We start from the raw sequence: 125592 nt of genomic DNA, 5'->3' as shown, positions 1-125592 counted from the left end.
AATCTCCGCTACAAAAGGACCCACTACCTACCCCAATAACAGTAATGATGACTGCAGGAATTTTACAACTAGCGGCACGGTCCTATCGGGCAGTTTTAAAGCCAGGACCGGAATAAGCACACTAACGTATTAAAAATTAAATTGATGACTATTTTGGTCTAAGCACAAACGAATTCTTCGTTTACAATTCGCATGAACCCTTGCCGCAAGATTTAAAGATTAACATTCCATTTGCAATAAACAGATCAAATAAATGGGAATCCGGGCCTGAAAAATTCTTACTGGCTGCCTCAACCTTCAGACCCAACAATGATCGCGTGCAAATTTTACGACAAATGCAATAAATTTTTGAAAACCACCATCCTGATAGAGACCTTTTGTGGAAGTGATTTACAATTCTACCAAAATTCATTGGAAAAAAGCTGTTCCAATATCAAAACGCAAATTAAAAATCAACGACATATTTTTTAGAAAATTTAATTAGGCACTTTGATGCACTACCTCAAAATACAACTATAGACAAAAAATCGTTGACATTAGACTATAGTTAACTAAGCGAAAGTGAAAAAACACACCATACAAGTAAACATTTTAAAAATTGGTCAAAACGTTCTTCTATACATTAAAATCATATACGATTTTTGTTTTCCATTATTTTGTTTTTAATTACGTATTAAAAACAAAATAATGGAAAACAAAAAACGTAACAAAAGCGTGTTGGCGATAGATTTTTCTCAGCTATTGTACACGCAAGATAACAAAAAAATTAACGATTTAATGGAACTTAAAATAGTAATATCACAACTTTTATGATAATATTCAATATGGAAATTAAGTTTTTTTTAACAATGTCTTTACTTGTTACCAAAAATATTAAATTAAATAGCAAAAATTAATTAAATGATGTAACAAAAGCATCTAACTCCAAAAATTTATAAAAAATAATGAGAAAACTAAATATTTATGTATTATTAATAATACAGTATTATTTCATGATTTTCTCATTAAATCAGTACATAACATTTTCAAAATAATTACTCTTTATGAAATATTATGATTTTTCCGTCTCCTAAATTAACTATTATGGAGTTAGGCGGTTTGCAGTCTAAGCCATCGAAGTGTTTCCTAGTCGAGAAAATGAAGAAACAAGTTGCAAGACTTCATGTCGAGAAGTAAAGAAAACAATAAGTTAAAAATAACAGAAAGCAAAAAAAAAGTTAAAAACTGCAAAACAATTATTATGATTATGGAAAACCAAAAAATTTAAGAATAAAACGCGTAGGTGCCTATGACTCTGATAGCAGATTTTTTTAAGGAGGAGAATACCCACCCTATATATTACATTCTTCTACGTGGGCTGTAGCTGCGAAAGTGTTTTTAGTGCTTTATTTAATTTAGAAAAAAATCCTGAAGACTGAAAATATTGGTGTTCTTTGAATATTATTTCTTATCAGTATTGTGTGTTAAATAGAAAATAAATTACTTTTGCACCTGTAGTGAACTCTTGGAAATAAAGCTGCTTTTGTTTTAACTTGAAATAGTCAATCGTTAACTGGTAAAATTTTTAAAACTGACTTGCGGTTCTTCTATTATGCGCTCGCTTAAAATCAGTGTCGTACATTAATTTTTGTGGGTTATAGTCGGGGAGCACTTACCTTAAAAACGGACTCGTTCTCTAAACACTTATCTCATGCAAAATTTTTTGCTGACTTTGAATCCAAAATTAATTTTTCAATTTGGAATTTCCTTTATCATAAAAAAGACATTTCTGTGAAATTTTTGAAAAACTCAAAATTGGTCAAATTTTGTGTTTTTTGCCTAAGACTCAGTTTAAAAAAACGTGACCTCCAAGCCGGACGAACAAATAAATTATTAATTATATTGCGCGCTAATGACTGGCCCCTCTCCTGGCCAGCTGACGTAGAACTGAAATAAGATATATATATACGTACAACCTCTGGGACAACTGTACAATTGCACATATATCTCATTTCAGTTCATAATAGAATTGCAACAGCGCATTTTATTTTTTTAGAGTGAAAAGTATATGCAAGGTGTTTCCCATAACTTTACGAGGCTTGCGCTTAATGTTTGCACTAAAATATCCATAAGTCATAAAACACTAGATTCGAAAAATACACATTTAATTATAAATTTTTTTGAAATCCAGGACAATAGTTGTCGAACTAATGACAGTTAATGACTTTTTCATTGGTGTTCATAAATTTATATTTTTCAGAAACAATTATCATGTGTTCCATCAAGAGATGGCATGAATATGATTCTAATCTGCCTATTTTAATCACTAACAACTAAAACCCTTGTAACTTTTCGAAGGGGTGAACAAACTAGAGAAGACTATCCAATTTTTCAAAATTTGTAATCGAATTCGTACTGGAATATGTACTATTTGACTCACTTTTGCGGCTCACAACATAAATTAAATGTTTCTTTATCAATATGCCCTCCTCCCCTTACCTAATGCGTAAAAGTCGGTCTTCTGTATTTGTGTTTTCTACCTTGTTTTGGTCTACTACGAGAGTTGCTGTTTTTCCAATAACGTCGCTAAGCTTTACTGACTGTTAGAATGTTGCACATCCATCCAATTCTTTTTCAATGAGAGTCACCGTCTGGCGATTTTCGTTTCAGATAAATGACGATTATCTATCTATTAATTCATGAGCATGATGTGTATTTTTTGCAACGAGTTCGTGTTTTTTAAATAATTTCTAAGTTGCTTCGGGACTTATAAAGAAAGTAATTCCTTATAAAATATACAAAATACTTTGATGGCGTTTTTTTATAAATTTTTTTCAACCCAAAGACTTTATAAATTATAATAATAAATATTAATTTTTCAACTCACCCGGGTAACGAGTAGCAACAACAAAGGTATATTTACCTGAATGTTACCGACTCGTACCCCTTCATTTCTTCAGAATGACAAGCTTGATAATTTTTTTGATTGTGACATAAACATTTGTTTCTAGTTTGGTTAATTTTCTAAAACAAAAACACATAAATTTTGCAAAAATGGGAATAATTCTTTCTACCTACTTATTTGTTCCACATTCCAGGATTTTTTGTTATTAGATCAAAACATTTTCTTGGAAAATATTCTTTATTTAATCAAATTAATTGTAAATTAATTTTAATAAGCTCTTTTTTTGGAAAAGATAACAGTATCCGTTTTTAAAGATTTTAATCTCCTGCATCCTACGTGATGCAAAAATTTTTTGATATAAGTTCCCTGCAATCTAAAGGTAAGTTATGCTGATGATGCTTTCAGATGTAGATGTAGACATAAGATTCTTGTGATAGTTATCTCAAATACGTCGGATTTAGAGTAATCAGACTTATGTGTTTTCATAGATAAGAAGCAAAGACTATAGGCTTTATGAGGATTTTTTTGGTCAAGGCCAGATAGTAGTTTTATTTTTTAGGTATTGCCTTGAAGAGCGATCTTATAACTATATAATTGATAATTCCTTTTTTTAATTAGAAATTATTTACTACAAAAATTTCTACACCAAATCATAAAAAAATGGCCACTTGCTTATTTTTTAAAACTGAAAACTCTTGAAAAAAAAACGTCTAATTTGACCTCTAAATGATATGGGTACGATTTGGCGTGGAATGTCAAAAAAGTATAATATTATAATGGACGAAATTTAAAGAAGTGACAACATCTTTCTGTTTTTGGTAAAAGTTAAGAAAACACTAGAGATAAAATCTACTTGAAACACTTGAACTATGAGCCGTCTCTAAAATAACTGTGAATCTCTTTAAACTAGAATAACATAAATGCAAAGCAAAATAAACAGCAAATCTATTTTTAAATTAAAAGAGGGAGTTACATTTAAACGTAACTTTTGGTTAAGTAATAAACAATTTCTTTGAAGGTACATCCGAAAATTCAAATTTTTTATACTGAGTAAAGAAACAAACAAATCTAAAATTTAACAATTTTAATGATGGTGATCTGATGTCCATGTATAACAGAAAAAAAATCAAATTATAATTCAGAAAGACTCACGGGAAACCTAAATTTCCAAGTGGAGCACTTGATGAGGCATTTATGACCACTTTACTTTAAAAATTGTTCTTCTCGTAAGAGACACTTTAAATGATATTTTATTATAAGGTAAGTACTTTAGTTTTGCACTTATTACTTAGTTAAAAAAAATAGATACACATATTTAAAATAATTGTTATGAAGAAGTTAAACAATATTTGTGGTGTCAACTTTTTTGCTCATAGGACTCAAACTATACTATTCAATATTATTTAAATACTTGAGTAGTAACTACACTAAAAATACTTGCTATAATCCAGGTTTAATCTAATCCACGTGTGGTGATGAAATAATAAATCTTTTATGATTTATGGCAACCGCACATTTTGAATATTAGTAATTCTAAGTTTATCAGTAAACTTACTTGTACGTATAGGTACATAATCTTAAAATATTAATTTCAAGTTGTGCTTGTCTTACCTACCTACTTCCACCAATTGACTTTATCTATTTGCTTTTATACAACTCGATTGTATATTTTAATTTATAAAAGTCAAGTAGCAAGTGTCCAAAAATCTCAATATTTTGCAGGAAGTAAGTACTTAAAAATTGTAACAAATTCTATTACGAATTAAGTAGATAACAATCCTTTCTACTGGACGATAAGATAAATGAATTTGAATCTGTGATCTCCTATAAAACAGTGACTACGTGCCTACCTTGCCCTAGTTAGAAGCTGGTTAGAAAGGGTTGATAGGACTGCAAGCAAGATGAAATTTTTGGCTGTCCTGCTTTTATGCGTTGCCTCCATTTGGGCTAAGGTACAAATTCGAATAAAACTTGCAAATAATCACCAATTTTAATTTTAGCAAACTCCTGCTTTGATGAAACCAAGCACAGGTAAAATATTATCAAACTTACCAATAGTTATTTGCAAGAGAAATTTTTATAGGAGTGGGTATTATTGGTGGAAAAACCGCAAATGCCGGTCAATTCCCCTTCATGGCGGCTATCACCGTCCAGACAGGCACTAGCACATTTTTCTGTGGAGGCGCCTTGATCAGCAATGAGTGGATTCTGACTTCGGCTCATTGTGTCTACAAGTACGGTCTTATATCTTTTTTTTTTTAATTTCTAAACAAAATAATTTCAGCGCTATCACCCTCACTATCCGTTTGGGGTCAATCAAACTGACCGGAAGTGATCCCAACCGGGTGACTTTAGCCACATCCCACGTGGTGCCACATCCTGAATTCGATGAAACCACTTCCAAAAACGATATCGGGCTTGTTAAACTTCGTTTGCCGGTCGAACTCACTGACTACATCCAACCCATCGCTCTACCAAGCGGTAAACTGTCCAATTCTGCAAACCCTACAGCCCTTGGTTGGGGACAGACCAGTGATGGTACAATTTTTATCACAATGTGAAGAAAAAAAAACATAATTTGCAATTTTAGAGGATTCTGAATTGGCCCCAGAACTTCAATTTGTAAATCTTGCTGTGATTTCAAACCAGGAATGTAAAATGATTTTCGGAAATCAAATCACCGACGAAATGGTTTGTGTTGATGGAAATTATAACGAGGGCACATGTCTTGTAAGTGAAAAGTAACGTTTTTCGTTTTGGTGGTAATATTTTTTGGTTAGGGAGATACTGGTAGTCCTTTGGTCGTTCGATTGATTGGAGGAAAGGATTTGCAACATCACGGAATTGCCAGCTTCTACAGCGGAAACGGATGTGAAAGCACGGATCCTTCTGGATTTACGAGGACTTACGCTTACATCGATTGGATCAGAAATGTAACAGAGATCAAGTAAATTATTTTGACCAATAAAAAGTAAAACAGATGTGGTTTTCATTTTTTCCTACTAATTTTGCATGTTTAACAGCTATAAGTAATTAAGTCCAAACTACTCTAAATCCCACAATTCTACACTTAATTAACATTTAAACACTCATTTTCTTTGAATATAAAAAATTCTTTAAAATTTTTTAATCCATTTTTTAAACCCAATTTTGAAATAGGACAGGTACCAATATCTATTTTTTACTATCACTAGAAGTTGCTTCCAGGGTGATTTTTTAAATCCGAGCTACATTGAATATCACAGAAAATAAATAGAAATTAAAAAAATTTGTGGCACGTCGATTTTTATTTAAAGGGTCACCATTTAGTGTTTTTTTTTTAACTTTTGCACCAAACTTCTTTATAATACAAACAACCTCTTCAAAATTTTAAATGGCATTATTCTCTTTGTTTTGAGTATTTTAAGCATAAAAATGCCAACACATCCAACTCAAGAAAGCACGAGAATATCAAACACAAATCAAGACAAACCCTACAGTTGAAGCAACATTGCCGAAAAATAATGTTAAAAAATAAGAAAAAAACCTAAAAGATTTGGCAGAGATGACAGAACTCAGAAACTATAGTACAGTCATTTTAACGAAACGGCACATAATGGATTATCGAAAATTATCAATACTTGAAAAACACACAGTTGAATTTCAGATCAAAACACCTTTCATCTGGGGTATCACAAAGGGGGTGATGGTATTTAAAATTTTGAAAGGGTTGTTAGTTTTAGAAAAGGAGTTGCTGCTACTACTTTCAAAAGTACACTAAATAAAAATTGATCTGCTTTGGGATTCTCTATTCTTTTGTTTATTTTCTGAGATATCTATGGTGGCTCATTTAAAAAATTCACTCTACAAGAAAAAGAAGCCTAAAATGTGAATGCAAAAAAAATTGAGCTGCCTGGGGATTTTTAAAATTTTTGTTTATTTTCCGAAAAATCCAAAGTGGCTCGTTTTTAAAAAAACAGCTTGTATACCAATAAAAAAATTATAAAATATTTACATAACGAACTTTGACAAATATCCACAAAGGTAATATGTGTTTACACGACATCTTCTACAAAAGAGTTTTTAAATGTACTCGTGTAATTTAAAATGGTTCTACAAGATAATTTAACATGTGAATTGCACCTACATGTAAATTTTATTATTGAATTTATTGTTTAAATTAAATTTTTCATGCTTGAGTTATTTTTTAGTCTTTTTTGACTTCAAAAAATGCAATTGCGGTCTTGGAATTGTGTGGATAAATTTGTTAGGAGCAATTTTAATCTTATGAATGGCATATTTATACTACTTATGGGCATTGGGCGCTAACTGCGTCAAAATAAATAAATAAACGGCAAAAATATCTTTGTTCTGTAAAAAATAGTAATTAGGCTTTTGAGATAATTCACATTCGCACACAAAATGAAAAAACATTACATTTTTTACTCACTTTTTGTGATTTGATTTTTAGTTTTAGTCGTAAGTTCTTAATTAGAGAGTTTTAACGAGCTGTAAGTTTACATTTACGTTTTTAAAAAGACATATTACCTACGTCTTTTAGTCTTACTTGTGGTACCCACGTTTTACCTGAAACATTATGAAAATTTTGTAAAACTTGTAAACTTCGATTCAATATTGAGGATGAATTAACTTCACTTTTAAGAGAAGTTCTTGGTTGTCATCTCTTATAAATTACAATCAGAAGCAAAATATTCGTCTAAAATAAAACTTTTCCTACGAACGAAGTGCAAACATAGAGAGCATCATTAAATTGTTAAAAAAATGATGCTGCATTTTAAATCTAAAATACGCAATAAATTTTTCATTATTCCAATAATTTGTCTCTATTTATTCTACCATAAGTATCTGATCCTAATCAAGAGTTTTTCGAGGACTTTAATTATTATTTTTACGTACTTACAATAATTGCTAAGCTTTCTTAATTTCTTCCTCATTTACGTCCCTGAAGTCCAAACGCAGTAACATTCATTTTAACGTATGTTTCACGTAAAGGTTTTTACATTTGAATGTTTTGTAGTTCTAATCCATATTAATATTAAAAATTTACAATATATTAGAAAATAAAAGGGACAATTGAAAATCTAGTGCATGTTTGGTAATTTTACAAAAATTTTTTTAAGGTTTTTATAATTTAATTTATACAATTCTCATTTGGAGAACTTGGGCTAGAACTGGGTTTTTTATTTTATTAAAATAAACTGAATGAAAAAAGATATAAATATTACTGAATTTTAAAGAAAATCTACAAAAGTATAAAAAAGTTATAGGTGTTTTCTATAAGGATTTTTGTTTTATTGTCTAAAATTGTACAGTTTCTGTAATTTCTTAGTGAAAGATATCACACTTTTAACAATTAAAAAGAGAATAATCTGAAAATGTAGGTGATAACTTGTAAATGATTTGTATTGCAAAGGAGGAAAGTGCTACAATTTTTCTAAGTACCTAACATAAAAAATTCTGAATTACCTAATACATTATTTTATAATCTTTCGTGTTTATTATTATCTTATATTTCGTGTCAAACAAGTGGTGAAATAAATTAAGTAGCCCAGGACGATAATGAACCTAAATACTTAAAGACGCCACTGATCACACTTCTGCTAAATCTAAAAAGAAAGTCGTTTCTTATTACCTTTGAACATGACTCCCTTCCATCACAACGTAAAAATTGACTGAACTCTCGATTCAATTTCCTCTTTGAAACTTGGAACAGCCCTTGGATTTAATTAACATTTAATAATGTCCTTCCTTTAATAAAGAAAAATTTTGAGCGTGGCACAAACAGAATTTTTAAACAATATTATCTCTAATTAAAACGCACTCAAATGAAATATTTATTTTTTTAGTCGTTGAGTCGCAACCACTTTATGTTAAAAAATGTTTTCAATTTTTAATAGAAACGTAATAGTCGGTTTCGAATTAATTTTTTCTTTGATGTCTTTGTGTCGTCAACGACAAGAAAATTATAAAAGCAAGGATTTTCTTCTTCGAGGTCATTTTCTAGTTAGACCAAGATGAAGTTTGACGAAAGTAAAAATAATTACTTGCAACTGTGTCTAGTTTTGTACGATTTGAGCGGTTTGCGAGTGTCAAGTAAACCGTTTTTAAAAATTCTATCGTTCTATGTACTTTATCCCGTAATGTTGATACTCTTAGCTATGATACTCTTTAATCTCTGGTTCAAGCATAACAACATGTTCGAAATTAGCGAAGTTTTCACATCGATCTGTATTTTCACATCAGTAAAACATCTCATCACTTTAAGCTTTTTCAAATCTGTGTTTTTCAGATGACGATTCGAAAAACAATTTTGATTAAAAACAGTTTCTTGTATGAGTTTTTAATAGGAAAACATTCGCAATTCTGGGATTACGGTCTCTATGGGAAATCTACTGAATTAAGGCTACGAAAAAATATGGAATTTTGTGTTTTCTTAATAAAGTGTTTTTTAACAAGTGGTATTGCAATTTAAATTCTTCTACGTAAATTATTTTTTTATTGTAAAATCAAAATTGATACAAAAATTGTTTCAAATTAAAAGATAACTTAATACAGAGTGTCTTAAAATTAGTAAATTTCGAGATCAGAGCGTTGTAGATGATAATCACTTCACTAGTCTAAATATGAAAACAAAATAAAGACTCGGGGTTTCCCCACAAAAATTAATTGATTTAAAGGTGCACTTTAAATTGCGTTTTTTCAAACGCAGGCTAAAAAAGTGTTTATTGTTATTTATGGTATAGATGATTGTCGAAAATACTAACGGAAATTAATTTCTGGAAAAATTAGCAATATTTTGATATAATAAATCTTAAATCTTTGTAATTTTTCTTTAATGAAACTGAAAATTACAAAAATTTTAGTTTTTTTTATTCTAAAATGAAGCTAATTTTTTAATAAATTGTTTTACATTATTATTCTTCACAATCATCTGCACCATAAATAACAACAAACACTGAAACTATTAGCCTAAGTTTGTTGAAAACGCCATTTAAAGTGTGAACTTTATACCGAATTTTTTTTTCTTCTATATTTGAACTACTGACGTGATTCTCTACAATGCTCTGAACTCGAAATTCGCCAATTTTGAGACACCCCGTAGAATTAGAGTATGCATATTTTCAAAAATTAAGAGTTTGAAACTGACAAAGGAACTTCTTTAACGCTGCGAATTTAAAAACACAAATAACTAAAAAAAATTGAGACTGAAATTCTGAAGAACCAAGCGACTGAAAAACTGAGAAAAAATTATAGAACTAGAAGAGATTAAAACTAATAAACTGAACCATGATTCTTAATAAAATCCAATACATTACGAGACTGAAAAGCTAAAATACTTTAAAACTGGAATACAAAAAAACTAAAAAACAATAAGATTAAAATTGTATTAAACTATGAAACTGTAAAGTAAGAATAATAATAAGATAAGATAATAAATCCAGGAAAAACTGAAAAATTGGGGAAACGAATAAAATGAAATACAGGGGCGAAATTAAGAATTTAAAAGCTGAAATACTGGAAGCGTGAGAAACAAAAAATCTTTAGTGAACTAACTATTAAATTAAAAAATCATGTGTACCTACTGTTTTTAAACTAAATACACGTACTAATAAAAAAATTAAAAAAGTATTTTATTTTAAATTAGGATGGTCAAAGACAACTGTAGAATGTTTAAAACTCATTTAAGATACAAAGCAATTTAGGAAATACGGAAAAAAAGAAAATATATTTTTAACAAACAAGTTTTCGAGTTTAAAAAAAAGCCTTTCAAAATTGCGTGTTAAGAAAGTTTTCTAAAATTTGGTTTCTTCTTATAACTTTAGTTAATTTGTTTCACACCCTGAGGGTATTTTAAGAATAAAGAAACATTTTTTATTGATAAAAATTTATTGCCCAAATATTTGGCCAAATTGTGGTCAATTCCCATCAACTCCTTCAAAATGTTTCCCTCTTCTGCGTTGTAACAGAGCTTAAAGTTTTCCTTTAGTCTACTTGGAACTTTTCGAAAAGTAGGTCAGGAAAAACTTCTTTGAATTAATCAATTATTGAAACTAGACTATTCTTGGTCTTTGATGTTTAATTACTCTAATTAAATGGTACATATGAACACGTCAGGGGTCGCCACTTAGAAATTATAAATGCGAGAAGTTTTCTCCGTTAATCTCATTGTATATTAAGCTTAACCCGAAATTGTTTGGTACTATTTTAACCACTAACCGTTTTTCAAAGCTACAATGGCATTTGATGCCAGTAAAAATAATTATTTAGAGATGTGCCTTATTTTGTATGATCTGAGTGGCCTGCGGGCGTCAAGTAAACCGTTCTTAAAGTTTATAGCTTTGTATACACTGTACCCCTTGATGTTAATTGTGTGTGCTATGATACATGTTAACATCTGGTTCAAACATGGTAACATTTTTGAAATAACCGAAGTTTTTACGTCCATCTGTATTATCGCCTCTGTAGATGATCTGGGCGTGTAATTAGGCACTTTCACATTTGATTTTTTTAGATAACTATTCGAAAGACGGTGTTAATTTATTATGGTCCCTTGTATGAAGACGTAATACAGCAGCATTCCCAGTTTTGGGATTACGGTCTTTTTGGGAAAACCACTGAACTAAGACTACGAAAAAATATGAAATTTTGCGTTTTTCTAATAAAGTGTTTTCTGACCAGTGGAATTGCATCCATAGTTGTGCGTAGCATTTCGCCACTGTTTGTGAAGGATATTTTGTTACCTCAAGAGTGTTGGATTCCTGGAAATAATCCAGTAGCTCTGAAAGTTATCTACGTTTTGGAAATTTTATTTTATTTGGAAAGTACGACTTATTTTCCACTTTTTGATGGTCTTTATTTAATAATGACGGGAAACCTTAAATCACAGTTAATACTCTTGCAAAAAGCAGTCGAATCAGTCGATCTTGTGAGGGATGATGATGAAATTTCGTGGAGAAAATTGAAAAAGTGCTGCCAACATCACAAATTGTTGTTGAGGTAAAACTGTAATTATGTTACATTTTAATTTGAGATTTTGAGGTGTTTTTTCAGTGTACTTAAGAAAATTAACAAAATTTATTCGGTTTTTTTTCTTTGTACTTACGTACTCACCATTATTGGGATCTGCTTGCCATTATTTGTCATCTTTAATAAGTAATTTGAGTTTGCATTCTAATTTTGCTTGCTGTAGCTTTAAATAATTTTTACAGGTCGTCTACTTTTACCCAGGTTGTAGAAAGTGTTCTGGTTGCAAATATAATGAACACTTTGCTTATTATGATTTGTATACCGGGTAGTGAAATAGAAATTGAGGTAAGACCAAGAAATTAGTCCATTTTTTGCTAAGAAAATAGATTTTTTAAGGCTGAACGGTTGATTACACAAATTTACAACATCAACTGGCACGAAACCAGCAATTTAAAAATTCGTAAGTTTGTCCTGTTTTGGTTGATGCAAGCACAAGTTCCACTTCGAATAACAGGAGGCGGGATGCTAATAGTAAATAGGTCCTTGATGTTTCAGGTAAAAAGATGCAAGTTTATGTAGAATTTTGTAAAATAAGTAATTTTAGATTCAGCGTATTGCATATTCCGTATCAACATTATTAACAGGGCTAACGTCGTAAATTCATTACGAACTAAGTATTTAGAATGCATTAAACAGTACCAGAAGTTTACTCAAATAACTTGAGTTACTTAGTGTTAATTAGTTTCACAGAGAATAAAAACACATAATAAACGCATTTTACATTTTTATGATAAAACTTACATTACCCAAACATTTTACAAAAATTTTTTACTTTTGTAGGAAGCAAATACGCGATCGTATTTTTGGAAATTTCAGGAGGTTTCATGCAAGACTATCTTCATTGTAATCCATATTCGAGTTGCTTGACACTGAAGCTGTGATTTGACCTGTTCCCAATCCATCAGCAAAAAGAACAAAATTATCAAAAAAATTTTTTTTATTATTTTTTTGACAATAACGTTACAAAAAATAATGTACCTATTTTGTTTGTAAAGCAATTTTCTATATTTGCACTTCATGCTGCACGAGCGTTAGGCACGGATTACGTTAAGTACATAACTATTTTTTTGAATTGTAACAAGGTTGTATTTTTTTAGTCAATAAGTAGGTCAAGAAAAACTTTTTGTTATTGATCAATCATTAAAACTGGATAATTCTTTGCTTTTACGAACTCAGAAATTATTAAAGCGAGAATTTTTTTGTCTAGACTCATTGTATCAAACAAGCTCAACTGGAGATTTAACAGAATTGTTTGGTATTATTTTAACCAGCAGATCAAGAGTTGTTCAAATGACATTTGATGTCAGTCAACATAATTATTTACACTTGTGTCTGATGAAAACCACTGAGTTGAGACTTTGCTTTTTGTTACTTAACAGTTTCACAATAAGTGGAAAACACCTCACCATTGTTTATGAAGGAGTTCTTGGATTCCTGGAAATAATTCACTTGTCGATTTTACCTTATTTTATAATGAAAACATGACACACACTTCGCTTTTTGTTGGCCTGAAACTAGTAAATTTTAAATTACAGTTAATATTTTTGCAAAAAGCAATTGAATCTATTGATCTTAATAGTCTCGGCAAAGAGGCGTCTTGCAGGATAGTTAAAGGATGTTGTCAACATCACAAATTCACGTTACGATATAAGTATTACATTGATTTTTCTAGTGTTTATTTTCACTATACTAAAGTAAATTCGTATTTTTTCGTTTGCACGTATCTTTTTACTATAATTCAAATTTGTACAATGTGTTTTTAAATGATTCTCATCTAGTCGTCTGTAAATTTCCCATGTAAAATCAGAAATGACGTTTTATAGAATTAAAGACACGCATTTAGACACCGAATATTACCATTCTCCATTTATTAAGTCTTTAATTCAGAAATAAGCTTTGGCAATTTGGAAATAAAAACTCTATTTGGAAATAGAGTGTAACAATTTAGTTGCACGTTAACGAAATTTTTAAAATTAATTGACTGACAATTTGCAAATTTCACAACTGACAGTTTTGACGTTTATTGACAGAGAATTCAATTGAGCAGAGCTGCATTTTTTTACATGTAAATCAATTTCCAAGTTAACTAGATGAGATTCATTTGAAAATATATTATATATCGTTATTTGTAATCTTTTTTGACTAGTAATTTCCGTTTCAACTGAAACTATTTTAATTTCTCAAACATTTTTATAGGTCATCTAATTTCACTCAAACTGTACAAAGTATACATACTTGTTGTCACTGAAATAAAAATTGAGGTAAGACAAAATAATTGCGTTTTTTTGTTATAAAACATAATTTGTTAAGGCTTATAAACTGATTACACAAGTTTATAACCTTATATGGTACGAAACCAAAGTTTAAAATTTACAAGTTTATCCTGTAAAAGAAGAATAAAGAATAAAAGAAAGAGTGGTCTTTGCAGTAAACAGAACAATAATCCTTCAGGTGAAGTGCAATTTTTTATTTATCTTGATTTCAATCTTTTCTTAAACGTTCTTAGATTTAGCGGATTGCAGTTTCAGTATCCACGTTATTAACAAGATTAGAGTGACAATCAGAAGAAGTTCGTATCGTTCACCTTAAATAACTATAATCTGTAACGTAGAAAATGTATCTTAAAAAAAAGTAGGAACACTTATTTCTATTATATTATAATTATACATGGTTTAACAGTTGTAATCGGTCGAATTTAAAGAGAAAACTTCCGAGTTGGTAGGAGATTACTACCTTTGAACAGTAACTTAACTGAGTATTTCTTTGCAGCGCTTCCACCAATTTGGTAAATTTTTGGAGTAAATTAGGGGTTACAAGTTGGTGTCTTGTTTACATAATTTATCTTAAACTTAATTAAGAAACATCTTTATTCTTAAAAAATTCTCGAAGCGCATGCGACACGCCTTGGTTGCACTTCTTATTCCTTAATGATTTTGAGAAGTATTTTGGTCATGCGCATTATTAGGAACAGTTTCCATTTTGTGTCCACATTTTTAAGAAACAATTAATAATTTTTATTTAGCTTTTAATTTTTTCCATGACATAATGAGTACAACGCATACGTACAGGATATGAATAGGATAACTTGTCTATTTTCTAAATTTCAATTTTTTTACCAAAAAAACCCCGGACAAATTTGTGGCGGACATGGATGTAGGCGGAGTCGTTTCAACTGATACGAATTGCGTTAATTAAGTGGGAGTTTCGTTAGCAAAACTAGCTCCGTTGAATCAAAGGTTTATAAATTAAAATATAAATGTAGCAATCTGTTATGTTAATATTACAAATTAATACACAAACAATTAGAAGACACGTGGCTTTTCCTTATTTGACCCAGTAAAACACTGACACGATCCAACAGCAATTTTCCAGTTAACTGTTTACTTCAATAATTTATTTTAGTTTGCAATAGTTTCAAGAGACAATTAGTATCTAATAATAAGCTATATGTTGAGAAAAACCTTATTCCTCCAACAAAGAGAATTTTTGAACGACGATAAGAATTATTCGTTATTATCGAAACGGCAAGAGCATTTTACGTAAATTAATAACCTTTTGAGACTACAAGTTATAGACTGAAGTACTTAATTTCTCATTTAATTGGACCTTATAAAGGGACGCTTGCAAGAACCGAGATCATTGTCAGGCTTGCAATCGCCACAAAATTATATACTTGTGTGCTTTTTTTTATTATTATCAGCAGTGTGATGATGATCGAAGATCAACCAAATTATTGGTTAAAATTTTACGAACAAAGTTCGCGGTTAAAAAAATTCATTTCGTATTTTATTCTTTACTCTTTTTTCTTCGTATTGTGTTCGATGGTTGTTTATGAGGAAGTCAGCGACATTATCGAACTTTTTATTTCATGCAAGACTTTCCAAAATGTAAGTAATTTGGATTCTTTTGCACTTTTTTAACTCGAATTTTTAGATGGTGTTAAGGAAAACTATATTTCTGATCAAAAACTACATACTTAAAAAACACTCCCTTTTGTGGAAATTCGATCTGAAACTTTGCTTACTTTTAGTGAAATTTTGTGATTTGTGTGCTGTTATTTCCGATCATCTCAGTTAATTATTAGTTATTTGAGTAAAGCCAGTTCTCGTATTTTTTATTATTTTTGCTTTTTCGTTGGTTTGGTAGGTGCTAACTCTCCAGATTTGTGTAAAATTTAGTTTAGCTTAATGTAATTTAAATCAGTTCTTGCACAATAGTTGCAAAATTGCAATCAATTAATTTATCACTAAAGAAGAGAGGAGGAAAGTGCCACAAAACAATTATCTCTGTAGTTAGAAATTCACTTTAAACCAAATTGTGGCTAAATACCGTCGTTGTAAAGTTGTAAATCGGTTTAAATAAATTATTATTAGTAATGAGCCCAATCTGTGACTCTTAAATTTTTCCTCCATACCCTGCTTATATCGAACAGAATTATTAAATAATTATGCTTTTAATTAAAATCCACTCTGTTACATGGATAATTAAGTACTTTAATCACTCCCTTGTAAAAGTTGTGAAAATTTTTAATTCAACAAAAAATGAAAATTATTATTATTTCTTCGATGTCGTTACCCACTTACAAAAAGTAACTACACGTAGGTAATATGTCAACGAGTTGAAAATTTATTCTGTGTCAAGAGTAGAAAACTAATTTTAAATGGAGTTGCCAACGTTGAAACGATTTGACAATTGTTTTTAATTCTGAATGTACTTTATTACACCACAACTTGTAGGGTTAGTCCGGGAGAGATGGTTTTACAATTTTCATCAGATACATTAAATAAATTAAAAATCAAAACATCTCTCATATTTGCGCATGTGAGTAATTTTCTAATTAAAAAGAAATTCTGTAAGGTTTAGCAAATAAAAATAAATAAATAAAAAGTGACACTGTGCTTAATTTCTTTTTTTGTCTTTTTTTTCCTTTTTCTTTTTTTCTATTTTTACTTTTTTCCTTTTCCTTGTTCTTTTCCGTTTTCTTTTTCTTGTGGAGCTATTTGAGACACAGCATACATTTCCAATCTTGAGTCTAAATCATTTATGATCATGATAGAATAACCACGAGGAATAAATTTTTCCTAGTTATCGGAAGATGATTCAGATTTATTTTTATATTTGTTGAATTTGATATTTATAATTAGTATATGTTTTGTTCTTTGGTTTTATGTTTTTTTCTCTCCTCCTTTTCCAACTTCAAACTTACGTTGATTTATGTGTTCTGTTTTTAGCTATCCATTTGAATCGCTTTTATGTCACAAACTATTGAACTAAACAAATTGTCGAACTGTTTCGAGATTAAAGACATGGACCATCTCTTTCCTATGACCATCTCCCTCAGACCAGATCTGCCTCAGACTTACACTACACTTAAGTAGTGGTCCGATGTTGTGTAATAATTCAGTTTTAGGTTCAACGTATTTCATATTCCGTATCAACATTATTAACCGGATTAAATGAATAAGTTTACCATATAACACAAATTGTGGGATAAGTCCGGGAGAGATGGCCATAGTTTTGTAAAACAATGAAATCTTTGTAATTTTTGTTAAGACAAATAAACTTAAAATAAAAACTTTTATAAATAAAAAAAATAGGTATTTTTAAAATTTCTTATTTTTTTTGTTATTTCTTTCACACTATTTCAAGTTCTACCATTTCCCACAGACATGGCACTTAGTTTTTAACTTTGTACAATTTTCGTGAAACTATTTGTGACACAGCTTATAAGGTTTTTTTTATTATGGTAGTAATTTTTTCAACATTCTGTACAGTTACTATCCGTTGAGTCAAAATTATCATTTATGTTTATGTCAGAATTACCACTACGATTTTTATCCAAAAAAAGAATTTGAATCTTTTTCGCTTTTGCGAGAGATTCTAAATTTTTTTTTGTATTTATATATGATTCTTATATATGTCCTTCTGCTTTACGTTGTTTTACCTCTTTTCCTAGCTTATTCTCTTACTTTACGTTCTGTTACATATTAATAAAGTTCTTAATGAGATGACTCCTCTAAAACTACTTTGCATAGGTACACACTTTTTTGGTACCAGCTCTCTAAAACAATAAAATTGTAAAAATTTTTCCTTTTACAATCCACCCTCATCATAAGTGCAGTCGATCGATAGTCACAGCGACGACTGATTTATTGAATCAATATTAATTATCTTCTCAAGTAAGAAGTGAATTAGACTCCGCAAAGTGTTGCTATGACGACTTTAAGTACTTGTCCTTTAAAACGATATTTTGTTAAAGCAGTTCCCAAAGTCACAATTTCAGAGAGCGTGTACCAAAAAAAGAATTTTAATCTTCTTCGCTTTTGGAAGAGGTTTAAATTCATTGTTACATTTTTTTCTTATTTCCGATTACTTCTTCTTCTTCTACTTTATATTGTTTTACCTCTCTTCCTACCTTTTTCTTTTACTTTACGTTCAGTTACGTGTTAATAAAGTATCTACCTATTTGGATTGTTTTGTGTGTCATAAACTATTCAACTAAACCACCTGGCATAAGAAGTCTCTTCCTTATGGCCATCTCCCTTGGACTTACCCTACACATTATATACTTTGTTTGAAGAAGGTTATAAAGGGGGACATGCAATTTCAGATTGTACTTAGTTCTAAATCGTTTTGGTGCCAAAATATCTTGGCGCACATACTTTTTTAACACAATAAATTTTAAAAAGCAGCTTAAAACTTAAGTACTAGTTTTTAACGCTTATATTAATTGTTGTCAATTTGCCAATGAAAAAGTAAAATAGTTTGATATTCATTATGTATGTATGTATACATATTATTTAGTATTTAGTATTTAGTTTTTATTGGTGTTTACAAAAACTGGCAGTCCAGTATTTTTCAGAGAAGTTTCTCCTGATTAGACAACATTTTTTGAGATTTCAATCTCAGAGTGACAGTATAAATTCACAGGTAACTGTTTACAATCTCACAACACCGCTTCATAGACGACGATATTTCGCACAAAAAAAAGATTTTTGGCGAGATTTTTAAATAAAGATTTGAGGGTATATGAATGACTTCTGAATGACAATGTTTGACAATACGTTAATGTAACCTGGCTTCTTCTAATAATATGAATGTTAAAGGTAAACGATAAACTCTTCAAAATGTGGACTTTCAGTGCTAACATGTGTAATTTTAATTTCGCCTAGATTAATTGAAAAATAAAAAAGTTATGAGGAGGGTGCCATTTTATACAGCAAAAGCACCAACATTTTAAAACACACCATATTTTGAAATACTTCAGCTTAAATAATGGGGTTTTTGAAACATTAATACTGCTTTGCTGTTTAAACGAGATGAAAGTAATTGAATTTTTGCAGCATCACTATCACATTGTAGCATTTGTTTTTGTAGTTCAGGTCGATAGTAAAATACTACAAACTTCAAACAAATAAAAAGTTTTCCAGCTTAAAACAGCTATTAATTATTATTATATAAGTCTTTTGTTTCTTAATTTCTCCAGGATGCAGTTTTGCGTCACCAAATTTTAACGAGATCTGGTCTACTTTTTCTTCCGACTTAAACCTCATTGAACATGCTTGGGAGAAACGCTCCTAGACCTGCCTAGAGCTCGACATTGCTGATTTCTTGGAGGAAAACAGTTTAAACCATGTTTAGAAATATAGAGCTGAGGAAAGTTATGTTAGATTAAGAGACCAAAAAATTCAACATCGTTGAGATGAGTTACATGTTATAAATTCAAAATTACAAGTTGAAGACTGTTAAAAAATTAAAATAAATATCTTGTTTAAAAACCATTTCTACACAAACGCAAACTTACCAACTCACTACTCTAGTATCTTGTTGACCTCCTTTTTTAATTTGAACTTTAACGGATACCTACTTACAATTTCAGCAAAGCTAAACTTTAGATAAGATTATATTTCGCACTTTTTTTTGTTTATTTACCCCGGACGTTAGAAGGGAGTCAGCAAAACTAATCAGTGACTTTATTTATATTCCATACTGTATTTTGTTTTACATATGTTTATAGCAAACAGAATTTTTAAACGATTCTGCCTCTAATTAGAATCCACTTTGTTGTGAATAATACGGTTGAATAAAACAGTTGTGGTGGAAATCACAGAGCAAGGATTTTTCTTTGCTGTGATTATCTAATTACAAAAAGTACACATGGAACGATGACGATATGTAAATTATAAAAGCAGGAATTCTTTCTTGATATTATCATTTTGTTACTTGCTCAACGGCAAAATGGCATTTAACGAAAGTCAAGACAATTTCAAATTGTGCTTTATTGCTTTTAACTTGAGTGGTTTAGGGCCTTCAAGTAAACCGTTTTTAAAAATTTTGTCCTACGTGCTTTATCCCTGGTTATGCCTCTTATTTGTTTTGGTGTGCGTTAACATTGTTTTCAAACATAGCAACATTTGGGACATTGGCGAAGTTACCTCTTCGATCTCCATTGCCGTAATGGTTAGTAATTGTCAAAAGTTTAGGATTGCTTCAAATGTGATTGATTCCTTAGATGGTTGTTCGAAAGACCATTTTAATTAAATATAGCTCAGTGTTTGCGGAGATTATCGAACTGCATTCTCGATTTTGGGACTATGGTCTTTTTGGAAAAGCTACTGAAACAAAGATTCGAAAAAAAGTGGACTTTTTCAAGTTTATTTTGAAATGCTACATCGTGTCCGGTATTACTGCCACATCAACTCGTTCTATTGTACCGATATTTGACAAGAACCTTACAATGCCGCAAGACTGTTGGATTCCTGGGAACAATTCTATCGTAAAACATATTATTTATGCTTTCCAAGTTATATTTTATGCAGAAAGTATTAGTTATTTTACCTTTTTTGATGGTTTTCTTTTAATTGTCACCGCAAATCTTCAAGCACAATTCATTTTGTTGCAAAAAGCAACTGGATCTATTAATTTTGAGACCGACTCTGAAGAAACCGCTTGGAAAAAACTAGTAAAATGTTGTGAACATCACAAATTTTTAATAAGGTAAGATTTCAATTTTAAAGATTAAAAAAAAATTTGAGTTTGCAGCGTTCATAAGAAGTTAAACACCTTATATTCATATTTCTATTTGGTTACTTATTTCCTGGTCATTACTATGGGTTGTGTGTCGCTGTTCGTCATTTTTGACAAGTATTTAAGAACAAACTTTTGTGCTCTGTTGTTTAAACCAATATTTTCAGGTCGTCCACTTTTGCTCAACTTCTAGAAAGCGCAATTACTATGGTTGTATTAAATGTCATGATTGCCATGATCTGCATTTGCAGTAGTGAAATAGAGATTGAGGTGAGAGTAACACTAAGGAGCGAGAAATACCGTCTTATTTTTCTAGGCTGAAAAACTGCTCACTCAAATTTACGAAGTAAATTGGTACGAAACACCGAACTTAAAAATTCGCAAGTTTATTCTGTTTTGGCTCATGCAAGCACAGGTTTCTGTTGAGACAAAAGGCGCAGGGTTGTTGGTAGTAAACAGATCTCTGATGCTTCAGGTAAATAATTAAGATACTTCAGAATGAAGCGTAACATAGTTTTTTAGGTCCAACGTTTTTCATATTCTGTATCAACATTATTAAAGGGAATGAATGAATAAGAATTATAACACTAAGACAACTTATGGCAATTTTTAAAACATAAATACTGTTGTAAATGTAGTTTTTTGCACTTCTTTTAAAAGGCACTAGGGTTCAGCTTCAACATTAATTTTTTAGAAAACAGTTTTAAGTCGACAATATTTATGCATTTATTCTAATTTTTATAACACTTGTTCTTATAATATTTATGTAGTTAGTGAAAGCACTTAATAAAGACTTTGTACACTTAAAACATTGTATTAAATTAAAAAAAAACATTTTTTAACGTGAAACCCACCAATTAATCTCAATCCAATAAAAATAACATTAATTATAATTATTGAATCTGAAACAGGAGCCTCAACATGAGCCTTAGGAAGTCACAAGTGAACAAAAAACATTGAAATTTAAAAAAACATTATATTAACCAACAAATAAATAAAAAATATTTAATATTTTAGATAAATAAAAATAATGCAAAGAATAAAACTTTCAATAACAAAAAAATATAGAAATCATCATTGGTAAAGAAGCTAACAAAGTATTAATCAACAAATAAACGCCAGATTGTAAAGGCTCCGGTTGATATCCCCAACCAACAATTAAAATTAAAGTCAGAAATTAACTTACCTCAAAAAATATAAAAAATAAACAAATTTAAAGAACTAAAAGTTAAATATACTCTAGCCAGTACCATTAAAATACAAATTCAAAAACTAAGGAACAACAAAGAAGAAGGTAAATCTTCCCAAAATTCATAAGAAATTTTTGTGAATAATTCCTTAAAAGAAAAACTATAAATAAACAAAAAAAAACAACAAATAAACACCAGATTGTAAAGGCTCCGGTTGATATCCCCAACCAAAATTAAAAACAAACAAATAAATTGATTTCATCAAAATTCCCTTAAAAAAATGAAAGAAATTATAACTAATAACCCAAATAAAAACTTTATCACAAAATCGTAAACCTTTGAAAATAGTCATTTTTATGACTTCGAACTATAGGAACTAAGATAGATAAACCTAAAACTCCCTCACAAACAGTAAAAGTTAAAAAAATATAAAAAAATATAAATTAATTTTCTAACATCTTTAAATATGAAAATAGTATTAAATAAAGTGATAAAACAACATATTCTGATCTTAGTACTATTAACGACAAATGCTTACGTTTGGAGCTAAAAACTGCTAATCTACTTAAAAACAAAAATAACAAAATAAACTTTAAAATAATCATTAGTTTTATAATTTAATCAAAATATTAGTCTAGTAAAATAAAAGTAAGCAACGCTTTAGAAACATCAAGAAAAAGTATATTTATATTTAATCTCCAAAATTAATATTTTAATTAAACTACTTTCTGAAATTATTGCTTTAATTATATTTTCATCAATTAACTCAATTGTCAGGATAGAAATTAAATAGTTCGCAACAATATTGGAAAATCAAATTGTTAAGGTATCTGAAGGGTAGCTAGAAAAGTTTTGAATTTGTCACAATATAAGTTTTAAGTAGATTTTTGGTGAATTGTTGATGAATAAGTTATAGTAAATTTTCAAGAAAAATTATTAACCTTTTTTATGAAATACCTAGTTGATAAGTATTGTTGTTCTTTTACAAAATAGTATCATGTTTTGTACGTGTTTAATAAATTCATTAATAAATTCAGCCTGTCCCAGAACTCGCGCTCTACCGGAAAGGTGTATATAGTTTAGATCATTCTGAATTTTGAAACTAAAGTTCCTTTACAAAAATTTTGTAACACTGCGTTTAGGAGATATGAGCGTTTGAAAGTAGCCAATCACGTAGGGCCTAGCTCCGGAGGACTACAGGAACAAAACAGGTTGCTACTTGCTAGGAAAACAAAAATAGGTACAACGGACGATAATAGTGTGCACTTAAATTGTTTTCATTCCGTATTAAGATATTCTACTCTAAGGAATAGGTACACCTCGGAAAGAGCTTCTAGGATTGGTCAATTTGAAACCACTATAGCTCGCAAACGAGGAATAAAAGACCCACTTTTTTGCATTTTTGCCATCTTTATTGTTGTTACCATTAGCACTTTTCCGATGAGGCGAGAGTTCTGGGACAGCTTGTACGTATAAACAATTACACTGTGCAACAGATCTTAACTTTTTGTTTGTTTGTGGATTTTTTTTAAGTTTAGTTGAATAAACAAATTTCATGCTACTGTCTTTTCGTTTTTGGAATTTACGTTATATTTTATTTTTCATTAGATCAAATTAATTCAAACAGATCTAAAAATAAAACAAATCGAGGCAAATAAAAGATTTTAATTTAACTAATGAAGAAATGTTGACAAAAAATAAACATTTATTCTATTTTTTTTCTTACAAAATAAATTACTCTTTGGTAGCAAGGTCCATACGTAATCTACCATTATTGCCGCGTTACATTTTCCTTCATAACGCTTTCCATCATCTGAATATCTTGAAGGAACTTTTACCCATGTCCTCCACTTACAGCACCCAAACTTTTCCGAAAAAAGTTCAAATAAGAATGTTAAAAAATGTATTTTAATAGCCATTTTGTATTCTATATTTTTTTAATTTTTTAGCAAATTGTTTGTGTTATTGGTAGTATACAATTTTCTTATCGCTCAGAAAACTTTTGACTACTTTCCGAAAACTTGTCGAAGAAATTTTTATGCATTATTCAATTTTGATTACAATTATTTCGAGGAAAGCATTTTTCTGATTTGTGGATATCAAAATACTCTTGATACGCAGCAGTAAATTTGGTTTGTGTAACAGTTTGGTGTTTAACTTGTGTTTGAGCAATGTATAAACTGCATACATAACAAAAATTGTCACTCAAATTGTCGTTTTGTAGTCATTTTCTCCTATAATAGAGACCCAATAATAAAAAAATTAAACTTAACAAAATGCAATTTCATAAAAGCAGCGTGAAACAAATGTCATACTATTGTTTAAATGTTAGAGTACAAAAAATGTTTATAAACAAAACCTTTGTTGCACGTTTAAAAGGACACCTTCATTACCCAGTCAACGTCGTTGTCCGCTTATAGGAATTATACTGTAAATCTCAAAAGATTACCTAAGTGTTTTTGTAAATTTTTACTGATTGTCAATCAGTTATCAGAAAAAATACATAAATGATGAAATTTGCCCTCTTGGCCTGGCAACTGAATGTATGGATGCTAACAAATTTAATACCAATATAGGCTTTTTTTTCAAAAAACAAAGAAGAAACCTTTCTCAAGGACGTTTTCAAAAGTAAACGGTTAAGTTTGCTAAGGAACTAATAGTATGAAAAGGTCTAGGGCAATTTGAGTTCATAAATAGGACAGTAAACAGCATCAAATATATTTTGCAAAGCCGTTTATTACTACCCTCTAAAGAATTAGATTCCGAAGATAGTTTCATTTTTTTTAAATAAGACGCTTTTTGTCTTAATTCTTACGTATTTGTGTTATACCTTCGAGCCCTACATTAAATATCAATGTGTACATTCTAGATACCATTAAAGCCAAAGAAGAAATTATCAAATAGTTTTTCTTTTTTTTCCAAATAATTAATTGTCAGATTTTATTCCTATTTTTTGTTTTGATTTAATTTTATGTTAGATATTAATTTTTTTAAAGTGTTTTTAAATATTCCGTAAGTTACAAAACAAACGTGTATTTTTTCAAAATATACATGTTTATTTTAATAAACGTTCACTAGCTTGACGTGCATTTTCTTTAGAAAAAATGTATTTGTCGACCAAACATTTAATTGTTAGGACTTGGTTGTATTAACACATTCTAACAAATTTTACCGCCCTTTAGACGAAATAAATCGAAATTTAAAATTCCTACGAATTTTGTTCACGATTGTTATGTTTTTATTTTAATCATTTATTTTTTAAAATAATTTGTGTTCTCACCTCAAGTCTTGTAGCAGCCAGTATCGAATTCAGAACCACTAATAAAATACTATTTTCGATCAAACATTTCCTTTTATTACGAAGAAATTTTCGTGTCAAATAGTCATAAATACTTAATTCAAATCCTCTCAACTCTACCACTTAATTAACATTTAATAAAAGCTTTGCCTAAAAACAAAATTTTCTAAAGCAAAATCAAATAGAATTTTTAAATAAAGTTCTTACTAATTAGTGGAAACCACCAAACCATAATGAAAAATTCTCTTTTAAAGTGAAAACTTGCCTAAAGTAATTTCAATTTTTAATTGACTGATCGTTTGAAAGATTTAGAGGTTCTAAATGCAAGTTTTTTTGGTAGTGTCATTCTTATAGTTCTAATAACCTCGCCTACACCTACAAAATGAGTGAAGATAATTACTTTCGGATGGTTCTGAATTGTTACAATTTAAGCGGCTTGCGAAAATCGAGCAAGTGGTTCCTGAGGGTGCTCTCAGTGTATATCCTTTATCCAATCATGTTAATTATTTTTGGAATGATAATTTATAACGTTCGCTTCAATCATAGCAACATTTTCGAAATCACCGAAGTGTTTATCTCAATCTGCATGTTTTTGCATGTAATTGTCACACCGAAAAATTTCAAATTCTCAGGTTTGGTTTTTCAGATGGTTCTCCGAAAAACAATGCTGATAAAAAACAGTTCGTTATATGAGGAAATTCTAGAACTGCAGTTTTATTTCTGGAAGTATGGCTTATTTGGGGAAACCACTGGCTCTAAACTACGAAAAAGTATGAAAACTTGCGTTTCTGTCCTGAAATTTATTGTTATCAACGGCTCCATGTCCGTAACTCTTCACTCGATTTCCCCGCTTCTTGTCAAAAGTTTGGTGCTACCTCAGTCGTGTTGGATTCCTGGAAATAATCCTGTTGCTAAAAATGTTATACACATTTTCCTAGTGATAATGTACGTGGAGTGTTTGAATTATCTGGTTGTTTTTGACGGCCTGTATTTACTAACGGCCACAAATCTCAAAGCACAATTTATCCTTTTGCAAAAAGCTGCTGATTCCATTAAACTGACCAGAGGTGAGGAAGAACTCTCCTGGATGAAACTGAAAAAGTTCAGCCAGTATCACGCATTTATTTTAAGGTAGATTTTGCCGAAAGTTTAATTTTTGTTAATAATTTGTCTCCAGCGTGCACAAAAAAGTTAACAAAATTTATTCGGAGTTTTTTCTTTGCACTTACATTCTGACAATATGGGGAACCTGCATTCCGCTATTCATCATTTTTGACCGGTATTTTCAAATTTCAATATTTATAATTTCTAAAGCGTATTTTTCAGGACGTCCAGCGTAACCGAAATTATAGAAAGTACATTTGTTGGATTTATAATAAATATTTTACTTGTAATGATGTTTGTTCCTGCTAGCTCTATTGAAATCGAAGTAAGTGTAAAAAATAGTCAACGCTTGTAAACCACTTATTTCAGGCTGAAAAATTAGCTGTTCACATTTACAACATAAATTGGTACGAAACCAAAAACGTAAAAATTCGCAAGTTTATTCTTTTTTGGCTCATGCAAGCACAAGTTCCTGTGCGGATGACAGGAGGGGGGATGCTGACAATCAACAGAACTTTAATGCTTCAAGTAAACTTAATTTTTTTGTGAGAAATGTTAAATAAGTGAATTTCAGATTCAGCGTATTGGGTTTTCATTATCAACACTATTAACAGGACTGGCACGTTAAATTTTTGCTTTTATTTAGAATTAATTATGTAGCTAGTTTTGCAATGAAATTTTCTAGAGCACTACACAAACAGAATTCTTTACTTTAGAAACTTACCTTTAATTAGAAAGCATTTATTGTAACATACACGTGCATACATGTTTAATTTTTAATTAAAATGCTTTTCTTGAAAATAAGAAATTATATTGTAAGGACTGTATCTTTGAAGTCTTTTGTAATTACTGCAATTATATGAAATATATACGTGAGGTTGAAAATATAAAAGCGGGAATTTTTTCATCCTGCGGCATAGTGGCTGAAGAACAGCGAGTTGAAATGTCGGAAAAAAATCAACAAGATTATTTTAAAATCCCTGATAAATGTTACAACTGGAGTGGTGTTCGAGTGTCGAGTAACGCACTTACTAAATTTGTTTCACTCTACATACTTTACCCTCTGATGCTGATTTTGTACTTCATGATAATTTACAACATTCGCTTCAAGAAAAACATTTCTGACATTACGGAAGTGTTTATTTCAATCAGCACTTTTACAATTGTATTTTTTCACTTTGTCGATTTTTGAGTAATTAAGTCTTTTAGATAACTTTTCGCAAAACTCTCTTAATCAGAAATGGTTCCATATACGAAGATATTTTGAAGAAACAGTCTCATTACTGGAAATATTACATGTTTGGAAAACCCACAGAGATGAAACTCCGAAAAAGTATGGAGTTTTGCGTCATGGTCATCAAATTTCTTATTGCGAGCACAACAGGATCTATAATATTTCACAGCATTATTTCACCGATAATTGAAGGAAAAATTGTTTTACCCCAGCCTTGTTGGGTGCCCAACAATGATCCAGTTGCTAACGACATTATTTTTGCTTTGGAAAACATTTTTTATATGGAAGGTACGAATTATTTGGTTGTATTTGATGGCCTGTATTTACTGATGACTGCAAATCTTAAAACCCAAATGATACTTTTACGAAAAGCAGTTGCATCTATTAATTTTAGAGAAGACGAAAAGACAACTTGGGCAAAACTGAAAGAATATTGTGAATACCACAAATTTCTCTTGAGGTAACATTTTAACCGAATGATACAAATTCGTTAAAAGTGCTTTTAGAATACATGGAAAAATTAACAAAATTTATTCTGCGTTTTTTCTAATGACTTATGTCTTCACCATTATGGGAACATGCACACCTTTGTTCGTTATTTTTTACGAGTAATGTCTGCATAAACTTACATTTGCAAAAAATTTTTAAATCATATTTTAGAGAAGCTGATATGGTATTACTGGGTAAAAGCGTATTTATTGCACTTATCCTAAACACTTTGCTTGTAATGACCTTTATTCCTGCTGGTGAATTGGAAATCGAAGTATGTAAATTTAACGGATATATGTAAATATGTTACAAATAATTGTTTTAGGCCGAAAAATTATCTTTTGAAATTTATAGCATCAACTGGTACGAAACGAAAAACTTAAAAATTCGTAAGTTTGTGCTATTTTGGATAATGCAAACGCAAATTCCCGTTCAAATGTCAGGAGGTGGCATGCTGATAGTTAATCGACCTCTGGTGCTTCAGGTAAAATATTATAAGTTTCATTATTACCTATATAATTGCAATTTTCTAATTTTAGGTTCAACGCATTGCTTATTCTTTAACTTCGTTTTTGGCAGGACTGTCATAATTTTCTGCTTGTTTTCTACTACACTGCTTAAAATTAATCAGCACCATAGCAAAATGTATTCATGTTTTACTGTAAAACGTAGATAAAGTTTTGTGCAGAATTTATGGTGTTACAAATTTGTAGAAAGCTTTTGTTCCTGATTTACTTATTTAATGGTCAGAATATGCAATTGTAACATTTTTTTATTTCTGTTAGTTCAGGTTTTTGAATAAATAGTTGTAATTTAAATTTTGTTGTTTTTTACATTACGTGAAGAAAAAAACAAAGTAAAATAAATTTTTTAATTTCATTTCAATTTTTCAAAACCTCGCTGATCGCTGCAAGCTTTTGTTACGAAAATTAAAATGTGAGAGATCAAAGATGGAGTGTAAATTTAAATTATGGTCGTTGCTTTTAGAGTTTGAATCAATAGTTCACCTCCTCATACACGACCTACTTACTACTTAAGTAAGCTATTTGTTTGAAAAAAATCTGAAACTAAACTCTAATTAAATGTTCAAAGGGGTTTGTTTACCTTTAAATTACAATCAATAAACGCGTATTCTATCACAGCCTGCAGTCCGATTTTAAATGTTTAATGAAAATTGTTTCAGGCAGGAATTCTTCCTGTGAATTAAAAGTAAAAAAAGTGTAAAAACACATATTTTTTGATTTGACAGTTTGATTTTAACAGTTCTCGGGGGCCGCCTTAAATAAAACAATTATTCTTTTATGCAAAATTTTCTGCATTTGTTTTTTGTTTAGAATTGCCTTTTGTAGAAATTTTTGAAAAACTAAAATTAGGCAAATTTTGCGTTCCTTGTTGATAAAGATGAAAATTTTTTTTTTGCAAAAGATTGCTTAATGAATGTAGTTTTAACGCAATACCACTTCAAGCGCATATCGCAGTAACTTTAAATCGCAGTTACTTGCAAAGTGTTGAAGATATCGAAATAGTTTTTGCACCAAAAATTTACTTGGCCTATTATACTGGTATCGCAAAAATTTTACTATACAAAAAAAAGTTACAAGAAAACTGCAATTTTCTTACTTTTATTTTGTCAAAACTAAAGCTTTTGTCTATTCGTTAAAATCCACATTTCTTGAGGAATCTTGTGCAAAAAAAATAAAGTTTTTAGCTTTGTCCAGAAGGAAGATATGACGATGTAAACACAAAATTTGACCAATTTAAATTTTTTCAAAATTTTTCACAAAAACAACAAAAACGTCCTTGTCATAAATATGGCAATTCCAAACAGAAAATCGAACTTCAGATTTGATGTCAGCAGAAAATTTTGCATAAGTATCAGTTTAAAAAAATGTATGTCCTCCAACCCAATTATTGCGCGCTACTGATTGGCCCTCTCTTGGCCTGTTGACGTAGAGTAAATAAAGTATGTGACGGCAAATGACTTTTTGTCGTTTACATGTGAATCAGAGGAATTCTTGCCTTTAATGAAAATATTTTGAACATGGCGACAGTTTCGGTTATACCGGAAATCGCTATTACCTTTCTTATTTTCAATGCAATGCTGTTTTTTACTATATCTTTGCATTACTCAAGTTATTTTAAGAGAGCTTTTCTAATATTTAAAGTTAACCATTTTTGAAATATTTAAGATTTTTTGAAAATTTTTTGATGCACATCTTTCATTTCAAAAATCGATACATTTTTTTAAATTTTGAAATCGTTTTTAGCTTATTCGAAAGAGAAAGTTTAAATATTTTCTTTGGTGTCTTCAAATTTCTAAAAACGTTCAGCAAACCCCAAATGTTTGCGGTTAAGTTTCCAGAACTTCACACAACTCAACATTTTTAAATAAAATACCCCAGTTTTTATTTCAGTAAAAGGTAGAGAATTTAATTCTGCATCAATCTGTATTAACATTTCCTATAATTATGTTTAATTGTTTTCAAGTTATACGAACTTTTTGTTAGCATTGAGTTTATTTGATATGGCACTTTTCGCATAGATTGCCATGGGAACGTGGAAATAAAAAATTTTCAAATCTAAATTTAAATTTTATTTTAACGTAAAATTTTGAACAGAAGTTTTTTTGTTCTTTCAATGAGAAATGTTTCATTTTTAAACAAATATCATAGAAAACCAGCATAACTTGTAAATTATCACAGATAGGGTATAAGGAATGCTAAATCGTTGCAGAATTAACTCTTTCATCTATTGAAATAAAAATTGGGACATTTCCTTTTAATATAGATGTCGAAGTTGTCCAAACTTAACCTTAAAATTTTGGAATTTGTAAACTTTTTTTCCAAATTTGTACACACTGAAGAGAAGATATAGATTTCTCTCTTTTTATTTTACAAATATGATTTCAAAATTTCTAAAAATGGCAAAATTTACGATTTTTGAAATAAAAGGTGCAAATCCAAAATTTTTTAAAAACCCTAAATATTGTGAAAACGGCTAAGTTTAGGTATCGAGAAAGCTGATAAAAATCCCTTTGAAATAACTCGAGTAATCCAAAAACGGAGTAAAAAACGTATCTTTTTACTTAAAATAAAAATGTTGAGACTGATTTCTCGTATTACCGGAAATGCCGCCATGTTGAAAATATGTTTATTCAACAGGACCTAACGCGTTAAGAGCTTGCTGAGTTTAACTTTCTTTCTTGTGATTCTTGCATTTTCCTATCCATTTTCCATTTTCAATTACATCTTATACAGTTATTCGTTGAATCTAAATTATTATCATTTATGTTTCCGTCAAAAATACTATTACAAATTTATGGCTAAAAAGAATTTATTTGAATGTTCTTCGCTTTTGGAAAAAGTTCAAATTCTTTTTAACATTTTTTTCTTATTTTTTTCTGTTACGTGTTTCAAGAAGTTTATTGAGAGAGAAATGCAATTTTTGCTTATAGTATAAATCGTATTGGTACTGAAGCACTTTGGGGCACCTACTTTTTTAAAAGCAATAAGTATTTAAAAGGCAGCTTAAATGTATAAATTTTATAATTTTAAGTACAATTTTTTTAACAATTAGTTGCCAGCTTGGACATCAAAAAAGTAAAATATTCAAACTGTAGCTAGTTCATTTAATTTGTAAATTTGGTAAACTGAATTTGTGTTAGTGCTTCCTGAGTTTTATCGCTAATAGCAAACAGAATTTTTTAACTATTTTTTTTCTAATTAGAATCAATACTTTACTGCATTTAAGTTAATTAAATATTCACTCTTTTAATCACTCTTTGTAAAGTCGAGTGTAGCAATTTGTATTTTTAATAAAGCAGTTGCAATTTGAAAATTACAAAGCTGGCATTTTTTCTTTGCTGTCATTATATAATTACGGAAAGTACACGTAACACTAGGGGCGATGTTCCTATTATCATTTTAATCAAGAGTAAAACGTTGTACAAGTTGCTTGTTTTACTCTTGCACAAAATGAGTTTTAATGAAAGTGAAGACAATTTGAAACTGTGTCTTGCTTGCTACAACTTGAGTGGTTTAGGGCCTTCAAGTAAATTATTTCTAAGACTTTTGTCCTACATACTTTACATTCTTTTGTGGGTTTTCCTGATTATGGTAATTATTAATATTGCCTTCAAACATGACAACATCTGGGACATTGCTGAAATCTTCACTTCAGTCTCCATTACTATAACAGTAGGTGTAGGTATCAAAAAGTTGAGATTTTTTGCAAAGTGACTATTCTAGATGGTCATTAGAAAGACTATTATGCTTAAACACAGTTCTTCGTTTGAGGAACTTATCGAAATGCATTCTCAATTTTGGGATTATAGTCTTTTTGGGAAAACCACTGAGTCCAAGATTCGAAAAAGTACAGGATTATACAAATTCATTTTAAAGTGTTATGTAGTGTGTGGAGTTATTTCCGTATCACTTCGTTCTTTGGCACCGATATTTGCAAAGAATCTTGTATTACCACAGGACTGTTGGATTCCTGGAAATAGTACTATAGCAAGATTTATAATTTATGCTTTCGAAACCGTACTTTATGCAGAAGGCGTTTCTTATTATACGTTTTTCGATGGTTTGCTTTTAATGATCACCGCAAATCTTAAAGCACAATTCATTTTGTTGCAAAAAGCAATTCAATCCATAAATTTTGAAACTGACTCTAGTGAAACAGCTTGGGTTAAACTAGTAAAATGTTGTGAACATCACAAATTCTTGTTAAGGTAAGCTCTTTGTTTTAAATATTATAATCAAAAATTGTGCTTTTAGTGTACTTAAGAAGTTAAACTCGTTGTACTCCATTTTTTATCTGTGTACTTACATTCTTGTAATAACTGGAGTTTGTGTATCGTTGTTTATTGTTTTTGACAAGTATCCAAGAACCAATTTTTGTTTTTCTATCAATAAAAAAAACATTTGTAGGTCCTCAACTTTTGCCCAAATTGTGGAAGGCGCAATTACTGTAGTTATATTAAACAGTATGATTTTCATGATCTGCATTTGTAGTAGTGAAACAGAGATTCAAGTAAGTTCAAATCCGTATACACAAGGTTGCTATTAAAGAGATTTGGAACTCAATATATACTACATATAAATTTTGATATTTTTTGATAATTAAGTTTTAAATATGACCAGGTCAAATTTATTTTTTGTTTTTTTTTTTTAATTAAAAGGCATAAAACCTAATAATTTATAAAACCTATTTAATTTAATTCGTTTTAGGAGCAGGGAGTCGGTTTCATACATTATAGCAACCGTGCATAGAAAATAGAAGGACTCATATAATCTTTTTTTGTAGGCTGAAAAATTGATCACACAAATTTACGACATCAATTGGTACGACTCACCAAATTTAAAAATTCGCAAGTTTATCCTATTTTGGCTCATGCAAGCACAGGTTTCCGTTCAAATAAAAGGAGCAGGAGTGTTGGTACTAAATAGACCTTTGATGCTTCAGGTATAATAACTTAATAATTGATAGGGGAAGTACGTACAAAATGACATATTTTTGTGGCTATGAGTACAAAAAAAGTTTTACTTAACACCTAAACATGTCTCCAAGTTTTCTTTTTGAGCTAACAAAAACTTAACAACATTTTTTATTAATTCACGACACTGTTTATCATACAATTTTTCGAAGTAACTGTCATTTACTATCTATTACCAGACGTAGAAACAACTGACTTTGTGAGAGTGGGATAAGGGTAAAATGACCCTTAAAGCCTTAAAACCAACTTTCTAAAGTAAAAAGTCTTATCTACAATTAATCACTTGTGTCTAAGAAACTAATCTTATTTTTATCTTTCATGGTACTAATACCATTATGTGTTAGAAAGTTGCTGCAGCAGTAAATTAAGTAATTACAGATGGAACATAACAATGTTTTAAGAGAATAAGAGACAATTCTGTTGACAAATTGTTTACATTAAAAAGTCTTTTGGGATTGAAAAGCCACTTTTAAATTGAAATTCATAATTAACATGTATATGTTTGCTGATAATTCGGAAATAAAATTACCGTTGGGGGCGCCACTGAGCTAGGTCGAAAACAGTAACCATAAATGGCGAAAAAATGTTTATTCGAATATTTTGAGCGTTGTGCGAATTTTGAGGCTTCACAATTATTGCATTGCCTATGCGGAATGATTATTGTATCTTTGATGCAAGAAACTTATGTTGACAAATGAGAAATGACGAGGAAAATACGAATAACGAATGATTGTTTGGTTCACTTTCTATATTGGAAAATTATTACAAAGACATTGGAAAGCCTACCTTTTGGCATAATTTACGTTTAAATGTATCAGGAGTTGTTAATCTTTATTGTAGTTTTGTAGATTTACCGAAACATTTCATGATTTTTTCAGTGGAAAAATTCTAACCTAAAATTCACACACTTCACTAATTTATTGGTTTTTTGAGCCCAACATGTGTTCGTTGTGATCCATTACTTATAGTCTTTAATTAGACAACTGTTTGATAACACTTTGTAATCAAAATTTAAATTTTTTTAACTTTTTATCCACTTTCAAGTTCCAACAATAAACACTTTATACCACGAAAAACCACAGAATCAAAGTCAAAGCTAGTATTTACCACTACGTACTTTTAAAGTGATTCTTTCTAATGTAAGTAATTAACACTATACACGCAAAATTGTTGAACAATTCATTAAATGTCAGTTAAATGTGGAATTACGAAAATTTCTTTACTGTTTTCGACATAGTTTAAAAGTCATCACCAGAGGGCGTCTAGTTAATTTTATTTCTGAATAGTAAACATTTTGTTTATAGAGTTGACCAGGCAAATAAACAAAAGACATATTAATTTATTTAACAACAATAAACAAAACAAATAACGAAGTGGCATCCCATAGTTTGGGAACGACTGGTAGATCCTCCCATTTTCCACTACGCTTGGCGGTTTGTATTTTGTTTCACTCATTGTCATAGTAACAACAAAGACAAAACTAGTAGCAGATGAGAAAGTATTATTTGATACATTTATATGACATTCGGCCAAAATTAAAAAAATTATACTATTTAACTTTTAATTGATAACACATACTAATCATCTTTGGTTGTTTATTTATTGAAACTAATAAACATTTATAAGTTAAAAATAACAGAAAAACAAAAATGCTTAATTTAACTGACTTCTGCGAAAACATAGTACATGTAAACACTATGCAATTATTGGCAAAGTTCAAAAATAAAACACTTGGTGCTTTTAAGAACGTCAGCTCAAAAAGTGTGAGCCCATTGAGAACCACTGGGCAGATAACCAGCCCATTTTCTTATTTCTGCTGAACTACTTGTTTAAGTTTCTATAGGCAAAATAACTATGTGTGTCGTTCTGTCCATAATACTATTATGAAAAGAGAAAATTTAAAAATACGTTACAAAGAGGATTTTTTTGAAGAAGTTATTTGAGGGCAACAACAAAGCCTTGAGAAATACAATGAGTTTTTAAATGATTCTCATCTAGTTAACTTTGAAATTACATGTTAACATGTAAAAAAATTTGTGCCGCTCTTCTCAATGGAATCCTGTCAATAAATGTCAAATCTGTCAATTGTAAAATTGTAAATTGTTACACTGCGAAGAAAACACTTTTATTAGCGAAGCTTATTTCCAAATTGAAGACATAATAAATAGAGAATGGCAATATTTGATATTTAAATGCCTATCATTAGTTCTATGAAGCGGCATTTCTTGATTTTACATGAGAAATTCACAGACGACTAGATGAGAATAATTTAAAAACACATTGTATAATTAATGCTACACGAATAGGTGCAATTGGAAAAAGCTTATACCTCCTATACACAAAAACTTTTCGTAACGAAAAAATTTGTAAACGTACAAAACTTAATCGGAATACAAGAAAGGGTCGAGTTCACGTTTTGACCGTTTAGTAACAACCCTTTAGGTCATGTGATGCTGTTTTCAGTAGGTCGCTAAAATACGCCAAATTAAAATTATGCCACCTATGTCATTTTGTACGTATATGCCATTTTGTACGTACTTCCCCTACTTCTTGTGAATGTTGCGTAATAAAGTAATTTTAGGTTCAACGTATTTCATATTCAGTATCTACATTATTAACAGGACTAAATGAATAAGTAATTAAATTTCCATGCCACAACTGTTGCTTAATGCTTATACTCGTAACCCAATGTTTGAAATAAGTTGTTTTGGTATGGAAGCGCAATATATATATTATAGAGCAGAGAGCACTTTGAAACACAAAAGATATGTAGCATTTTTTAAATTTAAACACTGCTATGTCTCATTCAGTTCATAGTAGAATTGCAATAGCGCATTTGAATTTTTCGGAGTGAAAAATTAGCACAAGTTGAGAGTTTCCGTAAAAGAAAGGAATTCTAAATCCCAGCGACACGTTTTGAGCTAAGAAAACCCACCAAAATGCACTGTTGCAAAATTCTACTATGAACTGACACGGGATATATTTTGTTTAAATAAGATAATTATAGCATTTGAATTTTTGCAGCATTTCTATCGCATTGTACTATCTGTTTTTGAACTTTATTAGGTAGTTTAAACAAATAAAAATTTTGCGAGCTTAAAACGGCTATTAATTATTCTGACATTTCTAAAAAGCATTCCATTTTCTTTCATTTTTAAATCATTTAAATACAAGATTATTGTAGTAAAATTATCAATAACGCATTACTGTAGTACCCCTACTACTGGCCAGCTAATGGGCCGCATGAATAAAATTGAGTAAATGCTTTTACTTCAAATTTTGCAAGTAAATGCTCTAAATAGTATGAGCATGAAAAATATAAGTATAAGCTTTTACTAAGAGTGGGAGCATCTTGGGTGAGTATTTGCTTCAACGTCGAGGTTTTACTCAAAACAAAATGAATAAAAAAAAGTATATGCTTTATTCATTGAGCATTTACTTTGAAATGGTTGATGATAATCAGTACGAGCATCACTTTTTAAAAGTTACACTTCAAATTCGAATCGACCTCTGGTGCTTCAGGTAAAATATTACAAGTTTTATTCGCATTTTGTTTGTAATTTTCTAATTTTAGGTTCAACGCATTGCTTATTCTTCTTCATCGTTTTTGGCAGGACTGTCATAATTTTCTGCTTGTTTTCTACTACACTGCTTAAAATTAATCAGCACCATAGCAAAATGTATTCATGTTTTACTTTAAAACGTTGATAAAATTTTGTGTACAATTTATGGTGCTACAAATTTGTACAAAGCTTTCATTCCTTATGTACTTATTGATTGGACAGAATATGCAGATGCAACATTTATTTATTTCTATTACTTTAAGGACCGGTTTTTAAAAAGGTTTGTTAAAATTTAATTCGTTGTCAAATGGTCCGATCACATTGGTTGAATTTCGTCACATGACCAGTTAATCACCCATTTAATTGCAGTTTAAGTAACTGACGTTTTTATAAACCGGTTCCAAGTTTTTGAATAAAAAAAAAACAAAAAAAACCTTAATAAGCAGTTGCTGATTCGTGCTAATTCTTTTTGCAAGCTTTTGTTACGAAATTTAAAATATGAGGGGTTAAAGATGGAGCTTAAATTTAAATTTTGATCTTTCCTTTTAGAGCTAAATTAATAATTCAGTGCTCCATACACGACCTACTGACTACCTTAGTAAGCTATTTGTTCGAAAAAAATCTGAAACTAAACTAAATGTTCAAAGGGGTTTGTCTACCTTTAATTGAGTTACAATCAATAACAGCATATTTTCCTTTCTAAGTAGGTACGAGAATTCAATCACAGCTTGCAGTTCGATTTTAAATGTTTAATGCAAATTTCAGGCTGGAATTATTCCTGTGAATCATTTTGTAATAATTACAAGCAATGTACATGCAAAGTATAGCATCAAAATTATACAAACAAGCCTCATTTTCTTTGTATTTCGAAACAATATTATTTCTTACTTTTTAGCTAAAATAATACCTTGCAAAAAATAAGATTCGTGTTGTCTTTTATCTTGCAATAATAATAATAATCCCGGTTTTTTATTTTTTGTTTTATTACCTGCTTAAGCCTAATTAATCATTGTGTTAGTCGGCTATAGATAATTTCGGTTTCCTGGATTATTTTATATATTATATTTAATTATATTACATTTTACCAAATTATTTTTTTTTAAATAAAATTGATAAAATTGTAAAATAGCTATAAATTAAAAGTATAAATTACACTAGCTATTATTGGTTTTGAAGTTCATGAATAATTAATAATAGCTAATTTTGAGAGAAAATGCGAGGTTGGCGTTTTTATAGTGTTGAAACAGCTAATAGAATTTAGATAGTTCCACTTTTTCGAATAATTTTGTAGTACTTGAGAAATCAAAAAAATAAAAAATCTGTTAATGCTCCTCTACTTTCACGCAAAAATTTTGAGGAAAAAAATTGCTAAAACTTATTCTATTTTATAAATTTTGATCTGTTCTTTACGATGGAACAAATTGTTTTGCTCTAAGTCTTATAGTTTCGCTGTAATTGTTTCGTAATTGTAATATTAGTAATTTTTAAGTTTTTCTCAAAAACTTTCTTTATTCAAATAATCTAAAATAAAATATTTCCTTCCAAGCCTTCCAAACCAAAGTAAGGTGTTTTTAGCTACCATTTACAAAGTTTCTACCTAAATTAATGCATAAACTTGTTAACAAAAAAAAAACAAAAAAAATGTATCCAAGAAATATGTCAAAAATGATATACTTATTTTTAAAATCTATTTTTTATTTATTGTGTCTTTGATCCAATCGACGTAAGGATACGTCCTTGTGTATCCAGAAGGATCCTTACTTTCACAACCATTTCCACTAAAGAAAGTCGATAACCCCACGTGTTCCAAAACTGATGACCCCAATGGTCTTATGACTAACGGACCACCGGTATCACCCTTCAAACAATATTAACAGAAAATTATAATTAAAAGAAAAACTCACATAACAAGGACCTTCATTATCTTTGCCTTTGACACAAACCATACTGTCGGTAATTTGCGAGCCAAAAATTGCTTGGCATTCAAGATTTGTTATAATTTCAACTGTGACAAATTGCAAGTCTTGAGCTAAAGTTGAATTGGCTGCAACAGAGACGCTAGTGAAAATCTAGTGAAAATAATTGTTCTAGTCAAAATTTTGAAATACCGTCACTGGTCTGTCCCCAGCCCAAAGCTGTGGCTTTCAAAAGTGTGGGTAAATTTATTGAAGCGAGCTTAATTGTTTGGACGTTTTCAGAAAGTGGGATTTCTGTTTTAATGTAGATCAGACCGATGTCATTTTGGAGACTTGTAGCATTAAAATCAGGATGAATAATTATTGTGGATTTAGAAGATTCAACAAAGCGTTGAATACGATTAGGATCGTACGCGTTGAGACTATTTGAGCCGAGATTAACAGTGACATTATTGGCCCTAAGCGAATAATTCAGTTATGTTAAAGTAAGATTTATCTCATTCTCACTGGTATAAACAAAGAGCCGATGTTAAAATCCAGTTCTTGTGGATGAGAGCTCCCGCACAAAAATATGCAGAAGTTGATGCTTTTATTTCAAGAGATGCCATGAAGGGGAATTGTGCTGCTTTTGCAACGTCTCCCCCAATAATGCGACCCTCTAAACACAAAAATATTATAGAAATGATTAAAGAAATAAAATCTATGTTTTTGAGTCAATTTTTAAAATAAAAAAAATTAGACAAACTTTTTTTTTACCTATAAAATTTCCATGGATAAGACCCCAAGCGTTCTAAAATTTTTGTTAGATCAGGCTTAGTGGCAAAATATTGGTGTCTACCTTATTCCAGAACGTAAAAAATGCAAACAACAACACAAAATTCATCCTATATTTTTACCGCAACACTTTTGACTGTAAATTTCAGTAGTATGTTATTCCAGTATTTTTGTTTTATCTTATCTTTCTTATAAGAAGCAATAATAATTTGTTAGTCCCTTAAGTGATGCAATAAACTAGTAAGCAGGTAGTTGTTTTTTATTAAAATTTATTGGAAGAGTCAATAATGGTATAAAATACATAGATACTTGACAATAAATTGCAGTAAATATCTCTTTAATTCTTGACGTCGTATCAAATAAATTGTCTTTTATGTTACATCTTTGGCAAATCTTAATCTCATGTGCTCTCCCCAATGTAAGTCTTCTGACTCTTCAATCATACAAAAGCTTTTAATTCGAACGTTCGGGACAGTTAAAATGGATATTCCATTCAAGTAATCCTTCAAATAAAAATTTGAACTTGAATTTCTGAAATAAAAGACAATCAATAAAATTTGGTCTTCTCCCCGAAAAGAGTTAAAAAAATATAATAAAGTGTTTTTTCAAGATTATTCAAAATAGGAAAAATACTTCTAAATAAAAATTGTAAACCATCCTTTTGACATTATTGATATTATAAAAATTAAAATATTATATTAAGTATCAATAACAGTAAGGACAGTTTACCCATCGAAGACAATTTAAAATAACAGACTAACCGCAGAAATATTTTTGGCACATAGTTTGTTTGTAACATTATTCCCCATGGCGCTGAGCTCTTTTCTGTGTAATAAACTCATCTTAGGAGCAAATGGCACTTAGCCCTTTTGATATTTGTACGCCTCAATTATTCATGCACCTCAACAAAATAATAGCTAATAGAATTTATACTTTCAACCATAAATAACAGTTTTACGATTTCATCAATTTTATTTAAAAAAATAATTTGAAAACAGCTAATAGATAACAATTAAAAAAAATAAAATTGGAAAAATTATGTGTTTACTTCTTCATATTTATTATTTTCCTTCTAGATAAAGCTTTATGTTTAAAGATAAGTCCTTACATAATTGAGAAGAAATAAAGCTAACAAGAGTTCAAATAAATTTTTGGTAGAAAAATCATTTCGATATCTGTAACACTCACAGGTATTGCAATTTAACATTTCTCTTAAAAGTATGCATACAGCTAAATATTTTCAGAACGGTTTAACAGAGCACGGTTAAAAGAGTTTGCATTCTCTCATCAAAATTTTTTTTTTAATTTTCTATCGTCAGTTGTTTTGAAAATACAAGACTAATATGATTTTTTTAATGACAGGAAGAGTCAAATTTAATAATTTTTTAAAAAGCATTTTTTTTTAATTCAGTGATGTAACATATACCCACCTTTTTTATTCAAATATAAAAAAAATAAAAACCCAAAAATTTATTTTTGGATTTCTGGAAAAGTGAAACTAATTTCGCTTTGGAAACACTTTTATTAGTGATCTGTACATTTAAGTAAAATTGACGTATTAAAATTCTCATCTTGTTTTTTCGTGGAGAAAGAAAACCAAAAAGCTAATGGTATTAATTTTGAACATATTTTGTAGTATAAAAAAATCAAGTAAATAATTCGTATTTAAATTTTTTATTATTAAAATGTGTTCTTTTTCAGTTAAAGGTGTTATTTTAACAATTAACAATTTTAAGTTATTTTTTAAGTTTCGATCAAATGAGGTATGATGTGTTACACCAGAAAACTCGGGAAAAACTGCTCTTCTAAATTTTACTCTTCTTATCATAAAAAACAAGTTAGCCGTGTATCCTACAAACAAATGGAGATAGAAAGTTGATAAACATCTGAAACGATAGAATTTATATATGTCATAGGCTAATTGTAAAATTAGGCGTATTATAAAACGCCTAATCAGTCTTCGTCTTATTATAAAGTACCTATGGTTGTTTTACAAAACGACTGAAACGAACCTGAATTATTTAGGCGTAGGTATTATAATGCGCAAGTCAGTACTATTAAAACTTATGCTTTGAACATTAAATTTATACTCGTATTATAAATTATCGTTTGAAAATGCTAAAAGACACAGAAAGCAATGTCTTCATTAATAAAGAGTTGCTTTGTCAAGAACTACAAAAATTTTCCGGTGGTAACTAATAAGTATAAAAAAACCTCAAAATCAAAATACTCAGGGTGAATTGATAGTTGTGACAATAGGTATTTCAGAAGGTGAAAGCCTGATAGCAGTGATAGTAGAACTCAAAATAAGTGAAAATAACAACTTGCCTTATTAGAATGTTTACAGTTTTTGAGATATGAAAGGATTTTTATCGACGAATAAATTTAAATTTGGGGTGCAATTTTACTGTTTTTTATTAAACTACCTAATTACAATAGAAGGTGTAATTTTATAAAATGTTTGATTGTTTTTTTTTCATTCTTTCACAAAACGACTGAAAATAGTCTGTCATTATCTAAGTGTACAACATTAAAAAACATTTTACATTAAGACAAAATCTTGTTAGGCGTTTTATAATACGCCTAAAATTTTCAGTCGCATTGTAAAAACCCTGCATTTATTCATTCATTTTCAACTTGTCCAGGCGTTTACAATATAACTAGACTTTTTATAATACGCTTGATTTTACTATTAGCATACGACATATGTACTCTTAAGCATATATCAAATTTCAATAAGTTTTAGTGACTAGTTTTTATAATATTTAACTGTATCCATCCTTTTTAGCGATTCTGTATACGCAGTGATATACCTAGTGACAAACTGAAGCATAATTAAATAAATAATTATTTTGATTTTGTACATTTGGAACCGATAGCAAAGTGATCGTTTGGCGATCGCATTACAGTCCGCGAAGTTCAATTTAATGATAATTTAAACAAAATAAAATAAGAATAGGTGTTCAGCCGTGTTTGTTACTCAGCAAATTTAAATTGCACATTAAAACTTATTTTGCATCAACCAAATAAAAACCTAAATTTGCAAAAAACAATTTTTGTGACCTTTTCTTAAAGCTACGAAACTTTACTTTACTGGCGTCGAACTTGCAGATTGTGTTGTTTTACATTTGTCCTAACTTACAATTTCCAACAAAAAATCCTTAAACATGTCAAAACACGATAAACGAAATGTCGAACATCACTCAAAACTAGTTTACGATCAGTGATAATTTATGACAGGACTTGGTTGCGGTCAAGGCGTCATTTTCTTTTTGTCTAGGTGTACGTCGTTTTGGATGTACAAAAAAACCACTAACTTTACTGAGAAAATGATTACAGACTCATAGATGTTGCAGATTGGTGTAAAGTTAGTTTGGCTATTGAAATTAACAAATTATTTACAAATTTTTGATCTTGCTAAACTAACCTACGTTAACAGTTCTGTAATGTTTTTTTTCTCTAATTAAAGTTTAATTTTTTTTTCTTCGTAAGTAATTGACTTTTCACCAAAGTATAAACGATAGCTTAATTGAATAAACCTATAACTACGAAATAATTTTATTTAATGCGTTTTATGATTCTCCAATTTATGCTGTGTTATGTCTGTGTCGTGTATTAAAGTCGTTGTTTAGAAAAAAATAGAAAAATCAACCAAGAATGCAGCTTTAATTGTTGTTCTTTCAATTACTATTTTTGTTTTACTTTTTCTTCTTCTTTCTTATCTTGTAAACAAGTATGAATTTATTTATTGAAAAAGAAACTCTAAATTTACTTAGTTACGCACATTTAATGATGAAATAAAGTGCCATACTAGTTTATTCTACAGCTAAAATAGTGCTATCTACAAGCTACAACATTCACTAACATTAACATTAACTTCAAATTTACGAATTGCTGAGACAAATTACGAGAGCTTAGACAGTAATGTTGACAATGAGTATCCAATACGTTGGATCTAAAATAACTATAAGAATTTTTTCAACCACTTTAAAAGTCTTACTTGGAGCATTTGAGACCTAGTTATATTTAACATTCCAGCCCCTGACATTTGTACAGGAATCTGGGCATGCATTAACCAAAACAGCACAAACTTTTGAATCCGCAAACTTTTGCTGTTGTACCAGTCTATTCCATAAATTGCAAACGCGACTTTTTCGGCCTGAAAAACACGAATTGAATTTTACATTTCACCAACTATTTGCCCTCATACTTCGATTTCTATTTCGCTGGCTGGGATAAAGATGATAATGAGCAAAGTGTTGATTATGGACCCGATAAATACACTTTCAGTGATTTGGGCAAGAGTCGACGATCTGGAAAAAAACATTACAATCACGTCGAATTACACTCGGGTCTTGTTACTTGTTGTAGATCACAAACAACGTTGTACAAGTCCCCCAAATCGTGAGCAAGTATTGGTAAAGAAAGAATTGGGAGTACATTTTGTTAATGGTTTTGTGCATGCTAAAAATTTGGGTAAAAATCTCTCAGCACATTAGTTGTGTTTAAAAAATACCTCAACAAAAATTTGTGATATTTGCAATAATCTTTCATTTTTTGCCAACACTTTTCATCGTCTTCTTTCTCAACATTGATCGATTCAATGGCTTTACGCAAAAGCATAAATTGTACTTTCAGATTGACGGTCATTAGCAAGTACAGGCCATCAAACATTTCCATAAGAATAAGGCACTCGATGTAGACAATAATTTCCATGATGTAGAGAACAATTCTGGCAATGGAACTGTTTCCAGGAATCCAGCTAGACTGTGGTAGCAACAAATCTTTTAAAAACAGCGGCAAGCTGCAGTGAACCACGATCGAGATGGTGGTGCCAATCATGATAAAGTTTATCAGCATTTGGCAAAGATCCATGCTTCGGTAACACCTAGCTGCGATGGTTTTACTAAAAGAATCGTATTTCCAAAACTGGTCATGTTTATCGATTACATTTTCGTTCAAAGAGCCACTGAAAACCACCAGACTTTTCCTGATCAAGATCTGAAAAGAACGCATCAAGTTGCGAAAAGCACACGCCACACTTTACATTTCCGAAAGTCGTTGCTGAAACTGAAACTTCAGCAAATTCAAAAATGTGGTGGTGTTTGAAGCGCAGATTGTACAAAACCATGGCATATAGGCTAAGCATGAGGGGGTAGAGAACGTAAGTCGTGAAAAATCTCCGAATACGTGAGCTGTTTGTAGTCAGACCGTACAAGTGGTAACACTTCAAACTTGTGTCGAAGTACGAACGCAAAGATTTCGACTCCATTCCTGAAATGTGGGAATTGTATTTTTGTGAAAAACGCATCAAACTTACTTCTTTTCCCGTCTAGTGCTAGTCAAATAATGACGCGAGTCCTTGATCCTTTGAAATCTACATCCGAACAGGTCAATGCAATAAAAAATTTAAAATAGTTTACCGACTTTTATCTTTTGCTTTTAAAAGCCCACAATTTACTGAATTTAAATGATTTATCGTTTTGACTTTGTAATTAGAGTTTTTTGTTGTTAGAAATTCTATTTGATTTCGAAATTTTTTGTTTTAAAGCAAACCGATTATTAAATTTTAATTAACCGCTATGGCAGTAGGGTTAAATTATGTATTCATAGACATTTGACATGAACTTTCTTGGGGAAAATTGTTAAAATTAGACATGATCGTGACTCGTAATTGAGAGCCAAGTGTTTTCGGGGTAAGTATCCAAATGCATGAATATTTTTTAACTTAAAATTTTTTAAGCTGATTTTTATATATTTTTTTGGAACATAAAGACCGATTTCTTAAACAAATTTAATTCTTCATGTAAATTTAATGTCGATTTTACTCAACTCAAAATTCTATTTCATAATCACTTTACTTTATTATTATTGTTTATTTAAGAATAACTGTCCCTTAAAGTTAAGGCCATAATTTTTACACATAATCACGTATTTAATTCTCCACTTAAAGTAGGTATGTAAAAAATTTGCAAATCAACATAAACAAACGAAATTAAAAGTAGCAGTTCGTCATCTGAGTGTGAGCATGATGATGTGTAATTGTTGCAACGAAAAAATACAGTTATGTACTTTCAAATTTACTAGTTTTTTTAGGATTTAAAATTGCAAAAAATATAGTGTTTAGAAGGTGGTAACATATAGGATGATTTAAAGAACGTAGATTTTTTTTAAGAAAACGCAAATACTAATGTTAGAAAAATTTTAATTAGAAAAGACACTTTGCTAGATTACAAAAAAATTATTTCTAATAAGATTATTTTTTATTCTTCAACACTCAAAATTTACGGTTTTTCTCCTGTGTAAGAAAGCTTTGAGAACTGTTTTTAACAGAATTAAAGCAATTTTAAGCCTTGTTGAGTCTAATTCGAAAAATAAAATGTTGTATTGACCTCGTTTTCGTGCAAATCGGTTCATTTATTTCATCTCGTGGATGATAAACTTCTTGCTATCACTCGACGCTTAAAAATCCACTCGGCAATAAAGCGTCCGATTTACACTTAAACTTGGTCAATAAATTGGTTAATAATAATACGAGTGCGAAAACACAAGCTTAAAGTTCTAGGGCTGTAGTTATGCAAAGAGCGTATGCGAGTTGTATACCTAGACACTCGAAAACTTTAAGATTCATATGAGTGATATTCAATTTTTTTGCTGGAACATTTTAATTTAAAACACGCTGCTATAGGAGGCGTGTTTTAAAATAGTGAAAACTCGTTGCTATCGGAAACGTGTTTTAAAATAGCGCTTACAATCTGGGATTCAGATATTAAAAAAGAGGTTTAAAATGTTACCAACAAAAAATAACTATTAATATTTGTTTTTTAATTTGTTTCCATTTTCAGAAGCATCATTTTTTGGTGTATTCACTTCTCAGTGTCCCGTAATATTTATCCCGCATCAAAAAATCGCCCAGCTTTAACTTATTTTTTTAGTTATTCTTGTTTTATTCTTGTACTTGTTTCTAAATTTTAAAACTTCTTTCTTTGCCTCGTAAATATTTATAATTGCTGCAGTTATTTTGCTATCTTTGTTTTTAAAATGCCGAATTTGCTTTTATTCAGAATTTTTTAAAATTAAAATTTATTTTAACATGATTTTATCGCTGTCTTACGTTTTCAGATAACTTTAACAGTCATTTTACATTTGACAAAATAGTTCATCAAGCAATTAAAGCATTAAAGTGAATTGAAGATCCATCATCAATGTGCAAGATATATTTGAAAGGATTAATGACAAATGTCACACAATCCTCATCATCAGTCAAAAAATTACAATTCGGAAATAAAATTAACTAGACGCCCTCTGGTGATGACTTTTGAACTATGTCGAAAACAGTAAAGAAATTTTCGTAATGCCACGTTTAACTGACATTTAATGAATTGTTCAATAATTTTGCGTGTATAGTGTTAATTACTTACAATAGAAAGAATTACTTTAAAAGTACGTGGTGGTAAATACTAGCGTTGACTTTGGTTCTGTAGTTTTTCGTGGTATAAAGTGTTTATTGTTGGAACTTGAAAGTGGATAAAAAGTGAAAAATATTTAAATTTTGATTACAAAGTGTTATCAAACAGTTGTCTAATTAAAGATTATAAGTAATGGATCACAGCGAACACAAAGTTTGGCTCAAGAAACCTATAAATTAGTGAAGTGTTATGAATTTTAGGTTAGAATTTTCCACTGAAAAAATCATGAAATGCTGCGGTAAATCTACAAAGCTACAATAAAGATTAACAACTGCTGATATATTTAAACGTAAATTATGCCAAAAGGTAGGCTTTTCAATGTCTTTGTAATAATTTTCCAATAAAGAAAGTGAACCAAACAGTCATTCGTTATTCGTGTTTTCCTCGTCATCTCTCATTTGTCAACATAAGTTTCTTGCATCAAAGATGCAATAATCATTCCGCATAGGCAATGTAATAATTGTGAAGCCTTAAAATTCGTACAACGCTCAAAATATCCGAATAAACATTTTCCCGCCATTTATGGTTACTGTTTTCGACCTAGCTCAGTGGCGCCCCCAACGGTAATTTTACTTCCGAATTGTACAATTGAATAACAATAATAATAATAATAATAGTAATAATAATAATAATAATAATTAATAATAATAATAATAATAATAATAATAATAATAATTAGTTATCTGTTAGTTAACGACGCTGCATTATTTTATTATTTTTTCATTGACCGTTTATTAGTTTCGGTACTAATGAATTATTTTATTAAAAAAAAATATATTAATAGACGCCATTAATACACTCTTTTTCATTAAGTTACTGCTTTTGGGATTTTAACGTTTTGATAATATTAGTTAATAACAATTACAATTAACAATGTCGACTTTTTTTCTTAAAATTCGTATATCATATTTTTTACTGATAACTATGTTTTTGTAGCAAATGTGATTTTTACCTGAAATTTAAAAATGTATGAAGTTAACGGTATTTTCTTCTAATAGTCTTTATGGAAAAGTGAATAGAAAGTGTTGAAAAATTTAAAAATGGTCTACCTCGGGAACAAACAAAGGATAAAAGTATTGTATAAGGTTTCATCTTTATGGAAGCGATGAAAAAGATTTTGATTTATAATTAATTTCTAATTTTGTCACAAAAAAGTTTACGTTCAACGAAAAAATGTTATAATAAACCCGTTTGTTAACGGGCGATTAATAAACTCAACTATTATAGGCACTCACTCGCTATCGCTCTTTTGTGCTTTAAACAGTATAATTAATCGCCTTCATCAACAAACTAGTTTATTAAATATCTATTATTTATTCTCTAAATAATTATCAGCTGAATTCTTGTACAATCTGAAAGACTGAAACTGGAATAAGTATACAGTTTTTTCGAAAATCTGACATTTTTAACAAATTCAAAGATTTTCGTAAATAACAATTTGGTAGAATTTACTTTTTTAATATCCTTTAAACCGACTGATAATCGCCGGAATCATGTGGCAAGATAAAACTATAAATATTGTTGCGTGCATTCAATGCGATATTGATTTATTACCATACCTTCTTATAAATTGTCTTGATATTAATACGCCTCAAAGGAATTATAACGTGTCTATAAATATGTATAATAAAAATGCAGCAACAAGGTCGCCTATTTCTGGACCAAAAGCAAAAATAATTGTTCAAATTTTGTAAGAATTAATTACTCGGAAAAACATGTAAACCATAAAACAAACTTGTGTAGAACACGTGAAAATAGTATTCGTAGCAGCAATTAAATAATGAAAATATTGCTTAATTTTTTAACAAATGTTATATCAAACATAAGATAAAAGATAGAAATTTGATAGATAAACTATAAGTGATTTCAAATTCGCGATTCTACATCAGTACCCATCAACAATGAATCTTTCAATTTTCGTTTCCTGTTTAATAATTGCCTTTTCAGCTCGGCCTTTAGCCGCAAAGCCTGGTAAAACTTCCATTTAATTTTCTAAATCCCAATTTTTTATAAATTCTAGGAGTTCGCATAATTGGAGGAGACGATGCACCCGCAGGACATTTCCCTTTTGCTGCAGCAATTCACATACAAACTGAAACCAGTAAATTCTTCTGTGGTGGAGCCATAATCGACCATCAATGGATAATAACTTCGGCACATTGCGTCAATGGGTAAATTGCCCAAAAATGACTGGTTCAATTAATCCTCTTCCAGTGCTATTCTCTTTACCATTCAGATAGGTTCAAACAGCCTCACAGCTCCAGACCCTGAACGGGTGACTCTCGCCTCTTCTGAATATGTTATTCACCCAAATTTCGACCCAGATCGCATTGAAAATGACATTGCTTTGATCAAACTCAGAATGCCAGTCGCATACACTTGCAAGTCCAAATTTATTACAGAATTTTTTTCCTAATTTTAATTTTAGGGACCATCCAGCCCATCTATTTACCTCCAGTTAGTCTATTGAACAATACCCAAGTCACAGTTCTTGGTTGGGGCCAAACCAGTGATTGTAAATAATTGTACACTCTATATAATTATGTTTTGATTCTTGTAGTAATTTTTTAGCCGATTCGTCACTTTCCGAGCACCTTAAATTCGTTAAAGCGACAATTTTATCAAACGCTGAGTGCCAGTTGATTTATGGAAGTCAAATTTCTGACACTATGGCCTGTGTTGAGGGCAATTTTAACGAAGGGACTTGTCGGGTGTGTATTTTTCAAACTTACACCGCCTTAATGTAATTAAAATTTAAGGGTGATAACGGTACTCCAATGGTTGAGTACGTAAGTCGATCGTTTTGGATTGTTGGAGTTGCAAGTTTTATTAGCGGAAATGGGTGCGAAAGCACTGATCCTTCAGGATACACGAGGATCTTCCCTTATTTAGATTGGATTAGAAATGTCACAGCGTCTTAACTGTAACAGTTTTATTATCATATTTGTGGCATTAACTCAATAATATAATAAATGATTAAAGATTATTACACATAAACATGATATCCTTATAAAACCCTAAACTAGCAGTAAAGATTTTAGGTGGTTAAGTAGTTCTAAAAATGGAGAAAAAATTGTGCGTATTTTTACTTCTTGGATTTTGGGTAAATTGATTAATTTAAGTTTATATTATAACAATTATTTTTTTAGAACGTACAAGCACTTAAATGTTGGTCAGTTGGTCAATAAATAGAAACTGAAAGTGATTTTTTCAGCATCTCGCATTATTGGCGGCCAGGATGCCAAAGCCGGTCAATATCCTTTTTCAGCTGCAATTTATATAAACACTCAAACCGGGAGATATTTTTGTGGCGGTGCTCTTATTAGTAATCATTGGATTTTAACAGCAGGCCAATGCGTTAACAAGTACACATAACTAAAATCTTAGTCTTATTTTAGTTTTAGTGCTGTGTTTTTTACAGTACATTTGGGGTCAAACACATTAGAACAAGACGACTCAAATCGTAAAATCTTAGCTTCGTCTCGGTATGTTTTGCATCCAGATTTTAATCCAGATACGCTGGAAAATGACGTTGGGCTTATAAAATTAAGAGAACCTGTTATGTACAATGGTATAAACTAAAATGTAAAAGTGGGCATTTTCGATTTATTTTTGTAGACTACATACAGAGGATTTTATTAGCCTATGACTATACAGATGATGACACTGATCTCACAGCAATTGGATGGGGACAGACCAGTGATTGTAAGTATTATTATTTTACTTGATTTTTAATTTTTTAAAGAGGAATTGTAGCCAATAATGCACTTTCCGAGCATTTGCAATACGTGACATTGGCTGCTATCCCAAATGATGATTGTGTGGCGGTTTACGGAGATCAAATTTCTGATCACATGATTTGTGTAGCAGGGCAGTTTAATGAAGGAACTTGTATTGTAAGTTACCTACTTAAGAATCTAAATAATCACAGTTTTAATGCTGTAGGGTGATACTGGAAGCCCACTTTTGGACAATGATCCTGTAAGTCGTAGTTTACGACATGTTGGAATTGCTAGTTTTATTAGTGGAAACGGATGTGAAAGCACCGATCCATCAGGATATACCAAAACCTATTCGTTTAGGGAGTGGATACGCAATGTGACAAGTTTGTAATTGAAATAAAATAAAATGTTAAATTAAATGCTGTTTTCTTCGGTCATTACTAAAATTTTTGTTTTTTTATATTTCCTCAGAGCACAAAAGTTCAACTCATTTGAAAGTTTTGAAACCTCTTATAATACTTTAACAATAAAATGTAACCAAAACACAAAATGGTCCTTCTTAAGTATTTGCAAACTTTTACTCGGTTTTTGAGGAAATTTCTGCTCTCAAAGAAAAACAATCAAGAGCAGGTAATGTACATCCGGTGTTCCACAAGACACAATTTTAGGATCACTCCTATTTTTAATATACAGTGCTAAAATATTAGAATCCGTAAATTATATTTATGTTCATGCAATAACAACAATTAAAGTTAATTACAAGACAAATTTTTACCCAGTGGGTGGGTTTAAAGGTCGTTTTTTATCACTTTGGTCTGTTTACTATCAAAATTGGTCATTTGGAATGTTTCCTTTTGGTTTTTCTTGGTATGGAAGAAATGGACAAAAACGCATATCTAAGCCTGACCCATCAAACCTTTATTCCGAAACACAACGGGTTTTGAACATAATGTGGTCAATGTATACAGTGTATACACCTGAGAATGACCACTTTGTGATTGAAACAGTTGTCTTTCCAAATAAATGTTTCAGTGTGTCAGGTTTAATCTATGTTTTTGTATTCCTCCCATATCCAAATCCAACAAAAAGCAGTTCAAATGACCAAATTTGATGGTAAACAGTCACAAGTAAAGTACGATGACCTTCAAACTCAACCATTGGTCAGAAATTTTTCTTGTACTTGAATTATTGCCATAATCCGAAGATGACAATTTTGGACATCATTTGCTTTTTTTAAGTCTGCTTTCTCTTCTGCTTTCTCCTGAACCTTCTGTAATCAATGACTGATAACATTGCATAATGGTACCTGGATTACTCTTCAAAGAAATTGCGATTTCTCTAAATAAAAAACACCTATTCGTTTCCCAAAAATTGTGCTTCTTTAAAGTTTGTTTAATTGTTGGTAATTTGTTTTTTGTCGTACTCTAGACATATTTTTGTTTTCACAATACTTAAAACTAAACAAATTTAAAAAATATCACCTAAAAAATAGTCAGATACGCAAAAAAATTGTAAGAACAACGTTCAAAGAACGTAAGAACGTAAGAAAAACGTTCAAATTTTAATCATTTCATACCAGCCAATAGTCTAACATTTGTGCCAAGTTTTATCAAAAAATTTCTATTCCTTCTTGGTGTTGCAATTTCTATGACACTGTGTGTACACATATTCTACGGCAACAATGATTCTGTTTTTGACATTCCTAACATAATTATGGAAGCATTTAGAGACCACTTTAGCAGGATTCATTTTCTTAACAACAACAATGATAATCATTCTCAACCCGAGCAACTCTACGATTTTCTACAAATATTATATTTTTTGCCATCCTCAAGATGCCCAGTAAAAAAAATTCTGAGAGTGACCAGATCCCCAGTTAAATTATTAAAGATTGTGTACTCGTGTTTTTGTGCAACCTCTTAGAACAATTTTTAATCTAATTTTATCTACTTCTAACTTTCAAAATCTTTGGAAAACGGACTTAATCTGCCCCATATTCATTTTTGTTTTACAGATATTTGAAATTTGGTTGTTTACGGAGGCCACTCAGGTCCTCAGATTTCATAATTTGAACTAAATGGCTGCTACATTAACAATTAATACTTTTTTCACCAATAGATGGCAAGAGAATGCAGAAATCGAAATTAAATAGAAAATTCCAATTTTTGGAAATTTTGACTCGTGTCACCAATTATCATTTTTCAGAATTAAATAAAAAACTGAGTGCAATTTGATCAGTACGTGCAGATTTTTGTGAGTTTGTGTTAAAAATTGAGAATAATACCTCTTTTTGCCCAACGTAGGATACTTGTGAACATAAGAGAATCATAAGGTTATCAGACGAGAAAAGTTATGTGAAAAAAAGGAATTCTTATAAAAACACATTTTGTGGCCCCAGTGGGCAAGAATAAGGTGGAGGCTGTGGTGGAAGTCAGTCTATGCTGCCGAGATGAAATCTGATCTCAAATTATGACGTAGTGGATGCTGTGGTGCTTTCTTTGAAGTATTTTTCCATTTGAAGAGTATTGGAATAAGAAAAAAACTTTTCAATGCGTAGTTTTTATTACAGTGTACGGTTCAGATTAAATTATCTAAGTACTTAATAAGTGTTTGTTAATATTTATCAAAAATAAAAAAGACCACCGATCCGAGATGCTCTCTAATACTTCTATTCCAAATTGGCCTAAGTGTGTGTATTACGAGAATTTGCTGTTGTTTTTAAAAATTTCACAACCGTTCATTCTTTTCATGTTCAAGAAAATAACTTAGCCTTTTTCCTCCCAGAAACTCTAAACGCAATTATACAAGTGGTGATGAATCGTCTGATGTCTTGAATAATGATGACCAAGTGAATGTTATTTTTACCGACTTTTCGAAAGCATTAGATGAACTCGATCTTTCAGTTTTTTTTAAATCGTTGCAAGTAGTATGTTATATGTGGATGCCCTAAAAAAATTTTTGATGCCAACATATTATTAGATATCTTGCAAATGTCTTTCCAAAATTTTGAACATTCTAAACTTCAACTAAATTTCAATTTCAACTCACTTAATATCCACCAGGCGGGAACTAAACGCATTAGCTTTTCTCGTTAATCTAGTAAGGAGTCAGCTAAACAGTTAAAGTTAGGTACCATCTTCCTTAATTGTCTGAATTTTCTTATTCCATCCTACTATGTTCCTACTCCATTCGTTGTCAATCTATCTTTTACTTTCCAACTCCTCGTATCAATATTTTCTAAATTCACCAAAACATTTTACGTGCTGAAAATTGTGACATTAATTTCTCTCGCGTCCTTAGTGCCTAACTGCAATATTTCGAAAAAACACTGTGATGCTTTAAAACCTTAACAAAGGTTTTATTATTTATTAATTTTATTATTCATGTTTAAATTATCGATCCAACTATCAGTTACAAAAAATACAAAGTTGATGTTCTTATGCAGCTCCTGTCATTTGTGTAAAGAAAAAACTTTCAGTGAGCAATTTTCGCAATAAAATAGGAGCACATATTTTAATTGTTAGTTTTTTATCAAATGCAAATTCTTTTTGTTTTTGTGTTTTTCTTGTTGTTTTATTTTCTGTTCCTTTCCTCCAGTTGCTTTTCTTATTTTTAATTTTAGTACTGTGCAATTTCCGAAAAAGTCATTTTATTTATTAATTATTTTTTATTTATTTACTTTCCTGTTTATTTCTTTAGTTAGTTTTGTTAAGGAGGCAATTGCAATTGCTCGACTCTCGAGCTGTCCTTTCATAATTCAAATAAAAACAATTTATTACAATCTACTATTAACATTATTATTATTAAAAGTTCCGATATTAAGGAGCAGGTTTTTGACTAGTGACCAAAAAATACTAGATAGTGATCCAGCACGTGATAAAATATCTCTGCTGGATTAAAATCTCGAGAAAGATCTACATTTGCGAAAAATTCCCCATCATTTTATTGTGGTTGGTTACAACCTATAAAAACTATAATCAGATTAAATGATCGCATCAAATAATCTTTTAATATAAATACAGGAAATGTGATATGAAAGGTCATAGTTGGCAAAATGAAGATTGTGACACAATTTTTAACAGCCTTTCTATTAACACAAGCGAAAAGCTTGTCCAAAGAGATATCAGGTAAAATAGCACTGTTTTAGCGTATTTAACTTCTTGACAATTTTAGGCCGTATAATTGGGGGCCAACCAGCCTATGCTGGAGAGTTTCCCTTTGCTGCAGCAATTTACATAACGACTGCTGAAGGTAGATATTTCTGCTCTGGATCACTTATCGGTCCACAGTGGATTTTAACGGCTGCTCAATGTGCAAAGGGGTACATTCGGCAAAGAAAATCCACAATTGTTTACTTTACGTAAATTTTAGAGCTATTTCGTTTAATATTCATTTAGGATCAAATCTCTTGGAAGGAGATGATGAAAACCGGGTGACTGTAGCAACTTCTGAATATGTGATACATCCAGATTTTGATCCACTCACGCTTGAACATGACATTGCACTTATCAAACTTCGGATGCCTGTTACTTACACAAGTTAGTACTTATCGGTGTGAATATTACGTTTTAATGAACGTTTTAGCATATGTTCAACGGGTTTTTATGGCTTATGGTAATTTGAGTGACTATACTGACCTCAAAGCAATAGGGTGGGGTCAGACCAGTGATGGTAATTTAAAAATTAACACGTTTTATGAAACGTAAACATTTTTTTTATTTTATTTAGCTAACAGTAATTTGTCAAATGAGTTAAACTTTGTGGATGTAGCTGCTGTTCCTAATTCGGAATGTAGAACTATCTATGGACCACAAATTAACGATAATATGGTTTGTGTCGCTGGTGAATACAACGAAGGAGCTTGTAATGTAAGCTATCAGTATTTTTTGGAAAAAGGTTTTAAAGACTGTTTTAAAGGGCGATAGTGGAAGTGCTCTAGTACATTACGATTTTGGCAGCAGGACTATTCGACATGTCGGCATTGCAAGTTTTCTAAGTGCAAACGGATGTGAAAGTACCGATCCTTCAGGATACACCAGGACATACAGTTACAAGAAGTGGATAACAGATGTTACAGGGATTATTTCATAAATTTCATTTCAAAACATTTTACGTGTGTATAACCAGATTCAGATTTACAATTTTAAAGCAAATTTTACCATAAATGTTGTAAATCAAACGAGTAGAAATAAAACGGACTTTTTATTATTATTTTTTATTATTTTGACTTGAATTTGAACTTGTCTCTGTTTTTTTGTATTAACCAAAGAAACTTAAAATACAACCTAGCGACAGTGTCTAGATATTACTAGTACTAAAAATGTATCTTTCATTGTTCTACTTGTGATATGTGGTTGATAAATTAAATAAATCATGTGATACAATACTGACTGCGTGAATGTGGAGATACAGAATGGAATGCTTGGAGATTAATTCCTTATCTCAGGATCAGAATTAAATTCTTTGTTGTCACAACAATATTAAAAGATATAATTGTTTAAAAAGTGGATCTTTCGTATTTTCGTTATTAAAAAAACTCCAAAATTAATACTAAGTTTTCATTATTTGAGCGCTATAATTGTCTCATTTATTGTCGGTGTTGCTATTTAAATACAAAATAAAAAACATAATTGTTATTTTTTTAGAGAAATTGAAAAGTGTTATTCTAATCGAGGCCTACTCATTAATGCAAAGTCTAAGTAGCCCTTTGCATTTTTAATTGCCCAATTAACATTATCATTTACCGTTATTTTAAAGTAAACATAAAATACGCACATAAAATTCTATAGATATGTAAACCAATTCATACCATTATGATAAATGTAATTCTGTATCGGTTGTTTGCATATATGTATTAATATTTATCAAAACAAAAAACGTAGGTGTGGAGTTAACGACCTAAAAATTTAAAAAAAACAGACATCCATTTTAGGGTTCATGTTTCTGATTGACATGCTTTATTTTTTATTTAATCTTGTGTTCAAATTTTGGCACCACCTTCACTTAAGAAAATATTGAACTACTAAAATCTCCAGTAGGTAACTTCTGAATTTAGATTTAATTTTATTTGTTTTATGTAGTTAGGAGAAAGTAGCCTAATGTTGTACCACCTTTTGTTTTTTGACAAATTATAAGGAAAGTCCTGGATAGAAATCAAGGAAAAAATGTGTTGTGGTAGTCTGATATACTTGATACCTTATTTAATTTTTTCGTTAATTTTAAGAAACGACCGTAAAACGTAAAACAAGCAGTATAATTTTAACCGGATACATTATGTCAAAATAATTTAGAATAAGATATGAAAATAACATTTATTAGTGTAAAATCAACACTTTAGGATATTAAAAGTATTAATAATAATAATAACAGTAAACAAATAAACAAAACTGAGATTACAGAACAAAACGTAAAGTTAAAAATGATTTTGTAAGAGTAAAAAGACGGTAAACTAATGTACTATTATTGTAACTGATCAATAACATACTGTGTGTACATTACTTGAAATTGTAGCGCAAAAACCTTTACAATAAATTGCAGCAAACTCACGTTGTAAATAAAAAGTAAAAATTGTAAATTGTAAATAAAACAAAGTAAAATGGGATCTTTTTTTCGCTGGTGTAACATGTTCTCTAGGCGATCGGAATTGTAATCATGAAATTAAATAAGTAAATAAATAAAAAAATAAATATCTTAAAAAATTTAGACTTTTTTTCGTAAAAATAATTAACTTAATTTTTTCAATTTTTTTTAGCAATATTACATCAGATTGCGCCTTATTGACCAACCATCCTCAGCTTTAGAAATTATTTCAATTATACAAAATTACTAAAATATAGACTATTATCGTTTTGATTACTTTGGATTTTTTTGGCAAGTATTGTGTCAAAGTTAAAACTACAAATCAAATTGAAGCGTCATTAATTTAATTCGCAATTAAATGCGTGATTAGCTGATCACGTGATCAAATTGAAGCAGTTTGATTGGTCTATTCGTGTTGCTAACTTCTAACAACGAATTTAAATTTAATATAGCTTTTAATAAACTGTACCTTAATGTTAGAGAAAATATTCTATAAAAATTATTGTCCCATTTTTTTGATCCATAACTGTAAGTCCGAAATTTGTTCTTTCGGTCATAATGTAATAGAACAATAAAACTTTTAGTTACAGCTGTCAATTTGACTGCATTGTCATTGTATTTTGTGCCATTGTTACTTACAATTTTTACAAGTTAAAATAGGAACTATTGTATTTTTTTTTAATTCGCAGAGGTACAAATTAAGTACTGGTAAAATACAGGCTGTTTCAAAATTGTATAAGCTGTTTGTTCCAAATACAGTATTTTATTTTATTGTTTTTATATAAATGGCTACCTATTAGTTGTTTCAAAACTATAAAAACGCCAACGTCGCATTTTCTCTCAAAATGAGCTGTCATAAATTATTCATGCACTTTAGAAAAATAATAGCTAATGTAATTTATACTTTCAATGAGAGATCTAATCATTAGTAACTATTTCATAATTTTATCAATCTCATTTAAAAAAATAGTTCGGTAAAATGCGACGTTGGCGTTTTTGGAGTTTTGAAACAGCTAATAAGTACTTAGAATGAAAAAGATAAATTCGTTAACTGTTTAACCCAAACACTAGGGCTGATGGAAAAGACTCCTCATTTTCATTAGTCGGAGACAGCCGAGAAAATACCTTTTTTTTTTGTTTAAATTAGTGTAATTGAAAAAAGTCAGCGACAACGTAATATATAGTGTGGGGCAAAAAAATGCCACAATATAAATTGGCTGCCATTTTGTTAAAAATAATAATAAATGGGTTCTGTTTTTTCAGAAAGATTATAAAAAAGTGTAAAATTAATGACTTACATAAAAAAAAATATTTCGAACATATGACCACCTCCTGAGTTCGAGCACATTATAACTGTATGGCTTTATGAAACAATTTCTTGCTAAATATCTGACTGCAAATTGGTGATATTATTTTTGACCCACAGAGTACATAGTTAAAAAAAATGTAAATATAGCTACGTTTTTTGAAAAACAAAAACTTCTTAAATAAAAAGGTACAGGGTGATTTTTTAATAGATATCTAACAAAATAAAAAAAATATTTAAAAATTTGGTGCACGTTTGATGACACTAGAAAGAAGTTTTTTAAGTTTATAAATTTAATTTTTAAAATAATCTTTCTTTTGTAGTGTACTAGAACTGAGTTTGCTATTTCATTCAAATAAACTGAACAAAAAATGTTAAGAATTTTACCGAATTTAGAGGAAATCAAATTAACTGTAGTAAAGCAGTGTATTGTAAAAGATTAATACTGCTGATATTTTTCGAGCAGTTCATGCAGTTCATGCAGTTCAGCAGTTTATTTGAGGTGTCACAAGAAGAGTGGTAATTTATATAACAAAGTGCTTAAAATTTCTAATGCATGACAAAAAATGAGACAGGGAAACTTTTTCAGAGTTTTTTAAAATGTTCCTAATTTTCTGAATAAATCAATAAATGTTTTTTTAAAGAAATGTTGTCATAGACAGAGGCGGAAAAATTAAGTAGCGAGGAACGGCACAGGATAACAACCTGTGAGTATAAAATTACAGGTAACAAGTGCGTTCAAAATTAGAAGAAAAAATTGCGCGCACTGATAAGAACGCGTTCAATCATCAGCATATTTAAAAGCATAAACTTTAGCGCTACTGTATATAAACAAAAAGTGCGCTCGCTTGCTGTTGAAAATGTCTTGTTGCGCCAACGAGCCCTACATCGGCCCACCCCTAGACCGGACCTGTTTCGGGGGCTCCTACATCGTCTTCATGCACCTCCTCAACACCCTCATCACCCAACAGTGCGACGTATCCGAAATCTGCCAACGAATCAACCCACAACTCCAACCTGACTCCGAATACGACTTCGTGGTGATCGGAGGTGGAGCTGGGGGTTCTGTGGTGGCGGGACGTTTATCAGAAAACCCCAACTGGAAAATTCTCCTCATCGAAGCCGGCGGCGATGAACCTCCAGGTTCACAAGTCCCCTCCATGATGAATAACTACCTGGGGGATTCACAAATGGATTGGAGATATCGGACGGAGCCCCAGGAAATGGCCTGTCTTGGGAGGCCTGGGCGGAGGTGCGATTGGCCCAGAGGGAGGGTTTTGGGGGGCAGTGGCGTCATACATGGGATGATGTACATGCGGGGGCTTCCAAGTGACTACAACGAGTGGGAAGCGAGAGGGAATGAGGGTTGGGGTTACAAGGACGTGGAGGAGTACTTCAAGAAGTCGGAAGGGAACCGGGATATTGGTGATGGGGTTGAAGGGAGGTATCATAGCTCTGATGGTCCCATGTTGGTCCAGAGGTTTCCCGATCAGCCCCAAATTGCTGAAGATGTTTTGAGGGCTGGGGCGGAGTTGGGGTATCCAGTGGTTGGGGATTTGAACGGGGAGCAGCATTGGGGGTTTACCATTGCACAAGCAAATATTAAGTAAGTGTTCTAGCAACCCTAAGATTGTTAACTTTGTGTTACCTTCTATTTAAAATAATTTTACTCGGAAAATGTGTCTGTCCCCATGATAATCACTTGACTTTCTTGGTGGTTATTGGTCGTTTTTCAACGTAGTTATAGTGTCTCCAGCGTGTTTATCTTTTCATTTATTGCACATTTTTGCATATTTCATGTTTAATTTATCGTCGAATGGGCTCGTATTTTACAAGTGATAACCAGGACTATTAGTTGCATGCCAATTCAAAGTTTCTTAAAACATAAAAATATCAGAAAATAAACCATAAATTGTCTAAACGTGTTTGTCATTATTATCAATTTGTCTCTCCCTATCTGGGCACATTTTTGGTAAATGCATGTCCAAATTTGAAATAAAATCACTAATATTTACCTGTTTAGAGAAACCGAATTTTTGGGAGGGTAAAAATGTGTTAAAAAAGGTTGTAAAAAGTCGAAAATACCTACGTATTAAAATCTGGTGCTCTAGGATAAATTTTTTATTAATTTTTTATACAAAGTGTTTTTCTCGGGACAGTTTGAACTGGATTAGAAAATAAAAGTTGTATTTGTGGACGTTTCGCTGATTTATTGTCAGCTTGCTCAGGAAGAATAAAATTACATAGTTAAACAATTACAAACACATTAAAATTCTTCTTAGACACATTTGTGTCAAAGGGTCGCCATTAACATTTTTATTTTTAATAGATTTTTTGACAGAAATGTGTTTAAAAAGAATTTTAATGTGTCTGTGATTATTTAATTGTATAATTAGATTATGTTCTGAGGAAGCTGACAATAAATCAGTGAAACGTCGACAAATACAACTTTTATTTTCTAATCCAGTCCAAACTGTTCCGAGAAAAACACTTTATATAAAACAAATTACTGAACAATACCGAAACACCCTAACAAATAATTTTTATTCCATCGTAAAAAATTAAAATGGTATTTTATCCACTGTTTACTTCAAGGCAAAATGAAATTTTATCATCTAGAAAAATATGGTCCGCTTCCATGTTATTTTTCTGTTTTTGTCGTTTTTTATTATTGTCAGTCAAAATAACTCGGTAATTCAATCTAAATATTAGAGGAACGAATAAAATTTTGTATTGTACACAACAATAAATAATTTAATAAAAAATAATAAAATGAAATTATATCTCTTATATAATAAATAAACGATTAAAATGATATACGTTTATTAATAACTTAACATTTTCTATTACACAAATAAAACTCTAAAGAAGTTAATTAATCGGTATACCTAAAGAGTGTTCTAATTTTGCTGCTGTAAAATTATTTCTTTTTTCTGTAAGAATTTCTCAAACACTACTTCTTGTTGGATTTCCTTGGCGTGGAAAATAAATAAAACAAAGTTTCAAACCGACACACCAAACTTTTATTTTAAACATAACGTGTAAATAAATAAATTATAAATAATTATGTGTGTAAACTATAAGTTTATATTCTCACCTGAGGATGACCACTTTGTGGTTGAAACGCGTTGTGTTTAAAATAAAAGTTTGGTTTGTCGGGTTTGAAACTTTGTTTTATATGTTTTACTTAGAATTTCTCAATCTAGAAAATGAAATGACTCCATGGAAATATATAGTACCTACTAAAATCAGGCACCTTTGTGTTACCAAAATTTTTTCATTCAATTAACATTTTTATTTTCAATAAATTTTGTATTTAATTTTTTTCTGCAGTTTGTCTTAATTTGTTACTAACTAATTTTTCCACAACTTCTGGAGTATTTTTTTAAAAATTGACACTGTATTTCCAAATTTAATAACTTCAACAAGTGACAGGCTAATTCTGTTTCTAATTTTGTTATCCTATTTACTAAATAAGTCATTTTTCAAAGTGGTTTAAAACTGACATTCTAAGTGACGTTCTGAGAAACTAAAAAGATGAAACACAAAAACATTATAAAAATTAAATTCAAATTTTGAGGAAAAAAGTAACTGACAAACTGAGAAACTGTAAAACAATCGGCAGAATTGGAAAAGAGAAATATTAAAAATTAAAACATTCAAATTCTAAATAAAAACCCAATTCACTAAGAGACAGAAAAGTTAAAAAACGTAAAAACTGTTAAGCTAAGAAAAATATAAAACTGTGAGACTGAACTGAAGAACTAAGTGACTAAATGAGTGAGAAAACCTATAGAACAACAAAGTAAGAAGCTTAAGAATTTGGAAAAACTAAAAAAATTTGAAAATGTATATGATCTATGAGAAAAGTAAGAAACTAAAAAACTGAAAAAGAAACTTTAAAATTGCGTAGTTGAAACACTAAGATACTATGAGATTAAGAGACTGATGAAAAATTAAAAAACTATTAAATCGAAAAAGCTAATTTATTGTTATTTAAACTAAATACTAGATACAATTAAATTAGATTAAACAATAAAATTAAAAATATCTTACTTTAAAATAGAAAGTTGAAATACAACTTTAAGATATTTAAAACACACAGGGTGACTCAGGGGTGCGTACAAGCTCCGTAACTTTTTTCCATGCAAGCTGTAGATGTGTATACAAGGCTGTTCCAAAAAAATGCTCAACTAAGTTCTGTTTTTGTTAAATAGAAACTCCAAAATAAAATTTTACAACAGTCTATGCTCGACCGTTTTTTTTAAATCATCAATATTTTTTATTATGCAAAAATCTCAGAAATTTCACAACTTTGTGTTGACAAAACGCTCATAAAAATGCCATGCAATAATGCAACAAAATATGGGGATTTAGTCGCAATTTCAAAAATATGACAAAAATTTGACTATTTTATTTTGAAACAACATATATACAAATTGAAAAAATATTAAAATGTGTTTTATGTAAAACCTATCATTAAAAAAAAAACAAATCGATAGCTTGCATGGAAAAAAGTTATGGAGTTTGCACACACTCTTGGGTCAATTAAGAATCAAGGCAAATTAAAAATTGTGTCAAATATTTACATTTTCAACAAAATAGATCTACTTCGACTTTTAAGAAAAGTCCAAAAAATTGAGAATTACAGAAGTTTCCTAAATGATTCTTCAAATGCTATTGTTGTTATTTGACTTTGAAAACATTTTGATTGGAAGAAAAAAACAAAACGTAAATAAAAATACAGTAAAATCGGTCTTTCGAATATATTTTTCCTTAATTCCAGGAATGGATCGAGATTAAGCAGTGCCAGAGCTTTCCTGCGTCCAGCTCGCAATCGTCCAAACTTACACGTGATGATCAATTCAACAGCCACCAAAATCCTGATCAATAGTAACGACACAGCAAAAACAATCTCAGCAGTAGAATTTACGTACAATAACCAGTCTTTTACCGTAAAAGTGAGACGCGAAGCTATCGTATCAGCTGGTGCAATCAACACACCTCACCTCCTTTTACTATCTGGAATAGGCCCTAGAGAAGAACTAGACAAAGTGGGGATCGAACAGGTCCATAATTTGCCAGGTGTTGGCCAAAACCTCAAAAACCACGTATCGTTTGCGGTAAATTTCCAATTGACAAAAATCGAAAATTATAACGACTTGAACTGGAACACTGTGAGGGAGTATTTGACGGAGAGAAGAGGCCCCATGTCTTCGACCGGAGTCACACAAGTCGCTGCCAGAATTAGCTCGAAATATGCCAATCCTGATGGCAAAAATCCCGACTTGCAATTCTTCTTTTCGGGCTTTTTGGCGCATTGTTCGCTGTCGGGAGGAGTCAAGGAACCAGAAGACCCCACAAATCCCACAGCTGCGAAAAGTTTTACCATAAGACCGACTTTTCTAAGGCCAAGAAGTCGCGGTTTTATCGGACTGAATTCCAGAGATCCAAAGGAGCCACCTCTCATGCAACCAAATTACTTGACTGATGAGGAAGACGTCAAACGAATGGTTGCAGGAATTCGGATTGCTCAAAATTTGGCAAACACTACAATCCTTACTACAAAGTATGGTATACAAATGGTGAACACTGATTATGGAGACTGTTCTAGAAACTACACGTAATTACTAATTAGAAAGGTCAAGAACTAAAACGTGGGTTATTTAATTTTGTGATTGTAGTTTCGACTCGGATGAATTCTGGGCATGTGCTTTGAGGTATGATACGGGTCCAGAAAATCACCAGTCTTGTTCCTGCAAAATGGGTCCGGCTTCGGACCCATCGGCGGTAGTGGATCCGAAATTGCAAGTTCATGGTATTGAAGGTCTCAGGATTATGGATGCGTCAGTGATGCCTACAGTTCTCTCGGGAAATACGCATGCAACCGTTGTGATGATTGCTGAGAAAGGTTCTGATTATATCAAGCAGAAATGGAGTGATAAATAAAATTTTAAATCAAATGTTTATTTTAATTTGTAGTTATAGTTGATTGCAAAACTAACTCCTTTTTTATTACAATAAAAAAGTTGTAAAAAAGATTTACGAAACGATACTATTCCAACGAAATTTCTGAATCAATAGTATGAACTCTTTTGAGAGTGCGCGCGGTCACCACTAATTAGACACTCCCAAATGTAGAGGAAAATGGCCGCAGAAATATCAATTACTCCAAGTTGTACTTTTTGCAATTTCAGTATGTTTATAACGAAATATTTTTGAAATATTATGTATAGGGTGCTCCAGCGAGTTAGAAATGTCCATTAATGACCTTCAAATGTTAAAATTAATTTTCTTTACCAAAGACGTAGATATTAACCCCTTGACCCTGACTAAACGAAAATTATTTGCAAATATACAACTACAATACAAATTTACGTTATTTTAATGGAACATTCAATATTTTATTGAATTTTTGGATTTAGATTTTAATACTGGTGTTTTCAATCAAAATTATTATACGTTGATTCTGCTTATAGCCTTTAAATTAATTAGATTTTTTTGACGAAAACACGCTTTTTGAAAAAAAATAATAAATAAAAAAATAAAAATTTTAAATATAACACCTTATTTTTTATTACGTATTTTAAGGATTTTTAAATTGCCTCCCTTGAAACATTAACAGTTAAGTGTCTCTTCTGATTATTCAAAACATATTTAACTTTAATCATTAAAAATGTTACTATTATGTCAGTAGTCGAAAAATGAAATTTTCAGCTAATAAGACCTTCAATGTTATCTTTAGGCTATTATTCGTCATTTATTATGATGAAACAACAAAAATTTTAATATTATGCCAGTTTTTTAAATCCTGGTATAAACTCCAAAAATGATCATTGTGGAATTACTATGGTTGTCGTAGTAGGTTCACTATAGAGACAGCAATGCTCATAAATATCTAATGTGCCTTGCTGCAGAAATTAACTTTTAAAATCAAATTTCTTTTAATTGACTTTAGCCATTTATGTGAAACTTTGTTTTGGTAGAAAATTTAATAATCTTTGAGGAAACCAAAAAAAGGATGTTTTATTTAAATTTTTTAAGTTGTTTAGGTAACTTTATTCGTAGTTTATTAACGGTAATATAAATTGATAATGACAACACGTTTGACAAAACTTGTGGAAAATATTGTATTAATTTATTCCCACTCTCGTGCGGTAATCGATAGACTAGTTCTTGACCTTTTTTTCGAGTATTTTGTTTAATTTGTCGTATTTTGTTTATTCGTTTTGTTATAAACTAGTTAGACGTGATTTTAAAAAAATCTCTTATCAAAAAAAAAACAGCAGACATTGAGCAAAAAGTACAGATATTAATAAAATGCTAGTTAAATAATAGTCTCTTTTTATTTAAAATATTGTAAATGCTAGGTAAAATTAATCACGCTTCTGTAAACCGGTCCTTTGTCTTTTGTAAAGCGACCATTAATATCATTTATATCCATCAATTATAAAAACAATAAATATAAAGTGTTACTTTTAGCGGAAATCTTCTAATACTGCGATTAGCCGATGATTAATTGCTGCCATAAATGAAATGTAATAAAATGTTATAAAATGATAATAAAAAACTTGCAACTGACTTAACTTCTGTTACGTGAATTAAAATGAATACTTTTAAAATAGTCTCATGTCTCATCCTCCTATACAATTTTAATAGTGTGGTAACGTAAGAATTTTATCACTCAGGACACAAGAATATAATAAAATCATTACAGGTCATCTCATCACAGCAGCTTTCAAATCACAAGTCTGGTAAGCACTAACAATCGTATTTCTTCTTCCAAAAATGTGTGTAAATAGCTCGAATCGTGGGTGGAGACACCGCAAAAGCAGGCCAATTTCCTTTTTCCGCTGCCATTTATGTACAAACTGCCACTAGCACTATCTTTTGTGGGGGCTCTCTCATTGACAACCAGTGGATTCTAACAGCAGCTCATTGTGTAGACGGGTAAAATAATCAAACGCAAAAATAAAAATTATTAACAAAATTAATTACTAGAGCCATTCTGTTCACAATTCGACTAGGATCGAACAGTTTGTCGAGCAATGATCCCAATCGTCAAACACTCGCAAGTTCACACTACGTGCTGCACCCAAAATACAATCCCACAACCCTCGAAAACAACATCGGTTTAATTCGTCTGCGACAACCCATCCAATACACAGGTGCATACGACTCGCTAAATTTCGAAATAACTAATTAAGTGTCTTTCAGATTATATAAAACCGATAGAATTAACAAATCGTGATGTTCAGATGTATGACCACTTGACTGCAATAGGATGGGGCCAAACAAGCGATTGTGATTAATCGCTCCATTTAAATGTTTACCAAATTAATTTTGAATTTTCCAGCCGAGACTGGGCTCTCTGACGATTTGCAATATGTCAGTTTGATCACTATCACCAACGAAGAATGTAAAAATGTTTTCGGGTACCAAATCAGCAGCGATATGGTTTGTGCCACCGGTAATTACATTGAAGGAACATGTCTTGTAAGTGTCAGGTTTTGGTGGACAATTGTAACAAGTTTTTACAGGGGGATATTGGGAGTCCTTTAATTGAACACATCTATAATCCACAATCGGTACGTCATGCTGGTGTATCGAGTTTTATTAGTGGAAATGGGTGCGATCAGCCACATCCTTCAGGATATACAAGGACTTATCTCTATCTAGACTGGATAGCAAACGTGACCAGCGAAGTTTTATAATTTTAATTTCACTTATAAAACGGGAAAAATTTAGTACCTACCTTCTGTATTTATTATTTATTGTAGAAGATTTTAATGATCCGAATTACTTTATCTACATTTAGAACAATGACGGTAAAACTAGTGTTCTTAACAACTTTCTATGATGCTATAATAATAATGTTATTCAAAACTGGAATAAGATACAAAGGCCCAAATTCTTATCTCATCATTAAGGATGTGATTAGCTAAACACGCTATTAAACTAAACATAAAACGATATAGATTTATGTAAATCTAATGCTGTAGAAAGAGATGCAAACGTTGCCATGGAAGTTAGAGACGTTATTAAATTTAATAATGGGATAAGAATAATAGATTTGTTAATAATAATAATAATAATAATAATAATAATAATAATTAATTTATTCGTTCATGTTATCTGAATACACAGAAACACAGAAATTAAACACGTCACGTATGGATAATAATTAGGATATTATAATATAATAAAAACAATAAATATAAATATAAACATATCAAGTTAAACAGATAACAAAAAGGAGAAAAATTACATACAAAAAATTACGAATAGAGACAGCTAGATCGCGAGGAAACTAGATAAAAATTCATTTATATTCTAATAACATTCATTTATAAGGTACCTTTTAATAACAGTTTTAAAAGCATTTAATTTAAGAGACTTTGTGTTTGGACTAAGCTTATTATAAAGATTGAGGTTTAATATATTTCTAACGGCACTGCTATTCTTGAAACGGGGTGGCAGAAGTAGTTGAGCTGATCGTGTGTAATGATTATGAAAGTCTGCATGTTTATTGAAATTATGGGATGATTGGTGGAGTTCAAGCAAAGAGAAATAAATATATGTTAAAGCAAGTGTCGTTATGTTAAATTTTATGAACCACGGTCTACAAGAATCATAGCGGCTAATGTTAGCTATGACCCTAATTGCTCTTTTCTGAATTTTAAAGATTTTATTACCATGAGAGGCATTACCCCAAAAAGTCACTCCAAAGGTTAAATGTGAGTGAAAAATTGGATGGTATACAGTTAATAAGCATTCTAAACTCAAAACTTTCTTTAATTGTCTGACGAGATACACTTGACCAGATAGTTTTTGGCATAGGCTTTCAATGTGCGAACTCCACTTTAGAGCTTCATCCACAACTACACCCAGAAGTTTAACATGGTGGCCAGTTATATTTTATTGTTAAAAGAAAAGTCAATACGCTGTGTCTTATCTGAATTTACCATCAAGAAGTTTGATGCGAACCACGACGTTGCTTTGTCTGTCAAAGTTTGCCTGCTTAGTTGAAGGGAAGTTTTATCATTAGCTGATATTATAAAGGTTGTGTCATCAGCATAAAGAACACTTTTAAAAAGAAGTAAATAATTACAAAAGTCATTTAAATATATTATAAATAAAATATAAATAATATAATTTATAAATATTTATAATTATATTATATTGTAATAAAAATAATTTGTTAAATACTAAATTTATTAACCAATGATGTGTTTGTGTTTGTGAATCACATTAGTTTATGCGTAACTATATAAAAATTATAATAAACAAATTATATGAACTTCAATCCTGACAAAAGCAGAACGAAGGCGTAAATTTGGTGAGTGTGGTTCTCACAGAGTATTTGTAGTCAATCTTAGTAATGTAGTAAAAACTAGAACGCGTACTATGCCATGTATCATGAACTCCGATCACGTGTTGTTTAAACCAGGATTAGGGATGGTTACGTCCAACCCCTCCCTATTGCACAATCTGGTAGAGTGAGTTATCATTAGGCCAGGATCAGATTGGTGGATTCCAATCTATTGCACGATCTGGTTGTAATGTTATGAGGTGTGTCCCGGATGGAGTCAGGGTAGTGACTGCCATCCGAAGACCAGGATTAGGGAGACTGTAAAGTTGACCTATTGCACAATCTGGTGGAGGTTATCCAATACTAATCAAGGGATGGTGGATTCCACCCTATTGCACGATTGAGTATTGAAGGAGCTGCAAGATCAGGTCGGCGTGGAGGCTAACCAGGTGGGGTTTAGCGGGCTGACCATTGCACGATTTGTACAGTTCAGTGTGAGAGATCTGGCTATACATGGTTCTTAAGAGTTATTCATAAGTTAATGTTAATTTACCTTTAATGTTAAGAGCCGGTTTACAGAACATTTTAATTGCAATTAAATTTTAATCGCGATTAACTTGACATTTGTCAATGCTTTTTAAATGGCAACTTAATTCGAATTAGTTTAATTTTGAATTAAATCTTAATTTCGCTTTCTGTAAACCGGCCCTAAGTCTTGTAGTTGTTGACATAAATACTCAACAACCCTTTTTACTTCATTACAGAATGAAGTCTGAGCTGGTTGGTCTATCCGCTGGAACGGCCTGACGAAAGAACTTCCTGACTTGTGATTATAATTATTATTGACAATGTAATTCACGCCCAAATAAAAATATCTATATTACAATATTTATAATTATATTTATAAATAATTATAACTAATAGTGTTTAATAGTGTCTCATTCATGTCTAGTTGATAAAGCAATTGATGTTTTACTAACTGAAGATCGATCTACACTTTCCTAGTTTGCAAGTTGAACTACTTCAAATGACCAGACAAAAATCTAAAACGTTATAACACTACACGTAATGCAGCATAATACAAGGAGGAGCAAAAGTAATATCATCGTTTGATTGTGCCATATTTTTTACAAATAGAGTCAAATCTCGTTGTGCTGTGGTACTTATAAAAGTTATATAAGTTAAAAAAATAACATTAAAAAGAATTTATCAGTTTTATTCATATTTAGCGAAAAACAGTTTAAAATGTCGTATGACCGATATCACTTTTTCAACTTTTCGTCATCAGTTTTACACCTTTTTGTAATCTTTCCAAGAAAACATAACCCATATGTTTTTATTTTTAACAAAAAGGCAGTCATTTGTGACTATGGGCCGTATGAATAAAATTGAGTAAAAGCTTTTACTTCAAATTTTGCAAGTAAGTGCTCTAAAATGTATGAGTAAAAATGCAAGTACATATAAGGTTTTACCTTGTTAGGCAGTATTTGCTTTAACATCGAGATTATTTTCAAAAGAAAGTAAATAAAATAAAGCAAATGCTTTTTTCGTTGAGCATGTTCTTAAAAATTGTAGTTGCTAATTACTAATAGCATCATTAATTTTGAAGTAAAAGCTCAAAGAAAAAAGCAGTTACTTTATTTTATTAACTTTGTTGTGAAAAAAAAACTCGACGTCAAAGCAGTCACTCGCTAAAAATACTTTTACTTTTAATAAAAACTTATATGTACTACTATTTTTACTCTACATTTTACAGCACTTACTTGCAAAATTTGAAGTAAACGCATTTACTCAATTTTATTCATACGGCCCATTATTTTCGCCCCACCCTATATAAACTGGCGAAATGCTAATTTGTAACGACTTTATTTTGTTAAATACCTTAAAATGGTCAGCAATATACACCGTATAATAAATTACACAAAGTTTAATGTAGTTTCGCTAGTACAGGAGACACTTTGGACTCCCGTAAATTAGAGTTACTAGATAGTAACACTTCCGTAAATTGGCGTAAATGTATGAATACATAAAGCTCGTTGACGTAACGTCTCCATTCAACTAAAACAGACCAAAACACTAAAATTACTAGTTCCCGGTATTTAGCCTCTAGTTTCTGTTTTATTCTGGGTTTAAGTCCAGGCTTGTTTCCTCTCCTTTTTCGAGCCGTAAGGGAGTTATAAATAGTGGGTAACTCCGGAGTATTTCAAACCGGCCTTTCGGAGAAGTCCGGGCATTGTCTCCGGGTTATTTTTAGTGTTCTGTTGTCGTACCGAGTTGTAGCGCGCCTCGGAATGGTTTTAAAGCCCATTTGTGCCTTTATGTGTCGTACAAATTGTCTTAAAAGCACAAACTATGTAACTTTCCTCTTCCTTTAACTAGAAAATAGTTCTTACTTGGCTACCTATTAACTTAGTATTGGCGCAATATCAATAACTTAACCTTTCGTTATTACAGCCCCATTCATAATTTACTTTATATTTACTTATCTTATTTATATTCTATAAAAGTGCTACTTTAAGAATACTACTAATTTACTAATACTATTAGCCTTTTTTGTAAAAAACAAAAACTTCATATTTGAAGTAAAATTAGGAATAAAAGTATCAGAATATGACATGGATTTTCTAGTGAATCGCAAAACTAAAATTAATGATTTTTGAAAAAAATACATTTTATAAAATACAATAAAAAATTACTTTACCAGATTGTTTACTTCTTGTAGCTACGTCTGTCCTCTGTTCTAAGCTCAAGTTTTGTTGAATTGATTGGCAAAATTACAAATTTAACTTTTTTTACTTTGTTTAGAGAAAAACTGACAATTTTTTTTAATTTCAGCATTATCTCCCATAACTTTGTAAATACTCATTTTACACAACACTTAAATATAACTTTTAGGTAAATAAATTGATAATAAAGTATGACACTTTATATCTTAACATCTTAACATATCTTATAATTTGATACTTGGTTGTAGGTAAAATAAACATTTTGTGCCCTTATCGTTGGTGTCTTTTTATTTAACGTTTTGTTGTGATATTGTAACACGTTCTGTCAATTAATACTTCGACTAACGTAGACATTTTTATGAATTCGCAATATTATTTAGACCGTATCGCTTTACAATTGCAGACAAGTAGTCGCCTATTGTCTGCGATGAATTTTGAATCAATTTTTTTCATTGAGATTTGAGTCGAAAGAGCTCTTGCAGCTTCCGGGCCCTTGTGTTTCTTCCGGAACCCGCGGATACGCCAGTGGATACGCCACTGCTTTCCCACCTGCCGTTAAACACCAATTTCGCATGCGGCTTTTAAAAACCAAGTGCGCGCTCTAGGAATATCTTTACAATAAATTAAAAAAATTTCAACTCCTTTAACATTGACCGATATTAACTACCGTTCGGAAAGTTCAAGAAGATATTAAAAATAATCCCTCTTGATTCTGGGCAGACAAATAATCTGCAAAAAATAACTACTAAACTAAAATACTAAACTAAATAACTCATTCCACAAATCATATCAAAAGCATTAGCAAAGCTAAAAGCAATTAGAAGTACATTATACATTAAAAACCGAAAATAAAAAGTTGCTGGTTTTGCCAAAATTTGTTCTTTCTTGCAATAAGACTGTCATATATATTTAAGTTGCCATTAACTATTGTTTTCAATCGGGCCTTAAAAACTGCAACATTTCCAAAGGAGTGGAAGTTTTTAATACTATTTGTCAAGTCATTAAAAAAGGACACAAAAATAAAATTTCTAATTACCGACCAATATCCATCATCAATAATATTTCTAAAGGTCTTAAATGTTTACTTCACAAGACCCTATATTTGTATTATAATAGCCTAATATTATCTTGACACCCAACTTGGTTTTCTAAAAGGCAGATTAGTTTTAACTGTCTTGCATAACGCAGTTTCTTGCAGACATAGTGAATAAAGGATCTTAAGCAGAAGTTATATACTATATTGATTTTTCTAGAGATTTTGTTAGCACTACATCACGGTATATGTATTTTTAAATTATACAACATCGGGTTATCAACATTTTTATTTAACTTTCTTAATTCTTACTTCAAAATCGTGGCCATTTTATTTATTACCGTGGTTTTACGTCAAAATTAATACAAGCAACATCAGGTGTGCCCCAAGTTTCCATTTTGAGTCCTTTGCTGTTTAATGCCAACAACAATGATATTACAATTGGATGTTAATCTTAAGGCTAGTACATTATTATGTGCAGATGACTACCAAATCTGTTGCAAAATATCGTATTTGTCTAAATCTGCAAACAGACCTATCTAAAATTGATAACTGGCGCATGGTAAATAGCTTATTATATCAATTATCGTTAGTATATCTTCCGTGTAACATATTCTAATAAATATAAACAATTTTTGCAAGTTTACTCTAGAAACAATATTTCTTTAGAAAAACTATAAAATGTTAAAAATTTGGGCGTTTTCGATACAAACTGACATTTTATATCTCATATTCACTTTATTTCATCAACCCCATTGTGATCATTAGGGTTTATTGTAAAAAATGGAAAAATGTGCATTTAAATACCATTTTAAATACTTTATACTTTGCCTAGTTCGTTCTAAATTAGACTGTGCCTGTGTCGTTTGATCTTCTGGAGATAAAACTTATAACATCGAACAAGAAAAAATACAGAAACACTTCTTTTAATACTTAACTTATAGAATTTTTGGAGTCTATGTTTCACTTTGTTATTCTTGAGAGAATTTATTTTGTCAGTCTCGATAGAAGAAGCACGTTTTGTAAAAAATTTTAAAATTTTGTAATTGGTGCCAAGGATAACTTATAGCTCTAATACCTTCTTTTATTTACCTGCCCAAGACCTATCATTCAACAAATTGCTCCTTTACACACTAGGTGCTGCAATCATTAGGGTTGAACGTTTTAGTGACGCTAGTGATAAAAAAAGTAATCCCAGAATTGGTAAATGCATTCACTGAAATACTGTAAAAGTAGTAAAATAATAATAATAATAATAATAATAATGACAAATTGTATATCAGAAAAAGAAAAGTTGCACAAACTACTAATTTTTGAGATTACATCCAAGTCAAACCCGGCAAAAATATCTCAAAGCTAATCCAGTTTTGTGAAAATAGTTTTATCATGATTTACACAGGCCATAAAATATTTACGACATTTAAAACCCGAAAAACAGAAGTTAACACAAACACCAAGATGGTCTTTCTGGGATTATTGTTATTGCCAATTTTTGGTGTTTTGAGCGCAGAGGTGAGCATAATTTACGCTAAAACACGTTTACATGTGAAAATTTTAGGTTCACTCCGGTATGTAGTAAACACAAAGTAAGTAAAAGAAAAAGATAATTTCCAGGACGCATCATAAATGGCGAAACTGCAGACGTTGGAGAATTTCCCTTTGTCGCAGCCATCACAGCCCAAACCAGTAATAGCAAACATCTATGTGGAGGTTCTCTCATTGATAAGCAATGGGTTCTAACGTCAGGAACTTGTGTAGACAAGTATGGGCACTTATTTTGCAAACAATTATCACTACTGCATTTTCCAGTGCTTTGATTTTTACAATTCGGTTGGGGACAGTCCGGTTAGACTCAGAAGACTCAAAAGCTCTTATTCTGTCAACAAGTGAATATGTTGTACATCCAGGATTCAATTCTACAACTTTGGAAAATGATATTGGGTTAATTCGTCTTCGCATGGCTATAACTTTTACGAGTAACTAATGAAAACATAATCCCAAATGCCATTTATAATTTTATTTTTTATTTTAGCATACATAAACCCTATTTATCTACCAACCGAAGCATTAGAAGATTATAGTACTGTTACGGCTGTTGGTTGGGGGCAAATTAGTGACTGTGAGACCACTTCTCTTATTTGCATCTTTCAAAATTTTTAAAATTTTAGCCGATTCGGAATATGCCAGTCGTCTTCAGTACGTCGAAATGTCAACTATGGCAAACCTTGCTTGTGCACTAGTTTATGGTAATCAAATTAAAGACACAATGGTTTGTGCCGTTGGTAATTACAATGAAGGAATTTGTCTTGTAAGCTTTTACAAGTTAAGGCAATCGTTTGATTAGCAATTTTAAGGGTGACAACGGTGGTCCTTTAATACAACATAAGGAAAACACAAAGTATTGGACAATTGGCGGAATTGCAAGTTTTTACAGCGGAAATGGGTGCGAAAGTCTCGAACCATCTGGATTCACACGAACGTACCCTTATCTTGATTGGATTAAAAATGTAACAAATATCTAATAATTGATATTTCTGGCTATAAGATCTTTTTATTACAAAACAAATTTCACAATACAAAACAGAACGTTTTGGCATAAAAATGCTAACATCAGCTCTAAATTATATTACAAAACAAACGAACGCCTTTAACATATTAAAATTTTAAGTTCGAAATTGATTCATAGCCAAAAGTATAATTTATTAACAATTACAGTGTCCGGTGGTAAATAAAAAAATATTTTTTTAACAGTTTTTTACTTTATATATAAAATAAAAAAAAAAAATAAGTATCTATTAGCTGTTTCAAAAGTATGTAAACGCCAACGTCGCATTTTATCTCAGTTTAGTTGATATGAATTATTTATGCACTTTAAAAAATTTATAGCCAATGGGAATTTTATAGTTGTGTAGGTATAAAGCATGATAGCAGAGCTTAAAAGAAGTGAAAATCACTCACCTTGCATTATTCGAATATTCATAATTTCTAAGATATAGAGTTTTGGTCGTCAAATAAATTTGGAACCAACAACAATTTTAAATCAATCTGGTCTCTGAGCTTAATTCAGCAAAATATATTACATTGATTAAAAATTAGCAAAAACTGCAACAGAAGTTGCTGAGATTTTTTTTATGGGAGACGTCAATAGAATGTAAAAATTTTGCACCGATTTATTTTGGCGAAGACACAACTGAATTTAATTTCTTAAAACGTCACCATCTATTAGTCATGAAAACTTAAAAAAAAAAAGTTTTCAAAAGACTCAAATTTAGGTGATATTGCTTTTTTTAAGAATTTTTAGACGGTGAAGTAGAGGTTGCACTCTCTATATTTCTAAGATTAGTAATAGTAATAATATACAATATATAATATATAATATATAATATATAATATATAATATATAATATATAATATATAACACACCGGGTGTTCAAAAAAGGCGCACCAACTCAATGGAGTGTGGTGGTGAATTGCCTACATATAAAGGTAATAATAGTAAAAAAATGTTTGTATTAAAGTTATTAATAAATTACGAATTAAAAAAAACATATGTGGCAACGTTGTCTAACAGTCGTGATCGCAATAGAACTTGATCAACAATAAAAATAAATTATTTTTGAAACGTTTCCTAGTAAATATTTCCCAATGTTGGCACATCTACAAATCGTAATTTTTTTAATAAATTTTAATTTTTTTAAATTAAAAAAAACTGCTAAAGTCTGTTAGTAAATTTAAAAATAATGATTCATCGTTTAGTTGGAGAACGATTACTTAGTGCAAAACATAGAAATCTTAAAAAATAATGAAAATTGAAGAAGTTAACCAAATAAATTTGCAGCTCCAGATTTTTTTAAATATGGCTCTAGAAATTTTTTCAAGATTTTTCCCGTAATCTATACATGCTTCTCAACAACGTACCACTGAGTTGGTGCGCCTGTTTTTGAGCATATAATATATAATATATAATATATAATATATAATATATAATATATAATATATAATATATAATATATAATATATAATATATAATATATAATATATAATATATAATATATAATATATAATATATAATATATAATATATAATATATAATATATAATATATAATATACCGGGTGCTCAAAAATCGGCGCACCAACTCAATGGAGTGTGGTAAAGAATTGCTTACATATAATGGTAAAAATAGTAAAAAAATTCTTTGCACTAAAGTTATTGATAAATAACGAATTTTAAAAAAATGATATGTGGCAACGTTGTCTAACAGTCGTAATCGCAATAGCATTTGATCAACAATAAAAATAAATTATTTTTCAAACGGTTTCCTAGGAAATTATTCCCAGTGTTGGCACATCTACAAACTGTAATTTTTTTGATGAATTTTATTTTTTTTTAATTAAAAAAACTTTTAAAGTCTGATGGGAAATTTAAAAATAGTTATTCATCGTTGTGTTAGAGAACGATTACTTAGTGTGAAACATTAAAACATTAAAAAATAATGAAAACTGAAGAAGTTAACAAAATAAGTCTGTAGCTTCAGATTTTTTAAAATATAACCTTAGGATTTTTTTTAAGATTTTTCCCGTGATCTACACATGCTTCTCAACAACGTACCACTGAGTTGGTGCGCCAGTTTTTGAGCATCCTGTATAATATATAATATATAATATATAATATATAATATATAATATATAATATATAATATATAATATATAATATATAATATATAATATATAATATATAATATATAATATATAATATATAATATATAATATATAATATATAATATATAATATATAATATTATTTATAAGTGATAGAAATGCTTCATTATTATGTGAGTAGGACACTTCTCATCTCACGAGCTTTATAATGGCATTTCGATGAGGTGTGATATATGAAATTTTATCTTATATTATCTTATTTTATTTTATACCTTTGTACATTATACCATTGTTTTCGGTTACAGAAATCAATTATCACTCACAAGAGAGATGAAGCTGTCAGTTCTACTCACAAGTGAGTAAAACTCTCTTGTGAGTGAAATTTGATTTCTGTCATCAAAAACAATTATATAATGTGCGTAAGAAACCACACCTACAAGATAAATTTAGTAAAAGTTTGGAAAAAAAGTTGGCTTCTTTTGAGCTCTACTATGATAAAATACTGGCGCAACTATCAAATTCACACTGCACCTAATTAAGTAATTATCTTTAAAAACACACGTTTTTATGGCTTAAAATAATCTGTTCATCAGTTAACACTTCTATTGCTGGTTTGTCATTATCAACCCCAACATATTTCTCAAAATTCGGTGAAAAGTTCATTATAAACGAAACGTTGCTCCACATTTTAAGTCAAATTTAGTTCGTTATAGCCAGAGGCGAGTATAAAGTACGCAGATACATAAGTATCTTTTTTTTTAACAAATATCTAGACAACCATATTATTGAATTTCTGTATTCACAATAAAAGAATGTTAAGCCGCCAAACCACTACTTAATATTAAATCGTTTTGACAATAGAAGATAAATAATCCAGTTAAGCATATCCTAGATTACGGTAAGGATAAATTACAATTCACAACATCAAAGATCATTTCATCATGAAATTCCTCGCATTCTTTTTGCTGTGTGTACCACACGTTTTGAGTTTGCCTAAAGGGGTAAGTACTGTTTGAAACACAATTTTCTAATAATAGTGTAAAGTCTCGAATTGTTGGAGGAAACCAGGCCAGAGGTGGTCAGTTTCCCTTTGTGGCGGCAATTTATGTAACAAGGTCTGGAGGTACTTACTTCTGTGGAGGTGTTTTGCTTAGTAATCAGTGGGTTCTCACGGCTGGACAATGCGTAGATGGGTTTGAAGGTTTAGATGGTTTAACATAATTTCACTAAATTATAATTTTAGAGCCACTTCGTTTCGAGTTCAACTTGGCTCAAATATTCTGGAAGGTACAGATCTTAATCGTGTTACTTTAGCCACCGCTACTTACACCCTTCATCCCAGGTATAATTCCGAGACTTTGGAAAATGATCTTGGTTTGATTAAATTGCGACTTCCGATTGAGTTCAATCGTGAGTAGTTTGATTCTTGTGAGTTAGAGTAAGTTTTGTGTTAATTTTTTAGAATATATCAGTGTTATCACACTACCAAGTAGTTTCACCCCTGATTATGTTTCCGTCACTGCGGTTGGATGGGGACAAGTCGATGATTGTATACATAACATTAAATTTTTTAAACAAGTAGTGAAAACACAATTTTTCAGTTAGTACCGGGCTTTCGAACAATCTTGTTTCCGTCACACTTACTACAATATCTCATGATGAGTGTCAGTTAACTTACGGTCCACAAATTACGCATGATATGCTCTGTGCTGCTGGAAACTTCAATGAGGGTATTTGTAATGTAAGTAAAAATTGTTAAATGTGTATGTATTTAAAATTCGAAATTTTCAAAGGGTGATATGGGTGGAGCTTTAATTCAAACAATTGGTGGAACAGCAGTTCATGTTGGAATTGCAAGTTTCAGAAGTCACAACGGATGTGAAACCACTGATCCTTCAGGTTTTACTAGGACAATTGCTTACGTAGACTGGATAAGAAATGTAACTCAATTGTAGTTTTTTTGTATTACAAAATAAACATTACACATTGAAGTTTTATTTCCGGAAAGGTTGTCCTTTTATGAAAAATAATAAAAAAATTAAACCCAGATACTTCCTAAATCCCAAAGCTGAGCCCTGAATCAAAATATTATTCTGTCTATTACTCGAATAACAGTTACGAAAAAATTACGAGTACCTAAACTACTTTTAATAGACTCATTTTGCAAATCAAAAATAATGTTTTTTAGATGGTTTTTGGACCAAAAAATCACTTCACAGTCTTTCGTCAGAATATAGCTTACTGTCTAGACAAGAAATACAGCGTGCCTGAAAATTGGCAAATTCCGAGTTCGAAGCGTTGTAGAGAATTACTTCACCAGTCCAAATGTAGAAACAAACTAAAGATTTGCTGCTTCCTTACAAAAATACATTGGTTTGAAGACGCACTTCAGATGCACTTTGAATTGTATTTTCTTCAAATGCAAGCGAAAAATTTTAGTGTTTATTGTTATTTATGGCGTAGATGATTGTGAAAAATTATAGTGTAAAACAATTTCAAGGAAAAGTAGCTTTATTTTGGAGTAAAAAAATTGTTTTTTTTTAAATTTTTTTTTAAATCATACAAAAATTACTTCAGAATGAAGCTATTTAAAGAAATGTTTTACATTATAATTCTTCACAATCATACACCATAAATTGCAATAAACACCGAAACTTTCTGCTTGCATTTGAAAAAGACGCAGTTCAAAAAGTGATTTTCAAACCAGTTTTCTTTGTGGGAAAGCCTGGCTCTTAATTTTTGTTATATTTGAACTACTGAAGTGATTCTCTACAATGCTCTGAACTTGAAATTCACCAATTTTGAGACACCCCGTATAAGGAATTATTCGAGACTTCAAGGTTTTTGTATTAAAAGAAAAATAGTGTAGCGAAAAGATTTATCTTCAAAAATACGTTAGATTGTCCCAACATAAAAAACTAAGTCAAAAAAAATGTAACCTTGATAAGAGATAAAATATTAATCTGAAGTTTTTGATGAATGCTAGTAAAAAAAACGCAAAAATCGTCCGATAAAAATCAATAAAATGCAATATAATACTTAACATAATCTTAAACTTACAATGGATTAAACTAATCCCATAACAAAACGTCTATAAAATTTATTGATTGCAATCTATCTGCTACTTTCTTATGCAAAACTCTGAAATAAATTATACAAACTAACTTTTTGTAAATATCGGTTTACACAATTCCAGACCTTGGTGAAAATCAATAATCGTAGCAGATTCACCAAAATTATGCACGATTTTAACCTAATGACCAAAAGCGTCTGTTCTAGCTTATCTAAGTGTCTTAAAACATTTTTTTTTTTTTTTTGAAAATTATATGATGTGCTTAAATCATAAAACGTACGATAACAAATTAGTATAAGAAGAAACGTTTGAATAAAATCATTACTTTAAAACTTCAAAATGAAGTTTGTTGCACTTTTTTCCCTATTCACACTTTTTTCATCACCAGTTTATAGTAACATAGGTGGTAAGAATTCAAAATTTTGCCCGTCACTAATTGTTGTTAATAGCTGGACGCATTATTGGTGGCAGTGATGCTAAAGCTGGAGAATTCCCATTCACTGCAGCAATTTACATTCATACCAGTTCAGGCCAGTATTTTTGTGCTGGAGCTCTGCTTAGCCGCGAGTGGATTTTGACCGGTGCTCAATGTGTTGATGGTGCCCTTCAGTTTACTATAGTTCTTGGTTCTAACAATTTGCAAGATAGTAATGACCCCAACAGAGTTAAAGTAGCTACTGAAGAGTACTATCTGTATCCAAAGTATGATGCGTTCACTCTTCAGCATGATATTGCTCTTATTAAGTTGCGTCTGCCTATAGAATATAGCGGTGAGTGAATTATTAGTATTATTACTGGTCGTAGTAAAGTTACAATTTTTTTTCAGATTACATTCAACCAATCCTTTTACCAACTGCAGAACTGGTCGATTATTCGGTAGTTGTAGCGCTTGGGTGGGGACAAACCAGTGATGGTAAAACTTAATCTCAAACTTTTTTTGTTTATAATTGTATCAAATTCTAGAGGATGCCGGCAATGTTTCTGATCTTCACAGAGTTAGCATCACGGTTTTAAGTAACCAGGAATGTCGAAACACTTACGGGACTCAAATTATCGAAGAAATGGTCTGTGCTGAAGGAAATTACAACCAAGGAACTTGCCATGTCAGAACTTTGATTTTTTGTATTTTTTTAAAGTTTAATTTTTTTCGGTTGTAGGGTGATAGTGGTGGTCCTTTGATTCAATATGTTTACGGACAATCTGCCACACATGTCGGTGTGTCTAGCTTTTTCAGTGGAAATGGGTGTGAATCAACCGATCCGTCTGGTTTTACAAGGACTTTTCCCTATGTTGAATGGATAAGAAATGTAACACAAATCTAAGAAATAAATTTTTGGAAATTACATTAAAAATCATATTTTTTTCTTTATTCAACTCTTATTCTTGTGTGACTATTTATTAAGATAATAATCCAAGTTAAACCTTGCGCAACTTAATCCACCTGTCGTATTTCTCCAAAAATTATTTAATTTTTTCTCGACACTCCTTTATAACTTTTTCCCTAAAAAATTAATTAGTCGCAAATCCAGATTTCCTCGATCGTTTAACCAAGAGCTAAAGAATTTTTTCCGGCAAAAAAAACTAGCCCATCTCAATTTTCAAAAAATCTGGTAACATAAATTATTACAATTATTTTAAATCATTAAAATTTCATTGTAAATTTTTAAATAAATAACTTTATTCTGCATATGTTGAAAATGTGAATAACCGTATGTTTGAAAATTTTAAATTCTTTTGGCATTTTGTACGGGATCGTAAAAATACTGATGGTACTCCGGCAGATGTGTTCCTTAATGGGTATTTGTAATTTGTGTGTTGACTTTTTCTCTTCTGTGTATACGGCTAATGAAATTAGTACTAGTAACTGTTCAACTTCTTTAATTACCAACAATACTATAAATAATCAAGACTTAGATGTCTCAGTAGATGAAGTTTTTGACACCATTCTCGAATTGAAAGACTCCTACAAAAGTGTACCGGATAGAATTCCAAGTATTTTACTGAAATCATGTGTGTTTACTTTGGCTATTCCATTGTACATGTTATTTCAATCATTGCTTAGTGAAAAAAGTTTCTTAGTATTTGGAAAAACAGTTTTGTTATACCTACCTTTAAAAGTGGCGATCGCTGTAAAATTGAAAATTACAGGGTGGTTTTTAACACCCAAAATTTTTTATAGTATTGTTGGCAAACAATTGCAATTTCATTTTTACACTAACAATACAGCCACTGAAAGCAAAATCTACCCTAAGATGTAGTTACAACTTTACGAAATAGTTTTTCGCAAATATCTCAAAAATGACTAATAGTCAAAGAGTGAGTTTTGCATTTAGACGGCTCATTTTCTCTCAACAGCATGGCTTCTCAAGAGCAAATCGCCAATCTCTAATCTCTTAGAGTATTGTACATATCTTAATAAATATTTTGATAAGAAAATACAAGCTGACTCAATTTACACAGATTTTTCGTGTTAATATAAATATATTAACCCATATACTCTTTCAGCTTGGTTTCAAAAAGTCTACTGTTTACTACCTACAATCTTTTTTAACTGACAGACACCAACAAGTAAAGATTGGTAATTTTATCTCTAAAAAAAGTGAAGTTACCTACCTCTGGTGTGCCTCAGAGTTTCTATGATGGTCCCATATTGTTTCTTCTTGTTATCAATGATCTATGTAAATAGTTTACGTCTTCTTACTTTTTATATTTTGCTGATGATTTAAATTTTTTTTCAATTATCCAATCAATGTCAGGCTGCTCAAGCATTGCAGGCTGATTTGGATAGCTTGTTTTGGTGGTGTAAAACATAAATACAGGAAGCTTTCTGACTAATTAAATCTTTTATTTCCATTGAACAAATTAAAGCAATTTCGAACAGAGTTAAAAGTGTGGAAATTTATAAATTAAGAAAGTAAATGTAAAGACAAAAATAAACGAAAATATGAATATGTTAAGATCACATTATGGTAGTACTAGAGGAAAGTCAAAACAATTGTACCAAAGCCAAAAGTGCGGGGCTATCAGATTGTAACAAATGTGTTATATGTTAAAAGACGAAATAACTTCGGTTCCTTCAGTTTCAGTTTGTCGGATATTTGTTACCACAGATCAAATTCGAAAGTGTCCACAATATTGTGTTCTCGGAAGACCGCCACTTTACCAACCATTTTTCATCATTTAAGTTCATGCTGTACGGGAAATCATAAACTGATAAAATTAGTGCTGTCTTCTTTAGAAAACTTTAATGTTCGACCACCCCCGACAACCATGTTTCAAAAGCTTTTGTAACTAACCCTGTGGAGAGATACCACATGCTAGAGATACCATAGACCATAGTCGCGAGATGCTGGCTATGTTAATTAAGCGATGGAACATACTCAAGATTGGGCGGTGGTACTGTTTATGTTATTCGTAGAAATTGTAAATCTCGATAAATGCTGATATGATCTAATACATAAGTACTACAAAAGACCTAGCCTCTGGGTCCTCGCGTTAGTTACGGTCAGAGGGAAAAATTTGGCATCAACGTTCAGACCGGAAATTACCGCTAAGAGATGCTTCTAAGTTATTGGTCAAGGAACTAGGTCCTACTCAAAGACAAGTTTTCCTCGTTTTAAAATTCCGAAATTTAGTTAGTTTTTGTTTGATTCCGAAATCTAATAGTCCTTGTGACCACTGCGTTCGTGTGATTAGATTCTAGAATTTTACTAATTTCTTTTTGTATCGACTTTTAACTTTAATCTTTCTTTTTCATTAATTTTGTAAATTTCAAAATAAACGGCTGGTTTTGCTCGGATGTGAAATAATCCCCAAAGGAAAGGTAAGCGACCTTTTCTTAGTTTCAACTTCCAAGATCTTCTGAACTCCATAAGGTGCCAATTCTACCAGAAATTAAACCTACGCTACCAATTTAATCAAATTTTCAATTATTTTTTTTGCTCCACTTACTTCCACGCACCAGGCTCGTTAGATTGGCACAAAAGGAAATAAACGAACTTACAAAAGAAGAAGCAGAAATACAAATAAATAAAGAAAAAAACAAAGAAAGCTACAGGAGAAAACGAAATTCCAAACAAAGCATGAATGTACGCCACAGAAAACCTACAAAAAAGGTTGTATGAAGTCCTCAATAGAGATTGGAAGAAAGAGGGATTGCCCAAAGATTAAACACTAATTATTCCAATTTACAAAAAAGACAAATATCAGCCGAAAAATTACCGGCGTATAACTTTACTCAGTACGACCGGAAAACATTTATTGGTTATTTAGGGCAGGGAGTAATTAAAATTTATATTTTTCGCGACGTTTTGATTTTTTATTAAATCTTCATTAGGCTGTCGTCTGCAATATTAATACGTGTTACTTAAAGTTGAGATGGCACAGACACTAACTTTTTTTGGTCACACAGCCAAAATATTTAAATTAAATTGAAACGTGCAAGAAATATAAATTAAAAAAAATATAAATGAATACTGTATAACCAATAAATTTTTTTCGGTCATTTTGTTTTCAGGAGCATCTAGGCTATGGTATTAGATGAAAGACTAAAAGCGAAAATCCATGAAAGAGGACAGGCAGAGTTTAAGAAAGAAATAAGTAAAGATAGAGGACGAATGTATGTTTGCTTCATGGACTTTGAAAATAGTTAAAATTTTAAGAGAGAAAGTGATGTCCAAGTGGTTGGTGAGAAGAATAGAAAAATTTAATAAGAAAACCATTAATCAAGTGAAAATAGATAAAGAAACGAGTAAATGTTTTTGGACAATCAAAAAAGTCAGACAAGGTTCCTTGGAGGACACAGATCAGGTTATAATAAGAAAGGTACAAGTTGGTGGAATAGTTATAGGCAGAAAAAAAGTGTGGTCCATGGCGTCTGCAGACGACCTACCTGATGATAATGATTGTAACAAAGAGCAAAAACGATATGAAGGAAATGATAAAAAAATGGAAAAATAAATAAAAGAATGGAAGTTAATATAGATAAAATAAAAATAATAGTATTTCCAAAAAAATTAGAACGGAAAAAGTAGATGAGTGGCAATGAGAAGAAAAAATATAGAACAGCTCGAAGAAGAACAGCTCATATAAAAGAAGCAACAAAAAGCAAATATGGTTTTAAGAAGTGTGTGGAGCTTGGGATAACGTAAATTTAGCGAATATTTCAAGAGAAGAATGATGATGTTTGATAACTTGGCGAAAAGCATTGTAATGTATGGAGCAGAAATGTGGGAATAGATATAAAAATATAAATATGGGAATAGAAGATAAGTATATAAAATGAGTAATGGGCTAAATAAACAAACGCCAAGACACATAATAAGAGAAGAAAATAAGAGAGAAAAATTAAGGAATGAGAGCTGTGGGATTTGAAAAGAAATTAAGAATTCGGCGTGAATGCAGAATTCAGTGTTGGGCAGAATTCAAAAAAACAAATAAAAATATTAGATGGAAAGAACAAGAAGACTATTATGAAAATAAAGGGTATGCGTGTATAAAAATTCAAAGAATGAGAAAAAAAAAAGAATAATGAAAAATAAACTGAAAATGAGAGACGGACATAGATAGGCAGGAAAGAATAACATGCATAAGAGAATCGAGATATAACGCAAAATATATGCCCTGCTTAAGTTATTAACGATAAACTCTCTAAATACTTAGGTAAGATGAAAAATAAACATAAGAAAATCATAGCCAGATTTGAAGTCGGTGACAAAACCAAAAAACAACTGTGTTCTATTTCATCACGGTGACAACGTTTGATGGAAAATAAAATGTTTGTGTAGGCATTATTAAAATAATAGTTGCTGTTACTTAAAAGTAGACATTAGACAAAACTTTAAAATATAAATATGTGAAATAGAACACAGTGTTGTGGATATTTGGTTTTGTCACTCACTATAGATGTGGAAACGAGAAAAAAGAGAACGAATTTTTGAGGCAACATTGGGAAAAACTGTACAAATTATGTGGAGAAGAAAGGGAGACGTTAGAATATTGTTTGTCAGACTGTGTGGAGCTAGGAGTGTGCAACTTTGATAGAGAAAAGTTCTAAACAAAACAGGCAAAGGAAAAGAATGGATAAAAGATGTGACGGATGTAAGAAAAAAATAGAACAAAAAAGTGTAAATATAAGTAATGTAGAATATGAATAATTTCAACTAGAACTGTAATGCCAAATATGCAATAAAAACATTTTAGTAAAAAAATAAAAATTATACATGCTTTTTATTTATCCTAGGTACTATTCTTCTTGTGTAACAATTTAAGATAATAATCAAGTTAAACCTTGCGCAACCTAATCCATCTGACGTATTTCTCCTAAAATTATCTAATCTATTCTCGAAACTATTTCTATTTTCTAGCCGAACATAACAGAAACATAAACACAGGAAGCCTTCTGACTAATCAAATCTTTTGTTTCCATTCCTAATCCCTCTTGAAATCAATGCATGCTTGAGTAAAACACTAATCATTCATTCCTATCTACATTATGAATAAGAAAAGATAAACCATTTCTACATAGATACCTACGTTTGAAATACTACATAACTAAGTTAGCGAGTCAATTCAAACATAATAACAAAATGAAAGTCTTTTGGTCAGTAATCTTATGTCTCTCAGTTTGCCTAAAACCCTCATCTCTAACAAAAAATATTGCAAGTAAGTAAGTGACCATTTTTCCTTCCAAATTTAATTTTTCGTTTAGATACTCGTATAATTGGGGGTAGGCAAGCACGAGCCGGTCAGTTCCCTTTCTCAGCTGCGATATTTGCCAAAACTTTTGACAGTGCGGTGTTTTGTGCTGGGGCCCTTTTAAGCAACCGCTGGATTTTAACAGCAGGCCATTGTGTGGAAAAGTACAATTAATTATCATTTGAACCAAATCGTTAGGTTTTGTTTCAGTGGCACGGAATTCGTTATTACCTTAGGATCAAATTCACTTTCTGACGATGATCCCAACAGGTTGAATGTCAGCACCTCTAATTATTTTCTGCATCCAGAGTTCAACCGAACCACTCTAGATAACAACATTGCTTTGCTAGAGCTTCGTCAAAATATTGAGTTCAATGGTCAGTACTTAATTTTAATTATAAGTGGGTTTGATTGGTTTTTTAGATTACATTGCGAAAATACATTTGCCAGTGAAGGCGTACGGTTCAGATGTTAATGTTGTTGCAATTGGATGGGGTCAAGTCAGTGACCGTAAGTTACAAAAAAGAAATTTCTCTAAATGTTCATGGTTCGGTTACAGTTGAACCTGGTCCAGTTGACCACTTAAACTATGTGGATTTAGTTACCATATCTAACGAACATTGTAAAATATACTTTGGACCACACGTAACGGATAACGTTGTTTGTGTTAATGGAATCTTTAATGAGGGTCCCTGTGTGGTAATAAAAATTTTTCAAGTGCAACAGTTTTCCGGAAACTTTTTTTAGGGTGACAGTGGGAGTCCCCTAATCTATTATTTAGACGATCGGCATCCCATTGCAATTGGGGTGTCTAGTTTTCTCAGCAGTCGTGGTTGTGAAAGTTTGGATCCTTCGGGTTATATGAGAGTGTTTCCTTATCTCAACTGGATTTACAATATCACAGGAGGTTTAGACTAATGGTTGTTCTTTTTGTAATAAAAATTACGCAAAAATAAATAAGTCGCACTTATTTAGTAAAGTTCATTTACTAAATCGAATGTATTGAGAAATATAATTGTTGGTTTGAAAACACACTATAAAAAAATAGAAACGTGACCCAACGATTTGATAATGTACATTATTGATATATAAATGTTAAAATTAAACTGTTTCTTTACAAAACTCTTAGATACTAACCCCTTGGATCGCCTAAAATTATTTTCAAACATATAGTGTTTCAGAAATGAACAGCAAACCTATACAAACATATGTGTTATCAATGGAACACCCTAAATATTATTGTATTTTTGGACGTACTGATGATTTTAATCTACACTTGTATTCGTGGATTCTGTTTATTTTTAAAATAAATTATTTTTTTTGGTAAAAACACCTTATTTAAAAATAATTATTACATAAAAACTAAGAATTTTAGAAAAGTACTTTAAAGGGCAAAGCTCAAACTTAAATTTTACAATTGGTTAGGGCATTGCTAGCAACTAGATACGTAAAATTTAGAAGTTTATTAAAAGTTAAATAACTTGTAAAAGTAAAATGCAATTTGAATGAATTTTTTTGTTTTTTTTAGTAAATAATTGTCTGTCTAAAAACATAAAGTTTTAAATGTTTAAATCAATATAACTAAAAAAACATTAAACTTCAAAAGATATTTTAGCAACAATGCTTATTGTTTATACAGGGTGTAAAAAAATGGGGAGAACAAAGAACCAAAGATTTCCCAGTCTAAAGAAAGAGGGTTATCTGAATTGTGTAATTCTATTTTTATTCAAAAGACCCTTAATTTCTGAACAATGTCTGTATCTCATAAAATTTTTGTATTGGCCTTTGTTTTGAAATAAAAAAATAATTTTCTTCATAAGTATGATTGGAGTTTTATCTAGACTTATGAAGCGTATAAAGTAACCTATTATCCACTAGTGAAATAAAGTAAAGTTATTCCACTAGTGCCGTAGTAACTAGTAATTATTCCTACCAGACAAAGCCTGTCAAGTTTGATTTTACGAATACAAATATTTTTAATTTAACTTCGATTTAATCTCATTTTGTTAATGTGGCGATTGTGGATAAAACGTTATATTGCATTCATGTTTATGTCGGATTTTATCTACTTATAAATATTAAATATTCTTGCGTGGATAAAACATTTATGTGTACAATAAATAACTAACTATAAATAGAAGTACCAACATATCGGACGTTCGTCAATAATTATTATATTGATTTTAAAAATGCATTTTATTACTTAAATTAATTACTTAATAATTTCAATTTTCTGAAAAAATGCCTTCTTTGGTTCAAATAAATAATCTGTTACATTATTGCTGTCTAATATACACGTACATAAAGAAAGTATATACAAAAATTTTATAAGTTACAAAAATTGTTTAAAAAAATGAGTCATGAATTAAACACTATTCGGATAGCATATGACAAAAATATGTCTTAAAATGTGTTAAATTGATGATTGATCAAAACTTTACAAGAAAAAAAACCAAAGCATGATATCAAAACATGTGGTTTTAATGGCAAATTACTTGTACCAACTTTCAATAAATATCAATCGATTATTCTATTTAATAGTATCTTATGTACCAAGGGCATAATGAAGATGATTATATTCAAAGGCAACGGTTAAAAAGTCGAGGGGCTCCGGCCCGAGATTTTAAGTTGCCTGAGATTTATAAAATCGAGTTATGCCCGTGGTGCGTATAACATTTTATTTTCCACTTGAAATGTGAAAAATATTTGATTTATTTTTGTTAGTATTAGCTCGCTTTTTATGCCCTAAGGCAAAACAAACAGGTTTATATAACACGTATCCTAAACGATAAGAATCAATATTATACAAGTGGAAAATAAAAGTTAATAAAGAAAATCCAAAATAATTTTTAAACTTTGGCGTCCTCTAACTTTTGAACCATGCAGCTTGGTATAGAGGTAAGTTTGGGCTTTAGCCCAAACATCTCTGGTTCTTTTTGTTAAACTTTATAAGTATAATTATGTTATTACGATAGTAAACTATTTCATAACCATAGTAACTCCACTACGGATTATTTATTGACGAGTTTATATGGAGATTTAAAGATTTGACATAAATATTAAATATTTAAATATTTCACTAAAAAATAAAAAATAATAGCTTAGGGTTACTTTAAAGTTATTAAAATTTATTTTTAGACTACGGAAACAACAGCTAAAAAAAAGTTAAAATATCGTTTAAGTATTCAAAAGGAACACTTAATTGTTATTGTTTTTAGAGAAACAGTTTCAAAGACTTTTGGATGGGTGTTTTATTTGCAATTTTAAAGTTATTCAATTTGCAATAAACCCCTCCACTTTTTTATCTTGCTGATTGCAGTGAGCTCATTATAAATTATATCCTTATTGTTCGAACATTTTTCTATAAAGTGGTGAAAGTCCTACTTGTTTAGGATTCTCAGTTTTTATGTAATACATTTTTACAAACACTGTGCTCTTGTCAAATAAATCAATTTATTTCAAAAACCAAGCAAAAGCAAAATATAAGTGTTAAAAGCTACATTCAAAAATGTTAAAAAATATAGGATGTTCCATCTAAAAATACATAAGTTTGTATTGACTGCTTTTCGAAACACCTTGTATATTTCAAAATAATTTTTAATGAGGCGGCTTTCGTATAAAAAGATACATTTTCTAACATTTAGAGATCAATAATAGACACTTTCAAATTGCTGGGACAGTATTTGAGAGTAGGACGAAATAAGAAACTCGTCAAGTGTTGTAAAATGTGTTTATTTTTGAGAATTTTATAGTTAAACATTTGTAATATTCCTGATCCAGTCTCGGTAATCACTCGTTCTAATATATCCAGAAGGATCAGTGCTTTCGCAACCATTGCCACTAACAAAACTTGCTATTCCGAGGAGTATATGGTACCCACTGACAGCATAAATTAAGCCGCTTCCTGTATCGCCCTGAAAATAAACTTTACTAGATAGAAACCAATGTAGTTATGTTATTCCGAGCTGATCGTACATAACAAGATCCTTCATTAAAGTTACCCTCAACGCAAAGAGTAACGTTTGTTATCTGATTATCATAAGTTAATCGACACTCATCATTTGATATAGCTACGACATTAACCCATCTAAGATCATCACTAAGACTAGAACTACCTAAAAAAATAATTACCATAAATACGATTAAATATTAGGATTCGTAGTGTATGTCTTACTATCACTAGTTTGACCCCAACCCAAAGCCATAAGAACTGTACTTTCTACAACATAATGAGCCCCCAAAACGTTCACTTTGTTCAAATAATCTGCAAAAAAGTTCTAGTAAAGTTGAACATTTTTTTCCAAATTTTTACCGCTAAACTCGACTGGCATTCGAAGCTTTATAAGTCCAATATCATTTTCCAAAGTCATTGGATCAAAATTAGGATGTAATACAAATTCGGACGTGGCCACAATGATACGGTTTGAGTCAGCGTCATGCAAGCTGTTACTCCCCAATTGAATTGTAAAGAGGACAGCGCTACAAAATTTTATTTTTAGACCAAATTTAAATAAATCTAAAGGTATACAACCCATCAACACATTGCCCGGCTGTTAGAACCCATTCCTTGTCAATAAGGGTGCCTCCGCAAAAAAATCGACTGTCTTCAGTTTGTACTGTGATAGCAGCTGCGTGCGGAAATTGACCAACAATCGCTGTTTGGCCACCAATAATTCGGCCATTTTTTGCTAAACTGGCCTAAAACACTTAAAGGGTAAGTAGTTGTGGTGTTTTAGTACTTACACTTTGCGAAGAGTGAACCAAAACTGATAAAATGAACAAATATTTCATTTTGTTCAAACTCTGTTGCACCAATAATCCGTGTCAAAGCGTGGTTTTTATCTACAGTTGACTAATCTTTTAATAATAATAATGTTTATTTGTGTTAGCAGCTCAAAAGCTTTACACACGTCAATATAATACAGGGCTGTCCGTTTTTCGAGCTCCATCTAGGGACTTCACTGTATGTGTTTTTTAAATAAGATTGATAAAATTGTAAAATAGTTATTAACGATTAGATTTATTATTGAAAGTGTAAATTACTTTAGCTATTATTTTTTTGAAGTGCATGAATGATTTATAACAGCAAATTTTGAGAGAAAATGCGACGTTAGTTTTGAAACATCTAATATGTGCATTGATTTCTATTGTAAAGATGTTTTTTTAATAAATTTAAACTGAGACTAGTCCAAAAGTACATAGTTAATTTATATTTATAGTCAACGCAGTCAAATACTTTCAATACTTACAAATTCTCCTTGTTTGAAACCATTAGGTAACTATAGTAAAGTTTTGTTTATTTATTCTTCCTCCTTTTAAAAAACAAAATTTTGATGAAGGTAGCAGATCAAATGTTATAAGATGACAGCATTTATAAACAATTTTTTAAAAGTTTCACTTAAAATTGGTAAACTGAAATTGAACGGTAGTTTTGTTTATCATCAATATTGCCCTTTTTATGAAATGGGAGAACCTTAACACTTCTAAAACACCTGAAAATATACTTGTTTTAATTGCAATATTTATTAATTTTGTTAATGGCGTTGTAATAAGGTCTTTAACATTTTTTATTAATTTAGTGTTGTTACCATAAATATCAAGAGTATTTTGTTTTAAAGAATTAAATCTCTCAGATATACAAAAAAGGCTTTTAAATAGTTTCCATTAAGATTATCATTTAATATTTTTTTAATTGCATTTATTGTGTAACCTATTTATTTGTATTAATTTTTATGCCGTTTTAGGAAAATTACGTGATTTTTAGAAAAATCTATTATTGCGACTCTCTTTTCTTTGTGAATTTTAGTTCTACACAACTGCCTATACAGGGTATCTGTTTTTCGATCTTTTTTCGATCACAGTTATTTTAAGTTATTATGAGAGATACGAGGTTGGATAAATTAGGACAAAGTTGCGCATTTTTACGCTGAACAATTATCTGCAAAAAAATTTGATGTCATTTTTAGTTTTTGAATTATCGAAAAAAAAGCTTATAATTTTCGTTTTAATTTTCTTAAGCAAAAACCAAAAGAACCAGACGTTTTTAACTTGGACGTTTTTCAACCACTTTTTTAGAAAGAATCTAAATCCGTCATCGTATTTTTCAAGACATTCTTGATGTCAGAGTTACAACACTCAACTTTTTTTATGGAAGTCAGATTCGATTTTTAAATTTTAAAAAAGTATTTTTATTTCTGATTACAACGATATATTACATGATATAATCGAATCTTACAGGCTGATCAAAAGGAAGAAGAAAAAATTTTTGCGAAGAGTGCTTCGGAAAAAACGCCAACAATTTTGTTTTTAAATATACTAGATTTTGGAAGTTTAATTGAATTTGGATATAGAAGGTTTACATTTACGCCAAGATTACTTATTTAAAAACTAAACGACATGGAAAGTTAGAAGTTTATTCTTTGCAAAACAAAACAAGAAAAAGTTATTCCAATTCTGCTCGCATATTCAATAGAATTGTCAAAATTTAGTTTGTTAAACAACATTTTTGACGTTTTCTCCAAAGCACTCTTTGCAAAAACACTTTTTTTAAATTTTTTATCAGCATATACGACTCGATCATATCATGTGATACATCATTGCAATCAGGGACAAAAAGACTTTTCAAAAATACAAATGTCAAATATGACGTCCATAAGAAAAACCAAATTTGAGTGTTGTAACTCTGACATCAATAACGTCTTGAAAGAAGCAATGACAGATTTAGATTTCTTGTTAAAAAGTGTCTACTTAAAAATATCTAGTTCTTTTAGTTTTCGCATAAAAAAATAAAAACGAAAATTTAAAAAAATGATTTTTCGCAATAATTCAAAAACTTAAAATGACTCATCAAATTTTTTTTCAGATAATTGTTCAACATAAAAACGAGTAACTTTGCCCTAATTTAACAGACCTCGTATCTTTTATAATAACTGAAATTCTCATGGTGGAGCACAAAAAAAACGGACACTCTGTATTTGTAGCATAAAAATGAAATAAACTATTTTTTTTTGATTTGAATTGCTTGACGAATACATTTTTTTAAGGCTTTTCCGTCTCTCTTAACCCTTAACACTGTATACAATTTTGATTACATTTAGACTTTTAGAATTAATGCTGGAAAAAAGCTGGGAATTCCGTGTAAGTACCAGCATATTGGTGAAAATATCGAATTTTTAATAGACGTCAAAAGCATTATTATTAACAAAAGTCCAGTCACAAAATTCTACATTAAAATAAAATAAAAATTTATCTGACACAATAAACATCACAAAGTTTTACAAAAACGGTTTTTTTGTGCTTGAATCTCATTACCATCTAAAATTTGGTGGTATTATAATTTGTCACATTGGCTATCCAGTCAACATATGGTGAAATTCTGGTGTATCCTGAAGGATCAGTGCTTTCGCATCCATTCCCACTTACAAAACTTGCAACTCCGATCAGAAGAGCATTACCTAAAGAAATAACACGCACAAGAGGGCTTCCAGTATCCCCCTAAAAATTAAAATTGTATCTCGCAAGTTTGAAAAAAAAACAACTCACTTTGCAAGACCCTTCGTTATAATTTCCCTCAACACAAACCATCTGATCAGTTATTTGATTACCGTAAACCAGTCGACATTCATCATTTGTTAGACTGGTCACCGTCACGAATTTGAGTTTATCGGAAAGACCAGCGTCCTCTAATTAACCAATTAAAACGTATTTTAAGAGACAGAATAATTACCATCACTGGTCTGTCCCCAACCCAGAGCAACAACTCGGACACCTGCCTCCAACGCAGCCTCAGGGAGACCATGAATTGGAAGAATATAATCTGATAAAAATGTTACTAAAGAGTTGCATTAAAACTAGTTATCTTACTGGAAAATTGGATGGGAATACGTAGCTCGATTAAGGCAATGTCGTTTTTAAGTGTCGCTGGGTCATATTCTGGGTGTAGAACGTACTCAGATGTGGCCAAAACTAGGCGATTTTCATCAGGATCGCTTAAACTTGTTGCTCCAATTTGGATAGAAAAAAGCAGGGCCCTACGTACAAATAAAAATTTGAAAAATTTACTTTTATAGTGTTACCCATCGGCACACTGAGCTGCAGTGATGATCCACTGGTCATTAAGCAAAGTGCCACCACAGAAGTATTTGCCGTCTTTGGTCGTGGTTTCGATGGCCACAGCGAAAGGAAACTGGCCAGCGAAAGCTGTGATCCCTCCAATGATTCTGCTATTTGTGATTTGTTTCTGGAATTTTAATTATTACGACTGTAAAGTTACTAATTGTAAAGTCATACCGCTGATGATGTCCAAGTATACACAAGGAACAGGCACAAGGTGCAAATGAGTTTCATCTTGATTTGTTTTTGAACTTTGAAAAATGCGTACTAATATTTATAGGCATCTATTTATAGCAACAGACAATTTCTTGTTATCTAAAACTTGCTAACATCTAGTTTTTGATAACGTAAAGAGGCTTTATAAAAGACCTTTCGGTTACTCAGTTTATGACTAGTTTATCACCATGACTGAAATGTTTTATAGACATAAAAAATTTATTGTTTCCAATACTTATCATGTACCGGGTGTTTCAGTTTGGAATTTGCACCCTTGTAAAATACTTGTTTTATTGTTGTTGAGCTTTTAAAATTTTTATATTTTATAAAATTTTTCAAATTATTTATTATATGTAGATTTAAAATTTGGTGTACAATTAATGGTTATTTACCTAACGAGTTTGGAAATTGCTTTCTAAACAAGTTAGGTACCAAATTAATATTTTTGTAATTTAATTTTTTTTTGTTGGTAGCTGGTCAAACAATGAAAAAAGTGACATGAACTGTCATGTATCGTAAAAGAATAATCGTTTTTCCATCTCAGCGCGCGGTAGAGATACCAACCTATTAAATGTCCCTGGCCATTGTTGCAAAGTAAAAAATATCGCAGTGTGAAAAAGTCCGCTATTTCCCACACGCTCCAGCGTGCTAGCTATCTGAAAGCTAAAAAAGCATTTTAAATTCAATAGTCTCAGATGTTTTTTAAAATTTTTATATCCATTTGTTCTGGAAAATAACTTGTTTTTTTTTAAATGACAAGAAGGGTCAAATTTTGAATTAAAAAACATTCTGTGTACTGTGATGTAATACATGCATTCATAACTTAGGTATTTTAAAAAAATTGTCGAACTAATAACATCCTTGGATGCGTTGTCTTTATCTGACGTTAGCTCTTTGCTTCCAGAACTTTAAGCAAAAAATAAGTAAAAGTTAATAATAATTTATAGATAATAATAATTTCACTTTTAACTGAAAAAAAAAAAACATTTAATAAAAAAATATTTAGCTGTATCCATAATCATAAGTGATTCTCTACAGGCTGTGTCACGTAATTTTACTAGGCCTGCGTCTCTAAAAAGCCACCAAGGACACATTCCACAACAAACTCCACTACAAATTTCGAAAAATTGAATGGTCTTTTTTAGTTTTTTCATTCCTTCAAAAAATTACAACGTTTTTGGGTAGTTAGGTATAAAGGTAGATAGATTAGGCTCATATTCATTCCGACTTTTGATAGAACACATAATAACTAATTCTGGAAAATAGCAATACATGACTATTGATGAAACAATGATTAGTTTGACAAATACTATCATGGGTTTCCAAAAATAAAATAATTAAATGTGAATTTTATGTGCCAAGTGTTCTCTATTTTTTGTATATTTGGGTGCATACATTAGGCGCAGGACTAGTAAAGTTGTGTGAAACACCCTGTATATTTTGTTATATTGTAACACATGTACAAAATTAGAAGTAAATTATCTATCAAATCTTACAACAAGCTATACAGCGATTTTTATAAAAAAATTAAATTGGCAGACATCGTTTTGACAAATATCGTCATAAGGCTAAATTAATATTTTTAGATTTTGTCATTTCATTCAAAAATATATTATATGGTTTGTATTACACTATTTTACAAAAACTAAAAAGTTACAAAAGTGCGAATACAAAACTGAATCACCCGGTATTCTTTATGAAACCTATTCCCTCGACTTCTTGAGAGTCTAGTTACTTTCGATTTTTAGTTGAGTAATAAAATAAAATCAATACAAAATAATTAAATTTTTACGTTAAAATATACTTTATCTCTAAGTTGCAAATCTACTACGATTAAAGTAGCTTATGAACTGTGTTAAGCCAATCTAATAGCTGTAATAAATTAGGCAGTTGACCAGCTATCTATAAGCTACTCAAAAATATCTGATAAAAATTAATCTGTCATATAAAACAGTCAGAATCTAATCCCATGCTTCAATTTTAAGTGGAAATATTTGTCAAAGTGTTGATCCTTCGGAATACATAAGAATGTCGTGAATTTATCTCTATTCCGATTGGATATGCAGTTTAATTGGTTAAAGAATAACCAACTATTGTTTTTCAAAAGATTTTATTAAAATATTACATTACCAATAATTTGTGTTTAAGTTTCCGTAATACACCTACTAGTATAACGTATTCTTGAAAAATTCATTAAGAAAATTTTAATGTTTTGCTGCTGAATCTATGCGGTTTAACAGAAAATATTACTTTCGTTGGGTTTAATTTTAATATTTTTACTTAGTCAGTGTTGATAAAACAGCACTAGCTTCATTTTGTAAAACAGACAATGCGCCAGCTTTACCACACTTTGCAAGGTAGCAAAAACTCCTAACTTTTAAGCCAATTTTTACCGTTTTATACTTTAATTGGTTTATGACCCCTTAATAGGTAATCATATTATAGAATTTTTTACCTTTACTAACAAATAAGTTAAGAGGTAGATAATTAACAGATTAATAAAGACAATACTTATAAACACGCAATGATCATTTAATGTAAAAACGATGAAATCGTTTATTGTCATTTTGTTATGTGTTTCCCAAATCTGGGCACTTCCAAAGGGTAAACATTTAATAAATGTTTCAGTAATATGTTAAATTTACGTTTCAGGGGTGCGCATAATTGGTGGTCATAATGCGTACGCTGGTGAATTTCCTTATGCGGCAGCTATTTACAAATCGACATCAGAAGGTAGATATTTCTGTACCGGATCTCTTTTGAGTAATCAATGGGTTCTCACAGCTGGTCAGTGCGTTGATGGGTACAATAATATTATAAAAAATTGGTTTAAAATTGTAATTGTTTTGTTGTAGCGCTACCTCTTTTACCATCGTTTTGGGAACACACAAATTAGATGGAGATAGTGCAAATGTGCAAAAATTAGCAACAGACGAATTTGTTTTACATCCTGATTACAATCCGACGACTTTAGAAAATGACATCGGGCTTATTAAGTTACGAATGCCTGTAACTTTTAGCAGTAAGTTATTTCTAAAAGAAACGAATTAGTTTGTATCATTTTCATTTATCTTAAATTTAAGTTTACATCAGAAGACTTTATTTGCCATTTTCTGATCTACCAAATAGTATAGTCGGTGTAGCTTTTGGCTGGGGACAAACTAGTGATGGTAATGTGTTGAGCACTCATGGTCACAAAACAATATTTAATTTGTATATTTATGCAGATAATGCTGATCTCTCAAACACCTTACAATATGTAAATTTAAGTGAAGTGTCCGATGAAGAGTGTAAAATTACTTATGGAGACCAAGTGGCTGAAAATATGGTCTGTTTTGAAGGAAACTACAATGAAGGCACATGTTTTGTACGATTTTTATCGTGATTTATTCTCGTTTTGATTTTGATGTTTTAGGGAGATACCGGAAGTCCAATTATTCTGCATGTTAGCAGAGGTTATACAATCGTTGTCGCAGTTGCAAGTTTCTTCAGTTCAAATGGATGCGAAAGTACTGATCCCTCGGGATATACAAGGGTTTTTCCCTACAACGACTGGATTAAAAACGTGACAGAACTGCCAATGTAATTTTAGTAAAATTTGAGTGTGTTACTTGAACGTTAATACTAACAAATAAATGGATATACTACTGTTTAAAGTTATTTTTTACATAGTTGAATTTAAATAATCAAGAGGTGTAAAAAAGCTAGTCAAAATTTTTGGGCACCTCCAGTGCAGATGAGTGATTTAGAACAATTACTTAAGTAAAACTATACACATCAATCAAGATTATATTATGCGATATCTTTTATCTATTTGAACAATGAATTCAAAAAAAAGGTAAGTTTACATAAACTTGAAGTGGTTTAAAAATCTACATATTTTTTTGATACGACAGCTGAAAACTTTTAGTCAGAGATGCTCGAGATAAATAAATAATTCTATTGTTTATTTAATCCATTCATAACGTTTCTTAAATACTTATTTCTTCAGCGATAATCTAGACCATTGTATCTGAAGTACGTACTTAACTAGAAAAAATCCATAACAATAACAAATAACAAAATGAAGTGCATCTACAAAGTTACAATTGTATTTAAAAAAAAATTAAAATTCAAAAATTGGTGGATGCGCCGGGCAAATGTGCACAACATAAATGAATTATTGTTTTTGTAATCAAATGTTTTTAATAATTTAAAATGCAAATGTTACATTTAAAAATGTATCTTAAGATAATTATTATCAGTGACCAAAAAAATGCCCACAAAAAAAGCCCACATCTCAGATGGAAAAAAGCCTACACAGAATAATGTCCACAACGACAAAAGCCCACATAAAACGAAACTCACACCAAAAAACACTCACACAGGCAAAAACTCACGTAGAAAAAGGCTCACACAAAAAATACCCACTTAACAAAAAACCCACAGAAAAAAATAAGCTATTACGTTTCCTCACTAGTTCCTATAACTAGTTCATAACTCATTAAAAAAATCATTTTATAGCATTTATTCAAATTCAAGATAGGCACTAGTACGGGGAGTTGTAAAATTGTAGGTAACGATGCTTTGCTTATTTAAGAATTACTCAAAAAGTACACTATAAATATTTAGCATTAGGTAACTCAAAAAAAATCTTACTTTTATTCTAAATGTTACGTTGTGCACTTTTTATAATACAGTTTGCGGTGATTACTTTTTTAACATTCCAAGACCTGCAGAAAAGTTAACACTGTTAATGTTAATGTTCACAACATTTTTTTCGTTAGCTACACTCTTGATTGATTGCATCAATTATTTATATTCTGTTAAACTGATCATTATTAGAACAGTATTTGTGTTTGCTGTAGCCGGATAGTAATTTTAATATCGCAGCAATTTTCTTAAAAACGTAGATATTTTAAAATAAAACAAAAACGTTTCAAATGAGTCAATTCTAAGATATGTGGAGTGGTGCAGTTGTAAACGTTTTATCATTTAACGCTCTCGAGGTACCCTCATCCCAAATTTATTAATGTCTATATTTTTTGTGCGTAATAAGGTAATTTTTATAACAGTTCTCAAAATTTAGGACCAAAACAAATTTTTTTAGATAAATCTGCATTTTCGATGTATAAGCAGTTTCAAAACTATAAAAACGCCAACGTCGCATTTTACTGAATTATTTTTTTATATAAGATTGATAAAATTATAGAACAGTTATTAATGAATAGATCTCTTATTGAAAGTATAATTTACATTAGCTATTTTTTTAAGAGCATGAATAATTTTTAACAGCTAATTTTGAGAGACGATGCGACGTTGGCGTTTTTATAGTTTTGAAACAGGTGATACAAGACTTTTACTTTATGATTTGTTTTCCTATTTCCTATGCAATTTTGCAAAATTATTCCCTAACACCATATAATTTGTAAACATTCATAATTTGCGAGCATCACAATTCAACAAATGACAAATGTGAGATGATCATTCAGTTTACCCTATACGTCAAAAAGCTGTAATCAATTTTTCAAAATTTTAAATTAGTAAGTAAAACAAAATTAAAACAAATAAAACTGAGATTTCTTTGTCTAAAAAAAATTGCAGGGTAACGTTTTTGATTATCTTAATTTACTCTTTTTTTAAACAAAATTGTAGCAAAAACTGATTCAAAAATATTAAAATATTACACGATTATAAAGATTGATTTTTTTTTGAATTATTTTTTTCGTAAGCTTTTTTGGTAGGCTTTAATAATGTTAGAAAAAAGCAGACTGCGGAAGAGCCATCTAGCCCATATACTACTTACTTTCGCAAATGTGGAAAAATTGCTTTTATTGATAATTAGTGATAAAAAACTAATAAATTACCGAATTCGATAGTGAATTTGTTGATGATGCACAGAAACAGCTTTTTTAAATAAATTTCAGTTTGCTTTGAGTAAAACTTGCAATAAACAAATAAACTTGAGCAGTACCAGTAATGAATGGAGAACCATGGCAACAACATGTAAATTATAATATTAAAAAAACTAAAAAAAATATAATGATAATAATTTACTATATTCTTATTTCAGAATATTAAACATTATTTTTTCAATTGCTGCAGCAAAATTTGAAAAGCAGTAAAAGAATGATGTTAGAATTATTGATGCTATGTAAAGATTATGTGAGTTTAATTATAGCACAAATTTTTAAATAGTTAAATTACAATTTATATAAAATTGTTATGCTTCAAAAGTAAGAACACCCAAGTCATCAAATGCACAAAAGCAACGAATAAACCGTTATAATAAAATTATAAAGTTATATTTAGTTGTTCATCGTCTGTTTTATAAACAATAACTAACTGGATATTCGGGAATGCAGACACATTTAATCTAGGTAGATTATTTATAGTCTACGTTTCGCCACCTCTTAAAACTTCTTCACAAATGGTTTCCTGTTTATTGTTCTTATTTTGAAAACGGTTATACAATAAATGTTTTTATTATTTTTGGTGGATGCGCCGGGCAAATATATTCAACAAAAAATATCAGTCAATTCTATGACCAAATTCCCAGATAAAAAAATATTTTTTGTCATTACCTTTTTGAAATGGAAACGCAAAAAATTCATTAAATTACTCAAATTAAATTAAGTTCAATTTTTTTATAGAGACGACACTCGTAAAGTGGCTAAAATCTAGGTAGATAGTATTTTTGTGGCAACTACAATAAAACTACAAATTATGTTTATGTTTAATTTTTTATTTTTTCTTTACATTCAAATGCACATTTTACGCTTTACCCGTAACATTTTTTATCCATTCATTATATGGAAATATTCTTGTAAAACCTGAAGGATCGGTGCTTTCACATCCGTTCCAACTGACAAAACTAGACACACCAACAACCACGTAACGGCCGCGACTAATCAACTGTACAAGTGGACCTCCACTATCACCCTACAAAGAAAATATAAAAACACAAGCAAAATTCTCCTCACTGTTACCTTGCAAGTTCCTTCATTGTAACTTCCATCTACACACACCATACTGTCCAAAATTTGATTCCCGTATGTTATTTTACACTCAGCGTTTGACAAAGAAGTGACGTTCACCCACCGAAGGTCATTAACAGTTCCTTCTTCTTCTGCCAAGTTTGATAATATTAACTTGTAAGAAAAAAATTAGTGCTATACCGTCTGATATTTGGCCCCATCCAAGTGTCATCGCCGAACTTGATTCTCCAAGTTCACTAGATGGTAGATAGTCAATAGGTTTTAAATAATCTGTAAAAATTTATTTTGAATCAAAAAATTGGTTATTGCCTCAAGTACCTGAAAATGCAACAGGCAGGCGAAGCCAAATGAGCCCAACATCGTTAGCTAAAGTTTGTGGGTCATAATCCGGATGTAAAACATAAGTGTCTGAGGAAACTTGCACAGCATAGGGATCATCTCCTTTTAAAGCTGTTGCCCCCAGATGTATATTAAAAGTGTGCACTCTTGAAAGTCAAAGTAAATAAAAGAAAAATCTTTATATTTTCAATAAAATTACCCAATGACGCATTGACCTGCAGTTAGTACCCATTGTGCGTTCAAAAGAGTTCCACCACAGAAATAATTTCCATCTGCAGTGGACGTATATATGGCTGCAGCAAAAGGAAACTGACCTCTTCTAGCCACCGATCCGCCAATTATTTTTACATCTACAAAGCATGACTTGAGATTAAAATAAACGTAAAAACTGATTACCAGGTCTTGTTGCTTTTGAATTTGGAAAAGCCCAAACGGTGGTAACACAAAACAACAAAAAGAGTAATCTCATGGCGGCAAATTTGTGTTTTGTGTTTATTGTAAAATACCTCACATCCTTCAAGCAATTACAATTATTTCGTTATCTTATCCCTTATCTCCGACGGAAGTCGTCAAACGATTTAAAGATAAACCAGCTTTTGGACATTGAACCAATAATAATAATTAAACGCTGGGAACACACACATACAGGGTGTCTCAGCTAAGACTTTAGAGCCTCATATCTCAGATAGTTGTCAACGGATTTTTATGAAATTTAAAATGCAGATATTTTGGAAGATAAAGATTAAAATCCAATTAATGCAACAACTCAAGTCTTAAAAACGTAATTTTTACATGCCTTTTTAAAATGTAAAGCTTTTTAAAACTTATATTAAAAAAATTATCGTCAGTGGAAAATGCTGTCAGAAAAAACTCGTTCGTGGAAGACATCTGTTTCGCAAAAAAAATGAGAAACAAACTGTTAAACGTGGGTTCAGATGCAAAAGCGTAGCTCTCTATAAGACGAATGAGCACTACCATTGAATTTTGGTCAATCCTACTCGCAGAAACGTAACTGTCACGCAAGAGACATTTTACAATTACCTCTCACTCATACAAAGTTAAAAAACAATATTTTTGACTTACTTTTGGTACTGGATGCTTTAATTCTTTTAAAAAGGACTAAAAGACTGAACAACAACTGAAAAATTCTAGACACTGAACATTTAGGACTTTGGAAATGTTTCGTACACTGCTGATTGGATTCTCTTCAAAAGCTTGAATTACAGCCCCAACTATTGCTTCGTTTCCAGTGACGTGTTTTGTCCTCACTCGATTAAGCTCAGGTACGCTTCCTGTGTCTTCAAATTATTGACGATTCTTTGAACTTTAAATTTCATAAATAACATTTCACAAAAAATCCAACGACACTTTCCAGAGACGAATATTGATTCCTTTTTCAACAACACAGAAATTTCAGCGACTGTTGTTAGTTTTTAAAGTAATTTCACCAAATTAAAACAATTTTACTTTTCTGACAGCGCGCACACTTTTGACATTTTTTTTAGTGGTACACAAAATGCCGTGTATAAATGCGTCATCAATTGTTTCAAAAGGTGACTGCCCAAATTCCTAACAAAATTTTGATTGAGTTTTTAACAACAAAATTTATTTTTTTTCTTGGATCAGCCGAGCGATTTGGTTATTTTTTTGTGTCGCTATTTATTTTTCAGGGTTTAATAATCCAACGGTAATTTGGCTTAATTTTAAATAAAAGAAATGTGTTTTAAAATTTCAGTTTTTAGCTTGAGGTCATTTTTTGTCCCTAATTAAAAGATCACCTTCTAAAATATGTGCATTCTAAATTTATAACAATCCGTTGACAAATAACTGAGATATTAAGCTCGAAAGTCTTATATATCTGAGACAGCCTGTATATTTTTAAACCAAAATTTTGCTTTCATTCGGATTATATTGAACACGGAGTACCAAAACCGACCAAAGATGTTAATTCTTTTAAACTTATTGATTTCTTAGACTCAATATTGACATATGAAAAATGTTCTGTTAGCTATTTCAAAACTATAAAAACGTCAACGTCGCATTTTACCAAACTGTTTTTTAAATAAAATTGTAAAATAGTTATTAATGATTAGATCTCTAATTGAAGTACAAATTACATTAGCTATTATTTTCTTGAAGTGCATGAATAATTTATAAAAGCTAAGTTTACGAGAAAATGCGACGTTGGCGTTTTTATAGTTTTGAAACAGCTAATATAAATAAAAAGAATTAATATGGAGTTATCCTTTAATGACGTTTCAAGGGTATAATTTTCCTTTTATTCAAATTAAACAAGTCTAATACAAAAACTTTACACACTTGAGTGGTGGTCAATATAAACTTTTTTTATTTAGAACAATAATTATATTCAGGGCCGGTTTATAGAAAGCTCATTTAAAGTTAAATGCGTTGTTAAATTTAACAACGCGAATGGACCAACCAAACTGCTTCAATTTGGTCACGTGATCACTGAATCACGCATTTAACTGCGAATTAAATTAATGACGCTTACACAAAGCGAAATTAAGAAATTAAAATTTAAACTCGAATTAAACTAATTCGAATTAAGTATCCATTTAAAATGCATTGACTAATGTCAAGTTAATCGCAATTAAAAATTGATTGCAATTAAAATGTTCTGTAAACCGGCTCTAAGGACCGGCTTATAGAAACGTCATTAATTTAATTCGCAATTAGAAGCGTGATTTACTGATCATGTAGCCAAATTGAACCAATTTCATTGGTGTATTTGCGTTGTTAACTTTTAACAACGAATTAAATTTTAACAAAGCATTCTATAAATCGGCCCTTAATGCTTTAGGGCCGATTTACAGAAAGCAAAATTAGGATTCAATTCAAAATAAAACTAATTCGAATTAAGTTGCCATTTAACTGCAACTAAAATGTTCTGTAAACGGGTCTTAATTTCTTAGCAAAAAAGTTAAAAATAAAAAAACAAAAAGCGTTTTGATCTTATACAGTGACGTTTGCTATGTAGTAATTAATAAAATAAAATGAGTTTCAAACGAATCAATAATAAATCAATAAAACAAATACACAACAGATAACGCAGTCTATAAAGAGAACCAAATATTAAAACTCACCGCAATTACCATGAAACCAGTTACAACAGCCTTAATTTTGTCATTTTGTCTTTGGACTACCAAAGGTAATAACCTACTCGTAACTATTTTCTTAAGTTCAATTAATCTTGTTTTTAGCTGATGTTCGCAATGCTCGCATCATCGACGGAGAAATTTCACCTGAAGGCAAGTTTCCATTCGCTGTTGCTTTCTATTACGAAAAAGCTGGTGTTACAAACTTGTGTGGTGGATCTCTCATTAACAAAAAATGGATTTTAACAGCAGCCCATTGTGTTCAAGAGTAGGTAAGAATACAATTTTAAATTTTGCAAACAATTTAGGATTAATTCAGTTACCAAAATCGGTTACACTTAATGGTTGTGTTGGTTTTAAATATTGGTGGTTTTATAATGTTTGGTAATTTTAGAACGCATTCAACCCATCCAGTTACCTACAAAATCGCTCAAAGCCGGTGAAAATGCCGTTGTTGTCGGCTGGGGAGCAACAAAAGATGGTAGCGAAACCAATAACTTCAGTCAAATAATTTAAACAAATTTTATAGCGAGCCCTTTACCGGTACCTTCAAACACACTTTCTCACGTTGAGTTGACCACGATTACTAACACTGCCTGTATGAAAGTGTATGGAGCCGTAATTAGAGATACTATAGTTTGTGCAAGTGGTGAAGGAAATCAAGGAATGTGTCGGGTTTGTCTGAGCCAATTAATTTGTTTCAATTTTTCATGTTTTTGTTACAGGGGGACAGTGGAGGTGGATTGGTTCAAACTGACGCTGAAGGAAATTATGTTCTTGTAGCTGTTGCAAATTTTTACGGAAGAGAATGCGAAAATACTTATCCTTCAGGATTTACAAGAACTTTCGACTATTTGGAATGGATTCAAAATGTGACTAGTAATGTAGCAGAAGATGACGATAATGATACAAATTCTGCTTCTTTTGATTCAAATTTGTTACTAGTAGTAACGTTTGTAGCTGTTGTAACGTTGAAGTTAAATCAGTAAAAATAATTTGGTACATTTATGTGTTTATTTATTTATTAGTTTGATGATAAAAGTTTTATGATGTGATCAAACAAAATTCATTGACTTTACGTAAACTAATCCCTTTAATAATACTTCAATATCGTATCTTGTCATATGTCCTAATTTCTGATCCCCATCATAAAAGTGTTTTCCTAAATTCATACAATCTATTTAAAAAGCTTTCAGTCTATTTATCTAAATTATTTTAACAGCTACTTAATCTCCACACAATTTACATAAAGAATTTTTTAAATTTTTAAAATGCCATTGAAGCTAGATTTGATAAATAAGAACTCAAACACTCTTAAGATTACGGATATTTTTTAAATTGTATGTGTTATCTTGCTGAGTATACAGTGTTGGACAAAAGCATGAAATCAGACGTTTTGTGTCCAAACTCTCAAATACTCGTACTTTGAAAATGTAATAATTTTTTAGAAATAAATATTTTCGAAATTTCTTTAAGTTTTCAAGTTATTAAACAATGTTTTTTTCAAATGGCACCCTACTACGGCGACTTTTTTGGTAAAAGATTCTGTTCTAATTCAATAATATGTATTTTGTTTTTAAACCAGTGGTTTTCTGAAAATAAATTATTAAAGTTGTGTTCCAAGCTCATTACGAAGGTTTTTCAAACTTAGCCAAAGTAGTTGTATCCATCCATAGATGTTCATATTTGCAAAAAAATTGACAAATATTACTCGAATAATAACATCCATGGATGTAACCTCTTCGGTCAAATTCTGAAAACCGTCGTAATGATCTCGGAACGCAACTTTAATAATTTATTTAAAAAAAAACACTGGTTCAAAAACAATATTATTGAGTTAAAAGACATTTTCAAAGCATAACCTTTTACTAAAAAAATAACTGTAATAGGGTGTCCTTCAAAATTTTTTTTTTATAATTTAAAACTAAAAAACATTTCGAAAAAATTATCACATATTTAATGTAATTAATGACGTACTAATTAATTTTTTCGTAAGGTTCATGGTTTAAGCACAAAACGCTATATTAATTAATGATTATTTACAGTACCAAGTTTTCAAACCGGAATCATTTAGAGTGCACAGCTGCATATTGTTTACGGTTTATTTCCTGTTTCAGAAGAAAACAAATTGTGAGCTTTTTGTCAATAGAAAAATTGAATAACCCTCAAACTCATTTGATAAAATTTGTACAAAATCAATTGTGGGCAGAGAAAGTTGGTTGTCTTACTGATAAAAAGCTCTTCCAGTTTATTACATTTTTTAAGTGTGTCTTTATTTATTGACGATTGATGATAGTTGTAAAAAAATGTTGGCTCATAAATAACAAAAATTTAACAAAATTTGTTGCTTACAGATGTTTAAGGTGTCGTTCAACAAATGTTACATCTTTAATGGGTGATTTGCCAGCAAAAAGATTTCAACCAGCATTTCTATTTCAGAATGTTGGAGTTGATCATGCAGATCCAGTTTTCCTTAAGAATCGTCGTGGACGCGATTACAAGATTTATAAATATCTACTATGTCGTTCTTTTTGTTTGTTTTGCAGTAAAGGCAGTGCACATTGATTTAGTATCAAGTTTACGTAAAAAGGCATTTTAGCAGAATTAAGACGATTTGTCGCTCGGCGTAGTTGCCTATCCAGAATTTATTCAGATCACGGAAGTAACTGTGTAAGGCAAATAACGAGTTAAAAAAAATTCAGTCAATTTAAGTTTGGCCAAACTAAAATTGTTGAATCCTTATTAATTGAGGGTATTCAGTGGTAATTTATACCACCTCATTTACTCAATTCTATGCATGGATCGTCCATTATTTATATCTAACTCGCTTATGGTTAGTCTTACAAGAAAAATGCAAATAACTATTTTGTAGAAAATTTTATCATATTTAATTTTGTTAAAAAAATAAAAATTGCTAGAAGTAACAGTTTTCGAGATATAAGCAAAAAACCAAAAAAAAACTGTAACCTTAATTAAATCTTCAAATATAATTTTATCGATAATCTTTATTTTATTAATTAATGATTATTTACAGTACTAGAGTTATTTTGAAGAGTTTTCATAAGCTTTCCAAATAAATAATTTTATTAGAACTTTCAATACTTCTAATGTAGGGTTTAGACGAAACAGGCTGTATAGTCTATACCGAAGTCAATTTATAGTTTTTTTGCTAAGTAAAAGTAATAGTAAAATATTATTATTGGAAGCGAGAGACAGGATTTATATTATATGCTCACCGAACTATATAATGCCGTTTTTGATCCGAATTATATATATACACTTTTTTTTCTCCAACACACAAAAAATTACACGATAAATAATATATAATAAATAATAATTGTACATGTACAAAAAATATTAATAAATGATATTAACAATGAACTCTGAAGTTAACTCTAAAATGTTTGATTTTTGTGACCACTTTGTCAATGAGTCTACACAATATCACGTTTAATAAACACAGTTTATTATTCAAAGAAGTATTTATTATTAACAATAAAAATTATAAATTAAGCTTAGTCAATGACAATCTGCAACTGTTATCAATACCTTAACAATGTCTATAAATTTAAGGACTGATTCGATATCTGACGTCAGATCAATCTATATCCCTTAAGTGGTAAATTGGTTTACCTTCTTTTTGACAATGCCGTCCCCAATTGCCACGATTTTATTTTGTTCATTATTATGGCTAAGTGTTTCTGAAACAGTAAGTTTTGATTTTAGTAAAGTTCACATAATTACCTAAGTGTTTCTAATTACAGCACACACTCTTTCTGGGTAGAAACAACACAGGTGATTTAAATAATTAATTAAAACCCCATACATCCAGTTTTCTTGCAGATGTTCGTATCATTGGAGGCAATGTTGCATTTGCGGGCCAATTCCCTTACATGGCAGCAATTTATAAGCATACCAGCAGTGGCAACTTTTTTTGCGGAGGTGCCCTTATGAGTAATCAATGGATATTGACAGCAGGATCATGCGTCGAAGGGTAAAATTAATTCTTAAACCCTTAAATGTAACTTAATTTATATTCAAGTGCCCAACTGTTTACGATTTATTTGGGAACAGCAAACTTAAAAGATGTCAATAACCCCAACAGCCTTAAACTAGCCACAGATGAATACGTTTTGCATCCAGATTACAACCCAGACACTTTTGAAAACGACGTAGGTCTCATAAAATTAAGAATGCCGATAACTTTTAGCGGTAAAAATCCTAATTAAATGTTCAAATAATTGTAAAAAAAATTTCAGTGTACATACGGCCGTTCAATTATTTACCAACCTTTGACCTTTTGCCTGGCACACCTGGCGTGGTGGCCATGGGTTGGGGCCAAACGAGTGATGGTACATACGTTCCTGTAATGATTTCAAAACCTCATCCAAAAGTTTCCAGATGATCCTGGTCTTGTCGACGACCTACGATTTGTATATTTGACACCTTTATCAAATGATGAGTGTAAATTAGTTTACGGGAATCAAATCAAAGACGAGATGGTTTGCGCTGCTGGCAATAATAACGAAGGATTTTGCTTGGTTGAGAATTTCGTGTCATATTTTCATTGACCATTTTTGTCCATTTATTGTAGGGCGATAGTGGGACACCCTTGATTCGAATCAGACAAGGCCCGACTGCAACCCATGTCGGAATTGCAAGTTTTCAGAGCAAGAACGGATGCGAGAGCACCGATCCTTCGGGATACACGAGGACTTTGGAATACGCTGACTGGATAAGGAACGTGACGGGAGTTGACAAGTAAACCCAAATAAAAATATAACCGAATGTTTAGTTTTTTATTTTAATCATTTTGCCACTTCTCTATAAATCGAAGCTTTAATCATCAAATTAAATAATAGATAATGTTGTAAGACCTATGATTATAAAGTGACACATAAATACTGCCAAACAAGTACAGATAAGCAAGTAAAATTAAATTATTTGACAATAACTCCGGAACTATTAGACTTAGGCTCAATTTTTGGAAACATTTTTAACGGAGAGATAAATTTAAGCCTCACTTAAAACATAAGCAACGTCAATCAGATACGTACTACCTTAGCAACTAACGGAGAGATCAAATTTTAATGAAGTTTAATCGTTTCAGAACTCGGGCATTAACCCATTAAATTTATTATCTTTGAAAAACTCTTTTGTTTAGGTAAAACCTATAGGTTATTAAAAAAAAATTAAAAAAATTTTACAGGGTATTTTAAAATTGGCGAATTCTGAGTTCAGAGTATCGTAGAGAATTACTTCAGTAGTCTAAATATAGAAACAAAATAAAGATTCGGAGTTTGCCAAAGATACATTGGTTTGAATGCTGCAGATGCACTTTGAATTGCGTTTTCTTCAAATGCAGGCTAAAAATTTTTTTGTTTTTGTTATCTATGGTGTAAATGATTGTGGAAAATAATAATGTAAAACAGTTTCCCGAGAAATTAGCTTTACTTTGAAGTAAAAATTTCTAAATTTACTGTAATTAAAAAAAAATAAAATGGCAATTACAAACATTTAAGTTTTTTTTACTCCAAAATAAAGCTAAATTTTTGAGAAATTGTTTTACATTATTATACTCCATAATCATTTACACGATAAATAACAACAAACATGTAATATTGAGCCAACATTTGAACAAAACGCAATTCAAAGAGTAATTTTCAAATCAGCGTATCTTTGATAGAAAGTTCCAAATCTTATTTTTTTTCTATATTTGGAATACTGGGATAATTATCTACCATGCTCTGAACTCGAAATTCGCCAATTTTGAATCATCTCTCTATTAAATCTTTATTAAAACTTAATTCGTTGTTATATGTTAACAATGCGAACAGACCAATCGAATTGCTCCAATTTGGTCACGTGATCAGTTAATCACGTATTTAATTACGGATTAAATTAATGCCGCTTCTATAAATCACAAGTATAGAGAAAAATATGAAGTTTTTAGCAGCAAACACTAACTTCTGTGCGACTATTAGTTTTTGAGATACAGAGTGTATCAGAAATACGTGTGTTAATTTTAACACGTAATAAAACTCATCAAATATAACAACTTTTCTATCTAAAATTTTGCAAAATTCTTATTAATAATTTTCACTGTTTTCCTCCTTTCTTTCGTGCAAAGGAGCCGGTTATTGTTAAATAATTAGTTTGTATTCATAGCAACAATTTTCATTGTTGTTTTAAATTGTTTAAATTGTCCGTTTCTATCACAACGAAAATAGTTCGGTTCTTTTATTTTTGTAGTTATTGGCGGGTATACGTTTCAGTATGTTATCTTTTTCCAAATTTTAAATAAATTTGCGAATTTTTTATTGAAAAATTACAAATAGAAAAGATGTTTTATTTGTTGAGCTCTGTTACCTATTAAAATTAAGACACGTATTTCTAATACACCCTGTGTAGTAAAAAAAAACTTTTAGTAGACTCGCTCTCCATTTTACAACACTATTGCCTTTTTGACTTTTTTTCTTTTGACTTAGGTTCTGTAGGAGTAAATAAAACAATGTATATAAAAAAATGTATTTCTGAGTCATCAAATGAAACTATACAATATAATTCTCCAATTTTGTTTATTGGTAGATGATTTATTATTGTCTACGTTTCCCTACCTTTTTGGGACGAAACGCAAACAATACATCATTTACCAGAAAATGAGCTTGTCTGCTTTCCCGAATAATTAATCACACCTAATTCTTTAATAATTCCATGAAAAAAAGTAAAAATGTTTTGTGGTAAAAATCCGTAAAAAACGGTCGCTAAAATTAAAAAAAAAAACACACAGCTACTCCAACCTGATACCTACATCAAATTTCAAAATAACTTTAGTATATAAAGTATATAAAACTCTTATAATACATGTAATTTCTGAGATATGATAGTGAAAAAATATCAGATTCACCCCATGTCTTTATGGGTCATTAAAAAAAACTTAAAAAAAGACATAAAATTACACCAAAAGTTAGGTTTTTATTTATCAATTTGCCACTTTTCTGTACTAAAATTAAAGCTTAAACCATCAAATTAAAAAGATAATGCTGTAAGCCCTAAGATTATTAAATAACACATAAATACGACCAAACAAGTATCGGTACAGATAAACAAGTCAAAATGAAATTATTTATTTTTCTCCTTTTTATTATTGGACAAAATTTTACTTACAGCAACAAAGTGAGTAAAACAGCACCGTTGTTGCAAATTACTTTTTTTAGACCAAAAATGCAAAACCACGGATTATTGGGGGTGAAGTAGCATTTGCCGGCCAATTTCCATACATTGCTGCCATTTACAAAAGTACCAACACTGGTACGTTCTTTTGTGGAGGTGCCCTTATGAACAACCAGTGGATTTTAACGTCGGGCTATTGTGTAGATGGGTTAGTTACTTTTAAATTCAATACAAAATTTCAATTTTTGGTTTTAGAGCTGTTTTATTTACGATTTATTTAGGAGCACACAATTTGAAAGCAAACGATCCAAACGTTCAAAAATTTGCCACAGACACGTTCGTTTTGCATCCAAATTACAACCTTGACACATTAGAAAATGATATTGGGGTAATAAAGCTGCGATTGCCAGTGACATTTACAGGTAACATTGTTACTTCAATAGAGATGTAGTAATTGATTACAGATTATATAAAACCGATCGATTTTTTGCCAAGTTATGACCTTTTGCCCAACATGGGCGGAATTATGAACTTGGGATGGGGCCAACTTAACGACGGTAAAAACAAACTCAAATGTAGTAATTAAGTCTATTTAAATATTCAGAAACGGCTGGAATCACCGATGAGCTCCATTATGTCTATTTAATTCCAATTTCTAATGAAGAGTGCCAACTCAGCTTTGGTAGTCAAATTTTGGACACGATGGTGTGTGCTGGTGGTAATTTTAACGAAGGTTTTTGGAAGGTTTGCCACAACAACACTGGTTTTGTTTGAAGTTTGCAAATCTTTTCAGGGTGATAGTGGAACGCCCTTGGTACGATATAGTAACGGACCTCGAACTACCCATGTGGGTGTTGCCAGTTTTATTAGCAAAAATGGATGCGATACGCCTGAGCCATCGGGTTATACACGAACATATCCGTTTGTAGACTGGATACGAAATGTTACCAACATAGAGTAAAGAAAATATTATGCTGTTACGAAAGAAACACATGTTGAAATAAAAGTATTCAGCCAGTAAACCATCCCAATAATTATTATTTCTGGGTAGCGTTAGTAATATTTATTTTCGACCCCTACAATATGAATTTTAGAAATTATCCTAACCTGTAGTTAAGTGACTCACTTATGATGTCCTGGTGGTGGTTTATAGACTTCCCCAACAGTTAAAGAAATCAAGACCATAATTACAAGTAATGCTTTGGTAACAAAAGACATTGTCTCGGTTGTTGGAAATCGCGCTTTAAAATGAGTCTTCACTTAAAAGAAAAACTGTATTTAAGTATTGTTTTTATATCAGGATATTTGAAACGCGAGAAATTACTTAAAGTTTATCTGTAAATGTCTACTTAAAAGTAAAGCAATGTAATTACAACGTGAAATACCCACTGATACAAGTACAGAGAAACTGAACTTATGTTTACACCAGAGACCTTCAATCGATTGCTAATAAATTATGTATTTAGCGTGTAATTCTATTTCTAGAAAACTATAATTGAAACATGTTTGCGATGATTATTAGAGATTTTTTAGAGTCTTTTGAATACCAAAGTACCACTTGTCTTCAAAAACTCGAAAAAATATGTATTCTGAATTCAAGAGCGTTTTGTGCATTTTTCTGTCTCTCAAGTCAAGGACGTTTCCTTAAGTCCTCAAAAATTTTAAAAAATCTCAAGTGATTCGTTTTTGAAATGTCTGATTTTTTCGATTTTTGTCGAAATTTTGGAGTGTTTGTCAGACGATAACTCCAAAACTGTTAATCGTAATCCCATTAAGTTTGTTATCGTTAGAAAGCTCTTGTACTTATCTATCTACTAAAAAAAATAATTGTTCTGCGACTAATAGTTTTCGAGAAAATTTATACAGACTGAACCAAAAGAAACGCAAAAAATTCATATGTTTGTTAATAGGCATTTTTCATTTGGTTATTTGAATTTATAGAGGGTGTTCCAGTGTATGTTAATTTTAAAATGTAACAGACCACAACAAATTAAACATTTCTTTTATTTGTAATTTTTCAATAAAAGTTTTACAAATTTACTTAACATTTGGAAAAGGTAACACATGGAAACTTGTACTCGTCTATATATGTGTATTAAAATAAAAGGGCCGAAATACATTTGTTGCGATCGGAAGAGAAAAAAGCAACCTGTGGCGATTGGTACGCATTGAACGGTTCGTTTGCACAAAAAGTAAGGAGGAAAAGAGTAAAAATAATTAATGACTAAAAATTTTGCAAAATGTAATACAGCGTGTTATGAAATAGTTTACCACAAAATTTGAAAGTAGATAGAGAATAACAAAACGAATCGTTCAAGTAAAACTCGTTTACTTGCTGTTTCAAAACTACAAAAAAATGGCAACAGTGCACTTAGTTTTTGGGGTCAAATACATTGACCGGCAAAATTATTGCACCACATAAAAAATATTTTTGTACTCATAGGACCGGTTTATAGAAACGTCATTAGTTTAATTAGCAATTAAATGCGTGATTGACCACGTGACCAAATTGGATAAATGTGAATGGTCCATTCGCGTTATTAACTTTTAAGAACGAATTAAATATTAACAAAGCTTTCTGTAAACCGGTCCGTGGGGTCGGTTTGTAGAAGTGTTATGAAGTTAATCTGCAATTAAATGCGTGATCACGTGACCAAATTGAAAAAATTTTTTTCGTCCAATCGCGTTGTTAACTTTTAACAACGAATTAAATTTTAACAAAGCTTTTTATAAACCGGTTCACAGCGTTTAGATAGCTATTTCCCGGTTATCTCTAGCGTGTGGAAAACTGACTTTCTCGCACTGCGGTATTTTTTACTTTGCGACAATGACTAGGGACATTTATTAGGTTGATTCCGCTATTGTTGAAAAAAAATAGTTATTTGTTATAAAAAATATTGTACCTAACTTGAATGAAAGCAATTTCCCACATTCGCACTTCAAGCAACCCTCGCTGCGCTCGTGTCGCAAACAAATTGCTCATATAGGTAATTGTATTTTCCAAACACGTTAGGTAAATAACTATTTTTACCGTTTAAATTTAAGAATATAAATTAATCAAAAATTTATTGATTAACTACTTAACGTTAAATTAAACTAAACTTCTAACTGTAACGTCAACAATTAAAATACAACTTATTGATTATCAAAAAAAGCAAAAAATGAATTTCATTCGGATTAGTTTTTTGGCCTAAATAAGGGTTACTGAGGCAACTTTGATATTCGGAGGCAATCATTAATACCTGTTATACTTTCTCGAGCCTGAATAACTGCCTTCCTTGTACTTGTTCTGATGTGATTTTGATAATTTGACTTTTAATTAGCTAATCATGAATCTACACCAATTGTTTTAAAACAACTGATAGCCGCCGAAATTACTTGAAAATGCTACTACCCAAGATCATCAATTTCAGTACTATTTTCAAAACTCTTAAGTCTTAAACTCTTACAATTTAAGTGATGTTATAATTTTTCCGGTGAAAGTAGATCAAAAATTAAAACTTTCGGTGTTTTCGAGTAATTTTATTTTAATTTAAACTCCTACAAATTAGAATTTAATGCCAAGAAAACCCACCGGTAAAAGAGAAAACCATTTGTGAAAAGTGGCAGTTTTTTTATACATAGTTTTGAAACAAACATATCTAAAATATATAGTTTTCCCAAAAAATCGTTTTGAACCTATGATTCAAAATTTTGAAAACTGCTGACCTGGAATAATAAACATTAAGGAGTACTTAAAAATTATTGACAAATTGGCAGACGTACATCGACTTCTTGGTCCATTTCGTAATTTTTTTTATTAAAGTTTACAAAAACACAGTTCAAAAACCCGACATAGCAAACGTTAATTTTAAATTTAAATACAACGCGTTTCAACCACAAAGTGGTCATCCCCGGACTTTAAAACTGAGTTTTTCTTAAGCCATTCCCTAACACCCTGTACACAAAAGTTGTTGTATTGTACTCTGATAGTTTTATTCCGTGGTAAAATTAACACACGCTTTATGAAACACCCTGTATATGTTTTTATAAATGCTATATTTTTACACCATTTTTACATTTATTACGCTAATGCCATTGTTCAATGGCAACCGAGGATTAAACCGCAAAAAACACTGTACAAGATAAAAAAATATCAAAGAAAATCTTGAAAAATAAAAGGAAACCAAACGAAATCAGAAAAAATTATTGTTAAATAAGAGAAAATCTTTAGATAATCTGGTTTACAAAATTCGGGGTGAAATTACCCCTAATAGCAACCGATATTTTTGAATTGAAATATGAATAAAAAATTAAATAAATTATTGCTAATTATTATTACACACCAGAAACTTTAACATTTTGTTATAAAATGAATCTTAATGGCCCTAAATTTTCAACAATTTTAAACGACTTTTTCTCAAAAACTATTTATCCCAGAGCATTTCGAGCATTTGATAATAGATATTGTTAAACCAAATTATTATTAAACGACGCGATGCTGTATTTTCATATCATGTGATTGCTCGTTTTGGAATGGCATGTGATCATACAACTCGTATCAACTAAGTGAAATCTCTTATGTGATCAAAGTTTATTTTTTTGGAAGCAGTAAAGATTAATATCGCTTTGTAATCCTAATTCCTGCCATAAATTTGACGTGAATGCCGATATCCATCATGATTTGTTGTACAACATACATCCTCCCTGATTTCTACAGATCAACGATAAGACTGATAAAACACTCAAAACTCGAATGAATATAATCAAAATCCAAGGCGAAACTTGCCACTCTCGCCAAAATGATGAAATCCGTTGCTCTCCTCCTTTGCATCGCTACAGTTTGGGTGGAATCATCCCCAAATGGTAACAAAGAAACACAAAAAACACTCTTGACTGTCTTATTTTTTTCAGTACGCATAATTGGTGGTCATACTGCAAAAGCCGGTCAGTTCCCTTTCGCTGCAGCCATTTACAAAAGCACAGCTACTGGTACTTATTTCTGCAGCGGAGCTTTGATTAACACTCAATGGGTTCTGACAGCTGGACAGTGTGTCGATGGGTAATTTAAACACTTTTGAGGTGGTTTTGTATTGAAATTTTTATTCAACAGCGCCGTCTTGCTCACTGTTCGATTGGGATCGAACAGTTTGAGTGCAAACGATCCAAATGCGCTGAGATTAGCAACGGATACCTTCTTCTTGCATCCTGAATACAATGCTACAAAAATGGTAAATGATGTGGGACTTATCAAGTTCCGTCTGCCTATCACAGAAACAGGTATTACGCCAAATCCAAAATTAAAAAATAACCAAAAACCCAATTTTTAGATTACATTAAACCTATCAGTGTGTTGGCGTCCTCCGCACTCCCCGATTCTTCTTCTGTTATCACCTTCGGGTGGGGACAAATTAATGATGGTACTTTTTTCATCTTAATAGTCCATATGATATTTTTCATGTTTGGTTTTTTAGAAAATGCCGGATTGGTGGACGAACTTAATTATGTTTATTTGACAACTCTCAGTAACGAAGAATGTAGACTCACGTATGGAAGCCAAGTTACGGACAATAATGTTTGTGTTAGTGGAAATTATAACGAAGGGACTTGCAGGGTAAGTTTCTATTTTCCCAAATTTTTCTCTTCTAGTGAAATTTTTAGGGTGACCTTGGCAGTCCTCTTTTCCAATACGGTGGTACTTCAATGATATACCACGTGGGGATTTCAAGCTTCTTGAGTGCCAATGGATGTGAAAGCACTGATCCTTCCGGTTTTACCAGAACTAGTCCATACGTCGATTGGATCAATAATGTTACCAACACTTATTAGAATTTGTGAAAATCAAACCGTATTTTTAATTGAATAAACTTTAGAAGTAAATCGTTTTTACTAACACCTATCCAAAAATTAAAGTTTTGAAATTGTAAGATGGAGGGGAAAATAATTAAAAGTAAAAAATATTTTGTAAGATCCAACTCTAACCTGTCGTGTAAAGTAATGATCTAAATAACTACTTTACAGATATTCTACATAGTACGGTAATATAACATAACATCAGTTAATAACACTAGTTTACAGCATGTATGTTGCCCTAGATTTTTTTGCCTTTGTTAAGTAACTGTTGGACGCTGATTTCAAAACTACAAACATATTTTTTCTATCAGTTCTAGTTTTAAAATGTACACTAAAGTTTTTACTTTGCTAAACATAGGCGTTTCTATAGAACTGTTTGTAATGGATTAACATGGACTTTGTAAACTGAACAGGGCGGAGATTTTTTTTAACTCTGAACATAGTCCCTATGTTCAATCTGAAAAAAAAGCATATCAAAGCATTGGTCTAATTTAAATTACAATTAGAAACGTAAAAATAATTATTTGATGTCAAGTGTCAGGTTATTTGAAGTTATTATTACGATAAAATCAAGAAAAAATTCAACGAACGAACGAAAGAGAAGATACAGATAATAAATTTATACAATGCCAATAACAATGCCAATTTAATAAACGCAGGTGTGTCGAATACGAACACCACAAGAGAACAAGATCAAATTATGTATTAACTGAAGAAACCAAATTAAACATTTTATGTTATGCAGAAGAAAACCCGATGTCTTCATTAAGAATGATGAGCAACAATTTTGGAATCTCGTATTCTTCAGTTAGAAAAGTGTTGAAAGACTTTAAATACAAACCGTATAAATTTACAAATCATCAGCTATTGAGTAACGAAGATAAAATTAAAAGAACCGATTATTGTGAAATAATGTTCAATTTATTAAATGAAAATGAAGAAATATTGGAAAAAATAGTATTTACAGACGAAGCATCATTTAAACATGATGGTGAAGTAAATTCTCAAAATTATCGGTGATTCACTTATTCGTCCATATCCTTTTCCTTGATTATTCTGTTCTTTAGAGATATTGGTCAAGGACTAATCCACGCCTCCAAAATTTAACAAGGACAGTACAACCGTACGGTTAACGTATGGGCAGGAGTTATTAATAAATAGCACACTAATAGGCCCATTTTTCTAAGAAAGATATTTAAATTCAGTTTACTTCTTAGAACTTCTTCGCACACAAGTAGATCCCCAAATCCAAAATTTAAACATTGATAATGCCTGGTTCCAAATGGATGGAGCTCCTCCGCATTTCACTGCAGGAATCAGACATTATTTAGACGAAGCGGTGGATTGGAAGGTTTAGACCAATATTTTGGACCCCTCGGTCCCCAGATTAGTCCCCCAATGACTTTTTTGTTTGGGGGTACTTAAAATGTAAAATTTATAATAATGTGATAATAAATAATGTGGAAGAACTTAAAGATCGGACTAGACATGCTTGCAATGAGCTCAACCCCACTTTCATACGAAATGCTGTTCAGGGTTTTTATAACAGGCTCGGTTATTGTCTGGAATGAGAAGGTGGACATTTCGAACATTTGTTAAAATAGATTATTATTTTTTACCTGTTACTATTACCTCAATAAATTTCACAAAAACTAATTTTTCAGTGTTTGAGAATTTTTGATGGCGCACGGTACAATTAGTTGCATAGCAATATTCACAATGCGTTAAAGAAAGCGAGTTAAAGAAATGTCCCTGTATGTGTTATGCTATGTTTAGGAAAAAAAAAACCTCAGCGTATGTAAGTAGCACAAGTTAGCATTTTTTTTAAAAGAACCTAACTCTTAATCATTTACTTATGGATTGCCTCTGATGTTGTTGCTGTTGTTGAATGACCATTAAATCTGCAAACAAATTTTTTCTATCAGCTCTAGTTTTTGAGATATAGGTAACTCTTATTTGCATTTATTTAGAAAAATGCACTTGGCTCTTTAGTCATTTAAATTTATTTCTTAGGCTTTTTTGCTGTTGTTGAGTACCTAGCTGTTAGATACTAATTACTTCAAAAGTGCAAACAAATTTTTTGTACCAGCTCTAGTTTTTAAAATATACAGGTAACACAAATTAGCACTTTCCGCATTTTTCATAAGCTATTAAACAAAAACTAGAGCTGATGGCCAAATTTGGTCGGCAAATTTAAAATCTACACTCTAAAGATATACAAACATACAGGGTAACAATTTTAAACAACAGTAAAAATTGTTGCTATGAATACAAACTAATTATTAAACATTGACCGGCTCGTCTGCACAAAAAAAAAGGAAAATAGTAAAAATTATAAATTAGTTATTTACATATCGAGTTTAGAAAGTGCAATTTTCCACATAAGCACCTTGTTTGCTGCACGAGCGTAGCGAGTACTGCATGAAGTGCCAATGTGGAAAATTGCTTTCCAAACAAGTTAGATACAATATTTTTGGTAACAAATCTCTGAAAAAAAATATTAATATTTTTTATAATTTAGTGTTTTTTGCTAATGGGTTGGTAACAATCAAAGAACAAACAATCAAAAATTTGACAAGAACTGTCACTTATCGTAAAAAAATAGCCGTTTCCATGTCAACGATAGCAATACCAACTTATTAAATGTCCCTAGCCATTGTTGCAAAGTAAAAAACATCGCAGCACGAAAAAGTCCGGAAGTCCAAGTACTCATCACTATCTGGCACAAAAAAGAATTTCGCAAAACGTTGCATAATGTTGCGTACTGGATTTAGATTTAATTCAAATAAAATCATATCACCATGTATAAAAAATATAAACAAACAACAACAGAATTATCAATAAATCAAAATAGTTTGATTTATCAATTCATCAATTAATAAAAAAATACAGTCCACATTCATTTATACAACAGAAAAATTGTTGTATTTGATGAGTTTTATTACTTGCTAAAATTGAGACACATTTTTCTGATACAATCTTTATATAAAGATAAAAATAATACAAATTATTGGTAACAAAGTTGTTGATAAATAATAACGAATTTTAAATAAATCGTCAGTCGTGATTAACAATAAAAATAAATTATTTTTTAAACGGATTCCTATGAAATAATTCCCAATATTGGCACATCTACATATTGTGATTTTTTTAATGTAAAAAACTGCGAAACTCTGATGGAAAATTTAAAAATAATTATTCACCGTTTTCTCAATAGTTGCACCAATGGAAAAGTTATGCTGACTGTACAAGAATAAACGATTACTATTTAAATCAAAAAATGAAAATTGCTCAACAACTAAAGCAATTGACGATGAAATAAGAAAATAAGTATTCAAAGTATGAAGACACTCAATAATACGGTTCATAGTATAAACTTTGAAGATGTTAAAGAAAAAAGCAATATTTGTGAAAACTGTTGCAAAGGTAAGCAATATAAGAATTCTGTCCCAAATGAATTAGTGTACAGGAAAAAGGAAAGCTCAGAACCATTATACAGGCTGTCCCAAAATTGGCGAATTCCCAGTTGCACAGTGCTCGAGAGAATCACTTCAGTAGTCCAAATGTAGAAACAAAATGAAAATTTGGAGCTTGCTCACAAAGATACATTGGTTTGAAGGTGCATTGCGAATGCACTTTCAATTAAAAATGAAACAGTAAATTCCACAAATTTAAGATTATTTTACTCCAAAATAAAGTTATTTTTTACATTATTGTTTTCCACATTCACCTTCACCATAAGCAAAAATAAACACTGAAGCTTTTAGCTTGAATTTAAAGAAAACACAGTTCAAATATTGATTTGATAAATATTAAACAATAATAAAAAGAAAACTTAAAACTAAAGAAGAAAAAAAGAGTGAATATAGAAATGGAAACGTTGCATGTGATGATAAAAACCATAAGTAACTATGTGAGAACAAGAAATATTTGTAGTGTACGAAATTTATTCACTAAAACATTCAACTGAAAAAGTACAGTGGAATTAAAAACTTTAACATATATTTTTCAACTAAATGATGTGTTAACATCAATGAAACGGTTAAATTTTTAGGCATAATACTAGATTCTAAAGTAACTTTTAAAGCACACATAGCAGAGTTATCAATCAAACTCTAAAAAATAGTATTCTTACTTCAACAGTTAAACAAAAAAGTTTGAAAAACAAGATTTAAAGATGGTTTATTGTGTTCTTTTTAAATACGTTCTATTATATGGCGTTCTTATGATATGAAGTCAAAGCCCACACACTTTAAGACTCTTTGCCATATAATTACGAGCTATCAGGATTATCGCTGATTTACATTAACGTGATGACTAATGAAGTAAAAAATAAATTTATCGAATTAGGTATATTAACTCTAATCTGTCTATACATTTGTAACAATCAACTGCATAACAAAATAACTTAATTATAACAAAAAAGCAGAACATTGCTTTAATCGCTGCACCTAGAATTTACTAGGCTAAACAAAAGTAGAAGCACCCAAAATTACTATGGTCAAGTTTTTTTAATAAATCACTGCCAGAGACAGTGTATTGCTCCCAAAAAACATTGATAAATTTATACAACAATGTCTAATTGAACCTAAATCCCTTTGTTAATGTTCTTGTTTTTATACATGATTTATGTGTCCTTAGGTGTATCAGCTGTATTACTAAATTAATCTGACGAGTGCAACACGTTCACTGTAAATACGAATAAAGTTTATTATTGTAATAACATTGAGACAAAATTTGCAAAACAAAACAATCAGATCTCCACACAATCAGTTTATATCAGTTTATTAGTGGTCCAAGAGATTCTTGATAAGTGTGATAACATACAAGTTTGCAAGTGAAAAATCCACTTACAATATTCAGAAAGATGATCAAATACAGTGTGTTGATTTTAATAGTGTTGGCGGTTTCAGTCAATGCGAAACCAGGTAATATAACTTGAATCAAATTTTAACTAAATTACAAAAATCGAGGTGTTGGTATCATTGGTGGCAAAACCGCCAAGGCTGGTCAGTTCCCTTTTGCAGCTGCTATTACCAAAAGTACAAGTACTGGTAGTTATTTTTGCGCAGGGACCCTTTTTAAAAATAAATGGGTCATAACGTCAGGCCAATGCGTTGATGAGTAAGTCATACTTTTAGTCAAACTGTGGTCATTTTTCCCTTCCAGAGCCCAACTATTTACAATTCGAATTGGATCAAACAGTTTGAGTAGCAATGACGCAAATGCTGTACGATTATCCACTGACATTTACTACTTGCATCCAGAATTTAACAAAACCACGTTGGAAAATGACATAGGTCTTATCCAGTTTCGCTTGGCCATAACATACACTGAATATATTAAACCTGTAAGCTTACTGTCAACGATTAAAATCCCCGATTACACGTCTGTAATAACACTGGGTTGGGGACAAACTAGCGATGGTAAGGCAATTTTAGCCAGGTTTAAGCAACCTAACAAAGTTTATTAGAAACTTCTGGACTAGTTGATGAACTTAATTATGTGTACTTGACGACTCTAAGTAATGACGAATGCAAGTTAACTTACGGAAATCAGATTACTGACAATATGGTGTGTGCTGAAGGAAATTATAATGAGGGTACTTGTAAGGTAAGCTTTGCCAACACATTTTAGTCTTAATAATACTACTAAATCAAATTTAGGGTGATTTAGGAAGTCCTATGATACTTTATGGTGGTGCCTTGACGTATCTAGTTGGGGTTTCGAGTTTTATAAGTGCAAATGGTTGCGAAAGCACTGATCCTTCAGGATTCACTAGAATTGGTCCTTACGGGTCTTGGATTTCTAATATTACAAAGTCCAATTCAGTGTATTTGTAAGTTAACTCCAAAAAATCAATTGAAAGAAATAAAAAACTAAAGTTAAAATTAGAAAAAATTTTTTTATTTGCAATCCTTAAGTCATCTGCTTACGCCAAATTATGTTTTTTTTAATAAGGATGATGAAAAAAAAAGCACACTTGAAACCAGAAAATCACTTTATTTGATATTCAGAAGTATGATAACATTGATAACACTTATAATATACAATGTTTTATGGCTTTGAGCTAATGTATTCAAATTATTTCAAACATAAAAAAATGTTGATCTTAGCCAACGAAAAAACTATAATGTGTAGATGTGTAGAGCATCTCCCATACCTGGTGGCAAAGTGACCACAGGAACTGACGTCTAAATTAACAGAATTTACATACATAAGATGAAGTATAATTAACATACTGTAATT

At 30.6% G+C, this 125592-nt stretch overlaps 22 protein-coding genes and 1 long non-coding RNA gene across 25 annotated transcripts; 17 read left to right on the top strand and 6 right to left on the bottom strand.

The window, feature by feature from the left end:
- Positions 1-4685: 4685 nt before the first annotated feature.
- On the top strand, positions 4686-5865 carry LOC656549 (serine protease H110). Its single transcript, XM_963074.5, has 6 exons — positions 4686-4836; positions 4885-4915; positions 4968-5118; positions 5169-5422; positions 5475-5614; positions 5665-5865. The coding sequence occupies exons 1-6, from the start codon at positions 4786-4788 to the stop codon at positions 5833-5835; spliced, it is 798 nt and encodes a 265-aa protein (XP_968167.1). The 5' UTR covers positions 4686-4785; the 3' UTR covers positions 5836-5865.
- A 5197-nt stretch (positions 5866-11062) lies between these two features.
- On the top strand, positions 11063-12675 carry LOC107397890 (uncharacterized). The gene is made up of 6 exons (XM_015979745.2): positions 11063-11346; positions 11397-11881; positions 11936-12037; positions 12094-12196; positions 12248-12406; positions 12456-12675. Exons 1-6 carry the CDS (start codon positions 11119-11121, stop codon positions 12507-12509), a joined length of 1131 nt encoding a protein of 376 aa, XP_015835231.1. The 5' UTR covers positions 11063-11118; the 3' UTR covers positions 12510-12675.
- Positions 12676-20113: 7438 nt separating this feature from the next.
- LOC107397891 (odorant receptor 7a) lies at positions 20114-21741 on the top strand. The gene is made up of 6 exons (XM_015979747.2): positions 20114-20371; positions 20424-20908; positions 20954-21055; positions 21106-21208; positions 21255-21413; positions 21461-21741. Exons 1-6 carry the CDS (start codon positions 20150-20152, stop codon positions 21512-21514), a joined length of 1125 nt encoding a protein of 374 aa, XP_015835233.1. The 5' UTR covers positions 20114-20149; the 3' UTR covers positions 21515-21741.
- A 5632-nt stretch (positions 21742-27373) lies between these two features.
- LOC103314627 (uncharacterized) lies at positions 27374-28937 on the top strand. The gene is made up of 6 exons (XM_008201090.3): positions 27374-27695; positions 27740-28224; positions 28271-28372; positions 28425-28527; positions 28579-28737; positions 28793-28937. Exons 1-6 carry the CDS (start codon positions 27390-27392, stop codon positions 28841-28843), a joined length of 1206 nt encoding a protein of 401 aa, XP_008199312.2. The 5' UTR covers positions 27374-27389; the 3' UTR covers positions 28844-28937.
- A 3257-nt stretch (positions 28938-32194) lies between these two features.
- Positions 32195-36518, top strand: LOC107397885 (uncharacterized). Its single transcript, XM_064356889.1, has 6 exons — positions 32195-32449; positions 32501-32985; positions 33032-33133; positions 33185-33287; positions 33561-33719; positions 36332-36518. The coding sequence occupies exons 1-6, from the start codon at positions 32228-32230 to the stop codon at positions 36383-36385; spliced, it is 1125 nt and encodes a 374-aa protein (XP_064212959.1). The 5' UTR covers positions 32195-32227; the 3' UTR covers positions 36386-36518.
- A 2276-nt stretch (positions 36519-38794) lies between these two features.
- On the bottom strand, positions 38795-40176 carry LOC656631 (serine protease H109). Its single transcript, XM_963146.5, has 6 exons — positions 40068-40176; positions 39986-40019; positions 39737-39887; positions 39422-39687; positions 39218-39357; positions 38795-39171 (listed from the first exon to the last, which is right to left on the bottom strand). The coding sequence occupies exons 1-6, from the start codon at positions 40110-40112 to the stop codon at positions 39001-39003; spliced, it is 807 nt and encodes a 268-aa protein (XP_968239.2). The 5' UTR covers positions 40113-40176; the 3' UTR covers positions 38795-39000.
- Positions 40177-43788: 3612 nt separating this feature from the next.
- On the bottom strand, positions 43789-45375 carry LOC103314628 (uncharacterized). The gene is made up of 7 exons (XM_008201092.3): positions 45324-45375; positions 45051-45277; positions 44520-45004; positions 44366-44467; positions 44214-44316; positions 44004-44162; positions 43789-43958 (listed from the first exon to the last, which is right to left on the bottom strand). Exons 2-7 carry the CDS (start codon positions 45273-45275, stop codon positions 43908-43910), a joined length of 1125 nt encoding a protein of 374 aa, XP_008199314.2. The 5' UTR covers positions 45276-45277; positions 45324-45375; the 3' UTR covers positions 43789-43907.
- A 3916-nt stretch (positions 45376-49291) lies between these two features.
- Positions 49292-50469, top strand: LOC656711 (serine protease H111). Its single transcript, XM_963220.4, has 6 exons — positions 49292-49443; positions 49493-49643; positions 49687-49853; positions 49901-49987; positions 50044-50183; positions 50232-50469. Exons 1-6 carry the CDS (start codon positions 49374-49376, stop codon positions 50391-50393), a joined length of 777 nt encoding a protein of 258 aa, XP_968313.1. The 5' UTR covers positions 49292-49373; the 3' UTR covers positions 50394-50469.
- LOC100142056 (brachyurin) lies at positions 50464-51613 on the top strand. Its single transcript, XM_008201122.3, has 7 exons — positions 50464-50575; positions 50622-50640; positions 50687-50837; positions 50877-51043; positions 51091-51177; positions 51229-51368; positions 51418-51613. Exons 1-7 carry the CDS (start codon positions 50534-50536, stop codon positions 51583-51585), a joined length of 774 nt encoding a protein of 257 aa, XP_008199344.1. The 5' UTR covers positions 50464-50533; the 3' UTR covers positions 51586-51613.
- A 3552-nt stretch (positions 51614-55165) lies between these two features.
- On the top strand, positions 55166-56402 carry LOC656795 (serine protease H112). The gene is made up of 6 exons (XM_963301.5): positions 55166-55321; positions 55368-55515; positions 55566-55732; positions 55779-55865; positions 55923-56062; positions 56112-56402. The coding sequence occupies exons 1-6, from the start codon at positions 55249-55251 to the stop codon at positions 56283-56285; spliced, it is 789 nt and encodes a 262-aa protein (XP_968394.1). The 5' UTR covers positions 55166-55248; the 3' UTR covers positions 56286-56402.
- A 3440-nt stretch (positions 56403-59842) lies between these two features.
- On the top strand, positions 59843-65042 carry LOC656885 (glucose dehydrogenase [FAD, quinone]). Its single transcript, XM_963385.4, has 3 exons — positions 59843-60685; positions 63866-64702; positions 64764-65042. Exons 1-3 carry the CDS (start codon positions 59940-59942, stop codon positions 65026-65028), a joined length of 1848 nt encoding a protein of 615 aa, XP_968478.1. The 5' UTR covers positions 59843-59939; the 3' UTR covers positions 65029-65042.
- A 1572-nt stretch (positions 65043-66614) lies between these two features.
- On the top strand, positions 66615-75694 carry LOC656974 (serine protease H113). The gene is made up of 15 exons (XM_064356626.1): positions 66615-66742; positions 66797-66833; positions 66882-67029; positions 67081-67247; positions 67297-67383; positions 67436-67575; positions 67620-67784; positions 69805-69907; positions 74469-74662; positions 74709-74718; positions 74765-74912; positions 74960-75126; positions 75183-75269; positions 75319-75458; positions 75505-75694. Exons 1-15 carry the CDS (start codon positions 66686-66688, stop codon positions 75670-75672), a joined length of 1818 nt encoding a protein of 605 aa, XP_064212696.1. The 5' UTR covers positions 66615-66685; the 3' UTR covers positions 75673-75694.
- Positions 75695-78147: 2453 nt separating this feature from the next.
- LOC107397936 (brachyurin-like) lies at positions 78148-79791 on the top strand. Its single transcript, XM_015980033.2, has 6 exons — positions 78148-78810; positions 78854-79002; positions 79053-79219; positions 79272-79358; positions 79411-79550; positions 79603-79791. Exons 1-6 carry the CDS (start codon positions 78751-78753, stop codon positions 79762-79764), a joined length of 765 nt encoding a protein of 254 aa, XP_015835519.1. The 5' UTR covers positions 78148-78750; the 3' UTR covers positions 79765-79791.
- Positions 79792-81154: 1363 nt separating this feature from the next.
- Positions 81155-88548, top strand: H115 (serine protease H115). 2 transcript variants are annotated; one of them, XM_064356522.1, is made up of 12 exons: positions 81155-81285; positions 81332-81652; positions 81709-81795; positions 81846-81985; positions 82040-82202; positions 85422-85500; positions 87385-87545; positions 87592-87742; positions 87789-87955; positions 88002-88088; positions 88138-88277; positions 88326-88548. In XM_064356522.1, the coding sequence occupies exons 1-12, from the start codon at positions 81222-81224 to the stop codon at positions 88494-88496; spliced, it is 1731 nt and encodes a 576-aa protein (XP_064212592.1). In that variant the 5' UTR covers positions 81155-81221; the 3' UTR covers positions 88497-88548. The 2 variants fall into 2 exon arrangements, with proteins under 2 accessions (XP_064212592.1, NP_001164241.1); NM_001170770.1 differs by lacking the exons at positions 81155-81285; positions 81332-81652; positions 81709-81795; ... (1 more) ...; positions 82040-82202; positions 85422-85500 and having other exon boundaries at positions 87470-87545.
- Positions 88549-91294: 2746 nt separating this feature from the next.
- LOC100141705 (brachyurin) lies at positions 91295-92531 on the bottom strand. The gene is made up of 6 exons (XM_001809462.4): positions 92322-92531; positions 92110-92276; positions 91891-92057; positions 91753-91842; positions 91554-91693; positions 91295-91492 (listed from the first exon to the last, which is right to left on the bottom strand). Exons 1-6 carry the CDS (start codon positions 92367-92369, stop codon positions 91331-91333), a joined length of 774 nt encoding a protein of 257 aa, XP_001809514.1. The 5' UTR covers positions 92370-92531; the 3' UTR covers positions 91295-91330.
- Positions 92532-94549: 2018 nt separating this feature from the next.
- LOC657293 (serine protease H107) lies at positions 94550-96027 on the bottom strand. The gene is made up of 6 exons (XM_963761.5): positions 95868-96027; positions 95654-95817; positions 95442-95608; positions 95305-95394; positions 95121-95260; positions 94550-95072 (listed from the first exon to the last, which is right to left on the bottom strand). The coding sequence occupies exons 1-6, from the start codon at positions 95922-95924 to the stop codon at positions 94893-94895; spliced, it is 798 nt and encodes a 265-aa protein (XP_968854.2). The 5' UTR covers positions 95925-96027; the 3' UTR covers positions 94550-94892.
- A 2333-nt stretch (positions 96028-98360) lies between these two features.
- Positions 98361-99562, top strand: LOC657370 (brachyurin). The gene is made up of 6 exons (XM_963834.5): positions 98361-98510; positions 98559-98709; positions 98762-98928; positions 98990-99076; positions 99134-99273; positions 99322-99562. The coding sequence occupies exons 1-6, from the start codon at positions 98453-98455 to the stop codon at positions 99490-99492; spliced, it is 774 nt and encodes a 257-aa protein (XP_968927.3). The 5' UTR covers positions 98361-98452; the 3' UTR covers positions 99493-99562.
- Positions 99563-102609: 3047 nt separating this feature from the next.
- Positions 102610-103760, bottom strand: LOC657444 (serine protease H106). Of its 2 annotated transcripts, none has more exons than XM_963904.5 (6): positions 103619-103760; positions 103422-103572; positions 103202-103368; positions 103064-103153; positions 102875-103014; positions 102610-102827 (listed from the first exon to the last, which is right to left on the bottom strand). In XM_963904.5, the coding sequence occupies exons 1-6, from the start codon at positions 103689-103691 to the stop codon at positions 102660-102662; spliced, it is 789 nt and encodes a 262-aa protein (XP_968997.4). In that variant the 5' UTR covers positions 103692-103760; the 3' UTR covers positions 102610-102659. The 2 variants fall into 2 exon arrangements, with proteins under 2 accessions (XP_968997.4, XP_064212738.1); XM_064356668.1 differs by having other exon boundaries at positions 102875-103011.
- A 2502-nt stretch (positions 103761-106262) lies between these two features.
- On the top strand, positions 106263-107342 carry LOC103314641 (chymotrypsin BI). The gene is made up of 5 exons (XM_064356706.1): positions 106263-106391; positions 106444-106610; positions 106733-106819; positions 106868-107013; positions 107064-107342. Exons 2-5 carry the CDS (start codon positions 106574-106576, stop codon positions 107325-107327), a joined length of 534 nt encoding a protein of 177 aa, XP_064212776.1. The 5' UTR covers positions 106263-106391; positions 106444-106573; the 3' UTR covers positions 107328-107342.
- Positions 107343-109902: 2560 nt separating this feature from the next.
- LOC135266342 (brachyurin-like) lies at positions 109903-111126 on the top strand. Its single transcript, XM_064356883.1, has 7 exons — positions 109903-110047; positions 110103-110133; positions 110182-110332; positions 110381-110550; positions 110598-110690; positions 110740-110879; positions 110933-111126. Exons 1-7 carry the CDS (start codon positions 109985-109987, stop codon positions 111101-111103), a joined length of 819 nt encoding a protein of 272 aa, XP_064212953.1. The 5' UTR covers positions 109903-109984; the 3' UTR covers positions 111104-111126.
- A 2283-nt stretch (positions 111127-113409) lies between these two features.
- On the top strand, positions 113410-114533 carry LOC100141575 (brachyurin-like). The gene is made up of 6 exons (XM_064356884.1): positions 113410-113514; positions 113556-113719; positions 113767-113933; positions 113976-114068; positions 114116-114255; positions 114305-114533. Exons 1-6 carry the CDS (start codon positions 113455-113457, stop codon positions 114470-114472), a joined length of 792 nt encoding a protein of 263 aa, XP_064212954.1. The 5' UTR covers positions 113410-113454; the 3' UTR covers positions 114473-114533.
- LOC135266343 (uncharacterized) lies at positions 114086-114923 on the bottom strand. The gene is made up of 2 exons (XR_010334324.1): positions 114638-114923; positions 114086-114587 (listed from the first exon to the last, which is right to left on the bottom strand). It is a non-coding gene; the product is annotated as an uncharacterized LOC135266343 (long non-coding RNA).
- Positions 114924-118277: 3354 nt separating this feature from the next.
- LOC100141778 (serine protease H117) lies at positions 118278-125205 on the top strand. The gene is made up of 10 exons (XM_064356625.1): positions 118278-118552; positions 118604-118770; positions 118821-118910; positions 118965-119104; positions 119152-119315; positions 124174-124271; positions 124317-124467; positions 124513-124769; positions 124817-124956; positions 125010-125205. Exons 1-10 carry the CDS (start codon positions 118293-118295, stop codon positions 125184-125186), a joined length of 1644 nt encoding a protein of 547 aa, XP_064212695.1. The 5' UTR covers positions 118278-118292; the 3' UTR covers positions 125187-125205.
- The last annotated feature ends 387 nt before the right edge of the window (positions 125206-125592 follow it).

Source organism: Tribolium castaneum, chromosome 5 (genome assembly GCF_031307605.1).
Source record: "Tribolium castaneum strain GA2 chromosome 5, icTriCast1.1, whole genome shotgun sequence".
NCBI classification, from domain to species: domain Eukaryota; kingdom Metazoa; phylum Arthropoda; class Insecta; order Coleoptera; family Tenebrionidae; genus Tribolium; species Tribolium castaneum.
Note: the sequence above shows the minus strand (reverse complement) of the source record. Positions and strands in the feature narration are given on the sequence as shown.

Coding starts and splice junctions, on each gene's coding strand:
- LOC657293 (XM_963761.5), bottom strand. CDS start 95,924: ATGAAACTCATTTGCACCTTGTGCCTGTTCCTTGTGTATACTTGGACA. Junction 95,818..95,867: donor ATACTTGGACATCATCAGCG/GTATGACTTTAC, acceptor TTAAAATTCCAG/AAACAAATCACAAATAGCAG. Junction 95,609..95,653: donor GCAGCTCAGTGTGCCGATGG/GTAACACTATAA, acceptor ATTTGTACGTAG/GGCCCTGCTTTTTTCTATCC.
- LOC100141705 (XM_001809462.4), bottom strand. CDS start 92,369: ATGAAATATTTGTTCATTTTATCAGTTTTGGTTCACTCTTCGCAAAGT. Junction 92,277..92,321: donor TGGTTCACTCTTCGCAAAGT/GTAAGTACTAAA, acceptor TAAGTGTTTTAG/GCCAGTTTAGCAAAAAATGG. Junction 91,843..91,890: donor AATGCCAGTCGAGTTTAGCG/GTAAAAATTTGG, acceptor ACTTTTTTGCAG/ATTATTTGAACAAAGTGAAC.
- LOC656974 (XM_064356626.1), top strand. CDS start 66,686: ATGAATACTTTTAAAATAGTCTCATGTCTCATCCTCCTATACAATTTT. Junction 67,030..67,080: donor GCAGCTCATTGTGTAGACGG/GTAAAATAATCA, acceptor ATTAATTACTAG/AGCCATTCTGTTCACAATTC. Junction 74,913..74,959: donor TCAGGAACTTGTGTAGACAA/GTATGGGCACTT, acceptor TGCATTTTCCAG/TGCTTTGATTTTTACAATTC.
- LOC100142056 (XM_008201122.3), top strand. CDS start 50,534: ATGGAGAAAAAATTGTGCGTATTTTTACTTCTTGGATTTTGG. Junction 51,044..51,090: donor AGAACCTGTTATGTACAATG/GTATAAACTAAA, acceptor TTATTTTTGTAG/ACTACATACAGAGGATTTTA. Junction 51,369..51,417: donor TTAATGAAGGAACTTGTATT/GTAAGTTACCTA, acceptor TTAATGCTGTAG/GGTGATACTGGAAGCCCACT.
- LOC107397936 (XM_015980033.2), top strand. CDS start 78,751: ATGAAATTCCTCGCATTCTTTTTGCTGTGTGTACCACACGTTTTGAGT. Junction 79,359..79,410: donor ATGGGGACAAGTCGATGATT/GTATACATAACA, acceptor ACAATTTTTCAG/TTAGTACCGGGCTTTCGAAC. Junction 79,551..79,602: donor TCAATGAGGGTATTTGTAAT/GTAAGTAAAAAT, acceptor AAATTTTCAAAG/GGTGATATGGGTGGAGCTTT.
- LOC656711 (XM_963220.4), top strand. CDS start 49,374: ATGAATCTTTCAATTTTCGTTTCCTGTTTAATAATTGCCTTTTCAGCT. Junction 49,644..49,686: donor TCGGCACATTGCGTCAATGG/GTAAATTGCCCA, acceptor ATCCTCTTCCAG/TGCTATTCTCTTTACCATTC. Junction 49,988..50,043: donor TTGGGGCCAAACCAGTGATT/GTAAATAATTGT, acceptor GTAATTTTTTAG/CCGATTCGTCACTTTCCGAG.
- LOC107397885 (XM_064356889.1), top strand. CDS start 32,228: ATGAGTTTTAATGAAAGTGAAGACAATTTGAAACTGTGTCTTGCTTGC. Junction 32,450..32,500: donor CAGTCTCCATTACTATAACA/GTAGGTGTAGGT, acceptor TGACTATTCTAG/ATGGTCATTAGAAAGACTAT. Junction 32,986..33,031: donor CATCACAAATTCTTGTTAAG/GTAAGCTCTTTG, acceptor TTGTGCTTTTAG/TGTACTTAAGAAGTTAAACT.
- LOC656885 (XM_963385.4), top strand. CDS start 59,940: ATGTCTTGTTGCGCCAACGAGCCCTACATCGGCCCACCCCTAGACCGG. Junction 60,686..63,865: donor ATTGCACAAGCAAATATTAA/GTAAGTGTTCTA, acceptor CCTTAATTCCAG/GAATGGATCGAGATTAAGCA. Junction 64,703..64,763: donor GACTGTTCTAGAAACTACAC/GTAATTACTAAT, acceptor TTGTGATTGTAG/TTTCGACTCGGATGAATTCT.
- LOC103314627 (XM_008201090.3), top strand. CDS start 27,390: ATGAAATATATACGTGAGGTTGAAAATATAAAAGCGGGAATTTTTTCA. Junction 28,528..28,578: donor CTGGTGAATTGGAAATCGAA/GTATGTAAATTT, acceptor TAATTGTTTTAG/GCCGAAAAATTATCTTTTGA. Junction 28,738..28,792: donor ATCGACCTCTGGTGCTTCAG/GTAAAATATTAT, acceptor TTCTAATTTTAG/GTTCAACGCATTGCTTATTC.
- LOC103314641 (XM_064356706.1), top strand. CDS start 106,574: ATGGATTTTAACAGCAGCCCATTGTGTTCAAGAGTAG. Junction 106,611..106,732: donor CCCATTGTGTTCAAGAGTAG/GTAAGAATACAA, acceptor TGGTAATTTTAG/AACGCATTCAACCCATCCAG. Junction 106,820..106,867: donor CTGGGGAGCAACAAAAGATG/GTAGCGAAACCA, acceptor CAAATTTTATAG/CGAGCCCTTTACCGGTACCT.
- LOC657444 (XM_963904.5), bottom strand. CDS start 103,691: ATGAGATTACTCTTTTTGTTGTTTTGTGTTACCACCGTTTGGGCTTTT. Junction 103,154..103,201: donor CCTGCCTGTTGCATTTTCAG/GTACTTGAGGCA, acceptor AAATTTTTACAG/ATTATTTAAAACCTATTGAC. Junction 102,828..102,874: donor ACAATGAAGGAACTTGCAAG/GTAACAGTGAGG, acceptor TTTTCTTTGTAG/GGTGATAGTGGAGGTCCACT.
- LOC103314628 (XM_008201092.3), bottom strand. CDS start 45,275: ATGGAGTCGAAATCTTTGCGTTCGTACTTCGACACAAGTTTGAAGTGT. Junction 44,468..44,519: donor TATCACAAATTTTTGTTGAG/GTATTTTTTAAA, acceptor CCAAATTTTTAG/CATGCACAAAACCATTAACA. Junction 44,317..44,365: donor TTGTTTGTGATCTACAACAA/GTAACAAGACCC, acceptor GTTTTTTTCCAG/ATCGTCGACTCTTGCCCAAA.
- LOC107397890 (XM_015979745.2), top strand. CDS start 11,119: ATGGCATTTGATGCCAGTAAAAATAATTATTTAGAGATGTGCCTTATT. Junction 11,347..11,396: donor CCATCTGTATTATCGCCTCT/GTAGATGATCTG, acceptor TGATTTTTTTAG/ATAACTATTCGAAAGACGGT. Junction 12,407..12,455: donor ATAGGTCCTTGATGTTTCAG/GTAAAAAGATGC, acceptor AAGTAATTTTAG/ATTCAGCGTATTGCATATTC.
- LOC107397891 (XM_015979747.2), top strand. CDS start 20,150: ATGGCATTTAACGAAAGTCAAGACAATTTCAAATTGTGCTTTATTGCT. Junction 21,209..21,254: donor GTAGTGAAATAGAGATTGAG/GTGAGAGTAACA, acceptor TTATTTTTCTAG/GCTGAAAAACTGCTCACTCA. Junction 21,414..21,460: donor ACAGATCTCTGATGCTTCAG/GTAAATAATTAA, acceptor ATAGTTTTTTAG/GTCCAACGTTTTTCATATTC.
- LOC656549 (XM_963074.5), top strand. CDS start 4,786: ATGAAATTTTTGGCTGTCCTGCTTTTATGCGTTGCCTCCATTTGGGCT. Junction 5,119..5,168: donor TCGGCTCATTGTGTCTACAA/GTACGGTCTTAT, acceptor AAATAATTTCAG/CGCTATCACCCTCACTATCC. Junction 5,615..5,664: donor ATAACGAGGGCACATGTCTT/GTAAGTGAAAAG, acceptor TTTTTTGGTTAG/GGAGATACTGGTAGTCCTTT.
- LOC656795 (XM_963301.5), top strand. CDS start 55,249: ATGAAGATTGTGACACAATTTTTAACAGCCTTTCTATTAACACAAGCG. Junction 55,322..55,367: donor CTTGTCCAAAGAGATATCAG/GTAAAATAGCAC, acceptor TGACAATTTTAG/GCCGTATAATTGGGGGCCAA. Junction 56,063..56,111: donor ACAACGAAGGAGCTTGTAAT/GTAAGCTATCAG, acceptor ACTGTTTTAAAG/GGCGATAGTGGAAGTGCTCT.
- LOC100141778 (XM_064356625.1), top strand. CDS start 118,293: ATGATGAAATCCGTTGCTCTCCTCCTTTGCATCGCTACAGTTTGGGTG. Junction 118,771..118,820: donor TCTGCCTATCACAGAAACAG/GTATTACGCCAA, acceptor CCCAATTTTTAG/ATTACATTAAACCTATCAGT. Junction 119,316..124,173: donor AATAATGTTACCAACACTTA/TTAGAATTTGTG, acceptor ATAACATACAAG/TTTGCAAGTGAAAAATCCAC.
- LOC656631 (XM_963146.5), bottom strand. CDS start 40,112: ATGAATTTTGTGTTGTTGTTTGCATTTTTTACGTTCTGGAATAAG. Junction 40,020..40,067: donor TTTTTACGTTCTGGAATAAG/GTAGACACCAAT, acceptor CAAAAATTTTAG/AACGCTTGGGGTCTTATCCA. Junction 39,172..39,217: donor ATAATGAAGGTCCTTGTTAT/GTGAGTTTTTCT, acceptor TATTGTTTGAAG/GGTGATACCGGTGGTCCGTT.
- H115 (XM_064356522.1), top strand. CDS start 81,222: ATGAAGTTTGTTGCACTTTTTTCCCTATTCACACTTTTTTCATCACCA. Junction 82,203..85,421: donor AAGAAATGTAACACAAATCT/AAGAAATAAATT, acceptor CTATGGTATTAG/ATGAAAGACTAAAAGCGAAA. Junction 87,743..87,788: donor GCAGGCCATTGTGTGGAAAA/GTACAATTAATT, acceptor GTTTTGTTTCAG/TGGCACGGAATTCGTTATTA.
- LOC135266342 (XM_064356883.1), top strand. CDS start 109,985: ATGCCGTCCCCAATTGCCACGATTTTATTTTGTTCATTATTATGGCTA. Junction 110,691..110,739: donor TTGGGGCCAAACGAGTGATG/GTACATACGTTC, acceptor AAAAGTTTCCAG/ATGATCCTGGTCTTGTCGAC. Junction 110,880..110,932: donor ATAACGAAGGATTTTGCTTG/GTTGAGAATTTC, acceptor CATTTATTGTAG/GGCGATAGTGGGACACCCTT.
- LOC100141575 (XM_064356884.1), top strand. CDS start 113,455: ATGAAATTATTTATTTTTCTCCTTTTTATTATTGGACAAAATTTTACT. Junction 113,515..113,555: donor ATTTTACTTACAGCAACAAA/GTGAGTAAAACA, acceptor TACTTTTTTTAG/ACCAAAAATGCAAAACCACG. Junction 113,720..113,766: donor TCGGGCTATTGTGTAGATGG/GTTAGTTACTTT, acceptor TTTTGGTTTTAG/AGCTGTTTTATTTACGATTT.
- LOC657370 (XM_963834.5), top strand. CDS start 98,453: ATGAAATCGTTTATTGTCATTTTGTTATGTGTTTCCCAAATCTGGGCA. Junction 98,511..98,558: donor AATCTGGGCACTTCCAAAGG/GTAAACATTTAA, acceptor TTTACGTTTCAG/GGGTGCGCATAATTGGTGGT. Junction 99,274..99,321: donor ACAATGAAGGCACATGTTTT/GTACGATTTTTA, acceptor TTGATGTTTTAG/GGAGATACCGGAAGTCCAAT.